General features: G+C 44.7%; 2 protein-coding genes and 2 pseudogenes across 2 annotated transcripts; 1 reads left to right on the top strand and 3 right to left on the bottom strand.

Annotated features, from left to right (window-relative positions):
• Positions 1–10376, bottom strand: part of LOC137325640 (di-N-acetylchitobiase-like) — a 15159-nt pseudogene extending 4783 nt beyond the window's left edge.
• A 22914-nt stretch (positions 10377–33290) lies between these two features.
• On the top strand, positions 33291–47972 carry LOC137324949 (di-N-acetylchitobiase-like). The gene is made up of 7 exons (XM_067989640.1): positions 33291–33422; positions 37888–38026; positions 41722–41930; positions 43466–43637; positions 43726–43823; positions 44984–45145; positions 47787–47972. The coding sequence occupies exons 1-7, from the start codon at positions 33291–33293 to the stop codon at positions 47970–47972; spliced, it is 1098 nt and encodes a 365-aa protein (XP_067845741.1).
• Positions 47973–50101: 2129 nt separating this feature from the next.
• Positions 50102–93092, bottom strand: LOC137325639 (di-N-acetylchitobiase-like). Its single transcript, XM_067990905.1, has 8 exons — positions 92886–93092; positions 81889–82027; positions 74812–75020; positions 73093–73264; positions 72907–73004; positions 71211–71372; positions 67951–68132; positions 50102–50351 (listed from the first exon to the last, which is right to left on the bottom strand). The coding sequence occupies exons 1-8, from the start codon at positions 93090–93092 to the stop codon at positions 50102–50104; spliced, it is 1419 nt and encodes a 472-aa protein (XP_067847006.1).
• A 7783-nt stretch (positions 93093–100875) lies between these two features.
• On the bottom strand, positions 100876–115425 carry LOC137325638 (di-N-acetylchitobiase-like; annotated as a pseudogene).
• Positions 115426–123459: the final 8034 nt, after the last annotated feature.

The following is a 123459-nucleotide window of genomic DNA, read 5'->3' as shown; positions in this document are numbered from 1 at the left end:
TTCTGGAATCAATTCCCAGATTGATATAAGCGGAGTAACCTAAATGGGGAAAAAAAATAATGAGGGTCTTAGATTCACATTGATATCGGGCAGGTGGACCCTGAACCAGATGGTCTTATTGTACATACCTGATAAAGTCTGGTAATAGGGAGCATTTGCCTTTGCAAAGCAATTGTCCCACATTTGACTCTGCATATCATAGGACATCACAAATAAAAAGTCACAGGAATTTGCAATTCTCAAAAAGTCATAGCATCGGCCATCAATGCAGTCTGGAGACCAAGGCACGTTAAATGTGACCTAAGGGCCAAAGAGTAACAAGAAGAAGTTAGTTTCATCTCATACCTTATGTTGGATATCACTAGTAGTTATATGGTTTTTATATGCACTCGCACATGGTCCATGGGAACTGTGAATTTAACAGGTTAGGAGTTCGACAGTGTTCATGACTGTATAAAAAGGAACAGGATAAAGTTGGGGCAAATTGTGAGTTAGAATTAATAGGATCCTCGGTTATCAAATATTAATCAGGTTCAATTCCCCACTGCTCACTCACCTTCTTCCTCCAATTTTCCATCAATTTTCTCTCCTCCTCTCCAAAAGGCATTAAGTTGTAACCAAATTGTAGTCCCAAAAGGGCCAGCCACACTCCAATACCGAGTCAAAGTGGCCAAAGTTCTTTTACGCGAGGCCAGACATTGAGTGCTGGCAGGCAATTTTAACATGGGTGGGGGGACTAACCCAATTGGTGGCCATCTGCACGGTCACACTTCCAGTGGGAGGTTTCCAGATAATGATCAGATGGTTCATTTGACCTTCCCCGACCCAGTGGCACTCGGGGTAAATTGTGCCCTCCAACATCCCAGCTGAAATCAGATAACTCAGCACGAACCAGGATTTGCATGGCTCATGTAGTCACTGCCTGAACAAGAAGGCATTCGGGAGCCGAAGGTCAAGAATTAAATCACTGTAATCTGAGTTAGCAAAGTCCGTTATGTGCAAACTTCTCAGCAGTAAAAGTCTGCTTCAAACTTTACCCAATAAAAATGCAGCGAGTGATTTACTTTTTTGCCTACTTAATGGTCCCTTTATTTCAAAGTAACTCATTAGATATAAACTGTGGGACATTTCTGAAGGATGTTATAGGGCTTGACATTAAGACAAACATTTCTTCCTTTGAAGAAGTGTTTTGACGGAGTAAATAAGGAGAAAATGTTCCCAGTGGCAGAAGGGTTGATAGCCAGAGGACACAGCTTTCAGGAGATTGGCAAAAGAATGAGAGGGGAGATGAGGAGAATTTTTTTTACACAGAGAGTTGTTATGATCTGGAATATAAAACCAGAAATGGTGGTGGAAGCAGATTCAACAGTAACTTTCAAAAGGGAATTGGATAAATACTTGAAGGGGAAAAAATTCCAGGGCTATGGGGAAAGAACAGGGGAGTGGGATTAATTGGATAGCTCTTTCAAAGAGCCAACACAGGCACGCTGGGCCGAACGGCCTCCTACTGTGCTGGAACCTTCTGAGAACCTATGTGAAAATTACAGTTCGAACTATGCCATCCATGGAAGCTGGAACTCAAGTCACTTGTATCATTCTGGGCTACAAGTGATGCAGCATCAAGTTTGCTGTATATCCAGCTTAAACTGATTCAATCTAAAATTTCTAACCTCAGCAATTGTCAAAGCAGCTTTGTAACAAGATGATGCACTGATAAACAGCAGCGAAAAATCATGATTTCAATTCACTTATCCAGAAAAATATCAATCTTCCTTTATGATTAAGTAGAAAGTAAATTGCTTATCCCCATTTAATTAAAAAAATGGCTTCTTTACCTGAGACCCAGGTATTTCACGGTGGAACACATCCATGGTTTCGGAAACCAGTTGAGGGATCTTGAAATAACCTATAGATGGTTTTTTATCAGCAATGTTCACATCCAAATTGATTCCATCCATAAATTGCCTTTTTGCCAACTGCAATTGCTTATCGACCCACTTTTCTCGGCGTTGTTTGTATACAGTGTTCCATAGTGAAAAAACTCCTGGTGAAGGGTGAAGAAACAACTTCCAATTATAGAGCATGTTTCGCACAACATTGTGTCCCAAGACACTTTGCAGGACAGAATTGCCAACATCAAGTAGGAAGTAGTAGAGGAAGATTTAGCTCGAATTTGTATTTACATAGTGCCTGACACATCCTCAGGATGTCCTTAAATGCTTCATCGCCAATTAATTATTTTTGAAGCATAATCACTGTTGCTTTGTAAGCAGATGTGGTCGCTAATTTGTACCCAGAGAGGCCCCACAAATAGGAAATTAGATAAATGGCCAGTTCATCTGATTTGGTGATGTAGGTTGAGGGATGAATGTTGTCCAGGACACCAGGAGAACTCCCTGTTCTTTGAATTGTGCCAATGGGATCTTTTACATCCAACAGAATAGGCAGGTGGAGCCCTTGTTTAAGGTCTCATCTGAATCACAGCACCTCTGAAACATTCACCTGAGGAAGGAGGAAGCCTCCGAAAGCTTGTGATTTTCAAATAAAATCGTTGGACTTGGTTCCAATTTTCACTTGGTGTTGTAAAATTGTTTACAACAGCACCTCTGGCAATGCAGCATTCCCTCAGTACTGCACTTATGTGTCAAGTCCTGGAGTAAACCCAAAACCTTCTGACCCAGGAGGAGAGACACAGTGCTAAAGCTGAGCCATGCTGACACTTGAGGGAAGAGACCAAAGGCGCAGTCAAACAGGTCGGTTTTGATGAGGCTTTCGAAGATAGGAAGAGAAATAGCAAGACAAAGAGGTTGAAGAAGAAGAATCTGGAGTTCAAGACAGTAACAGCTGAAGGTTCTGCCATTGATGGAGGAAGAGGAGAAATCTCAGCGGCCCAGAGTCGGAAGAATGGAGCGTGTGTGCTGGGCTCTGGACACAATTGGGTCGGGCTTTCATTAAACTGCATTCTTCATTCTAAATCCTGGCATCAGTGGCAGACTGCTGCTGTGCCAGGGAATAAAAGTTCCACCTATCTATTTATAGGTTATTAAAAACAGTATGTCCTGTCATCTTTCTGTTCAAAAATTCTTTGTCAACAGTATCTTTTGTTTTTCTATTTTAATTGTGTTCACATCTGGTGACGCCTGTCCTGTCACCTTTGCAATTGGATTTTGCCTTTAATGTGGCCTGTGGTTATATAGTTCCACACGACGGCCATCAAGTGATGGTGTGAACAGTTTTTATTTGAAGGCCTCAGCCTGTCTCCAAAGCCTGGACATATCCTTCTCCCTCATATACTTCTGCAGCTTCCCCTTAAATGCATCTATGTCATTTGCATCAGCCACTCCATGTGGTTGCAAGTTCCACATTCTTACCACTCACTGAAGAAAGAAGTTTTTCCTGAATTCCCTATTGGATTTATTTGTGACTATCTTATAGTTTTGGATTACCTCTAGTTTTCGACTTGCCCACAAATGGAAAATTATGAACATATGAACATACGAGAGCTGGGGTAGGCCATTCGGCTCCTCGAGCCTGCTCTGCTATTTGGTAAGATCATGATTGATCTGATTGTGACCTCAACCCCACTTACCTGTCTACCGACTATAACCTTTGACTCCCTTGTTAATCAGGAGTCTATCTAACTCAGCCTTAGAAATATTCAATGACCCTGCCTCCACCGCTCCCTGGCAAGGGAGTTCGACAGACTCACGACCCTCTGAGAGAAAAAATTCCTCCACACCTCCGTCTTAAATGGGAGACCCATTATTTTTAAACTGGTGGCCCCGAGTTCTAGTATCTCCCACAAAGGGAAACCTCCTCTCATCATCTACCCTTCTAGTCCCCTCAGGATCTCATATGTTTCAATAAGATAACCTCTCGTTCTTCTAAATTCCAGTGTATGCAGGCCCAACTTATCCAACCTTTCCTCAAAAGATAACCCCCTCATCTGAGGAATCGGTCGAGTGAACCTTCTCTGAACTACCTCCAAGCAATTATTTCCTTTCTTAAATAAGAAGACCAAAACTGCACACAGTATTCGAGATGTGGTCTCACCAATGCCCTGTACAACTGTAGCAAAACATCTCTACTTTTATATTCCATTCCCCTTGCAATAAATGACAATATTCCATTTGCCTTCCTAATCACTTGCTGTACCTGCATACTAACTTTTTGTGATTCATGTACTAGGACACTGATTCCTGTGGCACTCGTTACATCTTGCCAATTCATAATTTTAAAGACCTCTATCAGATCACCTCTCAGCCTTCTCTTTTCTAGAGAAAAGAGCCCCAGCCTGTTCAGTCTTTCCTGATAGTTATACTCTCTCAGTTCTGATATCATCCTTGTAAATCCTTTTTGCACTTTCTCCAGTACTTCTGTATCTTTTTGTAGTATGGAGACCAGAACTGTGCACAGTACTCTCAGTGTTTTCTAACCAAGGACCTATACATGATTAACATAACTTCTCTGCTGTGAATTATTTTCCTCCAGAAATGAATCCCAATGATTTGTTTGTGCTTTTTACGGCTTTCTTAACCAAGCATTTCTGCTTAAATGCTCCAGGCAAGTACAGAAGATCGGAATAGGGCGACGATGAGGGAAGCGGTGGTTCGGGCACCTAACTTGCAGGAACATGTGAGGGGTGAGGGACTGATGCTTCCAAAGATGTCAATAGCAGTTTGGTCGCATTCCATTAGACCACCCTCCTCCCCAACAAGACATGTTAGACCCTCCATTCCCCGATCTCCCCAATACTGCCAGATCCCAGCAATCCCTGACCATCTCCTGAGTCCTTGCTGGATCCCACAATCTCCCTCCTCAGAATTCTCCCCCTCCCCTACTCCTAGATCAGAAGACTCCCACTCAGTGCTCACGAATCCAGCAAGTTTGGGAGGTGAAAAGTAGAATAAAAATACATCACCAGTCAATCTCCCATGGCAATGGACAAAGAGAGTCCAGACTTGTGTAGTATTCAGACGAAGCAGGATTGGAGTGTGGGGGATAATTCAACCAGGGTGTTCAGATGTAACTCAGTCCCCATTGTGAAATCATGAATTTTGTCCTGATATTTAATATAATACTTTGATCAATTGTAATTTTTATTTAAATGGCAATTTGAGCTGAAAGATGCAAAACAGAGGTGCTACAGTGCCACCACTGGTGGGGAGGATGTAATTACAGTGCATCAAGTTTACGGAGACAGTTCCCATTGTAAATGTGGACAGAGGAATTTATAAATGGAAAAAGTTGCAACAAAAGTGTGAAAAACTTGAGAACAGAAAGTAAGGTTTTGTTGACAGGAGGTGTGTGTGGATATAAGATTTTTCACATGCAATAGATGGAATGTAGAATAATTTGCGAGAGCTGTACCGGAGCTGGAGGGGAATTTCAGCACTGTAATGTCAAAAATAGCAATTCAAGGCTGTGCACTGAATGTCCTTTTATGTGGTTTTCAATAATACAGCTTGCATTGGAAGACAGAAGGACATTTGTTTTTTCTGTGATAAAATTACTTACCTCTCAGGACAACTCGAACTTGATTCGCATGAGCATAACACAAAAGCTCAGGATCGTAAGGTCCAAAGGCTGCAATAGTCGTGACCTTAGACCAGTCATAATACTTCCAATCCTTTCCTCCAACATCAAAGACAAAGACCTGGTACAAAATAAAGCAGTCAATTGCAGTAATGAAGGGCAGAAAACTGCCATTTAAAAATATATATTTTCACAATCAATGGCCCAGATTTTGTTGACAAAATAACGGTGAGGCGAATGGGGCTCGTTTTATTTATGTGTAAATGGTACAGCAACTTCAGGCGAGGGGCAGATACGCAGTTAAACTCAAACATCCACAAGTTGCTGACCGAGTTGGGCTGCTCCACTGTTAGCTTCACGAAAACAGCATCTCGCTATCTTGTTCACCCTTAAAATTCATTGAACGACGTGAAGTTCATGTATTTGCGCAGGAGATTCAAACTAAACTCGCCATGGAAAGTTACGTCTTTTCCATTCCAGTCTAAGTAACTTTTTAATGACGGTGAATGTGTTCATTATCGGCAATCAAGATCTCTGGCACTGATAATTAACTATTACAAGAGTGGAGTCTCATTCCTTCAGGATTTAATTGCTGTTGGAGATTTTAAAAATGTCAATTTTAAAATTCAAACTTTTTTTTACTTCCCCTTTCACTCACTTTTTTCTCTCTCTTTTAATCCAATCTTTCTTTTCCTCTCTTTATTTCTCTTTCTGTACCTGATTTGACATTGAATTCGCCCACTCTAATTTACACTTCCTTCTCAATCCTTGCGCTGTTAATTTCATAATCCTTCATTCTCATTGGTTAAGGAGATACCCTGTTTCTTGCCCTGTTCACTCAGCTCCCAAATGCCCTGTTTCACTCACTGCCCCGTTATCAGTTCGCACTTTCAGCAACTTGCCACTCAAAAACGTGCAAGGGCAGGTCCAAGTAACGGCAAGCACCGTTAGATGCCCTGTTAGAGCAAAATTTGGCCCATTATCATTTCCCCAGGTTACGGGGTAAGGAACGGCTGGTGAACTGATTCTCAGGTTACCACCAATGTCAATCGAAACGCAGCCACCAGAAAAAAAGAATATGCTAAAGAGGAACAACCTCTCAGAACTTCCATTTCCACAATAGTGCAGGTGAGAGGAACTGAACAACATGAGGAAAAGGAGCTCACATCCCAATACTCCATTCCAAGTGTTGGTGCTCAATACACTTCAAAAGGACAACTTAAACTAAATAAACTCTTTTTACAAGGGACTTTAGAGTTACAGTTTAAAAAATTTTGCATTCAAGGTACCTGGTGTCAAATCAAGCATTTCTCCCATGAGACCAGCAAGACTAGATCAGAATATAATTCCCGAGAAAGAGAAACAGCCCATACTGCACCAGTGTGACATTTTTCCGTTTCTCACACCAACCATCCTGTGTTCTCAAATGAGACTGCCTGTTTAGTGCTGCAGTTTAGTTCATCACAGTTTTGTGATTTGGGCCCTTTGAGTTGGACTGAGACTATCAAACATGCATCATCTGAGCTGACACTTTTGTGCAGTAATGAGAGAGTGCTGCATTGTTGGAGGAGGTGTCTTTTGGATGAGATGTTTAAGTGGATCTAATAGACCGCTGGCAATATTGAAGAGCAGGGAGTTCTCTTGGTGTCCTGGCCAACAATTATCTCTCAACCAACATCAGCAGAAACACATTAACTGTTCATTCATGCAACTTGCTGTTTGTGGGACCTTGCTCTGCACATATCAGCAGAATTGTATTCCAGCACAATCTGTAACCTCATAGCCCGGCATATTCCACTCTCTACCATTACCAAAAAGCCAGGGGATCAACCCTGATTCATTGAGGAGTGCAGAAGAGCATGTCAGGAGCAGCACCAGGCGTACCTAAAAATGAGGTGCCAACTGGGTGCAGCTGCAACACAGGACTACATGCATGCTAAACAGCGGAAGCAACATGCTGTACACATAGATAAGAGATTCCACAACAACCAACGGTTCAGATCAAAGCTCTGCAGTCTTGCCACACCCAGTCGTGAAATGTGGTGGACAATTAAACAACTAACGGGAGGAGGAGGCTCTGTAAACATGCCCATCCTCAATGATGGTGGAGTCCAACACGTGAGTGCAAAAGACAAGGCTGAAGAATTTGCAACCATCTTCAGCAAAAAGTGCCAAGTAGATGATCCATCTCAACCTCCTCCTGACAGCCCCACCATCACAGAAGACAGTATTCAGCCAATTCGATTCACTCCACGTGATATCAAGAAACAGCTGAGTGCATTGCATACATCAAAGGTTATGGGCCCCGGCAACATCCCGACTGTAGTGCTGAAGACTCGTGCTCCAGGACTCGCGACGCCTCCAGCCAAACTGTTCCAGTGCAACTACAACACTGGCATCTATCCAACAATGTGGAAAATTGTCCAGGTATGTCCTGTCCACAAAAAGCAGGACAAATCCAATCCGGCCAATTACTGCCCCATCAGTCTACTCTCAATCATTAGCAAAGTGATGGAAGGTGTCATCGACAATGCTATCAAACGACACTTACTCACCATTAACCTGCTCACCGATGCTCAGTTTGTTTCCCGCTTCCAGACCTCATTACAGCCTTGGTCCAAACATGGACAAAAGAGCTGAATTCCAGAGGTGAGGTGAGAGTGACAGCCCTTGAAATCAAGGCAGTATTTGACCGAGTGTGGCACCAAGGAGCCCGAGTAAAATTGAAGTCAATGGGAATCAGGGGGAAATCTCTCCAGTGGCTAGAGTCATACCTAGCACAAAGGAAGATGGTGGTGCTTGTTGGAGGACAATCATCTCAGCCCCAAGACATTGCTGCAGGAGTTCCTCAGGGCAGTGACCAAGGCCCAACCATCTTCAGCTGCTTCATCAATGATCTTCCCTCCATCATAAGGTCAGAAATGGGGATGTTCACTGAATATTGCACAGTGTTCAGTTCCATTCTCAACCCCTCAGATAATGAAGCAGTCCGAGCCCGTATGCAGCAAGACCTGGACAACATCCAGGTTTGGGCTGAATAGTGGCAAGTAACATTCACGCCAGACAAGTGCCAGGCAATGACCACCTCCAACAAGAGAGAGTCTAACCACCTCCCCTTGACATTCAACGGCATTATCATCAACATCCTGGGGGTCACCATTGACCAGAAACTGAACTGGACCAGCCATATAAATTCGGTGGCTACAAGAGCAAGTCAGAGGTTGGATATTCTGTGGTGATTGACTCACCTCCTGACTCCCAAAACCTTTCCACCATCTACAAGGCACGAGTCAGGAGTGTGATGGAATACTCTCCACTTGCCTGGATGAGTGCAGCTCCAACAACACTCAAGAACTCCACACCATCCAGGACAATGCAGCCCGCTTGATTGGTACCCCATCCACCACCCTAAACATTCACTCCCTTCACCACCGGCGCACAGTGGCTGCAGTGTGTACCATCCACGGGATGCATTGTCGCAACTCTCCAAGGCTTCTTCGACAGCACCTCCCAAACCCGCCACCTCTACCACCTAGAAGGACAAGGGCAGCAGTCACATGGGAACAACACCACATGCACGTTCCCCTCCAAGTCACACACCATCCCAACTTGGAAATATATCGCCATTCCTTCATCGTCGCTGGATCAAAATCATGAACTCCCTACCTAACAGCACTGTGGGAGAACCTTCACCACACGGACTGCAGCGGTTCAAGAAGGCGGCTCACCACCACCTTCTCAAGGGCAATTCGGGATGGGCAATAAATGCTGGCATTGCCAGCGACGCCCACATCCCATGAACAAATAAAAAAAAATTGCCGCTGAGTTTGCCGACAACACTTCAAAAAGTGATTCATTTCATGTGAAGTTCTTTGGGACATCCTGAGGACATGAGGTGCGACATAAATTCATGTTTATTCATTCTTGGAACCAACAGACAGAGGAAACTTTTATCCCACCCATCTGTCAGAAGAATGTTTTGTTAGTGGGAAGGTGGGGGAAGTGGGATAAAAGCAGAATGAACACATCGAGCCTGCAGGTTATATTGGTGGTGCTCTTGTTGCTGCCACACTGCCCACTTAGTAACATTGCTCTGAAGTAAATACTGACCTCATCAATACAGTCAGCAGTTACAGAGTCATTTTGCAACCAATGTATTTTTTAAAGATCTGTTACGTTGTATTCAGTTTAATCGTGGCCAAGGTCCCAGTTTTACAATGAGTGAAAAAGTCAAATGTCATTTTTATGACATGAGATTCCAGGATTTTCAATATTCTGTGGAAACCACAAACCGGTGACCTTAACCATGGTATTAGACAGACACACTGCAGGAGTTAGATCACACATCATTTAAGACTCTGCACATTGGAGAAATATATTTAAAAACACATTTTATGGAAGCTGCACTTGTTAAAATATCGTTGCACTGCTCAATACTACGGTTGGTCCTATTTTATACAAACTGTAACTATACCAACATTAACACTTTAACATACGGATTATAATATGAGACACTTTGCATTTCAACAATAATCGGACATTCCCCCCGCCCCACTACCCCCATCCCAATAGCTCCACCTGTCCCTCACCCTGACCCACACCCCTCAGACTGTTCCGAACACCCACCCACGACCCACGAACACCCACCCTCGGCCCCCGAACACCCACCCCCAGCCCCCAAACACCCACCCCAGCCCCCGAACACCCACCTCGAACTCATGCTCCACGGTCACGGGTTCGCACAGAATCCGATCCGAACATGGACAGCCGGACCCAGAGCCGCAGCAGACCCACAGCACGAGCACGACCAGGGCCTGCGCCAATTCCAAACTCCAGCGCATCCTCTCCGCCTGAGCTCTGCCCGATATGAAGATCCACCAGATGCAGCAAGATCATTTATTGAAATCCACCCGGATGTGACTGATGATGACACCTCCTGAGTCTCTCTCTCTCTCTCTCTCTCTGTGTTGGTGGATGTGGCAATCGTGAAATGTTGAAACAATCTTCATACTCTGAAATGCAACATTTAAAGGGACGTTCTCTTCTCCCCCTTCCTCCAAATCTTGGCCAACAGCAAACAGAGAAACTAATAAAGGAAAAAGAATGAACTTGCATTTTTTAGCGCCTTTCATGACCTCAGAATGTCTCAAAGTGCTTCATCCCTCTCCATGACCACTGTTTGAGGCTGAACCAGACCGTTTGCAAACTTGGAGTCCTATTTGACCCTGATATGAGCTTCTGACCACAAATCCTCTCCATCACCAAGACTGCCTACATCCACCTCCATAACATTGTCTTCTCCAACCCTGCTTCAGCTCATCTGCTGCTGAAATCCTCATCCATGCCTTTGATACCTCAAGAATTGACTGTTCCAATGCTCCCCCACCGGCCTCTCATCTTCCACCCTCCAAAACCTTGAGCTCATCCAGAACTCTGCTGCCCGTATCCTAACTCACACCAATTCCCATTCACCAATCACACCTGTGCTCGCTGACCTACATTGGTTCCCAGTCCACCAACACCTCGAATTTAAAATCTATCTCTCAACCAACAACTAAATGTAAACCAGATTATTTGGTCATTAATTTTATTGCTGTTTGCGGGAGCTTACTGTGCGCAAATTGGCTGCCGCGTTTCTAACCTTTACAATCATCCTTGTTTCAAATCCCACCATGGCCTCTCCCCTCCCTATCTCTGTAACTGCCTCCAGCTGTCCAACCCTCCGACAACTCTGCGTTCCTCCAATTCTGGACTCTTGCGCATCCCCGATTTTAATCGCTCCACCACTGGCGGCCATGCCTTCAGCTGCCTCGGCCTTAAGCTCTGGAATTCCCTCCCTCAGCCTTTTTGCCTCTCTCCCTCTCTCTCCTCCTTGAAGACACTCCAGCGAGTGACTCACCTTCTGACTCCCCAAAGCCTTTCCACCATCTACAAGACACGAGTCAGGAGTGTGATGGAATAATCTCCACTTGCCTGGATGAGTGTAGCTCCAACAACACTCAAGAAGCTCGACACCATCCAGGACACAGCAACCCGTTTGATTGCCACCCCATCCACCACCCTAAACATTCACTCCCTTCATCACTGTGGCTGCAGTATGTACCGTCTACAGGATGCACTGCAGCAACTCACCAAGGCTTCATCGACATCACCTCCCAAACCCGCGAACTCTACCACCTAGAAGGACAAGGGCATCAGGCACATGGGAACAACACCACCTGCAAGTCCCCTTCCAAGTCACACACCATCCCGACATGGAAATATATCACCGTGCCTTCATCGTTGCTGGGTCAAAATCCTGGAACTTCCCACCTGACAGCACTGTGGGAGAACCTTCACCACATGGACTGCAGCGGTTCAAGAAGGCGGCTCACCACCACCTTCTCAAGGGCAATTAGGGATGGGCAATAAATGCTGGCCTGGCCAGCGACGCCCACACCGAATGAACGAATAAAAAAAACTACCTCATTGACCGAGCTTTTAGTTACCTGTCCTAATATCTCCTTATGTGGCTATATCTCAAATTTTGTTTGATAATCGCTCTTGTGAAACGTCCTGGGATGTTTTACAACATTAAAGGCGCTATGTAAATGCAAGTTGTTATTGTTGTTCACAGCCAATGAAGTACTCTTGAAGCGTAATCACTGTTGTAAAGGTAGGAAAAGCGACAGCCAATTTGCACACGGTCAGCTCGCGCAAACAGCAATAAAATAAATGACCAGATAATCTGGTTTTTGTTTCGGTGTTGGTTGAGGGATAGAATTTGACCAGGACACATTTATAACTGGTTATTTATCTCATTTTCTGTTTTTTGGACCTCAGCGGTGAACAAAATAGGTGGCCGAAATTTTGCCGACAAAAAGACAGTGACTCCACTTCAAAAAGTTTTTCATTGTCTGCAAATTGACTTGAGATGTCCTGAGGGCATGAAAGGTGCTATATAAATGCAAGTTCTTTCTTGAAGGTATTTCGCTCTAATTTAACTCAGGCACTAACTCCCCTTAAAATAAGTGGGTTAATATCACAGTTGACTGATGCTCAGAGGAATTCAAGACAAATGTGACGCAGTCGTACAATGTGATCAAATTTAATGTACACACAAGTTAATTACGAGGGAGGCCACTCGGCCCATCCAGAAAACTCCCAAATCCCCACCCCATTGTTGCATTCAGTTGCTATTTAAATGATTCCTCGGATTTTCGTCCCATCGACCGGATCTGGGAATTCATTCCATCTGTTGATCACTCTTTGAACTCCCTGATATCAGTGGTAAATTTGCCTTTTACTTTACCTTTCATCACTAAGACTGCAGATATGCTGCAGCTGCCAGTCTCTGCCGAGTGCGGTACAGAGTCGCCAGACCAAAGTTACACTGATATCAGCTGTAAAGGAGTACTGTGCATGTCTGGATGGATGCTGGTGCAGAGCTCCACTTTCTCCCAGTTAATTTTTAACGATAGGGAGGGAGTGAATGGGAGTGTTTGCTTCCTCCTAAAATTAAAAAGATTCCACAGAATGTTTAAAAAGATCTCGGATGTTTTAAAATGCTGTTTTGCATCAGGTGGAAATGATAGCAGCCGGTACAAACTCAAGCTGGTGCGGAACAGATTCCTGGACTGAGGGAGAGAGGAACGGGCAGGGTCTCACTTTGCCGGTACGAACTTAAGCTGGTGCAGGACAGACTCCTGGATAGAGGGAGAGGGGAACGGAGGGTCGTTGCTTTACTTGATTTTAGTACCGTTGGGAGTCAGATTGCTGCCCTGACATCTGTTACTTCTGTGGAATTTGCTCCCACAAGGAGTAGTTGGGGCAAAGTCAGCTGTGAGGAGGGCACAAAAAGGGATATAGAGAGGTTAAGTGAGTGGGCAAGAAGGTGGCAGATGGATTATAATGTGGAGAAATGTGAGGTTATTCACTTTGGTCGGAAGAATAGAAAAACAGAAAATTTTTAAATGGAGAGAAACTATTAAATGTTGATGTTCAGAGAGAATTGGGTGTCCTGGTATACAAAACACAGGAAGTTAACATGCCGGTACAACAAGCAATTAGGAAGACAAATGGTATGTTGGCCTTTATTGCAAAGGGGGTTGGAGTCCAAGAGTGAGGAAGTCTTGCTACAATTGTACAAGGGCTTATGGAGACCTCACCTGGAATACTGTGTGCAGTTTTGGCCTCCTGACCTAAGGAAGGATATACTTGCCCTGGGGATGGTGCAGCGAAGGTTCACTCGATTGATTCCTGGGATGAGAGGGTTGTCCAATGATGAGAGATTGAGTACAATGGGCCGATACTCTCTGGAGTTTCGAGGAATGAGAGATGATCTCATTGAAACATATAAGATTCTGAAAGGGCTTGACAAGGTAAATGCCAAAAGGCTGCTTCCCCTGGCTGAAGAGTCCAGAGCTAGAGGGCACAATATAGGAACATAGGAACAGGAGTAGGCCATTCAGCCCCTCATGCTTGCTCCACAATTTGATAAGATCATGGCTGATCTGTGATCCAGCTTCAGAGACCTGCCTTTGGACCATATCCCTTAATACCTTTGGTTGACAAAAAGCTATCCATCTCACATTTACATTTAGCAATTGAGCTAGTATCAATTGCCGTTTGTGGAAGAGAGTTCCAAACTTCTACGACCCTTTGTGTGTCGAAATGTTTTCCAATCTCACTCCTGAAAGGTCTGGCTCTGATATCGGGATAAAGGGTCAGCCATTTCGGACTGAGATGAGGAGCAATTTCTTCACTCTGAGGGTTGTGAATCTTTGGATTTCTCTACCCCAGAGGACTGTGGATGCTCAGTCGTTGAGTACATTCAAGGCTGATATGGATAGATTTTTGGAATCTAGGGGAATCAAGGGATATGGGGATCAGGCGGGAAAGTGGAGTTGAGGTCGAAGATCAGCCATGATCTTATTGAATGGCGGAGCAGGATCGAGGGGCCGTCTGGCCTAGTCCTGCTCCTATTTCTTATGTTCTTATGTACAAATAGCATAGATGCATTTAAGGGGAAGCTGGATCAACGCATGGGGGAGAAAGCACGAGAAAGATATACTGATAGGGTTAGATGAAGAGGGGTGCGAGGAGGCAGAGATCATTTGGGCCGAATGGCCTGTTTCTGTGCTGTACATTCTCTGTTTGTCATTCTATGTAAAACCTTGTTGATATGCAACTGAAAGTGGTTCACGTTGTTACAAAATGGCAACAGATACTGAATCCACAGTTTACGGGTATATTTTGTATCGAGCATAATGAATGAAATGTTTGTGAAAAACTCCAATGACGGCAGCAGATAAGAGCTCGAATTATTGGCCGCTCAAGACCTTGAGCCACGTGAGTAAATCCCTCTCGTCCCCCCTCCCCTTTCACTCCCTTAGTGACCACATCAACCATCAAACCAATAAAGAACAGTGCTCCACTCACACTGACTCGAAGAAAGTTTCCAATCATTTTTTTAAATTACAAAATGTACTTTATTTCATCAAGTTTAAAGATACACACAGTTCAATGTGAAAATCACAATGTATAGAATCATCGAAAATTAAGGCATAGAATGAGGCCATTCGAACCATCGTGTCTGTGCAGTCTGAAAAAGAGCTATCCAGCCTAATCCCACTTTCCAGCTCTTGGTCTGTGGCCTTGTAGGTTACGGTACTTCAAGTGCATATCCAAGTACTTTTTAAATGCGATGAGGGTTTCTGCCTCTACCACCCTTTCAGGAAGTGAGTTCCAGACCCCCACCACCCTCTGGGTGAAAAGATTTCTCCTCATCTCCCCTCTAATTCTTCTACCAATTACTTTAAATCTATGTCTCCTGGTTATTGACCTCTCTGCTAAGGGAAACAAATCCTTCCTGTACACTCTATACACTTCCCTGGACACAGGGAACCCCCAGCTTCTGTCGCGACACTACAGACTTCCTACAAAAACTCAGTACCCACGGACCAGTTGAACCAGGAACACTTCTCACCACGATGGACGTCTCGGCACTCTACACCAGTATCCCCCACGATGACAGCATCGCTGCGACAGCATCAATACTCAACACCAACAACAGCCAATCTCCAAACGCCATCCTACAACTCATCCTCTTCATCCTGGATCACAATGTCTTCACCTTCGACAACCAGTTCTTTACCCAAACACACGGAACAGCCATGGGGACCAAATTTGCACCCCAATACGCCAACATTTTCATGCACAAGTTCGAGCAGGACTTCTTCACTGCACAGGACCTCCAACCAACGCTATACACCAGATACATCGACGACATTTTCTTTCTATGGACCCACGGCGAAGAATCACTAAAGAGACTACACGATAACATCAACAAGTTCCATCCCACCATCCAGCTCACCATGGACTACTCCTCAGAATCAGTTTCTTTCTTGGACACACGAATCTCCATCAAAGACGGGCACCTCAGCACCTCAATCTACCGCAAGCCCACGGACAAGCTCACGATGCTCCACTTTTCCAGCTTCCACCCTAACCACGTCAAAGAGGCCATCCCCTATGGACAGGCCCTGCGAATACACAGGGTCTGCTCAGACGAGGAGGAACGGGATGGACACCTACAGACTCTGAAAGACGCCCTGGTAAGAACGGGATATGACGCTCGACTCATCGATCGACAGTTCCGACGGGCCACAGCGAAAAATCGCATAGACCTCCTCAGAAGACTAACACGGGATGCAACCAACAGAGTACCCTTCGTCGTCCAGTACTTCCCCGGAGCGGAGAAACGACGCCATGTTCTCTGCAGCCTTTAACATGTCATCAATGACGACGAACACCTCGCTCTGGCCATCCCCACACCTCCACGACACGCCTTTAAACAGCCACCCAACCTCAAACAGACTATCGTTCGCACCAAATTACCCAGCTTTCAGGAGAACAGCGTCCACAACACCACACAACCCTGCCACGGTAACCTCTGCAAGACATGCCAGATCATCGACACAGATACCACCATCACACGAGAGGACACCACCCACCAGGTGCATGGTTCATACTCCTGTGACTCAGCCAACGTTGTCTACCTCATACGCTGCAGGAAAGGATGCCCCGGAGCATGGTACATTGGCGAGACCATGCAGACACTGCGACAACGGATGAACAGACACCGCGCAACAATCGCCAGACAGGAGGGTTCCCTCCCAGTCGGAGAACACTTCAGCAGTCAGGGACATTCAGCCACCGATCTTCGGGTCAGCGTTCTCCAAGGCGGCCTTCGAGACACACGACAACGCAAAATCGTCGAGCAGAAATTGATAGCCAAGTTCCGCACCCATGAGGACGGCCTCAACCGGGATCTTGGGTTCATGTCACGCTACACATTACCCCACTAGCGAACAAAAGCTATCTGTTTTTAATATAATGGGTCATTTGCTGGCTTTCTCTGCCTTCCGGATGTTTCTGCCTCTCTCTCTCTGTTTTTTTTTCCTGTTTGTTTTTTTGTTGAATGTGTATGCGGGGGTTCTGTAGGTGACACCTCTCTGTCTGAACACGGTGATTGCCTTGGCAACGGGCAGTTGCAGGGGCAGTCTGTAAACACCATGTATTGTTCTGTGATGTATAAATGCGTAGGCTTCAAGGAGCTCCTGAACATTTACCTGAGGAAGGAGGAAACCTCCGAAAGCTTGTAGATTTCAAATAAAAATCGTTGGACTATAACTTGGTGTTGTAAAATTGTTTACAATTGTCACTCTATCGAGGCCACTCAAAATTTTATACACCTCAATTAAATCACCCCTCAGCCTTCTCTGTTCCAAAGAAAACAACCCCAGCCTATCCAATCTTTCCTCATGGCTAAAATTCTCCAGTCCTGGCAATATCCTCATAAATCTCCTCTGTACCCTCTCCAATGCAATCAGATCTTTCCTGTAATGTGGTGACCAGAACTGCATGCAGTACTCAAGTTGTGGACTAACCAATGTTTTATGGAGTTCGAGCAGAACCTCCCTGCTCCTATATTCTGTGCCTTGGCTAATAAAGGAAAGTATCTCTTATGCCTTTTTAACCACCTTATCTACCTGTCCTGCTATCATCAGGGATCTGTGGACATGCACTCCAAGGTCCCTCTGTTTCTCGACACTTCTTAGTATCCTACCATTTATTGTGTACTCCCTTGCCTTGCTTGTCCTCCCCAAATGCATTACCTCACACTTCTCTGGATTGAATTCCATTTGACACTTTTCTGCCCACCTGACCAGTCCATTGATATCTTCCTGCAGTCTATCACTTTCCTCCTTACCATCAACCACACGGCCAATTTTTGTATCATCTGCAAACTTCTTAATCACGTCCCCTACATTTAAGTCTAAATCATTGATATGTACCAGAAAAAGCAAGAGACCTCGTACTGAGACCTACTGACCTAGTACTGACCCCACTGGAAACAGCCTTCCAGTCACAAAAACACCCGTTGACCATTACCCTTTGCTTCCTGCCACTGAGCCAATTTTGGATCCAACTTGCCACTTTCCCTTGGATCCCATGGGCTTTTACTTTTCTGAGCAGTCTGCCATGTGCGAACTTGTCAAAAGCCTTGCTAAAATCCATGTAGACGACATCAAATGCGTTACCCTCATCAAACTCCTTGTTGCCTTCTCAAAAATTTCAATCAAGTTAGTCAGACACGACTTTCCCTTCACAAATCCATGCTGACTGTCCTTGATTAATCCGTGCCTTTCTAAATGACGATTAAAGCTGTCCTTCAGAATTGTTTCCAGTAATTTGCCCACCACCGAGGTCAGACTGACTGGCTTGTAATGACTCGGTCTATCCTTTTCTCCCTTATTAAACAACCGTACAACATTAAAAGTCCTCCAATCCTCCGGCACCACACTTGTAGCTTCCTGACATCACCGCTGAATGGCCCAGCTCTAATTTTAAGGTTATGCCCCCTTGTTCTGGACTCTCCCACCAGAGGAATTACTTTCTCTCCATCCACCCTATCAATTCCATTAATCATTTTAAACACATCAATTAGATCACCCCTTAATCTTTTATATTCAGTCTTGTTGCTGTCTGTTTGAAGTTACAACCTTGTCCTTATCTGTAAATGTACTATTTAATTTATATATTTCAGTGAGAGACCCTCCTCTCTAAATTGTAAAGCTTATGTTTCTTCAGCCTTGACTCTTCGAGATCAGTCATGCTGTGACTGCAATTTTGAAGTTGCCAATGTAACTATATTCACAAGTACGATATTTTCATCCTTTTGTATTTTTCAGGCTGGTCGATGTGCATTGCCAAAGATTCCTTTCAGAGGTGCCCCTTGCAGTGATGCAGCTGGACATCAGGTCCCAGACAAAGAGATCATACAGCAAGTGCACAAATCAATTACTGGCAGATCTTGGGATGATGATCAGAAAGCCCCGTATTATATCTACATGGTAAGACTATCAATCAAAACACAATGGAGAGTTGTGCATTGTCCATTCTTTGTAGAATGCAAACATTGCAGTGTTTCATGATTCAATATTCTCTGTGTACAGGATTCAGCAAAGTTCAGAACATAGAAACATCGAAAATAAGAGCAGGAGTAGGCCATTCGGCCCTTCGAGCCTGCTCCAACATTCAATATGATCATGGCTGATCCTCTATCTCAATAGCATATTCCCGCTCTCTCCCCATACCCCTTGATGCCTTTTGTGTCTAGAAATCTATCTCGCTCCATCTTAAATATATTCAGTGACTTGGCCTCCACAGCCTTCTGTGGTAGAGAATTCCACAGGTTCATCACCCTCTGAGTGAAGAAATTTCTCCTCATCTCAGTCCTAAATATCCTACCCCGTACCCTGAGACTGTGACCCCTCGTTCTCAACCCCCCAGCCAAGGGAAACATCCTCCCTGCATCCAGTCTGTCTAGCCCTGTCAGAATTTTATATGTTTCCATGAGATCCCCTCTTATTCTTCTAAACTCGAGTGAATTCAGGCCGAGTCGACCCAATCTCTCCTCATACGACAGTCCTGCCATCCCAGGAATCAATCTGGTGAACCTTCACTGCACTCCCTCTATGGCAAGCATATCCTTTCGAAGGTAAGGAGACCAAAACTGAACACAATACTCCAGGTGTGGTCTCACCAAGGCGCCGTATAACTGCAGTCGGTTTGTCCGGTTTGGATGGTAGAAAATGTGTGGAGTTGGAGAATTGCCAAAAAATGGGAGCTGACACACAAAGCACCAAACCCAGTTCCGTTTGTTAAAACATTGTGCATGAACATTTGCAGAAAAATGAGATGAGCTGTGAACTTTTCAAATCGGTCACTTTACACAAACCATATTGACCCTCCTGTGAACCATAAGAGATAGGAGCAGGAGTAGGCCATTCGGCCCCTCGTACCTGCTCCGCCATTTTATGAGATCATGGCTGATCTGATTTTTACCTCAACTCACTTTCCCACCCTTTGCCCATATCCTTTGACTCCCTTGCTGATCAAAAATTTGTCTAACACAGTCTTGAATGTATTCAATGACTCATCCTCAGCTTTTTGGTGTAAAGAATTCCAAAGATTAACGACCCTCTGGGAGAAGAAATTCCTCCTCATTTCCATCTTAAACTGGCGACCCGTTATTCTGAGACTATGCCTCCTAGTTTTAGATTCCCCCTTGAGGGGTAACATCCTCTCAGCATCTACCCGATCGAGTCCCCTCAGAATCTTGTATGTTTCAATAAGATCTCCTCTCATTCTTCTAAACTCCAATGAGTATAGACCCAACCTGTTCAAGCTTTCCTCATAAGACAATCCTTTCATGCCCTGAATCAACCTAGTTAACCTTCTCTGAACTGCCTCCAACGCAAGTATGTCTTTCCTTAATTAAGGGCACCAGAACTGTACTCAGTACTCCAGGTGTGGTCTCACCAGCACCCTGTACAGTTGAAGCATGACTTCCCTGCTTTTATATTCCATCCCCCTAGAAAGAAAGGCCAATATTCCATTTGCTTTCCGGATTACCTGCTGCACCTGTATGTTGACTTTTTGTGTTTCATGTACGAGGACACCCAGATCCCTCTGTACCGCAGCATTTTGTAGTATTTCACCATTCAAATAATATTTTGCTTTTTTATTTTTCCTCCCAAAGTGGATGACTTCACATTTTCCCACATTATATTCCATCTGCCAAATTTTTGCTCATTCACTTAACCTGTCAATATCCCTTTGCAGACACTTTGTGTCCTCATCGCAACTTGCTTTTCCACCTATCTTTGTATCGTCAGCAAATTTGGCCACAAGACACTCTGTTCCTTCATCCCACACCATGAGCTCTTATCTTGTGCAGTAATCTTTTATGTGGCACCTTCTCGAATGCCTTTTGGAAATCCAAATATACTGCATCCATTGGTTCCCCTTTATCCACCCTGCCCATTACTTCCTCAAAGAACTCGAATAAATTTGTCAGACATGATTTCCCCTTCATAAAACCATGTTGACTCTCCTTGATTGTATTCTGAGTCTCCAAATGTCCTGCTAGTACTTCCTTAATAATGGATTCTAGCATTTTCCCAATGACAGATTTTAGGCTAACTTGTCGATAGTTACCTACGTTCTGTCTCACTCCCTTCTTGAATTGGGGTGTTACATTTGCGAATGTTTAGATCATGGAATCATAGAATGGTTAGAACACAGAAGGAGGCCATTCGGCCCATCGAGCCCGCGCTGACTCTTTGTAAGAGCAATCCAGTTAGTCCCATTCTTCCACTCTTTCCCCGTAGCCCTGCAAATTTTTTCTCTTCTGGTATTCATCCAATTCCTTTGTGAAAGCCACAATTGAATCTGCTTCTCCCACCCTTTCAGGCAGCGCATTCCAGATCATATCTATTCGCTGCATCAAAAAGTTTTTCCTCATGTTGCCGTTGGTTCTTTTGCCAATCACCTTAAATCTGTGTTCTCTTGTTCTCGACCCTTCTACCAATTGGAACAGTTTCTCTTTATTTACTTTACCGAAACCCTTCATGATTTGAACACTTCTATCAAATCTCCTCTCAACCTTCTCTGCTCTAAAGAGAACAATACCAGCTTCTCCAGTCTATCCACGTAACCGAAGTCCCTCATCCCTGGAACCATTCTAATAAATCTTTTCTGCACCCTCTCTGTGGTCTTCACATCCTTCCTTAAGTGCGGTGCCCAGAATTGGACACAACACTCCTGTTGTAGCCGAACCATAGTTTGATAATGGTTCACCATAACTTCCTTGCTTTTGTACTCTATGCCTCTATTTATAAAGCCCAGAATCCCATCTGCTTTTTCAACCGTTTTCTCAACCTGTCCTGCCACCTTCAAAGATTTGTGCACATATACCACCAGGTCACTCTGTTCCTGCACCCCCTTTAGAATCGAACCATTTAGCATATCCTCGCCTCGTTCTTCCTGCCAAAATGTATCACTTCACACTTCTCTGCGTTAAATTTCATCTGCCACGTATCAGCCCATTCCTCCAGCCTGTCTATATCCTCTTGAAGTCTATCACTATCCTCCTCACTGTTCACTGCACTTCCAAGTTTTGTGTCATCTGCAAATTTTGAAATTGTGCCCTGTATGCGTCTGTCTTCACAAAGGAGGGGGACGATGCAGAGATTGTAGTTAAGGAGGAGAAATGTGAAATATTGGATCGGATAATCTCACTCCTGATCTGTCTTGGGGCCTCAATTATTCTCAATATTTATGAACGACTTAGATGAAGGCATAGAAAGTCTCATATCTAAGTTTGCCAATGACACAAAGATTGGTGGCATTGTGAGCAGTGAAGATGGAAACAGAAAATTATAAAGTGATCTTGACAGATTAGGTGAATGGGCAAAACTGTGGCAAATGGAATTCAATGTCGACAAATATGAGGTCATCCACTTTGGATCAAAAAAGGATAGAACAGGGTACTTTCTGAATGGTAAAAAGTTAAAAACAGTGGATGTCCAAAGGGACCAAAGGGTTCAGGTACATAGATCATTGAAGTGTCATGAACAGGTGCCGAAAATAATCAATAAGGCAAATGGAATGCTGGCCTTTATATCTGGAGGACTGGAGTAAAGGGGGCAGAAGTTATGCTGCAGCGATACAAAACCCTGGTTAGACCGCACCTGGAGTACTGTGAGCAGTTCTGGGCTCTGCACCTTCGGAAGGACATATTGGCCTTGGAGGGAGTGCAGCGTAGGTTTACTAGAATGATACCTGGACTTCAAGGGTTAAGTTACGAGAAGAGGTTACACAAATTGGGGTTGTATTCTCTGGAGTTTCGAAGGTTAAGGGGTGATCTGATCGAAGTTTATATGATATTAAGGAGAACAGATCGGGTGGATAGAGAGAAACTATTTCCACTGGTTGGGGATTCTAGGAGTAGGGGGCACAGTCTAAAATTTAGAGCCAGACCTTTCAGGAGTGAGATTAGAAAACATTTCTACACACAAAGGATGGTAGAAGTTTGGAACTCTCTTCTGCAAACGGCAATTGATACTAGCTCAATTGCTAAATTTAAATCTGAGATAGATAGCTTTTTGGCAACCAAAGGTATTAAGGGATATGGGCCAAAGGCAGGTTTATGGAGTTAGATCACAGATCAGCCATGATCTTATCAAATGGCGGAGCAGGCACGAGGGGCTGAATGGCCTACTCCTGTTCCGAAGTTCCTATGTTCCTATGTTAGGGACAGACTCCTGGACTGAGGGAGAGGGGAACGGAGGGGGTCTCACTTTACTTGATTTTAGTCCTGTTGGGAGTCGGATTGCTGGCCTGGCATCTGAGTTATCATCATAGAATCATAGAAGTTACAACATGGAAACAGGCCCTTCGGCCCAACATGTCCATGTCGCCCAGTTTATACCACGAAGCTCGTGCCAATTGCCTGCACTTGGCCCATATCCCTCAATACCCATCTTACCCATGTAACTGTCCAAATGCTTTTTAAAAGACAAAATTGTACCCGCCTCTACTACTGCCTCTGGCAGCGCGTTTCAGACACTCACCACCCTTTGAGTGAAAAAATTGCCCCTCTGGACCCTTTTGTATCTCTCCCCTCTCACCTTAAATCTATGCCCCCTCGTTATAGACTCCCCTACATTTGGGAAAAAATTTTGACTATCCACCTTATCTATGCCCCTCATTATTTTATAGACTTCTATAAGATCACCCCTTAACCTCCTACTCTCCAGGGAAAAAAGTCCCAGTCTGTCCAACCTCTCCCTATAAGTCAAACCATCAAGTCACGGTAGCATCCTAGTAAATCTTTTCTGCACTCTTTCTAGTTTAATAATATCCTTTCTATAATAGGGTGACCAGAACTGTACACAGTATTCCAAGTGTGGCCTCACCAATGCCCTGTACAACTTCAACAAGACATCCCAACTCCTGCATTCAATGTTCTGACCAATGAAACCAAGCATGCCAAATGCCTTCTTCACCACCCTATCCACCTGTGACTCCACTTTCAAGGAGCTATGAACCTGTACTCCTAGATCTCTTTGTTCTATAACTCTCCCCAACGCCCTACCATTAACGGAGTAGGTCTTGGCCCGATTCGATCTACCAAAATGCATCACCTCACATTTATCTAAATTAAACTCCATCTGCCATTCATCGGCCCACTGGCCCAATTTATCAAGATCCCGTTGCAATCCTAGATAACCTTCTTCACTGTCCACAATGCCACCAATCTTGGTGTCATCTGCAAACTTACTAACTATGCCTCCTAAATTCTCATCCAAATCATTAATATAAATAACAAATAACAGCGGACCGAGCACCGATCCCTGAGGCACACCGCTGGACACAGGCATCCAGTTTGAAAAACAGCCCTCTACAACCACCCTCTGTCTTCTGTCGTCAAGCCAATTTTGTATCCAATTGGCTACCTCACCTTGGATCCCATGAGATTTAACCTTATGTAACAACCTACCATGCGGTACCTTGTCAAATGCTTTGCTGAAGTCCATGTAGACCACGTCTACTGCACAGCCCTCATCTATCTTCTTGGTTACCCCTTCAAAAAACTCAATCAAATTCGTGAGACATGATTTTCCTCTCACAAAACCATGCTGACTGTTCCTAATCAGTCCCTGCCTCTCCAAATGCCTGCAGATCCTGTCCCTCAGAATACCCTCCAACAACTTACCCACTACAGATGTCAGGCTCACCGGTCTGTAGTTCCCAGGCTTTTCCCTGCCGCCCTTCTTCATCAAGGGCACAACATTTGCTACCCTCCAATCTTCAGGCACCTCACCTGTAGCGGTGGATGATTCAAATATCTCTGCTAGGGGACCCGCAATTTCCTCGCTAACCTCCCATAACGTCCTGGGATACATTTCATCAGGTCCCGGAGATTTATCTACCTTGATGCGCGTTAAGACTTCCAGCACCTCCCTCTCTGTAATATGTACACTCCTCAAGACATCACTATTTATTTCCCCAAGTTCCCTAACATCCATGCCTTTCTCAACCGTAAATACCGATGTGAAATATTCATTCAGGATCTCACCCATCTCTTGTGGTTCCGCATAGATGACCTTGTTGATCCTTAAGAGGCCCTACTCTCTCCCTAGTTACTCTTTTGCCCTTTCTGTATTTGTATTATGCGGCTACTACTGTGGAACTCGCTGACACATGGAGTCGTTGAGGTGAATATCATCGAAGCATTTAAGGGGAAGCTGGATAAACACATGAGGGAGAAAGGAATAGAAGGAAATGCTGATTGGATTGGATGAAGAGGGGTGAGAGGAGGTTCGTGTGGAGCAGAAACACCGGCACGGACCAGATGGGCCGAATGGCCTGGTCCGGTGCTGTACATTCTATGCATGTAATTCTATGTAATACCTTGTTGATATTCACCCGAAAGTGGTTCACTTTGTTACAAAATGGCATCAGATACTGAATCCATAGTTTACGGGTATATTTTGTATCGAGCATAATGAATGAAACGTTTGTGAAAAACTCCAATGACGGCAGCAGATAAGAGCTCGAATTATTGGCCGCTCAAGACCTTGAGCCACGTGAGTAAGTTCCTCTCGTCCCCCCTCCCCTTCACTCCCTTAGTGACCTCATCAACCATCAAACCAATAAAGAACAGTGCTCTACTCACACTGACACAACAGACTGGAAGAAACTTACCAATTATGGGACAGAGACAGGACACAGGGATGCAACCTTTGTGGGACTCAACTCGTAGAAACACAGGAATGTACAGGAGAGAAAAAGCCCATGTTGATCCTTCTGGCCATTTCTCGAGTTTAAAAAGTAGAATACGCAGATCCCTCAATAGGATTTCTCACCATCTGCCTCTCCAACCTCCTCTTAAAATTGATCATGTTCCCAGTCTTGGGCAGTCCATTCCAAACATTTATCACTCTCTGTGTGAAATTGTTCAATCCAATCTATCCATGTATTTCCTCTTTTGAGCTCCATCCCATAAGAAAGAAAGAACAAATGAACATTAACATCGTGCCTTTCACATCCTCAGGACTTCCCAGAGCACTTCACAGCCAGAGAATTACTCTTGAAATGCACTCACTAATGTTATGGAGACAAATACAGCAGCCAATGTCGTCACAGCAAAGTCCTACAAACTGCAGTGAGATAAATTATCAGCGAATGGCCCTGGAAATTGCACATGAAATAACGGCGAGGGTAACAGGTCTCACCGTAATTTCAGGCCAAGTAGAAGAGCAAGTTCCGGCGAGCGTACATGCGCAGTTAATCGCGGAAATCTGGAAATTGCTCTCCCGTTTGCCCTGTTCGCTTGAAAGCCGCGTGGGAGGGACAGCTCATCGGCTGAATAAATGGACCAGCGTGAACTTGCTGCACTGCCCAACTGGAAACAAACTAATCTCTCCATAAAAAAGGTACGCTGTGTTTTTTAGGCCTAAACTAACTTTTAGCAGTGTGGTAAGTCTTAATGTCTGCCAACAAATCTCTCTGGCACTGAAAATTAATGTTTAAAAATGAGGAGTTTCATTACTTCCGATTTTAATTGTTGTTGGACATTTATAATGTTTGAAACTTTTTCTGTCTGTCTCTTTTATCTCTGGCTTTTAATTCGATATATCTTACCCTCTCTTTATCTCGCTCTCTCTAACTGATTTTAAAATTAATTCACTGTTGGAGCTTTCACTCTCTGGTTCTGACTGCGCAGCTTGTCAAGGACGCTTCAAACTGATAGGTTGGTGGAAAAATAGATCCTTTCCCCACTCTCACACCTCAAAGAAGCCCGGGAAAGCCCACTGCGCTTTTTGCAGCTCACCGTTAAAGCAAGTGGGCGAATTTATAACTAACGAGCAGTGGGCGAGGTTCACTCTCCACTCATTGCAATTTCTGGGCCAGTTTCTTTTGGTGGTTGAAGGGTTCTCAAAATTCCCACATTTTTCATATCATCAACAAGGATATGACTTTTGGACTTTAATGGCAGAGGACCCAACTGCTGGGTTAAATGTGGAACCCTGCAGACAGGAGGTTAGGCCCATGAGGGCCTGGGACTTGACATGCCCGGGCTTGTTGGGTGCAGTGTGGATTGTTGCCTGAAACCAGACAACGAGAGGAGACAGAATATGCATTCGTCCCTTCAAAACAATCAACCCAGAGAAAGACTTCATCTTACACGAAACTAAAGCCCATCAAAACCTTGCATAAATAATCATTACTAACTACAAAGGCAGGAAGGCAACAATGGAGCAATTATGCAAGCCCATCAAGACTTCACATATACAATGGCTTTCAGTTCAAGACTAGTTCCGGGGGCAGGAAGGCAACGATAAACATTATGAGAGCCCATTAAAAACAACGAGACAACTGCCCCAAAATCAGTTAAGGTGAAAAAATATAATCACCTCAAGAAGCCCACCTAAATCAGACAAAGAACGAACCTTGATTTGGCGCTCAGATAAGAAATTTTTAAAAAACAGAATAAATGGGCCACCAGTTACGAAGGGGGCAGGTTTTAAGCAGGTTTTAAGCAGTTTTAAGCAGAGTTTAAGCAGGGAGCGATAGCTGAGCTGAGCGGAGGAAGGAGATCCAGAGGTTCGCAGGCCCGCAGGCAACATCACGGCGAGGGGCACGGTGTGGCAGGCTCAACCGAAGACAACAAGGCCGCAACCGCAGCCCTCCACGAAGATCGACCACCCACAACCGCGCCTTACCGCATCAGCGAACTCCACCCAACTGAAGAACCTTCGCAGATTCCACAGACCAGGACCACGTGGGGACGGCAGGCCCCAAAGGACACAAAGAGCGTATCCCAAAACTGCAACCGGCTTACCTGGCTGGATTTCGAACTGTCAAGGAACCCTGGTTGGTGAGCATGATCCCTGACCTCTCCTAGTTCAATTTAGTTAGGTTTTGGGGGTGGGACAAGGGTAAGGGGATTAGTAGCGTGATTTTCCCTCATTATGCCGTGTGTTCCCCATTCTTAACTAAGTGTACTTTTGTAGTTCTGTATAATCTCAGTGTAAACCGAATGTTACAAGTTTGTGACTTCAATAAACCCAGTTTTTCTTGCACCAAAACCAGTTGTCTGCTGCAATTTGTTGCAACCACCAAATAAGTCCAAGGTCTCGAACCCAGGGAGTGGGAGCGATTCGGACCGCTCAGAAGTCAGAGGTGAAGCTGACACACTGTAATGGAAGAGAGGATTTCAGATGATGTGTTCAGTAAGGTGAATATGGAAAAAAAATGGGTCACTGATCTGTTAAAGGCTGGGCGCCCGGTAGATGCTGCAGAGAAATGGACAGAAGGGAAGGATCATAAAAAATCCATAGAAAAGGCAGTCTGGCTGATGTGCTTCAAGAAACAGATCCAGCTTTTGGACAGGCTCGTTGAAGCACAGGCAGCTGAGATTCGGGAGTCAGCCCTGGAAGTCCAAACAAAGGCCCTAGTAGGGGAGAAGTTACTGTTCGCATTGCAGGCTCTGAACCAGGAAAGGGTGCAGTTAGTGGGGGAGCATAAGACCCGGCAGTAATATTTACAGTGTCAGGTCACCGAGGCCAAGAACAATGAGCTGAGGTTGCGGGAAAAGAATGCCCGCCTAGCAAGACAAGTAAGAGAGCAGGAGGAGAAAGTAAAAGGCTTACAGGCAGCCTATAAGATAGTGAGCGCACAGGGGTTTGAGGATGCAGACCATGGCCCCTGCCAGAAGCAGATAGAGAGTCTGAACCTTGCTCGAAGGACGGGAAAAGGCATGGTGTGCCTCATAAGCCCGAAGGCAGCCCAGGTCAACTTCACAGGGAACCTGGGGAGAACGGTTTAGACACCACAGGTAGTGCCAAAGGGACGACCCGGTTGAGGAGCAGGAAGGCCCACGACCACCACCCGTAGCGCCAAGCTTTCGCGAAATCTGGCAGGAGTGGGGGGTGGAATTAGGGGCAGAAGCTGAGGAGGAAAACCCCCAGCAAGAGAGGCTGGGACCGGGGCCGATGTGCCCGGCCCGGCAGCAAAGGTTCGGCCCGCCCGCTGATAACGGGGATGAGGGAGCCCTCCAAAACCAGTTCTTAGTTCCCCACGGCACCCAACAGTTTAGGGCCATGGTAAGCCATTTAACTAAACTTGCGGAAATGGGGACCCGCTCGGTCCACGTCAGGGAAGTGGAACAAGCAGCAAGCATCAACGAGTGTAATGATGCTGAACAGGCCAAAATGCTGCTATTCTCCCTGGAGAGTAAGCTCTTCCAGTCCCTCTCTGACCAATGTAAGATGGGACAATGTAAGTTGTTTAAATCCGAGAAAAGGGAACAGACAGTTGGGGGAAGGTCTGAGATTAAAAATCCTCAGCCTGCAGCAGGAGCAAACTCACAGACTGCACAAGCAGGTGCAGTGGCTTGTTTTAAGGGAAGGGCCATCCCACCCACCGTTTGGGACACTCCCCCGCTCATCTGGGACTCAGACGAGGTGGGACTTGAGGGCAGAGAGTTACCTGCCTCTGACACAGGTTTAGAAGAGGTACAGCCTGAGGATAGAAATCCCCAGCCAGCAGCAGTGGAGATTCCACAGACAGCACAAGAGGGGACAGTGGCTCGGGTTGAAGACCCACCAGCCAGAAAACCCCCACCAGCCAGAGTCCCTAGAAGGTCCCCACGAACGCCATGGCCAAAGAAACCGTGGTCACCGGCTCCCCAGTTTAACATGGCAGCCCCTCAAGTCAGGGATCGATCTGAGGACAGAGGTCCCCAGCCAGCAGCCGCAGGCTGCGAGGGTCCAAAGTTACAGGACAGGGCGGCCACACCGAAGGGAGTAGTGTGCTGCAGCCCGAACAGGGATAAGCCTGGCCGTCCGAGGACGGGCGGCGGATGCACATAGCTTCTGTTATTTAATTTTGAGATTGTTAAGTTTGGGTGTTTTCGTTACATTTTAAACAAGGTGGTTGGTAGTTTCAGTATTATTGTTGAAGAGTGTTTGTATTGAGTCGAGGTCGATAAAGTTTTGTGACCGTGTATTATTTTTCTGTGTATGTACCATATTTTCCAAGTGGTGCAGGGGTGTTGGACCCCCTCCGTGCTTGGTGGTGAATGTTAATTCTTACCTGTGCCTGCATCTGAACACAACACCTAAAGGGGAATGAATGTTTCGGGTCTTAGATAGGTAAACTACAGGGGAAGGTTGACTCTCGAGGATCGAGAATTTTGCTCACCCAGTATGATTCTCTAGCAAGTAAAGTATCACAGTGGGGAGTGTAAGATTCTCAAAATTCACAGATCCCCCAAAAACTCGGAGGAAAAAAGAAACCCTAAAGAAAAGGACTTTGGACTCTTTTCTAACCATTTCAGGGTGATGAAATATTGGGACGACTCACACACGCGCCACACCAGGAAGCATCAACAGGGAAAAGTACTTTTTGAGGAATCCACGTCCTTTAAGGGACTCGCTTCCTCGTAGGGGCGACTGTAAGATTTCTGGGAATTCACCTTTTCCCTGAGTATGGAAAACTTTGGCCATTGACTAAAATCCTAAGATGGAAGGATAGGTAAGACGTCACCAGAGGAATCAACAACACATACTGTGGAATGTGAGAGAATTACTACTTTAGACATGTCTCTGTTTTAATGCAAAACCTACAGCAGGTGGTCAACACTCAGCACTAATTCGAAAGGCAGTAGGCCATTGAAAGAGGCAACTGCTCCAGACATGATGGGGCCATGCCTTTGTTTTGAAGCAAAACCGATCAACACCTAGGACGTTGGATACAAATTGAAGCCTGTATACCAGGTGATCAGAAAATCGGAATTAAAACAATGACCCATCGGGAGAAGCAATTGCAACATGATGATGGACCATCAAAAGCCATCAAAGGTTGTTAAGGAATTTGTAAGAACTGTTTAAACAGACATGAAGTGCTTTCTTTTTAAGTGACGAGGACCATTGTAAGAGAGGGATATAGAAGTTGAAACTCGAAACCTCTCTCGCTCTCTCTGGCTCTTGCTGGCTCTTGTGTTCTGCTTCTCTTGTTCTGCCTGTCTCTGGAAGGAGAGCAGCTTCCAGTGAAACCAACGAACCCTACGTGAGAGAAACGCTCAGCCAGACCTTCCAGTGCAAAGGATTGTTCAGTTCAGTTCAGCCAGGAGTTCGACAGCTCGGGAGGCGACAGTTCAACAAGGCGAGGGGCAACAGAGAGAAGGTCAGCAGCTCTAGAAGCAGGCCGATACACAAGAAGAAACCAGAGTAACAGCCCCAGTGACCATCAGACACCTCGCGGCAACAAGGGCCTTACGAAACAACCAACCGAATATTGCCACCAATCAACCGGGTAATATTGGGCCACCGCGACCAAGACAACCAACTCGGGAGATAATCGAAGATCCGCAAAGTTTCCACTCTACGATCTATTCCTGACTTACATCTGGGTGAATTACTGCCAAGGATTCATTTGGTGAGCATTATCTCTGGTCCTTTAGAAGTCCAACTGAGCTAGTAAAGTGGGATTGGGAGGGGTGAGGTATCTTTCTACTGTAATTTCCCTCGTGTGTCCGAAGTGTTCCCCATTTTATTAGAGTGTTAAGATTGTTGTGTTGTATTTTCTCTCTTGAATAAAGGTCAAAGTTTCTTGCACCAAAACCAGTTGTCTGCTGCACTTTGTCACAACCCCCAGCTAAGTCCAACGTCTAGAACCCAGGGAATGGGAGCGATTCGAACTGCTCAGAAGTCAGAGGTGAAGCTGACAAACACCATCTCCTCTTTCAGGTGTCACTTGCAAGGTCAGCATTTATTGCCCATCCCTAATTGCCCTTGAGAAGATGATGGTGAGCCGCCTTCTTGAACCGCTGCAGTCCGTGTGGTGAAGATTCTCCGACAGTGTTGTTAGGTGGGGTGTTCCAGGATTTTGACCAAGCGACGATGAAGGCACGGTGATATATTTCCAAGTCGAGATGGTGCGTGACTTGGAGGGGAACGTGCAGGTGGTGTTGTTCCCATCTGCCTGCAGTCCTTGTCCTTCTAGGTGGTAGAGGTCGCGGGTTCAGGAGCTGCTGTCGAAGAAGCCTTGGCGAGTTGCTGCAGTGCATCCTGTAGATGGTACACACTGCAGCCAAGGTGCACCGGTGATGAAGGGAATGAATGTTTAGGGTGGTGGATGGGGTGCCAATCAAACGGGCTGATTTGTCCTGGATGGTGTCGAGTTTCTTGAGTGTTATTGGAGCTGCACTCATCCAGGCAAGTGGAGAGTATTCCATCACACTCCTGATTCTTGCCTTGTAGATGGTGGAAAGGCTTTGGGGAATCAGGAGGTGAGTCACTCGCCGGAGTGTCTTAATGGAGGAGAGAGAGGGAAAGAGGCAAAAAGGCTGAGGGAGGGAATTCCAGAGCTTAAGGCCGAGGCAGCTGAAGGCACGGCCTCCAGTGGTGGAGCGATTAAAACCGGGGATGCGCAAGAGTCCAGTATTGGAGGAACTCAGAGTTGTCGGAGGGTTGTACAGCTGGAGGAAGTTACAGAGATAGGGAGGGGCGAGGCCATGGAGGGATTTGAAACAAGGATGATTGTAAAGGTAGGAAACACGGCAGCCAATTTGCGCTCAGAAAGCTCCCGCAACCAGCAATAAAATAAATGACCAGATAATCTGATTTACATTAAGTTGTTGGTTCAGGGATATATTTTAAATTCGAGGTGTTGGTGGACTGGGAGCCAATGTAGGTCAACGAGCACAGGTGTGATTGGTGAATGGGACTTGGTGTGAGTTAGGATACGGGCAGCAGAGTTCTGGATGAGCTCAAGGTTTTGGAGGGTGGAAGATGAGAGGCCGGTGGGGCAGCATTGGAATAGTCAAGTCTTGAGGTATCAAAGGCATGGATGAGGATTTCAGCAGCAGATGAGCTGAGGCAGGGTCAGAGAAGGCAACGTTATGGAGGTGGATGTAGGCAGTCTTGGTGATGGAGAGGATTTGTGGTCAGAAGCTCATATCAGGGTCAAATAGGACTCCAAGTTTGCAAACGGTCTGGTTCATCCTCAAACAGTGGTCATGGAGAGGGATGAAGCACTTTGAGACATTCTGAGGTCATGAAAGGCGCTATACAAAAGCAAGTTCTTTCTTTTTCCTTTATTAGTTTCTCTGTTTGCTGTTGGCCAAGATTTGGAGGAAGGGGGAGAAGAGAACGTCCCTTTAAAAGTTGCATTTCAGAGTATGAAGATTGTTTCAACATTTCACTATTGCCACATCCACCAACACAGAGAGAGAGAGAGAGAGAGAGAGAGACTCAGGAGGTGTCATCATCAGTCACATCCGGGTGGATGTAAATGAATGATCTTGCTGCATCTGGTGGATCTTCATATCGGGCAGAGCTCAGGCGGAGAGGATGCGCTGGAGTTTGGAATTGGCGCAGGCCCTGGTCGTGCTCGTGCTGTGGGTCTGCTGCGGCTCCGGGACCGGCTGCCCGTGTTCGGATCGGGCTCTGTGCGAACCCGTGACCGTGGAGCATGAGTTCGAGGTGGGTGTTCGGGGGCCGGGGGTGGGTGTTCGGGGGCCGGGGGTGGGTGTTCGGGGGCTGGGGGATGGTGTTTGGGGGCCGAGGGTGGGTGTTCGTGGGTCGTGGGTGGGTGTTCTGAACAGTCTGAGGGGTGTGGGTCGGGGTGAGGGACAGGTGGAGCTATTGGGATGGGGGTAGTGGGGGGGGGAATGTCCGATTATTGTTGAAATGCAAAGTGTATCATATTATAATCCGTATGTTAAAGTGTTAATATTGGTATAGTTACAGTTTGTATAAAATAGGACGAACAGTAGTATTGAGCAGTGCAAAGATATTTTAACAAGTGCAGCTTCCATAAAATGTGTTTTTAAAAATATTTCTCCAATGTGCAGAGTCTTAAATGATGTGTGATCTAACTCCTGCAGTGTGTCTGTCTAATACCATGGTTAAGGTTTGTGGTTTTCACAGAATATTGAAAATCCTGGAATCTCATGCAATAAAAATGACATTTTTCACTCATTGTAAAACTGGGACCTTGGCCACGATTAAATTGAATACAACGTAACAGATCTTTAAAAAATAAATTGGTTGCAAAATGACTCTGTAACTGCTGACTGTATTGATGAGGTCAGTATTTACTTCAGAGCAATGTTACTAAGTGGGCAGTGTGGCAGCAACAAGAGCACCACCAATATAACCTGCAGGCTCGATGTGTTCATTCTGCTTTTATCCCACTTCTCCCACCTTCCCACAAACAAAACATTCTTCTGACAGATGGGTGGGATAAAAGTTTCCTCTGCCTGTTGGTTCCAAGAATGAATAAACTTGAATTTATGGAGCACCTCATGTCCTCAGGATGTCCCAAAGAACTTCACATGAAATGAATTACTTTTTGAAGTGTTGTCGGCAAACTCAACAGCAATTTTTAAAAATTCGTTCATGGGATGTGGGCGTCGCTGGCAAGGCCAGCATTTATTGCCCATCCCTAATTGCCCTTGAGAAGGTGGTGGTGAGCCGCCTTTTTGAACCGCTGCAGTCCGTGTGGGGAAGGTTCTCCCACAGTGCTGTTAGGTAAGGAGTTCCATGATTTTGACAAGCGACGATGAAGGAACGTTGATATATTTCCAAGTTGAGATGGTGTGTGACTTGGAGGGGAACGTGCATATGGTGTTGTTCCGATGTGCCTGCTGCCCTTGTCCTTCGAGTTGGTAGAGTTTGCGGGTTTGTGTGGCGCTGTCGAAGAAGCCTTGGTGAGTTGCGACAATGCATCCCATGGATGGGACACACTGCAGCCACTGTGCTCCGGTGGTGAAGGGATTGAATGTTTCAGGTGGTGGATGGGGTAGCAATCAAGCGGGCTGCTTTGTCCTGGATGGTGTGGATTTCTTGAGTCTTGTTGGAGCTGCACTCATCCAGGCAAGTGGAGAGTATTCCATCACACTCTCCTGACTCGTGCCTTGCAGATGGTGGAAAGGCTTTGGGGAGTCAGGAGGTGAGTCAGTCGCCACAGAATACCCAGCCTCTGACTTGCTCTTGTAGCCACAGAATTTATATAGCTGGTCCAGTTAAGTTTCTGGTCAATGGTGACCTCCAGGATGTTGATGATAATGTCGTTGAATATCAAGGGGAGGTGGTTAGACTCTCTCACATTGGAAATGGACATTGCCTGGCACTTGGCGTGAATGTTACTTGCCACTTATCAGCCCAAACCTGGATGTTGTCCAGGTCATGTTACATACGGGCACGGACTGCTTCATTATTTGAGGGGTTGCGAATGGAACTGAATACTGTGCAATATTCAGTGAAAATCCCCATTTCTGACCTTATGATGGAGGGAAGGTCATTGATGAAGCAGCTGAAGATGGTTGGGCCTTGGACACTGCCCTGAGGAACTCCTGCAGCAATGTCTTGGGGCTGAGATGATTGGCCTCCAACAAGCACTACCATCTTCCTTTGTGCTAGGTATGACTCCAGCCACTGGAGAGTTTTTCCCCTGATTCCCATTGACTTCAATTTTACTCGGGCTCCTTGGTGCAACACTCGGTCAAATACTGCCTTGATTTCAAGGGCTGTCACTCTCACCTCACCTCTGGAATTCAGCTCTTTTGTCCATGTTTGGACCTAGGCTGTAATGAGGTCTGGAGGCGGGAACCAAACTGAGCATCGGTGAGCAGGTTATTGGTGAGTAAGTGTCGTTTGATAGCATTGTCGATGACACCTTCCATCACTTTGCTAATGATTGAGATTAGACTGCTGGGGCAGTAATTGGCCGGATTGGATTTGTCCTGCTTTTTGTAGACAGGACATACCTGAGCAATTTTCCACATTGTTGGATAGATGCCAGTGTTGTTGCTGCACTGGAACAGTTTGGCTGGAGGCATTGCTAGTCCTGGAGCACGAATCAGCACTACAGTCGGGATGTTGTCGGGGCCCATAACTTGGCACTTCTTGCTGAAGATGGTTGCAAACACATCAGCCTTGTTTAGCACTTACGTGCTGGACTCTGCCATTATTGAGGATGAGCATCTATACAGAGCCTCCTCCACACCGTTAGTTGTTTAATTGTCCACCACCATTCACGACTGGGTGTGGCAAGACTGCAGAGCTTTGATCTGATCCGTTGGTTGTGGAATCATTTTGCTCTGTGTATAGCATGTTGCTTCCGCTGTTTAGCATGCATGTCGTCCTGTGTTGTAGCTTCACCTGGTTGGCACCTCATTTTTTGGTACGCCTGGTGCTGCTCCTGGCATGCTCTTCTGCACTCCTCAATCAACCAGGGTTGATCCCCTGGCATGTTGGTAATGGTAGAGAGAGGAATATGCCGGGCTATGAGGTTACAGATTGTGCTGGAAAACAATTCTGCTGATATGTGCAGAGCAAGGTCCCACAAACAGCAAGTTGCATGAATGAACAGTTAATGTGTTTCTGCTGATGTTGGTTGAGAGAAAAGTGTTGGCCAGGACACCAAGAGAACTCCTTGCTCTTCAATATTGCCAGCGGTCTATTAGATCCCCTTTAACATCTCATCCAAAAGACAACCCCTCCAACAATGCAGCACTCTCTCATTACTGCACAAAAGTGCCAGCTTGGATGATGCATGTTTGATAGTCTCAGTCCAAATCAAAGGGCCCAAATCACAAAACTGTGATGAACTAAACTGCAGCACTAAACAGGCAGTCTCATTTGAGAACACAGGATGGTTGGTGTGAGAAACGGAAAAATGTCACACTGGTGCAGTATGGGCTGTTTCTCTTTCTCGGGAACTATATTCTGATCTAGTCTTGCTGGTCTCATGGTAGAAATGCTTGATTTGACACCAGGTACCTTGAATGGAAAAGTTTCAAAACTGTAACTCTAAAGTTGCTTGTAATATGAGTTTATTTAGTTTAAGTTGTCCTTTTGAAGTGTATTGAGCACCAACACTTGGAATGGAGTATTGGGATGTGAGCTCCTTTTCCTCATGTTGTTCAGTTCCTCTCACCTGCACTATTGTGGAGATGGAAGTTCTGAGAGGTTGTTCCTCTTTAGCATATTCTTTTTTTCTGGTGGCTGCGTTTAGATCGACAATGGTGGCCACCTGAGAATCAGTTCACCAGCCGTTCCTTACCCCGTAACCTGGGGAAATGATAATGGGCCAAATTTTACTCTAACAGGGCATCTCACGGTGCTTGCCGTTACTTGGACCTGCCCTTGCACGTTTTTGAGTGGCAAGTTGCTGAAAGTGCGAACTGATAACGGGGCAGCGAGTGAAACAGGGCATTTGGGAGCTGAGTGAACAGGACAAGAAACAGGGTATCTCCTTAACCAATGAGATTGAAGGATTGTGAAATTAACAGCGCAAGGATTGAGAAGGAAGTGTAAATTAGAGTGGGCGAATTCAATGTCAAATCAGGTACAGAAAGAGAAATAAAGAGAGGAAAAGAAAGATTGGATTAAAAGAGAGAGAAAAAAGTGAGTGAAAGGGGAAGTAAAAACAAGTTTGAATTTTAAATTTCCATTTTTAAATCTCCAACAGCAATTAAATCCTGAAGGAATGAGACTCCACTCTTGTAATAGTTAATTTTCAGTGCCAGAGATCTTGATTGCCGATAATGAACACATTCACCGTCGTTAAAAAGGTACTTAGACTGGAATGGAAAAGACGTAACTTTCCATGGCGAGTTCAGTTTGAATCTCCTGCGCAAATACATGAACTTTACGTCGTTCAATGAATTTTAACGGTGAGCAAGATAGCGAGATGCTGTTTTCATGAAGCTAACAGCGGAGCAGCCCAACTCGGTCAGCAACTTGTGGATGTTTGAGTTTAACTGCGTATCTGCCCCTCGCCTGAAGTTGCTGTACCATTTACACATAAATAAAACGAGCGCCATTAGCCTCACCGTTATTTTGTCAACAAAATCTGGGCCATTGATTGTGAAAATATATATTTTTAAATGGCAGTTTTCTGCCCTTCATTACTGCAATTGACTGCTTTATTTTGTACTAGGTCTTTGTCTTTGATGTTGGAGGAAAGGATTGGAAGTATTATGACTGGTCTAAGGTCACGACTATTGCAGCCTTTGGACCTTACGATCCTGAGCTTTTGTGTTATGCTCATGCGAATCAAGTTCGAGTTGTCCTGAGAGGTAAATAATTTTATCACAGAAAAAACAAATGTCCTTCTGTCTTCCAATGCAAGCTGTATTATTGAGAACCACATAAAAGGACATTCAGTGCACAGCCTTGAATTGCGACCTTACAGTGCTGAAATTCCTCTACAGCTCCTGCACAACTCGAGCTAATAATTCCACATTCCATCTATAATATATTAAAATCTTACATACACACACACACCTCCTGTCTACAAAACCTTACTTTCTATTGTCAAGTTTTTCACACCTTTGTGGCAACTTTTTCCATTTATAAATTCCTCTGTCCACATTTATAATGATGTGGAGATGCCTGTGATGGACTGGGGTTGACAATTGTAAACAATTTTACAACACCAAGTTATAGTCCAGCAATTTTATTTGAAATTACACATTTATAATGGGAACTGTCTCCGTAAACTTGATGCGCTGTAATTACATCCTCCCCACCAGTGGTGGCACTGTCACACCTCTGTTTTGCATCTTTCAGCTCAAAATGCTATTTAAATAAAAATTACAATTGATCAAAGTATTATATTAAAAATTAGGACAAAATTCATGATTTCACAATGGGGACTGAGTTACATCTGAACACCCTGGTTGAATTATCCCCCACACTCCAATCCTGCTTCGTCTGAATACAACACAAGTCTGGACTCTCTTTGTCCATTGCCATGGGAGATTGACTGGTGATGTATTTTTATTCTACTTTTCACCTCCCAAACTTGCTGGATTCGTGAGCACTGAGCGGGAGTCTTCTGATCTAGGAGTAGGGGAGGGGAAGAATTCTGAGGAGGGAGATTGTGGGATCCAGTAAGGACTCAGGAGATGGTCAGGGATTGCTGGGATCTGGCAGTATTGGGGAGATGAGGGAATGGAGGGTCTAACATGTCTTGTTGGGGAGGAGTGGGTTCTAATGGAATGGGACCCAAACTGCTATTGACATCTTTGGAAGCATCAGTCCCTCACCCCTCACATGTTCCTGCAAGTTAGGTGCCCGAACCACCGCTTCCCTCATTGTCGCCCTATTCCGATCTTCTGTACTTGCCTTGAGCATTTAAGCAGAAATGCTTGGTTAAGAAAGCCTTAAAAAGCGCAAACAAATCACTGGGGTTCATTTCTAGAGGAAAATAATTCACAGCAGAGAAGTTATGTTAATCTTGTATAGGTCCTTGGTTAGAAAACACTGAGAGGACTGTGCACAGTTCTGGACTCCATACTACAAAAAGATACAGAAGTACTGGAGAAAGTGCAAAAAGGATTTACAAGGATGATATCAGAACTGAGAGAGTATAACTATCAGGAAAGACTGAACAGGCTGGGGCTCTTTTCTCTGGAAAAGAGAAGGCTGGGACGTGATCTGATAGAGGTATTTAAAATTATGAATGGGTTCGATCGGGCATATGGAGAGACGAATTGGCAAGATGTAACGAGTGCCACAGGAATCAGTGTCCTAGTACATGAATCACAAAAAGTTAGTATGCAGGTACAGCAAGTGATTAGGAAGGCAAATGGAATATTGTCATTTATTGCAAGGGGAATGGAATCTTAAAGTAGAGATGTTTTGCTCCAGTTGTGCAGGGCATTGGTGAGACCACATCTGGAATACTGTGTGCAGTTTTGGTCTTCTTATTTAAGAAAGGACATAATTGCTTTGGAGGTAGTTCAGAGAAGGTTCACTCAACTGATTCCTCAGAAGAGGGGGTATCTTGAGAGAAAAGGTTGAACAAGTTGGGCCTGTATACACTGGAGTTTAGAAGAACGAGAGGTTATCATATTGAAACATACAAGGTCCTGAGGGGACGAGAAGGGGTAGATGATGAGAGGATGTTTCCCTTTGTGGGAGATACTAGAACTAGTGGCCACCAGTTTATAAATTATGGGTCTCCCATTTAAGACGGAAATGAGGAGGAATTTTTTCTCTCACAGGGTCGTGAGTCTGTGGAACTCCCTTGCCAGAGAACGGTGGAGGCAGGGTCATTGAATATTTCTAAGGCTGAGTGCGATAGATTCCTGATTAACAAGGGAGTCAAAGGTTGTAGTAGGTAGACAGGTAAGTTGGGTTGAGGTCACAATCAGATCAATCATCACCTTACCAAATAGCAGAGCAGGCTCGAGGGGCTGAATGGCCTACTCCAGCTCTCGTATGTTCATATGTTCGTATTTTTCCATTTGTGGGCGAGTCCAAAACTAGAGGTAATCCAAATCAATAAGATAGTCACAAATAAATCCAAAAGGGAATTCAGGAAAAACTTCTTTCGCAAGTGAGTGGAAAGAATGTGGAACTTGCTACCACATGGAGTGGCTGATGCAAATGACATAGATGCATTTAATGGGAAGCTGCAGAAGTATATGAGGGAGAAGGATATGTCCAGGCTTTGGAGACAGGCTGACGCCTTCAAATAAAAACTTCACTTGTCTTTAAAGTCTTTGCTTCAAGCAAAGACACGAAAAGACACAAAAGAAAATTAGTTGGATAAATTTAAACATGTTATTGTGAAATGTCATTTTTTGAATTTGTATTTTATTTTAGAAACTCTTATTTTATAAATTAAATATTGCAGTTACTGAGGAAAAACATGGTCCATGAAAAACAGTTTCAGCTGCAGGTTGAGAAACCTGTTCCACACCATCACTTGGTGGCCGTAGTGTGGAACTGCATCACCACAGGCCACATTATGGGCAAAATCCTATTATAAAGGAGACAGGACGGGCGTCACTGGATGGGAACACAATTAAAATAGAAAAACAAAAGACACTGTTGACACAGAACTTTTGAATAGAAAGATGACAGGACATACTGTTTTTAACAACCTATAAATAGATCGGTGGAACTTTTATTCCCTGGCACAGCAGCAGTCTGCCACTGATGCCAGGATTTAGAATGAAGAATGCAGTTTAATGAAAGCCCGACCCAATTGTGTCCAGAGCCCAGCACACACGCTCCATTCTTCCGACTCTGGGCGACTGAGATTTCTCCTCTTCCACCATCAATGGCAGAACCTTCAGCTGTTACTGTCTTGAACTCCAGATTCTTCTTCTTCAACCTCTTTGTCTTGCTATTTCTCTTCCTATCTTCGAAAGCCTCATCAAAACCTACCTGTTTGATTGTGCCTTTGGTCACTTCCCTCAAGTGTCAGCTTAGCTCAGTGGTAGCACTGTGTCTCTCCTCCTGGGTCAGAAGGTTTTGGGTTTACTCCAGGACTTGACACATAAGTGCAGTACTGAGGGAATGCTGCATTGCCAGAGGTGCTGTGTTTCAGATGAGACCTTAAACAAAGGCTCCACCTGCCTGTTCAAGTGGATGTAAAAGACCCCATTGGCACAATTCAAAGAACAGGGAGTTCTCCTGGTGTCCTGGACAACATTCATCCCTCAACCGACATCACCAAAACAGATTAACTGGCCATTTATCTAATTTCCTGTTTGTGGGGCCTTTCTGGGCACAAATTAACTATCACATCTGCTTGCAAAGCAACAGTGATTACGCTTCAAAAATAATTAATTGGCTATGAAGCATTTAAGGAGATCCTGAGGATGTGTCAGGCACTATGTCAATTCAAATTCGAGCTAAATCTCCCTCTACTACTTCCGACTTGATGTTGGCAGTTCTGTCCTGCAAAGTGTCTTGGGACACAATGTTGTGCGAAACATGCTCTATAATTGGAAGTTGTTTCTTCACCCTTCACCAGGAGTTTTTATACTATGGAACATTGTATACAGACAACGCCGAGCAAATTGGATCGATGAGCAATTGCAGTTGGCAAAAAGGCAATTTATGGATGGAATCAATTTGGATGTGAACATTGCTGCTGGAAATCCATCTGTCGGCTATTTCTTCATGCCTCAACTGGTTTCTGAAACCATGGGTGTGTTCCACCGTGAAATACCTGGGTCTCAGGTGAAGGAGCCATTTTTTTCATTGAATGGGGATAAGCAATTTACTTTCTACTTAATTATGAAGGAAGATTGATATTTTTCTGGATAAGTGAATTGAAATCATGATTTTTCGCTGCTGTTTATCAGTGCATCATCTTGTTACAAAGCTGCTTTGACAATTGCTGAGGTTAGAAATTTGAGATTGAATCAGTTTAAGCTGGATATGCAGCAAACTTGATGCTGCATCACTTGTAGCCCAGAATTATACAAGTGACTTGAGTTCCAGCTTCCATGCATGGGATGGTTCGAACTGTAATTTTCACATAGGTTCTCAGAAGGTTACAGCACAGTAGGAGGCCATTTGGCCCAGCGTGCCTGTTCTGGCTCTTTGAAAGAGCTAACTAATTAATCCCACTCCCCTGTTCTTTCCCAACGGCCCTGGAATTTTTTGCCCTTCAATTATTTATCCAATTCCCTTTTGAAAGTTACTATTGAATCTGCTTCCACCACCCTTTCTGGTTTTGCATTCCAGATCATAACAACTCTCTGTGTAAAAAAAATTCTCCTCATCTCCCCTCTCATTCATTTGCCAATCTCCTTAAACCTGTGTCCTCTGGCTATCAACCCTCCTGCCACTGAGAACATTTTCTCCTTATTTACTCCGTCAAAACCCTTCTTCAAAGGAAGAAAAACTTGTCTTAATGTAGAGCCCTTTGACATCCTTCAGAAATGTCCCACAGTTCATATCCAATGAGTTACTTTGAAATAAAGGGACTATTAAGGAGGCAAAAAAAGAAATCACTCGCTGCATTTTTATTGGGTAAAGTTTGAAGCAGACTTTTACTGCTGAGAAGTTTGCACATAACTGACTTTGATAACTCAGATTACAGTGATTTAATTCTTGACCTGAGGCTCCCGAATGCCTTCTTGTTCAGGCAGTGACTACATGAGCCATGCAAATCCTGGTTCATGCTGAGTTATCTGATTTCAGCTGGGATGTTGGAGGGCACAATTTACGCCTAGTGCCACTGGGTCGGGGAAGGTCAAATGAACCATCTGATCATTATCTGGAAACCTCCCACTGGAAGTGTGACCGTGCAGATGGCCACCAATTGGGTTAGTCCCCCCACCCATGTTAAAATAGCCTGCCAGCACTCAATGTCTGGCCTCGCGTAAAAGAACTTTGGCCACTTTGACTCGGTATTGGAGTGTGGCTGGCCCTTTTGGGACTACAATTTGGACACAACTTAATGCCTTTTGGAGAGGAGGAGAGAAAATTGATGGAAAATTGGAGGAAGAAGGTGAGTGAGCAGTGGGGAATTGAACCTGATTAATATTTGATAACCGAGGATCCTATTAATTCTAACTCACTATTTGCCCCAACTTTATCCTGTTCCTTTTTATACAGTCATGAACACTGTCGAACTCCTAACCTGTTAAATTCACAGTTCCCATGGACGATGTGCGAGTGCATATAAAAACCATATAACTACGAGTGATATCCAACATAAGGTATGAGATGAAACTAACTTCTTCTTGTTACTCTTTGGCCCTTAGGTCACATTTAACGTGCCTTGGTCTCCAGACTGCATTGATGGCCGATGCTATGACTTTTTGAGAATTGCAAATTCCTGTGACTTTTTATTTGTGATGTCCTATGATATGCAGAGTCAAATGTGGGACAATTGCTTTGCAAAGGCAAATGCTCCCTATTACCAGACTTTATCAGGTATGTACAATAAGACCATCTGGTTCAGGGTCTACCTGCCCGATATCAATGTGAATCTAAGACCCTCATTATTATTTTCCCCATTTAGGTTACTCCGCTTATATCAATCTGGGAATTGATTCCAGAAAGCTCGTGCTGGGAGTTCCATGGTATGGTTATGACTATCCTTGCACACAGTTTTTTGAGGTAAGGTTTTGTCATTATCTGGCTTTCAGTAATCCGAATTATTTAGAATAGACTATTGTAAACCATTACAAAAGAGCCAGAGGTGATCTGGGGAAACATTTTTTTTACGCAGCGAGTTGTTATGATCTGGAATGCACTGCCTGAAAGGGTGGTGGAAGCAGATTTAATATTCACTTTCAAAAGGGAATTGGATAAATACTTGAGGGGAAAAATTTACAGGGCGATGGGGAAAGAGCAGAGGAATGGGACTAATTGGATAGTTCTTGTGACGAGCCAGCACAGGCATCATGGGCCGAATGACCTCCTCCCTTGCTGTACTTACTATGATACTATGATGTTATGATTGTCTTGTTGCTGTGCAAAATATCCCATTGATTCACTGTTCTGGAGAAATTATTTGTTTGCAGTGCTTGCTCTCTGGGCTTACCTTATCTGTGCTATTTAACATTTTATTCCACTGAGGCCTCCCCTTAACTGCATTCTTCTCGGCTGTAAATCTTAAGCTTCTCTAATCTTTTCTCAAAGCTCATCCTTTTAACACAAGGAATCATAAGAACATAGGAACAGGAGGAGGCCATTCAGCCTCTCAAGCTGTTCCGCCATTCAATTAGATCATGTCTGATCTGTATCTTCATTCCATCTACACACCTTGGTTCCATAACCCTTAATACCCTTCCCTAACAAAAATCTATCAATTTCAGTTTTGAAGTTTTCAATTGACCGAGCCTCAACAGCTTTTTGGGGGAGAGAATTCCAGATTTCCACGGCCCTTTTCGTGAAGAAGTGCTTCCTGACATCACCCCTGAACAGCCTTGCTCTAATTTTCAGGTTATGTCCCCTTGTTCTGGACTCTCCCACCAGAGGATATACTTTCTCTCTATCTACCCTATCAACTGCTTTGATCATCTTAAACACGTCAATTACATCACTCCGTAATTTTCTATATTCAGTCTTGTTGCTGTCTATTTGAAATTACAACCTTGTCCTTGTCTATAAATGTACTATTTAATTTTATATATTTCAGTGAGAGACCCTCCTGTCCAAATTGTAAAACTTATTTTTCTCTAATTGTTCCTCTTTAAACTTAGAGATCAGTCATGTTGTTACTGCATTTTTGAAGTTACCAAAGTAACTATATTTTCATCCTTTTGTATTTTCAGACTGGTAGGTGTGTATTGGAAAAGATTCCTTTCCGAGGTGCCCCTTGCAGTAATGCAGCTGGACGTCAGGTCCCATACAAAGAGATCGCAGAGCATGTGCACAAATCAATTACTGGCAGATATTGGGATGATGAGCAGAAAGTCCCGTCTTATATCTACATGGTAAGACTGTCAATCAAAACACAATGGAGAGTTGTGCATTGTCCATTCTTTGCAGAATGCAAACCTTGCAGTATTTCATGATTCAATATTCCCTGTGTACAGGATTCAGCACAGTTCAGAATGTACAGTTTATACAGTAGAAAATGTGTGTAGTTGGAGAATAGCCAAGAAAATGGGAGTTGACAGACAAAGCACCAAACCCAGTTCCGTTTGTTAAGACATTGTGTATGACCAGTTGCAAAAAATGAGATGAGCTGTGGTCTTTTCAAATCGATCACTTTACACAACCCATATTGACCCTCCTGTGAAAATTAGCGATTGTTTGGTTTGTGAAATGTGTGCCCCTGTCTCCCATTTGATGATCAATTTAGCACAAAAGATTGACGGTAGCGTACCCTGTACATAAGAAAACTGCACAGTAGCAAATACCACACACTCTTGATCTACTGCATTCTAATGTCCTTCAGGGAAGGAAACCTGCCGTCCTTACCCGGTCTGGCCTATATGTGACTCCAGACCCACAGCAATGTGGTTGATTCTTAATTGCCCTCTGAAATGGCCTAGCAAACCACTCAGTTGTAAAATCCAGATACGAAAAGTCATAATAAGAATAAAACCGGATGGACCACCCGGCATCGGACCACTAGGCACCGGACACGACAACGGCAAACCAAGCCCAGTCGACCCTGCAAAGTCCTCCTCACTCACATCTGGGGACTTGTGCCAAAATTGGGAGCGCTGTCCCACAGACTAGTCAAGCAACAGCCTGACACAGCCATACTCACAGATCTTTCAACCAACTTCCCAGACTCTTCCATCACCATCCCTGGGTATGTCCTGTCTTCATCAATGACCTTCCCTCCATCATAAGGTCAGAAATGGGGATGTTCGCTGATGATTGCACAGTGTTCAGTTCCATTCGCAACCCCTCAAATAATGAAGCAGTCTGATCCCGCACGCAGCAAGACCTGGACAACATCCAGGCTTGGGCTCATAAGTGGCAAGTAACATTCGCGCCAGATAAGTGACAGGCAATGCCCATCTCCAACAAGAGAGGGTCCAACCACCTCCCCTTGACATTCAACGGCATTACCATCACCAAATCCCCCACCATCAACATCCTGGGGGTCACCATTGACCAGAAACTTAACTGGACTAGCCATATAAATACTGTGGCTACGAGAGCAGGTCAGAGGCTGGGTATTCTGTGGCGAGTGACTCACCTCCTGACTCTGCAAAGCCTTTCCACCATCTACAAGGCACAAGTCAGGAGTGTGATGGAATACTCTCCACTTGCTTGGATGAGTGCAGCTCCAACAACGCTCAGGAAGCTCGACACCATCCAAGATAAAGCAGCCGCTTGATTGGTTCCACCACCCTAAACATTCACTCCCTTCACCACCGGCGCACAGTGGCTGCAGTGCGTACTATCCACAGGATGCACTGCAGCAACTCGCCAAGGCTTCTTCGACAGCACCTCCCAAACCCGCGACCTCTACCATCTCGAAGGACAAGAGCAGCAGGCACATGGAAACACCACCACCTGTATGTTCCCTTCCAAGTCACATACCATCCCAACTTGGAAATATATCGCCGTTCCTTCATCGTCGCTGGGTCAAAATCCTGGAACTCCCTTCCTAACAACACTGTGGGAGAACCGTCACCACACGGACTGCAGCAGTTCAAGAAGGCGGCTCACCACCACCTTCTCAAGGGCAATGAGGGATGGGCAATAAATGCCGGCCTCGCCAGCGACGCCCACATCCCATGAACGAATAAAAAAAAATACCTAGTCACATGTCTAATTGACATTGGCCAAGTCTTGCTGAGATACTTGATGCACTGTAGTCAAACGCTGTGATGCTTGAGCTTTCAGCAGTAACATTGAAATCATGTTTTCCACCTTTCGATTGCAATATTTTGTTACTTTGAGCAATTTGAAAAGATTATTTTGGAATGATAGAATGTTCCACATTGAGTTAAATCAGACCTTGGATAATTCGATTTATTTTTTTAAATCATTTTCTCTGGAGGCCCATGCTAACTCTGACTTGCAAGTCATCTATCTCTTTCTATTTCCCCCAAATCATTTTTTTCCCAATCAAACACCATAATCTTTTGACTTGTTGCATCCGAATTGACATCTGGGCTGTTCATGTGGATTTTTCGAAGTTGCTGTACTGAGGGAGTGCTGCACTGTCGGAGGTGCCGTCCTTCAGATGACACGTTAAACTGAGGTCCCGTCTGTGCTTTCAATGTGTGCCTTATGTTCATATGTTGCACAGCATCCAGATGAGTTAATTGGTTTGGGTGTTAAAAAAGATAGACTTGGAGCTGCTCCTGCTCCGTTCCCGTTACTTGTGTGGACGTGCAGCGGAAAACCGCGTTTGTGCACGGAAATGGAGTTTCTGCCGACGGTCAGGGGACGGAGTGGGAGAAGCCCTGAGGAAATTGCCGGCCGTAGCCGTAAGTCCCTAATTTTTGAGTTTGTTTTGCTCATTTGTCATTGTGCATTTTCTCATCGTACATTTCAGTCCATTCTGTCTTCTGCTGATGAAGATTTTCAACATAGTGTCTCAAACTGAGCATTGACCCAAACCCCTCGCTCCTATCTGTGTAACTCTTTATTTTTTTATGGCAGGTTAATAATACATTTCATGAGGTCTGGTATGACGATCCACAGAGCATTTCAATTAAGTCAGCGATCATGAAGAAATTGAGACTCCGTGGCATAGGCATGTGGAATGGAAATATGCTGAACTACAGTGATGATCATTTCATAGTAAAGCAAACTGAAGACATGTGGAATGCTCTTTGCCCTTTGTGAGGAAAACGGCGACGTTGAACCATCTCATCTTAACAGAATGTAATCATTTAATTTTGCAAGTAAACTCAGCAAAAAGTGAGCAAGCTTCCAACATTAGAAATTAAAGATAACGCAGATCTTGGAAACAGATTTAACATTTTGTCGAGCTGACGAATTTCTATTCAATGAAAAGAAAATGTACTGCTACAGTTTGTACTCCAAGATCTGGTCGCTTCAGGCATTTTAAGTTGTTTACAAAATGCATCAAATCTGTATTGACTTTCATAATGCTTAATGATAGTGCAGGTTAAAACATCTTGCCGCTAATTATTTACAATTCAGAAAACAAGTCAGCTTTCCCGTTGGGTAATAATCCAATTCTGATATGCACACGCGTGTTGTCTGTTTTATGCACATCTTAATTCTTGACAATGATTTTGATGATTTTATTTTGATTGGTTATCATTTTGAACCTCGATAACTTTAATTTTCAACTTTCCTCCATTAAGGGGGGGTGAACGGACCAGATAATAGTATCCTGTGTACTGCTAGTATTTTTATTTAATTGTAATATTACAAGACAATGTAACCATTTGAATTTTATTCCACCTGAGTGCTTCACAATTGTCTATTCTTGAAAAGCAATTTAAATTTTTACGGGAACACGTATTTCACAAAATAAAATGTGATGTTTCCAAAGTAAGTGTTTCAGTTGTGTTGCTCCAGGAAAGTGGGGATTGTGTAAATATAAAACAATTGTGGTACCGGTTAAAAAAATTCCCCTCAAGTCTAATCTTGGCACATATATTTAGTAGTCCTTAGTTAATCACTTGCCCTCCCCGTTGCCAACATGTGAAACTCAGTGTTGGGGGGAGGGAGGTCTGTGTCCCATTTTATCTTTATTTACTTTGTAATATTACCCAGCAAGAATTGTCCTGCTCTTTATTCCTGACACACTTTTCTTCTTTCACAATATTGTTTGACGAACTCTGTGCGTGAGATTATGGTCCAACCATCTCATAGATGAAAATGATGAGACAAAGAAGGCAATAAAATTGGTGCTGTCATTGAATAATACGTAAGTAAGACCATACTTGATCTTTAATATCTTTAACTGATTTCTCGAGGTAAAGTGATCGTTTCGTCGAACAGGAAGCAAAGTTGTCAGAATGGGGGACGGCGAATCAGTCCACTGATCTAATCTTTCCATGTTAGCAGACTGGAGCCCGCTGGCAATTGTACCAATGGGCACAGGAACCAGTTTAGAGCAGGCACTGAATTGACAATGCAGAGAGCTGTCAGGGATATCACACTGCTCAATAGGACCCGTGAGCATCATTAAAGCTGAAAGAGCTGGAAACATTACTTCATCTTATCAAGTTAATCATGGGCTGGGTGAGAAAAGGACACTTTTTTTCTTTTCCCTTTTTTTCTTGAGAATGATAAGGCAAGTTCTTTCCTTTCTTTGCTTTCCTCTTTTTTCTTTTTCGATCTTTTCTCTTTTTCTTTTCTGTTCTCCTTTTTCTTTTCTTTCTTCTAGTTTCCGTTATCCTGTGCTCTCGAGCATTTCCAGCTCTTTCAATAGGATTTGTACGTTTGCTATCAAACAAAAGCATTGAAGCAATTCCTACCCAAAATGGAATAAGACTCTTAGTTAATGGTGTAGAAAGACCTCTGAACCAGCAAGTTCCAAGTCCAAGTGATGAGTGGCCTTTCCACTCCTAAAGGGATATTGGTGACAGATTTACATTTCAGTAACCTCTTCACATTCCTGCAAACCTGTTAACTTGCCTATTCTGCATTACTTATCAGGTAACAAGCAATAAAGACTTCAGATCCTGAATTTCTTCTTTTACTTACTTTAGGATAAATGTTCGTATCATTTTAGAGTGGTGAATTGCACAAATAGAGTCATTTCTTTTCTACAAATGTATTTATTTGAGAAAATAGCGCAATATATATATGTGAGAATACTGAGAAAATCCGACTTCTGAGAAAGAGGAAAGGATATCACACCACGGTTTCCCGAATTTCCCTCTGTCGACGAGGGTTGGGCAGGTTGCTGAGGCCTAAGCAAGGTACATTCTTGGGGTCTGGGCAGAGGGAGAGTTGCCCACTACCGGGGCCCTGACCCTCCAAAAGAGGCTTCATCAGGTCTTCAGCTGCTGCCCAGGGATAACCACCACCCCTCTCCTGGTGACCTCTGTGGTCAGCAGTGCTAGGTGGGTTGCATTACCAGTGGCAGTGCGGCCAAGGATCTGCTGGAGGCCTTCCCTGATGTGATGGGAGGTGGGGAGGGTGGGAATATCCAGGTCGCTGGGAATGCTGCAGTCGGCATCATCGCAAGATATTCCTTGATTCATTATTGTGCAACTCACTGCAGGCAGACTTTGAAAGTTGCTGCAACAAAATATAGTTCAGAATTTGTTAATATGTGACAGTGGAATACCCTAATATAGAATCATAGAAATTTACGGTACAGAAGGAGGCCATTCGGCCCATCATGTCTGTGCCGACCAATAAAGAGACATCTCGCCTGATCCCACTTTCCAGTTCCTGGTCCATAGCCCTGTAGGTTGTGGCATTTCAAGTGCATATCCAAGTACCCTTTAAATGCAATGAGGGTTTCTGCCTCTACCACCCTTTCAGGCAGTGAGTTCCAGACCCTCACCACCCTCTGGATGAAAACATTTTTCTTCAACTCTCCTCTACCAATTACTTTCAATCTATGCCACCTGGTCATTGATCCCTCTGCTGAGGGAACGAGGTCCTTCCTATCCACTCTCGCTCGGCCCCTCATGATTTTATACACCTCATTTAAATCTTCCCTCAGCCTCCTCTGTTCCAAAGAAAACAACCCCAGCCGAACTAATTTTTCCTCTTAGCTAAAATTCTCCTGTCCTGGCAACATCCTCATAAATCTCCTCTGTACCCTCTCTAGTGCAATTACATCTTTCCTGTAATGTGATGACCAGAAATGTATGCAATACTCCAGCTGTGGCCTAACTAGTGTTTTATACAGTTCAAGCATAACCACCTTGCTCTTAAATTCTATGCCTCGGCCAATAAAGGAAAGTATCCCATTTGCCTTCTTAGCGAGAACCAGGCTGAATATAGAAAGTTCAGAGGGAAAGTGAGAAAGGAAATAAGAGGGGCAAAGAGAGAATATGAGAATAGATGGGCGGCCAACATAAATGGGAATGCAAAAGTCTTCTATAGGCATGTGAACAGTAAAGGGGTAGTAAGAGGAGGGGTGGGGCCATTAAGGACCATGAAGGAGAACCACTCATGGAGGTAGAGGGCATGGCTGAGGTACTAAATGAATACTGTGCATCTGCCTTTACCGAGGAAGAAGATGCTGCCAGGGTCTCAGTAATGGAAGACATAGTTGAGATACCAGATGGATTAAAAATTGTTGAAGAAGAGGTACCAGAGAGGCTAGTTATACTTAAAGTAAATAAGTCACCCGGTCTGGATGGGATGCACCCTACGTTGCTGAGGGAAGTAAGGGTGGAAATTGCGGAGGTACTGGCCATAATCTTCCAAACATCGTTAGATACGGTGGCGGTGCCAGAGGACTGGAGAATTGTAAATGTTCACCCTTGTTCAAAAAAGGGTGGAAGGATAAACCCAGCAACTATAGGCCAGTCAGTTTAACCTCGGTGGGGGGAAACTTTTAGAAACGATAATCTGGGACAGAATTAGCAGTCACTTGGACAAGTGTGGATTGATGAGGGGAAGCCAGCACAGATTTGTTCAAGGCAAATCGTGTTTAACTAACTTGATCGAGTTTTTTGATGAGGTAATAGAGAGGATAGATGAGGGCAATGCAGTTGATGTGGTGTATATGGACTTTCAAAAGGCGTTTGATAAAGTGCCACATAATAGGCTCGTCATCAAAATTGAAGCCCATGGAATAAAAGGGGCAGTAGCAGCATGGATACAGAATTGGCTAAGTGACAGGAAACAGAGGATAGTGGTGAACGTTTATTTTTTCGGATGGGAGGGAGGTATACAGTGGTGTTCCCCAGGGGTTGGTATGAGGACCACTGCTTTTCTTGATTATATTAATGACTTGGACTTGGGTATAGAGGGCACAGTTAAAAAATTTGCAGATGACACAAAACTTGGAAATGTAGTGAACAGTGAGGAGGATAGTTATAGACATCAAGAGGATATAGACAGGCTGGTGGAATGGGCGGACACGTGGCAGATGAAATTTAATGCAGAAAAATGCAAGGTGATACATTTTGGTAAGAAGAACGAGGAGCGGCAATATAAACTAAAGGACACAATTGTAAAAGGGGTGCATGAACAGAGAGATCTGGGGGTGTATACACACAAATCTTTGAAGGTGGCAGGGCAGGTTGAGAAAGTGGTTAAAAACCATATGGAATCCTGGGCTTTATAAATAGAGGCATGGAGTACAAAAGCAAGGAAGTCATGATGAACCTTTATAAAACCCTGGTTCGGCCACAGCTGGAGTATTGTGTCCAGTTCTGGGCACCGCACTTTTGGAAAGATGTGAAAGCCTTCGAGAGGGAGCAGAAGAGATTTACTGGAATGATTCCAGGGATGAGGGACTTTAGTTACGTGGATAGACTGGAGAAGCTGGGGTTGTTCTCTTTGGAACAAAGAAGGTTGAGAGGAAATTTGATAGAGGTATTCAAAATCATGAAGGGTCTCGACAGAGTAGATAGGGTTGGCAGAAGGGTCAAGAACCAGAGGACATATATTTAAGGTGATTGGAAAAGAACCAAAGGTGACATGAGGAAAAGCTTTTTCACACAGCGAGTGGTTAGGATCGGGAATGCACTGCCCGAGGGGGTGGTGGAGGCAGATTCAATTATGGTCTTCGAAAGGGAATTGGAAAAGTACTTGAAAGGAAAATGTTTGCAGGGCTACGGGGATAAGGCGTGGGAGAGGGACGAACTGGATTGTTCTGATGCAGAGCCGGCACGGACTCAATGGGCTGAATGGCATCTTCCATGCTATAATCTTTCTATGATGCTGTGATTCTCTGATTCTAACCACCTTATCTACCTGACCTACCTTCAGGGATCTGTAGACATACACTCCAAGGCCCCTCTGTTCCTCTACACTTCTCAGTATCCTCCCATTTATTGTGTATTCCCTTGCCTTGTTTGCCCTCCACAAATGCATTACCTCACACTTCTCCGGATTGAATGCCATTTGACACTTTTTTGTCCACCTGACTGGTCCATTGATATCTTCCTGCAGTCTACAGCTTTCTTCCTCACCATCAACCACACGGCCAACGTTTGTGTCATCTGCAAACTTCTCAATCATACCCCCTACATTTCAGTCAAAATCATTGATATATACCAGAAAAAGCAATGGTCCTAGTGCTGAGTCCTACGGAACCCCACTGGAAACAGCCTTCCAGTCATAAAAACACCCGTCGACCATTACCCTTTGCTTCGATGCACTGCAGCAACTCACCAAGGCTTCTTCGACAGCACCTCCCAAACCCGCGATCTCAACTGCCGAGAAGGACAAGGGCAGCAGGCACATGGGAACAACACCACCTGCACGTTCCCTTCCAAGTCACACACCATCTCGGCTTGGAAATATATCGCCGTTCCATCATCGTCGCTGGGTCAAAATCCTGGAACTCCCGACCTAACACCACTGTGGGAGAAACTTCACCCCTCGGACTGCAGCGGTTAAAGAAGGTGGCTCACCACCACCTTCTCAAGGGCAATTAGGGATGGGCAATAAATGCTGGCCTTGCCAGCGATGCCCACATCCCATGAACGAATAATAAAAAAGCCAATTCTGGATCCAACTTGCCACTGTCCCTTGGATCCCATGGGCTTTTACTTTTCTGACCAGTTTGCCATGTGAGATCTTGTCAAAAGCCTTGATAAAATCCATGTAGACGATATCAAACATGCTACCCTCATAGACCCTCCTTGTTACCTCCTCAAAAAATTCGATCAAGTTGGTCTGACACGACCTTCCCTGAACAAATCCATGCTGACTGTCCTCGATTAATCCGTGCCTTTTTAAATGAGGTTAGGCTGACTGGCCTGTAATTACTCGGTCTATCCCTTTCTCCCGTTTTAAACAATGTTACAACGTTAGCAGTCCTCCAATCCTCCAGCACCAGGCCTGGAACCAGACAGGATTGGAAAATGATGGTCAGAGTCTCTGCTATTTCCTCCCTTGCTTCACGTAACAGCCTGGGATACATTTCATGCTGGCCTTGTGATTTATCTACTTTCAAGGATGCTAAACCCCTTAATATTTCCTCTCTCACTATGCTTATCCCGTCCAATATTTCACACTCCTCCTCAACTACAATGTCTGCATCGTCCCCCTCTTTTGTGAAGACAGACGCAAAGCATTCAGGAAGAGCCATGGCAGATGTCTTTGAGCCTCTCTCCTTGCATTTCTTTCAAGTCAATGCCAAAGTAAACAACTGTCCACTTTGACTGTGGAAAGTTTTCTGAACAAACATTTTTTTAAAAGCACAGCATAATAGACAGTCATCACCTGCTGACACATCACTGCAATCTGTGAGTCTGAGTTTTTTCCTCCATACATCACTCAATGTACAGATCTGTCCAGATACTTTTGAGGTTACAATCATAACAATGGTATTGAAATGCAGAGGGGAAAATCATCACTTTTAAAAATATCTCCATTTTCTATTGTGGTTCTGTCATTAATCCCATATTTTTCTATTTACAGATTTCACCGTGCCTGACGTTACGATCTTCAATAAGAATTCTGTGGACCTCAGTCGCTCAGTAGATTCCCAGAGTGATTGTTTGTGCAGGTGTACTGAAGCAGAAAGACACACGGCTACCTTGTCTTGAAGGAGGATGCAGAGTGTACACATTAACTTGATATTCATTTGTGAATTTAGAATAATGTGAAAATTCTGAACTACAGTGTTCATAACAAGATGGACTAACTGTCCAGGAAATTCAACATTCTGAAATGTTCTTTCAAATCGGCCAACAAGTTTTTATTTCTTAGCAACAAATTGTTTGTGAATCATTTATGTCGATAGGAATAAACAATTACTGAAAGTATTCTGTCAGCAACTGAATATGACCCCGGATCTTTTTCTAGTTTCTCCCTTGTCTTCCCTCAAGCCCTTTCTGAGCCCATCTTGTCAACGAGACCTACCTCCTGCTCCATTTACCCCTAAACTGCTGACCACCCAATTTTCCTTCATGGCCCCCATGCTAGCTGACATTGGAAATGGTTCCCTCTCCTCAGGTTACTGCCCCCACCCCGCTCCCTATCAAAACCAACATCATCACTCCTCCTTCTCAAAAACTCACCCTCGACCCCTCCGTCCTTGCAAACTACCACCCCATCTCCAACCCCTGTTTGATCTCCAAACTCCTTGAGCGTGTTGTTGCCTCTCAAATCTCAATTCACCTTTCACGCAACTCCATGGTTTAATCCCTTCAATCAGGTTTCCACTCCTGCCACAGCACAGAATCTGCTCTAATCAAAGTCACAAATAACACATAAATGCCGTGGCTACAAGAGCAGGTCAGATGGTGGGTAATTCAATTGAGGGATCTGTGTATTCTACTTTTTAAACTCTAGAAATGACCAGATGGTCCAAAATCGGCTTTTTCTCTCCTGTACATTCCTGTGTTCCTACAAGTAGAATCCCACAAAGGTTGAATCCCTGTGTCCTGCCTCTGTACCATAATTGGTGAGCTTCTTACAGTCTGTTGTGTCAGTGTGAGTAGAGCACTGTTCTTTATTGGTGGTTGTCATGGAACTTTCTGGGAGTCCTGCAGGGAAAGGAGAGGGTGGATCTGATCGGGTAGTCCCTGACCAGATGGTCGATACCATTTGGCAGAACCCCTTGTCACCAGAACTGACCAACATGCACCAAGATGTAGCCTGGATGGTGGTGAGAAGGGGCCTCCGAGTGCGGTCCTTCCAACACGCACGAAATCTCAGTGCCACCGCGAGCTGCCCTCGAGGATGCAGCGGGGACAAGACCGTCGTCAACCTCCTGATGGACTGCCCCTTCGCGCAGAAGGTATGGAGAGAGATGCGTTGGTATCTGTCCCGATTCATCCCCAACAGCTGGGTAATACAGGACGCTGTGCTCTATGGCCTGTTCCCAGGGACACACACCGAGACAGATATCAACTGCTGCTGGAAAACTATCAACTCGGTGAAGGAGGCCCTTTGGTTGGCCCGAAATCTGTTGGTCTTCCAGCTGAAGGAGCTGTCCACGACCGAGTGTTTCTAACAGGCACATTCCAAGGTCCAGGAGTAGATGCTGCGGGATGCACTGAAGCAAGTGCAGCCCAAGCAAAGGCTCTATGGGGAAAGGCCACCGAGTAAGGCCATCCCACGTTGTATTGTACAAAATGGATTCGATGCTATGTACTGTGTTTTGAATTGTAATAATGAGATCATAGTGTGTACGATCTGCATTGTATTGGTTCGAACTATATTGATTGAAATTGTGTCTTTTTACGTTGAACTGTGTGTATCTTTAAATATGATGAAATAAAGTGTATTTTGAAATAGAAAAAAAATTATCAAGTTTCTTAAAGTCTGTTGTGTCAGTGTGAGTGGAGCACTGTTCTTTATTGGTTTGATGGTTGATGAGGTCACTAAGGGAGTGAAGCTCTTATCTGCTGCCGTCATTGGAGTTTTTCACAAACATTTCATTCATTATGCTCGATACAAAATTTCCCCATAAACGATGGATTCAGTATCTGTTGCCATTTTGTAACAATGTGAACCACTTTCAGTTGCATATCAACAAGGTTTTACATAGAATTACACACACAGAATGGACAGCACCAAAACAGGCCATTCGGCCCAAATGATCGATGCCTCCTCCCACCCCTCTTCATCTAACCCTATCAGTATATCCTTCTAGCGCTTTCCCCCATGCGTTTATCCAGCTTCCCATTAAATGCATCTATGCTATTTGAACATAAGAACATAAGAAATAGGAGCAGGACGAGGCCATACAGCCCCTCGATCCTGCTCCGCCATTCAATAAGATCATGGCTGATCTTCGACCTCAACTGCACTTTCCGGCCCGATCCCCATATCCCTTGATTCCCCTCGATTCAAAAATCTATCCATCTCAGCCTTGAATGTACTCAACGACTGAGCATCCACAGTCCTCTGGGGTAGAGAATTCCAAAGATTCACAACCCTCGGAGCGAAGAAATTGCTCCTCATCTCAGTCCTTAATGGCTGACCCCTTATCCCGATATTGTGCCCTCGAGCTCTTGACTCTTCAGCCAGGGGAAGCAGCCTCTTAGCATCTACCTTGTCAAGCCCTCTCTGCATCTTATATGTTTCAATGAGATCATCTCTCATTCCTCTAAACTCCAGAGAGTATAGGCCCATTGTACTCAATCTCTCATCATAGGACAACCCTCTCATCCCAGGAATCAATGGAGTGAACCTTCGCTGCACCGTCCCCAGGGGTCAAGTATATCCTTCCTTAGGTAAGGAGTCCAAAACTGCACACAGTATTCCAGGTGTGGTCTCCATAAGCCCCTGTACAATTTGTAGGGGGTGGTGGTGTGTGTCAGCTTCGCCTCTGACTTCTGAGCAGTTCGAATCGCTCCCACTCCCTGCGTTCTCAACCTTGGACTTAGTTGTGACAAAGTGCAGCAGACAACTGGTTTTGGTGCAAGAAACTTTGACCTTTATTCAAGAGAGAAAATACAACACAACAATCTTAACACTCTAATAAAATGGGGAACACTTCGGTACACACGAGGGAAATTATAGTAGAATGATACCTCACCCCTCCAAATCCCACTATACTAGCTAAGTTGGACTCTAAAGGGCCAGAGTTAATGGTTAGTGGCAATATTCGGTTGGTTGTTTCGTAAGGCCCTTGTTGCCGCGAGGTGTCTGATGGTCACTGGGGCTGTTGCTCTGGTTTCTTCTTGTGTGTCAGCCTGCTTCTGGAGCTACTGACCTTCCCTGTCGAACTGCTTTCCTGTTGCCCCCTCGCCTTGTTGTTCGCTGAAGCTGCTCTTCCTTCCAGAGACAGCCAGAACAAGACAAGCAGCACACAAGCGCCAGCAAGAACCAGAGAGAGAGAGAGAGGTTTCGATTTTCCACTTCTATATCCCTCTCTTACAACGGCCTTCGTCACTTTGAAAAAAACACTTCATGCCTGTTTAAACAGTTCAGACAAAGTCCTTAAGAATCTTTGATGGCTTTTTGATGCTCCCTCATCATGTTGCAATTGCTTCTCCCAATTGGTCATTGTTAATTCCTATTTTTCGAGCTTGTCACTCAAGGCTTCCTTTTGTATCCAACGTCCTAGGTGTTGATCGGTTTTGCTTTAAAACAAAGATGTGGCCCCACCATGTCTGGAGCAGTAGCCTCTTTCAATGGCAGTGAGTGTTGACCACCTGCTGTAGGTTTTGCATTAAAACAGAGACATGTCTGAAGCAGTCATTCTCCCACATTCCACAGTGTGTGTTGTGGATTCGTCTGGTGACCTCTCACCTATCCTTCCATCTTAGGATTTTAGTCAATGGTCAAAGTTTTCCATACTCAGGTAAAAGGTAAATTCCAAAGTCCTTTTCTTTGGGGTTTTTCTCCGAGTTTTGGGAGATCTGTGAATTTTGAGAATCTTACAATTGTAGCAAGACTTCCTTACTCTTGGACTCCAACCCCCTTGCAAGAAAGGCCAACATACCAATTGCTTTCTGTACCTGCATGTTAACTTCCTGTGTTTTGTGTGCCAGGACACCTAATTCCCTCTGAACACCAACATTTTGTCCTGGATGGTGTGGAGTTCTTGAGTGTTGTTGGCGCTGCACTCATCCAGGCAAGTGGAGAGTATTCCATCAGACTCCTGACTCGTGCCTGGTCGATGGTGGAAAGGCTTTGGGGAGTCAGGAGGTGAGTCACTTGCCACAGAATACCCAGCCTCTGACTTGCTCTTGAAGCCACAGAAATTATGTTGCTGGTCCAGTTAATTTTCTGGTCAATGCTGACCCCCAGGATGCTGATGGTGGTGGATTTCGCGATGGTAATGCAGTTGAATGCCAAGGGGAGGTGGTTAGACTCTCTCTTGTTGGAGATGGTCATTGCCTGGCACTTATCTGGCACAAATATTACTTGCCACTTATGATCCCAAACCTGGATGTTGTCCAGGACTGCTTCATTATCTGAAGGGTTGCGAATGGAACTGAACACTGTGCAATCAACAGTGAACATCCCCATTTCTGACCTTATGATGGAGGGTAGGTCATTGATGAAGCAGCTGAAGATGGCTGGGCCATGGACACTGCCCTGAGGAACTCCTGCAGCAATGTCTTGGGGCTGAGATGATTGGCCTCCAACAACCACTATCACCTTCCTTTGTGCTAGGTATGACTCCAGCCACTGGATAGTTTTCCCCCTGATTCCCATTGACTTCAAATTTACTCGGGATCCTTGGTGCCACACTCGGTCAAATGCTGCCTTGATGTCAAGGGCTGTCACTCTCACCTCACCTCTGGAATTCAGCTCTTTTGTCCATGTTTGGACCAAGGCTGTGATGAGGTCTGGAGCTGAGTAGTCCTGGCGGGAACCAAACTGAGCATCGGTGAGCAAGTTTTGGTGAGTAATGTCGTTTGAGAGCATTGTCGACGACACCTTCAATCACTTTGCTAATGATTGAGAGCAGACTGATGGGGCAGTAATTGTCCGGATTGGATTTGTCCTGCTTTTTATGGACAGGACATACCTGAGCAATTTTCCACATTGTTGGTTAGTTGCCAGTGTTGTAGCTGTACTGGAACAGTTTGGCTGGAGGCGTCGTTAGTCCTGGAGCACGAGTCTTCAGCACTACAGTCAGAATGTTGTCGGGGTCCATAAACTTTGATGTATCCAATGCACTCAGCTGTTTCTTGATATCACGTTGAGTGAATCGAAATAGCTGAAGACTGTCTTCTGTGATGGTGGGGATATCAGGAGGAGGCCGAGATGGATCATCTACTCGGCACTTCTGGCTGAAGATGGTTGCAAACGCTTCATGCCTTGTCTTTTGCACTCACGTGCTGGTCTCTGCCATTATTGAGGATGGGGATGTTTACAGAGCCTCCTCCTCCCGTTAGTTGTTTAATTGTCCACCACCATTCACGACTGGATGTGGCAAGACTGCAGAGCTTTGATCTGATCCGTTGGTTGTTGTGGAATCACTTAGCTCTGTGTATAGCATGTTGCTTCTGCTGTTTAGCATACATGTAGTCCTGTGTTGTAGCTTCACCCGGTTGGCACCTCATTATTAGGTACGCCTGGTGCTGCTCCTGACAAGCTCTTCTGCACTCCTCAATGAACCAGGGTTGATCCCCTGGCTTGTTGGTAATGGTAGAGAGTGGAATATGCCGGGCTCTGAGGTTACAGATTGTGCTGGAATACAATTCTGCTGATATGTGCAGAGCAAGGTCCCACAAACAGCAAGTTGCATGAATGAACAGTTAATGTGTTTCTGCTGATGTTGGTTGAGAGAAAAGTGTTGGCCAGGACACCAAGAGAACTCCCTGATCTTCAATATTGCCAGCGTTCTATTAGATCCACTGTAACATCTCATCCAAAAGTCAACCCCTCCAACAATGCAGCACTCTCTCATTACTGCACAAAAGTGTCAGCTTGGATGATGCATGTTTGATAGTCTCAGTCCAACTCAAAGGGCCCAAATCACAAAACTGTGATGAACTAAACTGCAGCACTAAATAGGCAGTCTCATTTGAGAACACAGGATGGTTGGTGTGGGAAACGGAAAAATGTCACACTGGTGCAGTGTGGGCTGTTTCTCTTTCTCAGGAACTATATTCTGATCTAGTCTTGCTGGTCTCATGGTAGAAATGCTTGATTTGACACCAGGTACCTTGAATGGAAATTTTTTTAAACTGTAACTCTAAAGTTGCATGTAATAAGAGTTTATTTAGTTTAAGTTGTCCTTTGAAGTGTATTGAGCACCAACACTTGGAATGGAGTATTGGGATGTGAGCTCCTTTTCCTCATGTTGTTCAGTTCCTCTCACCTGCACTATTGTGGAGATGGAAGTTCTGAGAGGTTGTTCCTCTTTAGCATATGCTGCAAGGAAATAATTGCTTGGAGGTAGTTCAGAGAAGGTTCACTCGACTGATTCCTCAGAGGAGGGGGTTATCTTTTCAGGAAAGGTTGGATAAGTTGGGCCTGTATACACTGGAGTTTAGAAGAACGAGAGGTTATCTTATTGAAACATACAAGGTCCTGAGGGGACTAGAAGGGGTAGATGATGAGAGGAGGTTTCCCTTTGTGGGAGATACTGGAACTAGTGGCCACCAGTTTAAAAATAACGGGTCTCCCATTTAAGACGGAGGTGAGGAGGAATTTTTTCTCTCAGAGGGTCGTGAGTCTGTGGAACTCCCTTGCCAGAGAGCGGTGGAGGCAGGGTCATTGAATATTTCTCAGGCTGAGGAAGATAGATTCCTGATTAACAAGGGAGTCAAAGGTTATGGTCGGTAGACAGGTAAGTGGGGTTGAGGTCACAATCAGATCAATCATGACCTTACCAAATAGCAGAGCAGGCTCGAGGGGCTGAATGGCCTACTCCAGCTCTCGTATCTTCATATGTTCGTAATTTTCCGCTTGTGGCCGAGTGCCAAACTGGAGGTAATCCAAAACTATAAGATAGTCACAAATAAATCCAATCGGGAATTCAGGAAAAACTTCTTTCGTCAGTGAGTGGTAAGAATGTGGAACATTTTACCACAATGTGTACGGTAGCATAGTGGTTATGTTACTGGACTAGTAATCCAGAGGCCTGGACTAAAATCCAGAATCATTAGTTCAAATCCCGCCACGGCAGCTGGTGAATTTAAATTCAATTCATTAAATTTAATTAATTAAATAAAAATCTGGAATTAAAATACGAGTATCAGTAATAATGGCTATGAAACTACCGGATTGTCGTAAAAACCCATCTGGTTCACTAATGTCCTTTCGGGAAGGAAACCTGCCGTCCTTACCCGGTCTGGCCGACATGTGACTCCAGACCCACAGCAATGTGGTTGATTCTTAATTGCCCTCTGAAATGGCCCAGCAAGCCACTCAGTTGTAAAATCTCGCTACGAAAAGTCATGACAAGAATAAAACCGGACGGACCACTCGGCACCGGACACGACAACGGCAAAAAAACACCAAGCCCAGTCGACCCTGCAAGGTCCTCCTGACTAACATCTGGGGACTTGTGCCAAAATTGGGAGAGCTGTCCCACAGACCAGTCAAGCAACAGCCTGACATAGCCAAACTTACAGAATCATACCTTTCAGCCAACGTCCCAGACTCTTCCATCACCATCCCTGGGGATGTCCTGTCCCACCAGCAGGACAGACCCACCAGAGGTGGCGGTACAGTGACACACAGTCAGGAGGGAGTGAGCCCTGGGAGTCCTCAACATTGACTCTGGACCTCATGAAATCTGCTGGCAGCAGAATTGTATTCCAGCACAATCTGTAACCTCATGGCCCGGCATATTCCTCACTCTACCATTACCAACAAGCCAGGGGATCAACCCTGGTTCAATGAGGAGTGTAGAAGAGCATGCCAGGAGCAGCACCAGGCGTACCAAAAAATGAGGTGCCAACCTGGTGAAGCAACCACTCAAGACTACATGCATGCTGAACAGCGGAAGCGACATGCTGCAGACAGAGCGAAGCGGTTCCACAACCAACGGATCAGATCAAAGCTCTGCAGTCCTGCCACATCCAGTCGTGAATGGTGGTGGACAATTAAACAACTAACGGGAGGAGGAGGCTCTGCAAACATCCCCTTCCTCAATGATGGTCGAGTCCAGCACATGAGTGCAAAAGACAAGGCTGAAGCGTTTGCAACCATCTTCAGCCAGAAGTGCCGAGTGGATGATCCATCTCGGCCTCCTCCCGATATCCCCACCATCACAGAAGCCAGTCTTCGGCCAATTCGATTCACTCCACGTGATATCAAGAAACGGCTGAGTGCACTGGATCCAGCAAAGGCTGTGGGCCCCGACAACATCCCAGCTGTCGTGCTGAAGACTTGTGCTCCAGAACTAGCTGCGCCTCGAGCCAAGCTGTTCCAGTACAGCTACAAAACTGGCATCTACCCGACAATGTGGAAAATTGCCCAGGTATGTCCTGTCCACAAAAAGCAGGACAAATCCAATCCGGCCAATTCCCGCCCCATCAGCCTACTCTCAATCATCAGCAAAGTGATGGAAGGTTTCGTCGACAGTGCCATCAAGCGGCACTTACTCACCAATAACCTGCTCACCGATGCTCAGTTTGGGTTCCGCCAGGACCACTCAACTCCAGACCTCATTACAGCCTTGGTCCAAACATGGACAAAAGAGCTGAATTCCAGAGGTGAGGTGAGAGTGACTGCCCTTGACATCAAGGCAGCATTTGACCGAGTGTGGCACCAAGGAGCCCGAGGAAAATTGAAGTCAATGGGAATCAGGGGGAAAAATCTCCATTTGCTGGAGTCATACCTAGCACAAAGGAAGATGGTAGTGGTTGTTGGAGGCCAATCATCTCAGCCCCAGGCCATTGCTGCAGGAGTTCCTCAAGGCAGTTTCCTAGGCCCAACCATCTTCAGCTGCTTCATCAATGACCTTCCCTCCATCATAAGGTCAGCAATGGGGATGTTCGCTGATGATTGCACAGTCTTCACTTCCATTCGCAACCCCTCAAATAATGAAGCAGTCCGACCCTGCATGCAGCAAGACCTGGACAACATCCAGGCTTGGGCTCATAAGTGGCAAGTAACATTCGTGCCAGATAAGTGCCAGGCAATGACCATCTCCAACAAGAGAGAGTCTAACCACCTCCCCTTGACATTCAACGGCATTACCATCACCGAATCCCCCACCATCAACATCCTGGGGGTCACCATTGACCAGAAACTTAACTGGGCCAGCCATATAAATACTGTGGCTACGAGAGCAGGTCAGAGGCTGGGTATTCTGCGGTGAGTGAGTCACCTCCTGACTCCCCAAAGCCTTTCCACCATCTACAAGGCATAAGTCAGGAGTGTGATGGAATACTCTCCACTTGCTTGGATGAGTGCAGCTCCAACAACACTCAAGAAGCTCGACACCATCCAAGATAAAACAGCCCGCTTGATTGGCACACCATCCACCACCCTAAACATTCACTCCCTTCACCACCGGCGCACAGTGGCTGCAGTGTGTACCATCCACAGGATGCACTGCAGCAACTCGGCAAGGCTTCTTCGACAGCACCCCCCAAACCCGCGACCTCTACCACCTAGAAGGACAAGAGCAGCAGGCACATGGGAACAACACCACCTGCACGTTCCCCTCCAAGTCACACACCATCCCGACTTGGAAATATATCGCCGTTCCTTCATCGTCGCTGGGTCAAAATCCTGGAACTCCCTTCTTAACAGCACTGTGGGAGAACCGTCACCACACGGACTGCAGCGGTTCAAGAAGGCGGCTCACCACCACCTTCTCAAGGGCAATTAGGAATGGGCAATAAATGCCGGCATCGCCAGCGATGCCTGCATCCCATGAACGAATAAAAAAAAAACTGTGTTTTCTAATAATGGGATCATAGTGTGTACGATCTGCACTGTATTGGTTCGAACTGCAATGCTTGAAATTGTGTCTTTTTACATTGAACTGTGTGTATCTTTAAATTTGATAAAATAAAGTCTATTTTCAAATATCAAAAAAAATTGTCAAGTTCCTGACAGTCTGTTGTGTCAGTGTGAGTTGAGCACTGTTCTTTATTGGTTTGATGGTTGATGAGGTCACTGAGGGAGTGAAGGGGAGGGGGGACGAGAGGAACTTACTCACGTGGCTCAAGGTCTTGAGCGGCCAATAATTCGAGCTCTTATCTGCTGCCGTCAATGAAGTTTTTCACAAACATTTCATTCATTATTCTCGATACAAAATATACCCGTAAACTATGGATTCAGTATCTGATGCCATTTTGCTAAAATGTGAACCACTTTCAGATGAATATCAACAAGGTATTACATAGAATTACATACATAGAATGTACAGCACCGAAACAGGCCATTCGGCCCATCTGGTCCATGCCCCTGTTTATGCTCCACAGGTGCCTTCTCCCACCCCTCCTCATCTAACCCTAACAGCATTTCCTTCTATTCCTTTCTCCCTCATGTGTTTATCCAGCTTCCCCTTAAATGCATCTATGGTATTCACCTCAACTACTCCTTGTGATAGCAAGATCCACAGTAGTAGTCGCATAACTCAGATGTCAGGCCAGCAATCTGACTCCCAACGGTACTTAAAGCAAGTAAAGTGAGACCCCCACCGGTCCCCTCTCCCTCAGTCCAGGGGTCCGTCCTGCACCAGCTTAAGTTCGTACCGGCTGCTCTACAATTTCAGCCTAACGCAAAACAGCTTTTTAAAACTCCGGAAAACTTTTCAAACTTTCTGTGGAATTTTTTTAATGTTAGGAAGAAGCAGGAGCTCCCATTCACTCCCTCCCTATCATTACACATTAGCTGGCAGAAAGTGGAGCTCTGCACCAGCATCCATCCAGACATGCACAGGACTCCTTTACGGCTGAACTCAATATAACTTTGGGGTGCCGACTCTGTACCGCACTGGGCAGAGACTGGTAGCTGCAGCATATCTGCAGCCTTCGTAATGAGATGCAAAGTAAAAGGGATTAGCACTGGTATCAGGGAGTTCAAAGAGTGATCAACAGAGGCAATGGATTCCCAGATCCAGTAGCTGGGACAAAATCCTTGGATTCATTTGAGTAGCAACTGGATGCAATAATGGGGTCGGGATTTGAGGGTTTTCTGGATGGCCCGAGTGGCCTCTCTCATCTGCAATTCTCTTTTGTGTACATTAAATTTGATAACATTGTACGAATGCTTCATATTTGTAGCGAATTCTTCTGACCATCAGTCAACTGTGATATTCACCCACTTATTTTAAAAGGGGTTAGTGCCTGTGTTAAAATAGAGCTAAATGCCTTCAAGAAAGAACTTGCATTTCTATAGCACCTTTCATGCCCTTGGCACTTTGCAGCCAATGAATAACTTTTTGAAGTGGAGTCACTGTTGTTATGCAGGCAAAATGCAGCCACCAATTTTGCGCACAGCCGAGGTCCAACAAACAGCAAGTGAGATAAATAACCAGTTCTCAATGTGTCCTGGTCAACGTCGATCCCTCAACCAACAACTAAACATGATCCAGATTATCTGGTCATTTATTTCATTGCTGTTTGCGGGAGCTTGCTGTGCACAAATTGGCTTCTGCGTTTCCCATCTTTACAACAGCGACTGCACTACAAAAGTGATTCATTGTCTATGAATAACAACAACAACTTGCATTTATATAGTGCCTTTAATGTAGTAAAAAGTGCCAAAGTACTCACAGGAGCGATTATCAAACAAAATTTGACACTGAGCCACATAAGGAGATATTAGGACAGGTGACGAATAGCTTGGTCAAAGAGGTAGGTTTTAAGGAGCACCTTAAAGGAGGTGAGAGAGTTGGAGAGGCAGACAGGTCTAGGGAGGGAATTCCAGAGCTTAGAGCCTCATAACTTAACCCTTGAAGTCCACTGTCATTCTAGTAAACCTACGCTGCACTCGCTCCAAGGCCAATATGTCCTTCCAAAGGTGCGGAGCCCAGAACTGCTCACAGTACTCCAGGTGCGGTCTAACCAGAGTTTTGTATAGCTGCAGCATAATTTCTGCCCCCTTGTACTCCAGTCCTCTCGATAAAAAGGCCAGCATTCCATTTGCCTTATTGATTATTTTCTGCACCTGTTCATGACACTTGAATGATCGATGTACCTGAACCCCGAAGTCCCTTTGGACATCCACTGTTTTCAACTTTTTACCATTTAGAAAGTACCCTGTTCTATACTTTTTTGATCCAAAGTGGATGACCTCACATTTGTCTACATTGAATTCCATTTGCCACAGTCTTGCCCATTCACCGAATCTATCAATATCACTTTGTAATTTTATGTTTTCATCTACACTGCTAACAATGCCACCAATCTTTGTGTCATCGGCAAACTTAGATATGAGACTTTCTATGCCTTCATCTAAGTCGTTGATAAATATTGTGAATAATTGAGGCCCCAAGACAGATCACTGCGGGACTCCACTGGTCACATCCTGCCAATGTGAGTACCTTACCATTATCCCTACTCTCTGTCGCCTTTCGCTCAGCCAACTTCTGAACCAAGTCCGTACTTTTCCCTCGATTCCATTGTCTTCTATCTTCGCTAACAGTCTCTGATGTGGGACCTTATCAAATGCTTTCTGTAAGCGCATATAAATAACATCCATTGACATTCCCCTGTCCACTACTTTAGTCACCTCTTCAATAAATTCAATCAGGTTTGTCAGGCACGACCTACCTTTCACAAATCCATGCTGGCTCTCTCTGATTAACTGAAAATTCTCGAGGTGTTCAGTCACCCTATCCTTAATTATAGACTCCAGCATTTTCCCCACAACAGATGTTAGGCTAACTGGTCTATAATTCCCTGGTTTCCCTCTCTCTCCTTTCTTAAAAATGAGAACCCAAGACAAAAAAATCATAAAAATGAACATTCAGGAATTAAAATGTGCATAAAACAGACAGCACACATGTGCATGTCAGAACTGCATAATTACCCAACGGGAAAGCTGAATTGTTCCCTGAATATTAAGTATTTAGTGGCAAGAAGTTTTAGCCTGCACTATCATTAAGCATTATGATAGTCAATACAGGTTTGGCGCACTTTGTTAGCAACTTAAGATGCCTGAAGCGACCATATCTTGTGGTACAAATCACATTAGTACATTTGTTTCTCATTGAATTGGAAATCGTTAGCTAGATAAAATTTTAAATCTGTTCCCTCGATCTGCGTTATCTTTAATTTCTAATGTTGGAAGCTAGCTCACTTTTCGCTGAGTTTATTTGCAAAATGAAATGATTACATTATGTTAAGGTTAGATGGTTCAAGGTTGCCATTTTCCTCACAAAGGGCAAAGAGCATTCCACATGTCTTCAGTTTGCTTTACTATGAAATGATCATCACTGTAGTTCAGCATATTTCCATTCCACATGCCTATGCCACGGAGTCTCAATTTCTTCATGATCGCAGACTTAATTGAAATGCTCTGCGGATCGTCATACCAGACCAGATGATAAGTATTGTTAACCTGCCATAAGAAAACAAAAGAGAGTTACACAGATAGGAGCGAGCGGTTTAGGTCAATGCACAGTTCGAGACACAGTGCTGAAAATCTTCAGCAGCACTATTTAAAATGCTTGCATTAAAAGACAAGCTCAGGTGGGCTGAGGAAAAGAAAGGTAAAGAGGTGGATTGTTCCAAACCTTAGTTGAAACGGATTGTGAAAAGCACTGTAACATTACATGAACTGTAAGTAATCTGTAAAGTGTCTGAGTACATTTACACATCACACCTGATTAGGAATCAAAATAGAAACTAATTTTAGAAAGAATCTGACCACTGAGCCTTCACTATGATAACAGAACATCGAATCTGAATAAATGTCAACTTTTTGAATTCTTTAAATTACTAAAATTGGAAAAATCAATGAAAATGTTGTTCTAAAAATGACAGCGTGGGATAGAGTACAAATGATTTAATAGGTTAATGTCATCATTAAAATATCGCGAGACTGTTCACTGATTGAATTAAGCGTTCATCCGTTAACATCCCACAGCTTAATTTCAAGTCAGTGATATAACGATGTTACTGCACTTCAAAGTAACTTATTGTGAGAAGCAATTTGGGACGATTCAGAGAGACAATCGATAAAGCACAATATAAATGCCATTCTTTAACTTTTACTGATACCGGCTTTTTATTTCCTACCTGTAGTGTAGAGATTTTGTTTTTAAAATTCCAACGTTTTGTCATTGTGGACTAACTCTCTGTTCAAACAACGAAGCTTTGAAAATGAGCCGAAGTTCCTCCATGGGCTTGACATTTAAATACAGGTGTCCTGACAGGAAAGCATCAAAAAGAGGATCTCCGTCTTAGATTCAAGCCAAATTGCCCAAACTGTCAGCTTAATTTTTAATATGAAATCCAACAGTCTATGTCGGAAACAATGCTTCACACTCAAGCACACATTTCTGATTACAGTGGATTAGCTTTGCTGAAGATGCAGAATCATAGTATCATAGAATGGTTACAACACGGAAGGAGGCCATACGGCCCGTCACATCCATGCCAGCTCCCTGCAAGAGCAATCCAGCTAGTCCCATTCCCCCGCCCTCGCCCCTTAGCTCTGGAAAGCTTTTCCTTTCAAGTACTTATCGAATTCCCTTTTGAAAGTTTTTTTTTATTCGTTCATGGGATGTAAGCATCGCTGGCAAGGCCAGCTTTATTGTCCATCCCTAATTACCCTTGAGAAGGTGGTGGTGAGCCGCCTTCTTGAACCGCTGCAGTCCGTGTGGTGAAGGTTCTCCCACAGTGCTGTAGGTAGGGAGTTCCAGGATTTTGACCCAGCGACGATGAAGGAACGGCGATATTATATCGAATTCACTTTTGAAAGCCACTATTGAATCTGCTCCACCACATCTTCAGGCAGTGCATTACAGACCACGACCACTCGCTTTGTAAAAAAGTTTTTTCTCATATCACCTTTGGTTCTTTTGCCAATCACCTGAAATCTATGTCCTCATTCTTGACTCCTCCACCAATGGGAACAATTTCTCTCTATCTGCTCTCTCCAGACCCTTCATGATTTTGAACACCTCGATCAAATCTCCTCTCAACCTTCTCTGCTCGAAGGAGAACAACCCCAGCTTCTCCAGTCTATGCACGTAACTGAAGTCCCTCATCCCTCGAATCATTCACATAAATCTCTTCTGCACCCCCTCTAAGGCCTTCACATCCTTCCGAAAGTGCGGTGCCCAGAACTGGCACAATGCTCCAGTTGTGGCCGAACCAGCATTTTATAAGTATTCATCATAACCTCCATGCTTTTGTAATCTATGCCTCTATTTATAAAGCCCAGCATCCTGTATGCTTTCTCAACCTGCCCTGCCACCTTTAACGATTTGTGCTCATCAACCCCCAGATCTCTCCTTTCCTGCATCCCATAGTTTACATTGCCTCACCTTGATCTTCCGACTGAAATGTGTGACTTCACACTTTTCTGCGTTGAATTTCAGCTGCCACGTGTCCGCCCATTCCACCAGCCTGTCTATGTCCTCTTGAAGTCTATAACTAACCTCCTCACTGTTCATTACACTTCCAAGTTTTGGGCCATCTGCAAATTTTGAAATTGTGCCCCTGCAGCTCCAAGGAAATCCCAATCTATCATTTTTAACACTCAAATCAATTAACTCATCTGGATGCTGTGCAACATATGAACATAAGACACACATTTAAAGCGCAGATGGGACCTCAGTTTAGCGTGTCATCTGAAAGATGGCACCTCCGACAGTGCAGCGCTCCCTCAGTACAGCAACTTAGAAAAATCCAATGCACAGCCCAGATGTCAATTCAGATGCAACAAGGCAAAAGATTCTGGTGTTCGATTGGGGAAAAAAATGATTTGGGGGAAAATAGAAAGAGATAGATGACTTGCAAGTCAGAGTTAGCATTGGCCTCCAGAGAAAACAATTTAAAACAATAGGATAAACCAAGGTCTGATTTAACTCAATGTGGAACATTCTATCATCTCAAAATAATCTTTTCAAATTGCTCAAAGTAACAAAATATTGCAATCGAAAGGTGGAAAACATGATTTAAATGTTACTGCTGAAAGCTCAAGCATCACAGCCTTTGACTGCAGTGCGTCAAGTATCTCAGCAAGATTTGGCCAATGTCAATTAGACATGTGACTAGGTAGAATGCAGTAGGTCGAGAGTGTGTGGTATTTGCTACTGTGCAGTTTTCTTATGTACAGGGCACGCTACCGTCAATCTTTTGTGTTAAATTGATCATCAAATGGGAGACAGGGGCACACATTTCACGAACTAAACTATGATGATTTTCACAGGAGGGTCAATATGGGTTGTGTAAAGTGATCGATTTGAAAAGTCCACAGCTCGGAATTGGTTTGGTGCTTTGTATGTCAACTCCCATTTTCTTGGCTATTCTCCAACTACACACATTTTGTACTGTAGAAACTGTACATTCTGAACTTTGCTGAATCCTGCACACAGAGAATATTGAATCATGAAACACTGCAATGTTTGCATTCTACAAAGAATGGACAATGCACAACTCTCCATTGTGTTTTGATTGATAGTCTTACCATGTAGATATAATATGGGGCTTTCTGCTCATCATCCCAATATCTGCCAGTAATTGATTTGTGCACGTGCTGTACGATCTCTTTGTATGGGACCTGACGTCCAGCTGCACCACTGCAAGGGGCACCTCGGGAAGCAATCTTTTCCAATACACACCTACCACCCTGAAAAGTACGAAAGGATGAAAAAATAACACTTGTGAATAGAGTTACTTTGGTCATTTCAAAAATGCAGTAACAGCATGACTGGTCTCTAAGTGTAAAGGCTATGAGGGACAATTAGAGAAACATAAGCTTTACAATATAGAGAGGAGGGTCTCTCACAGAAATATATAAATTAAATAGTACATTTATAGATAAGGACAAGGTTGTAACTTGAAATAGACAGCAACAAGACTGAATGTCGAAGATTAAGGGGTGATCTAATTGATGTGTTTGAATTGATCAAAGCAGTTGATAGGGTAGATAGAGAGAAACTATTTCCTCTGGTGGGAGAGTCCAGAACAAGGGGACATAACCTTAAAATTAGAGCTTGGCCATTCAGGGGTGTTGTCAGGAAGCACTTCTTCACACAAAGGGTGGTGGAAATCTGGAACTCTGGACCTCAAAAAGCTGTTGAGGCTCGGTCAATTGAAAATTTCAAAGCTGAGACTGATAGATTTTTGTTCGGTAAGGGTATTAAGGGTTACAGAACCAAGGTGGGTAAATGGAGTTAAGATCCAGATTAGCCATGATCGATTGGTGGAACAGGCTCGAGGGGCAGAATGGACTACTCCTGTTCCTATATTCCAATGTCTCCCACTGGGTATGGTAGCATTGTGGTTATGTTACTGGACGAATGAACCAGATACCTGGACGAATAATCTGGAATCATGAGTTCAAATTCTGCTACAGCAGCTGGGAAATTTAATTTCAACTAAATAAAATCTGAAATTTAAAAAAACTATTTTCAGTAATGGTGGCCATGAGACTATGGGATTGTTGTATTTCATCTGTTCACGAATTCATCCACTCTGGCCGATATGTGACTCCAGACCCACAGCAATATAGTTGATTTTTAATCACCCTCTGAATTGGCCAAGCAAGCCACTCAGTTGTACAATCTTTGCTACGGACTGCAGCGGTTCAAGAAGGTGGCTTACCACCACCTTCTCAAGGGCAGTGAAGGATGGGCAAAAAATGCTGGCCTTACCAGTGATGCCCACATCCCATGAACAAATAAAAAAAATTGTAAAGGAATGAGTTTTGAGAAAAGATTAGCAGAAGCTTAAGATTTGTAGCTCAGAAGAATGCAATTAAGGGGAGGCCTCAGTGGAATAAAATGTTGAATAGCACGGGTAAGGTAAGCCCAGCCAATGGATGCATGTGGAAATTAGTGAAAAGTAAACATAGAACAGATATCAAAAATCTTCTTTATGTAAAGAGAAGTTTTTGAAATAGTCTACAAGCAAATGAACAGAGGCAAAAATACTGGACTGTTCCAAAATATAATTCGATGCCCTGTTCGGACAGATAATGTACCAGAGGGATGAGTTTCAGGTGAACTGACTTCACTCTCATTTCTTGTGCAATGCAAACAATTAATTTCCTCAGAAAAGGGAATCAATGGGATAGTTTGCACAGCAACAAGACAACGGTTTACTAAAGTTAATTCTCAATAATTAGGATATCTGAAAGCCAGATAATGACAACACCTTACCTCAAACAACTGCCTGCAAGTATAGTCATAACCATACCATGGAACTCCCAGCACGAGCTTTCTGGAATCAATACCCAGATTGATATAAGCGGAGTAACCTAAATGGGGAAAATAATAATGAGGGTCTTAGATTCACATTGATATCGGGCAGGTAAACCCTGAACCAGATGGTCTTATTGTACATACCTGATAAAGTCTGGTAATAGGGAGCATTTGGCTTTGAAAAGCAAATGTCCCACATTTGACTCTGCATATCATAGGACATCACAAATAAAAAGTCACAGGAATTTGCAATTCTCAAAAAGTCATAGCATCGGCCATCAATGCAGTCTGGAGACCAAGGCACGTTAAATGTGACCTAAGGGCCAAAGAGTAACAAGAAGAAGTTAGTTTCATCTCATACCTTATGTTGGATATCACTAGTAGTTATATGGTTTTTATATGCACTCGCACATGCTCCATGGGAGCTGTGAATTTAACAGGTTAGGAGTTCGACAGTGTTCATGACTGTATAAAAAGGAACAGGATAAAGTTGGGGCAAATAGTGAGTTAGAATTAATAGGATCCTCGGTTATCAAATATTAATCAGGTTCGATTCCCCACTGCTCACTCACCTTCTTCCTCCAATTTTCTGTCAGTTTTCTCTCCTCCTCTTCAAAAGGCATTAAGTTGTGACCAAACTGCAGTCCCAAAAGGGCCAGCCACACTCCAATACCTAGTCAAATTGGCCAAAGTTTGTTTACACGAGGCCAGACATTGAGTGCTGGCAGGCTATTTGAGTGTAGGGCTTAAGGTCAAGAATTAAATCACTGCAATCTGAGTTAACAAGGTCTAAGAACAGAAGAACATAAGAAACAGAAGCAGGAGTAGGCCACATTGCACCTTGAGCCTGCTCCGCCATTCAAACAGATTGTGGCTGATCTTTGACCTCAAATCCACTTTCCAGCCCAATCCCCATATCCCTTGATTCTGCCAAGAGTCCAAAAATCTATTTATCTCAGCCTTGAATATAATCAACAACTCAGCATCCACAGCCTTCTGGGGAAGAGAATTCCAAAGATTCACAACCCTCTGAATGAAAAAATTCCAACTCATCTCAGTCTGAAATGGCCGACCCCTTATCCTGCGACTATGCCCCTTGTTCGAGACTCTCCAGCTATGGGAAACAACCTCATAAGCCCCCTCATAATCTTATATGTTTCAATGAGATCATCTCTCACTCTTCTAAACTCCAGAGAGTATAATAGTGATCCAAGGTGGCGTACTGTGTGGGGAAATGTAAGGTTATTCACTTTGGTAGGAAGAATAGAAAAACAGAATATTTTTAAATGGTGAGAAACTATTAAATGTTGGTGTTCAGAGAGACTTGGGTGTCCTCGTACACAGTGAATTGTTATGATCTGGAATGCACTGCCTGAAAGGGCGGTTGAAGCAGATTCAATAGTAACTTTCAAAAGGGAATTGGATAAATAATTGAAGGGAAAAAATTGCAGGTCAATGGAGAAAGAGCAGGGGAGTGGGACGAATTAGATCGCTCTTTCAAAGAGCTGGCACAGGCATGATGGGCCGAATGGCCTCCTTCTGTGCTGTAACATTCTAAGAACCGATGTGAAAATTACAGTTCGAACAATGCTGGTCCGGGAAGCCGGGCCTCAAGTCACTTGTATCATTCTGGGCTACAAGTGGTGCAGCATCAAGTTTGCTGTATATCCATTTAAACTGATTCAATCTAAAATTTCTAACCTCAGCAATGGTTAAAGCAGCTTTGGAACAAGATGATGCACTGATAAACAGCAGCTAAAAATCAGGATTTCAATTCACTTATCCAGAAAAATATTAATGGTCTTTACAATTAAGTAGAAACTAAATTGCTTATCCCCATTTAATAAATAACGGCTCCTTTACCTGAGACCCAGGTATTAAAATGTGGAATTTCTTCGTGGTTTCGGCAACCAGGTCAGTTATCAACAATTTGATGGCAGAAATATTTTCAGCAGAAAACTTCAGGTCCAAATTGATTCCATCCATAAATTGTCTTTTTACAGAGTTGACTCTGTGATTGATCCATTTTCTTTGGTGATTTCTGTCCATAATGTCTTTGTATGTTGGAACTCCTGGTGAACAAACAATGTCCATTTATACAGAAATAAAAACAGAAAATGCTGAAAATACTCAGCAATCCGGGCAACATCTGTGGAGAGAGAAACAGAGTTAATGTTTCAGGTCGATGACCTTTCCTCAGAACTGGAAGAAGTTCGAGATTGAACAGTTTTTAAGCAAGTACAGAGGCAGAGAAAGGGGGGGTGGGGAAGGAAGGGGAGGGGACAAAAGAACAAAAGGGAAGGTCTGTGATGGGTGGAGGGCAAGAGAGATCAAATGACAAAAGGGATGATGGTGCAAGTCAAGGAGGGTGGGAATGGGAAAGGTAAAGACACGATGGGCTGAAGGGCCTCCTCCTGTCCCTTATCATTCTATCAACTTCATTGGAACAGTGTAAGGGGCCGAGGACAGAGAGGTCAGAGTGGGAGTGGGACAGAGAATTAAAGAGGAAAGCGACCGGAAGGTCAGGGTCACGTTTGCGGACTGAGCGGAAGTGTTCAGCAAAGCGGTCACCCAACATGCGTTTGGTCTCCCCAGTGTAGAGGAGACTGCATCGTGAGCAGCAAATACAGTATACTATACAATCATGGAATCATAGAATGGTTACAGCACAGAAGGAGGCCATTCAGCCCATCGAGCCTCTGCCGGCTCATTGAAAGAGCAATCCAGTTCGTCCCATTTCCCTGCTTTTTTCTTGTAGCCCTGCAAAAGTTTCCGTTCAAGTATTTATCCAATTCCTTTTTGAAAGCCATGATTGAATCTGCTTCCACCATCCTTTCAGGCAGAGCGTTCCAGATCATAACTACTCGCTGTGTAAAAAAGCTTTTCCTCATGTCGCCTTCGGTTCTTTTGCCAATCATCTTAAATCTGTGTCCTCTGGTTCTTGACCCTTTTGCCAATGGCAACATTTTCTGCTTATTTACTTCATCTAAACTCTTCAGGATTTTGAACGAAGGGGAGTGGGTTTTGGGGATGATGGAAGAGGGGACCAGGGTGTCGCAGAGGGAATGGTCCCTTCAGAATGCTGAAACAGGGGGGAGTTGAAGATGCGTTTGGTGGTGAGATCGCGCTGGAGGTGGTGGAAATGGCAGAGGATGATACATTGAATGTGGAGGCTAGTAGGGGTGCAAGGTAAGGACAAGGGGGACCCTATCATGGTTCTGGGAGGGAGGGGAAAGGGTGAGGGCAGAAGTACGGGAAATGGGATGGACATGGTCGAGGGCCATTAACTACAGTGGAGGGGAATCCTCGGTTGAGGAAAAAGGAAGACTTATCGGAAGCACTGATGTGGAAGGTGGCATCGTCAGAACAGATGCAACAGAGACGGAGAAACCAGGAGAATGAATTGAGTTCTTACAGGAAGTGTGGTGAGAGGTAATCAAGGTAGCTGTGGGAGTCAGTGGGCTTATAATAGATGTTGGTTGACAGCCTATCCCCAGAAATGGAGATAGAGAAGTCGAGGAAGGGAAAGAGATGGACCATGTGAAGGCAGGAGGAGGTTGGAAATTGGAAGCAAAGTTGATCAAATATTCCAGTTCAGGGCGGGAGCAGGAAACAACACCGATACAGTCATCAATGTACTGGAAAAAGAGGTGAGGGAGGGGTCCTGAGTGGGACTGGAACAAAAGTATTCCACATATCCGACAAAAAGGCAGGCATAGCTCGCCCCCGTATGGGTTCCCATAGCAACACCTTTTATTTGGAGGAAGTGAGTGGAGTCAAAGGAGAAGTTGTTCAACGTAAGAACAAGTTCAGCCAGGCTGAGGAGGGTGGTGGTGGATGGGGACTGATTGGGTCTCCGTTCAAGGAAGCAGCGGAGGGCCCGCAGGCCGTCGTGGTGAGGGATGGAGGTGTAGAGGGACTGGACGTCCAGGGTGAAAAGGAGATGGATAGGGCCGGGAAACTGGAAACTGTTAAAGCTACAGAGGACATTGGAAGAGGAAGAAATAAATTCCATGGGGCAAGAACAGGCTGAAACAATTGGTCTACCGGGGCAGTCCAGTTTGTGGATCTTGGGGAGTAGGTAGAAGCGGGTTGTGTAGAGTTGGGGGACTATGAGGTTAGAGGCCATGGGTGGAAGATCTCCAGAGGAGATGAGGTTAGTCATAGTCTGGGAAAGTATGACTTGATGTTCAGCGGTGGGGTCATGGTCCAGGGGGAGATAGGAGGAGGTGTTGGAGAGTTGCCATTCAGCCTCTGCGAGGTAGAGGTCTGTTCACCAAACTACAATAGAGCCGCCCTTGTCAGCAGGTTTAATGAAAATGTCAAAGTTGGAACTGAGAGAACGGAGTGCTGCAAGTTCAGATGGAGGTCGATTTACAGAGCATTTACAGAGCATCATTCACAGAACATTGTGTCCAAAGACACTTTACAGGACAGAACTGCCAACATCAAGTAGGAAGTAGTAGAGGAAGATTTAGCTAGAATTTGCATTCACATAGTGCCTTTCACATCCTCAGGATGTCCTTAAATGCTTCATAGCCAATAAATTATTTTGGAAGCGTAATCACTGTTGTCTTGTAAGCAGATGTGGTCGCTAATTTGTGCCCAGCAAGGTCCCACAAATAGGAAATTAGATAAATGGCCAGTTAATCTGTTTTGGTAATGTAGGTTGAGGGATGAATGTTGTCCAGGACACCAGGAGAACTCCCTGTTCTTTGAATTGTGCCAATGGGGTCTTTTACATCCACCTGAACAGGCAGGTGGAGCCTTTGTTTAAGGTCTCATCTGAAACACAGCACCTCTGGCAATGCAGCATTCCCTCAGTACTGCACTTATGTGTCACGTCCTGGAGTAAACCCAAAATCTTCTGACCCAGGAGGAGAGACACAGTGCTGCCACTGAGCCAAGCTGACACTTGAGGGAAGTGACCAAAGGCACAGTCAAACAGGTAGGTTTTGATGAGGCATTCGAAGATAGGAAGAGAAATAGCAAGACAAAGAAGTTGAAGAAGAAGAATCTGGAGTTCAAGGCAGTAACAGCTGAAGGTTCTGCCATTGATGGAGGAAGAGGAGAAATCTCAGTCGCCCAGAGTCGGAAGAATGGAGCGTGTGTGCTGGGCTCTGGACACAATTGGGTAGAGCTTTCATTAAACTGCATTCTTCATTCTAAATCCTGGCATCAGTGGCAGACTGCTGCTGTGCCAGGGAATAAAAGTTCCACCTATCTATTTATAGGTTATTAAAAACAGTGTGTCCTGTCATCTTTTTATTCAAAAGTTCTGTGTCAACAGTGTCTTTTGTTTTTCTATTTTAATTGTGTTCACATCTGGTGACGCCCGTCCTGTCACCTTTATAATAGGATTTTGCCCATAATGTGGCCTGTGGTGATGCAGTTCCACACTACGGCCACCAAGTGATGGTGTGGAACAGGTTTCTCAACCTGCAGCTGAAACTGTTTTTCATGGACCATGTTTTTCCTCAGTAACTGCAATATTTAATTTATAAAATAAGAGTTTCTAAAATAAAATACAAATTCAAAAAATGACATTTCACAATAACATGTTTATATTTATTCACCTAATTTTCATTTGTGTCTTTTAGTGTCTTTGCTTGAAGTGAAGACATTAAAGACAAGTGAAGTTTTTATTTGAAGGCCTCAGCCTGTCTCCAAAGCCTGGACATATCCTTCTCCCTCATACACTTCTGCAGCTTCCCCTTAAATGCATCCATGCCATTTGCATCAGCCACTCCATGTGGTAGCAAGTTCCACATTCTCACCACTCACTGACGAAAGAAGTTTTTCCTGAATTCCCTATTGGATTTATTTGTGACTATCTTATAGTTTTGGATTACCTCTAGTTTTCGACTCGCCCACAAGCGGAAAATTACAAACATATGAACATACGAGAGCAGGAGTAGGCCATTCAGCCCCTCGAGCCTGCTCTGCTATTTGGTAAGGTCATGATTGATCTGATTGTGACCTCAACCCTACTTACCTGTCTCCCGACTACAACCTTTGACTCCCTTGTTAATCAGGAGTCTGTCTAACTCAGCCTTAGAAATATTCAATGACCCTGCCTCCACCGTTCTCTGGGAAGGGAGTTCCACAGACTCATGACCCTATGAGAGAAAAAATTCCTCCTCATCTCCGTCTTAAATGGGAGACCCGTTATTTTTAAACTGGTGGCCCCTAGTTCCAGTATCTCCCACAAAGGGAAACCTCCTCTCATCATCTACCCCTTCTCGTCCCTTCAGGATCTTGTATGTTTCAATAAGATAACCTCTCGTTCTTCTAAACTCCAGTGTATGCAGGCCCAACTTATCCAACCTTTCCTCAAAAGATAACCCCCTCATCTGAGGAATCAGTCGAGTGAACCTTCTCTGAACTGCCTCCAAAGCAATTATGTCCTTTCTTAAATAAGAAGACCACAACTGCATACAGTATTCTAGATGTGGTCTCACCAATGCCCTGCACAACTGGAGCAAAACATCTCTACTTTTATATTCCATTCCCCTTGCAATAAATGACAATATTCCATTTGCCTTCCTTATCACTTGCTGGACCTGCATACTAACTCTTTGTGATTCATGTACTAGGACACTGATTCCTGTGGCACTGGTTACATCTTGCCAATTTTTTTTTTTTTTATTCGTTCACGGGATGTGGGCGTCGCTGGCAAGGCCGGCATTTATTGCCCATCCCTAATTGCCCTTGAGAAGGTGGTGGTGAGCCGCGTTCTTGAACCGCTGCAGTCCGTGTGGTGACGGTTCTCCCACAGTGCTGTTAGGAAGGGAGTTCCAGGATTTTGACCCAGCGACAATGAAGGAACGGCGATATATTTGAAAGTCGGGATGGTGTGTGACTTGGAGGGGAACGTGCAGGTGGTGTTGTTCCCATGCGCCTGCTGCCCTTGTCCTTCTAGGTGGTAGAGGTCGCGGGTTTGGGAGGTGCTGTCGAAGAAGCCTTGGCGAGTTGCTGCAGTGCATCCTGTGGATGGTGCACACTGCAGCCACAGTGCGCCAGTGGTGAAGGGAGTGAATGTTTAGGGTGGTGGATGGGGTGCCAATCAAGCGGGCTGCTTTATCTTGGATGGTGTCGAGCTTCTTGAGTGTTGTTGGAGCTGCACTCATCCAGGCAAGTGGAGAGTATTCCATCACACTCCTGACTTGTGCCTTGTAGATGGTGGAAAGGCTTTGGGGAATCAGGAGGTGAGTCACTCGCCGCAGAATACCCAGCCTCTGAACTGCTCTCGTAGCCACAGTATTTAGATGGCTGGTCCAGTTAAGTTTCTGGTCAATGGTGACCCCCTGGATGTTGATGGTGGGGGATTCGGCGATGGTAATGCCATTGAATGTCAAGGGGAGGTGGTTAGACTCTCTCTTGTTGGAGATGGTCATTGCCTGGCACTTATCTGGCGCGAATGTTACTTGCCACTTATGAGCCCAAGCCTGGATGTTGTCCAGGTCTTGCTGCATGCAGGCTCGGACTGCTTCATTATCTGAGGGGTTGCGAATGGAATTGAACACTGTGCAGTCATCAGTGAACATCCCCATTTCTGACCTTATGATGGAGGGAAGGTCATTGATGAAGCAGCTGAAGATGGTTGGGCCGAGGACACTGCCCTGAGGAACTCCACGTGCCCGATCGAAACCATTCATAATTTTAAATACCTTTATCAGATCACCTCTCAGCCTTCTCTTTTCTAGAGAAAAGAGCCCCAGCCTGTTCAGTCTTTCCTGATAATCATGCTCTCTCAGTTCTGATATCATCCTTGTAAATCCTTTTTGCACTTTCTCCAATACTTCTGTATCTTTTTGTAGTATGGAGACCAGAACTGTGCACAGTCCTCTCAGTGTTTTCTAACCAAGGACCTGTACAAGATTAACATAACTTCTCTGCTGTGAATTATTTTCCTCTAGAAATGAACCCCAGTGATTTGTTTGCGCTTTTTAAGGCTTTCTTAACCAAGCATTTCTGCTCAAATGCTCAAGGCAAGTACAGAAGATCGGAATAGGGCGACGATGAGGGAAGCGGTGGTTCGGGCACCTAACTTGCAGGAACATGTGAGGGGTGAGGGACTGATGCTTCCAAAGATGTCAATAACAGTTTGGGTCACATTCCATTAGACCACCCTCCTCCCCAACATGACATGTTAGACCCTCCATTCCCTCATCTCCCCAATACTGCCAGATCCCAGCAATCCCTGACCATCTCCTGAGTCCTTGCTGGATCCCACAATCTCCCTCCTCAGAATTCTTCCCCTCCCCTACTCCTAGATCAGAAGACTCCCGCTCAGTGCTCACGAACCCAGCAAGTTTGGGAGGTGAAAAGTAGAATAAAAATACATCACCAGTCAATCTCCCATGGCAATGGACAAAGAGAGTCCAGACTTGTGTAGTATTCAGACGAAGCAGGATTGGAGTGAGGGGGATAATTCCACCAGGGTGTTCAGATGTAACTCAGTCCCCATTGTGAAATCATAAATTTTGTCCTAATTTTTAATATAATACTTTGATCAATTGTAATTTTTATTTAAATGGCAATTTGAGCTGAAAGATGCAAAACAGAGGTGCTACAGTGCCACCACTGGTGGGGAGGGTGTAATTACAGTGCATCAAGTTTACGGAGACAGTTCCCATTATAAATGTGGACAGAGGAATTTATAAATGGAAAAAGTTGCAACAAAAGTGTGAAAAACTTGACTACAGAAAGTAAGGTTTTGTAGACAGGAGGTGTGCGTGTGGATGTAAGATTTTAATATATTATAGATGGAATGTGGAATTATTAGCTCGAGTTGTGCAGGAGCTGTAGAGGAATTTCAGCACTGTAAGGTCGCAATTCAAGGCTGTGCACTGAATGTCCTTTTATGTGGTGCTCAATAATACAGCTTGCATTAGAAGACAGAAGGACATTTGTTTTTTCTGTGATAAAATTACTTACCTCTCAGGACAACTCGAACTTGATTCGCATGAGCATAACACAAAAGCTCAGGATCGTAAGGTCCAAAGGCTGCAATAGTCGTAACCTTAAACCAGTCATAATACTTCCAATCCTTTCCTCCAACATCAAAGACAAAGACCTAGTACAAAATAAAGCAGTCAATTGCAGTAATGAAGGGCAGAAAACTGCCATTTAAAAATATATATTTTCACAATCAATGGCCCAGATTTTGTTGACAAAATAACGGTGAGGCGAATGGGGCTCGTTTTATTTATGTGTAAATGGTACAGCAACTTCAGGCGAGGGGCAGATACGCAGTTAAACTCAAACATCCACAAGTTGCTGACCGAGTTGGGCTGCTCCGCTGTTAGCTTCACGAAAACAGCATCCAGCTATCTTGCTCAACCTTAAAATGCATTGAACGACGTAAAGTTCATGTATTTGCACAGGAGATTCAAACTGAACTCGCCATGGAAAGTTACGTCTTTTCCACTCCAGTCTAAGTACCTTTTTAACGACGGTGAATGTGTTCATTATCGGCAATCAAGATCTCTGGCACTGAAAATTAACTATTACAAGAGTGGAGTCTCATTCCTTCAGGATTTAATTGTTGTTGGAGCTTTTAAAAATGGCAATTTTAAAATTAAAACTTTTTTTTCTTCCCCTTTCACTCGCTTTTTTTCCCCTCTTTTAATCCAATCTTTCTTTTCCTCTCTTTATTTCTCTTTCTGTACCTGATTTGACATTGAATTCGCCCACTCTAATTTACACTTCCTTCTCAATCCTTGCGCTGTTAATTTCACTACCTTCAATCTCATTGGTTAAGGAGATACCCTGTTGCTTGTCCTGTTCACTCAGCTCCCAAATGCCCTGTTTCACTCACTGCCCCGTTATCAGTTCGCACTTTCAGCAACTTGCCACTCAAAAACGTGCAAGGGCAGGTCCAAGTAACGGCAAGCACCGTTAGATGCCCTGTTAGAGCAAAATTTGGCCCATTATCATTTCCCCAGGTTGTAGGGTAAGGAACGGCTGGTGAACTGATTCTCAGATTACCACCATTGTCGATCTAAACGCAGCCACCAGAGAAAAGAATATGCTAAAGAGGAACAACCTCTCAGAACTTCCATCTCCACAATAGTGCAGGTGAGAGGAACTGAACAACATGAGGAAACGGAGCTCACATCCCAATACTCCATTCCAAGTGTTGGTGCTCAATACACTTCAAAAGGACAACTTAAACTCAATAAATTCATTTTACAAGGGACTTTGGAGTTACAGTTTAAAAAATTTTCCATTCAAGGTACCTGGTGTCAAATCAAGCATTTCTACCATGAGACCAGCAAGACTAGATCAGAATATAGTTCCCTATAAAGAGAAACAGCCCACACTGCACCAGTGTGACATTTTTCCATTTCCCACACCAACCATCCTGTGTTCTCAAATGAGACTGCCTATTTAGTGCTGCAGTTTAGTTCATCACAGTTTTGTGATTTGGGCCCTTTGCTTTGGACTGAGACGATCAAACATGCATCATCTCAGCTGGCACTTTTGTGCAGTAATGAGAGAGTGCTGCATTGTTGGAGGGGTTGTCTTTTGGATGAGATGTTAAAGTGGATCTAATAGACTGCTGGCAATATTGAAGAGCAGGGAGTTTTCTTGGTGTCCTGGCCAACACTTTTCTCTCAACCAACATCAGCAGAAACACATTAACTGTTCATTCATGCAACTTGCTGTTTGTGGGACATGGCTCTGCACATATCAACAGAATTGTATTCCAGCACAATCTGTAACCTCATAGCCCGGCATATTCCACTCTCTACCATTACCAACAAGCCAGGGGATCAACCCTGGTTCATTGAGGAGTGCAGAAGAGCTTGTCAGGAGCAGCACCAGGCGTACCTAATAATGAGGTGCCAACCGGGTGAAGCTACAACACAGGACTACATGTATGCTAAACAGCAGAAGCAACATGCTATACACAGAGCTAAGTGATTCCACAACAACCAACGGATCAGATCAAAGCTCTGCAGTCTTGCCACATCCAGTCGTGAATGGTGGTGGACAATTAAACAACTAACGGGAGGAGGAGGCTCTGTAAACATCCCCATCCTCAATAATGGCAGAGACCAGCACGTGAGTGCAAAAGACAAGACATGAAGCGTTTGCAACCATCTTCAGCCAGAAGTGCCGAGTAGATGATCCATCTCGGCCTCCTCCTGACATCCCCACCATCACAGAAGTCAGTCTTCAGCTAATTCGATTCACTCCAAGTGATATCAAGAAACAGCTGAGTGCATTGGATGCATCAAAGGTTATGGACCCCGACAACATCCAGCCAAACTGTTCCAGTACAGCTGCAACCCTGGCAACTATCCAACAATGTGGAAAATTGCTCAGGTATGTCCTGTCCATAAAAAGCAGGACAAATCCAATCCGGCCAATTACTGCCCCATCAGTCTGCTCTCAATCATTCGCAAAGTGATGGAAGGTGTCGTCGACAATGCTCTCAAACGACATTACTCATCAAAACTTGCTCACCGATGCTCAGTTTGGTTCCCGCCAGGACTACTCAGCTCCAGACCTCATTACAGCCTTGGTCCAAACATGGACAAAAGAGCTGAATTCCAGAGGTGAGGTGAGAGTGACTGCCCTTGACATCAAGGCAGCATTTGACCGAGTGTGGCACCAAGGATCCTGAGTAAATTTGAAGTCAATGGGAATCAGGGGGAAAACTATCCAGTGGCTGGAGTCACACCTAGCACAAAGGAAGGTTGCAGTGGTTGTTGGAGGCCAATCATCTCAGCCCCAAGACATTGCTGCAGGAGTTCCTCAGGGCAGTGTCCAAGGCCCAGCCATCTTCAGCTGCTTCATCAATGACCTTCCCTGCATCATAATGTCAGAAATGGGGATGTTCACTGATGATTGCACAGTGTTCAGTTCCATTCGCAACCCTTCAGATAATGAAGCAGTCCGTGCCCGCATGCAGCAAGACCTGGACAACATCCGGGTTTGGAATCATAAGTGGCAAGTAATATTTGTGCCAGGTAAGTGCCAGGCAATGACCATCTCCAACAAGAGAGTGTCTAACCACCTCCCCTTGATATTCAACTGCATTACCATCGCCGAATCCACCACCATCAACATCCTGGGGGTCACCATTGACCAGAAACTTAACTGGACCAGCGACATAATTTCTGTGGCTGCAAGAGCAAGTCAGAGGCTGGGTATTCTGTGGCAAGTGACTCACCTCCTGACTCCCCAAAGCCTTTCCACCATCTACCAGGCACGAGTCAGGAGTTTGATGGAATACTCTCCACTTGCCTGGATGAGTGCAGCTCCAACAACACTCAAGAACTCCACACCATCCAGGACAAAGCAGCCCGCTTCATTGGTACCCCATCCATCACCCTAAACATTCACTCCCTTCCCCACCGGCACACAGTGTGTCCCATCCACGGGATGCATTGTCGCAACTCTCCAAGGCTTCTTCGACAGCACTTCCCAAACCCACGACCTCTACCACCTGGAAGGACAAGGGCAGCAGTCACATGGGAACAACACCACATGCATGTTCCCTTCCATGTCACACACCATCCCAACTTGGAAATATATCGCCATTCCTTCATCGTCGCTGGGTCAAAATCATGGAACTCCTTACCTTACAGCACTGTGGGACAACCTTCACCACACGGACGGCAGCGGTTCAAGAAGGCAGCTCACCACCACCTTCTCAAGGGCAATTAGGGATGGGCAATAAATGCTGGCCTTGCCAGCGATGCCCACATCCCATGAACAAATTTTTAAAAATTGCCGCTGAGTTTGCCGACAACACTTCAAAAAGTAATTCATTTCATGTGAAGTTCTTTGGGACATCCTGAGGACATGAGGTGCGACATAAATTCATGTTTATTCATTCTTGGAACCAACAGACAGAGGAGACTTTTATCCCACCCATCTGTCAGAAGAATGTTTTGTGAGTGGGAAGGTGGGGGAAGTGGGTTAAAAGCAGAATGAACACATCGAGCCTGCAGGTTATATTGGTGGTGCTCTTGTTGCTGCCACACTGCCCACTTAGTAACATTGCTCTGAAGTAAATACTGACCTCATCAATACAGTCAGCAGTTACAGAGTCATTTTGCAACCAATGTATTTTTTAAAGATCTGTTACGTTGTATTCAATTTAATCGTGGCCAAGGTCCCAGTTTAACAATAAGTGAAAAAGTCAAATGTCATTTTTATGACATGGGATTCCAGGATTTTTAACTGGTGTTTTGGGGATCAATATTCTGTGAAAACCACAAACTGGTGACCTCAACCATGGTATTAGACAGACACACTGCAGGAGTTAGATCACACATCATTTCAGACTCTGCACATTGGAGAAATATTTTAAGAAACACATTTTATGGATGCTGCACTTGTTAAAATATCTTTGCACTGCTCAATACTACGGTTGGTCCTATTTTATACAAACTGTAACTATACCAATATTAACACTTTAACATACGGATTATAATATGACACACTTTGCATTTCAACAATAATCGGACATTCCCCCCCCCACTACCCCCATCCCAATAGCTCCACCTGTCCCTCACCCTGACCCACACCCCTCAGACTGTTCCTGACATTTGGACCATATCAACGACCCCTCTGCAGCCCATCTCTCACCCATGCTCCAGGCTGGAGCTCTCTGTTCCACCGCCGGCCCCCAGCCCAGCCCGTGCCCCAATTCCAACAAAGGCTGTGCCCCTCAACCCAACTCAGCCCAGCCCGTGTCCCCCAACCCAACTCAGCCCAATCCGTGACCTTTAAATTCACCTCACTCCCCAGGCGCCTTTGGCTCCAATATTTCAACAAACACCCACCCACCGTGGTAAACAAGCCCATGAGCAGGGGGCCCCCACCCCCGGCCCCCAAACACCCACCCCCGGCCCCCGAACACCCACCCCCGGCCCCCGAACACCCACCCCCGGCCCCCGAACACCCACCTGGAACTCATGCTCCACGGTCACGGGTTCGCACAGAGCCCGATCCGAACATGGACAGCCAGTCCCGGAGCCGCAGCAGACCCACAGCACGAGCACGACCAGGGCCTGCGCCAATTCCAAACTCCAGCGCATCCTCTCCGCCTGAGCTCCGACCGATATGAAGATCCACCAGACCCAGCAAGATCATTCATTTATATCCACCCGGATGTGACTGATGATGACACCTCCTGAGTCTCTCTCTCTCTGTGTGTTGGTGGATGTGGCAACAGTGACATTTTGAAACAATCGTCATACTCTGAAATGCAACTTTTAAAGGGACGTTCTCTTCTCCCCCTTCCTCCAAATCTTGGCCAACAGCAAACAGAGAAACTGATAAAGGAAAAAGAAAGAACTTGCATTTGTATACTGCCTTTCATGACCTCAGAATGTCTCAAAGTGCTTCATCCCTCTCCATGACCACAGTTTGAGGCTAAACCAGACCGTTTGCAAACTTGGAGTCCTATTTGACACTGATATGAGCTTCTGACCACAAATCCTCTCCATCACCAAGACTGCCTACATCTACCTCCATAACATTGCCTTCTCCGACCCTGCCTCAGCTCATCTGCTGCTGAAATCCTCATCCATGCCTTTGATACCTCAAGACTTGACTATTCCAATGCTCCCCCACCGGCCTCTCATCTTCCACCCTCCAAAACCTTGAGCTCATCCAGAACTCTGCTGCCCGTATCCTAACTCACACCAAGTTCCATTCACCAATCACACCTGTGCTCGCTGACCTACATTGGCTCCCAGTCCACCAACACCTCGAATTTAAAATCTATCTCTCAACCAACAACGAAATGTAAACAGATTATTTGGTCATTTATTTTATTGCTGTTTGCGGGAGCTTACTGTGCGCAAATTGGCTGCCGCGTTTCCTACCTTTACAATCATCCTTGTTTCAAATCCCACCATGGCCTCTCCCCTCCCTATCTCTGTAACTGCCTCCAGCTGTACAACCCTCCGATAACTCTGAGTTCCTCCAATTCTGGACTCTTGCGCATCCCCGATTTTAATCGCTCCACCACTGGCGGCCATGCATTCAGCTGCCTCGGCCTTAAGCTGTGGAATTCCTTCCCTCAGCCTTTTTGCCTCTCTACCTCTCTCTCCTCCTTGAAGACACTCCAGCGAGTGACTCACCTTCTGACTCCCCAAAGCCTTTCCACCATCTACAAGACACAAGTCAGGAGTGTGATGGAATAATCTCCACTTGCCTGGATGAGTGTAGCTCCAACAACACTCAAGAAGCTCGACACCATCCTGGACAAAGCAACCCGTTTGATTGCCACCCCATCCACCACCCTAAACATTCACTCCCTTCATCACTGTGGCTGCAGTGTGCACCATCTACTGGATGCACTGCAGCAACTCACCAAGGCTTCTTCGACAGCACCTCCCAAACCCCCGAACTCTACCATCTGGAAGGAAAAGGGCATCAGGCCCATGGGAACAACACCACCTGCACGTTCCCCTTCAAGTCACACAACATCCCGACATGGAAATATATCACCATGACTTCATCGTCGCTGGGTCAAAATCCAGGAACTCCCCACCTAACAGCACTGTGAGAGAACCTTCACCACACGGACTGCAGAGGTTCAAGAAGGCGGCTCACCACCACCTTCTCAAGGGCAATTAGGGATGGGCAATAAATGCTGACCTTGCCAGCGATGCCCACATCGAATGAACGAATAAAAAAAAACGACGTCTTTGACCGAGCTTTTAGTTACCTGTCCTAATATCTCCTTATGTGGCTCAATGTCAAATTTTGTTTGATAATCGCTCTTGTGAAGCATCCTGGGTCGTTTTACTACATTAAAGGCGCTGTATAAATGCAAGTTGTTATTGTTGTTCACAGCCAATGAAGTGCTCATGAAGCTTAATCACTGATGTGAAGGTAGGAAAAGCGACAGCCAATTTGCACACGGTCAGCTCGCGCAAACAGCAATAAAATAAATGACCAGATCATCTGGTTTTTGTTTCGGTGTTGGTTGAGGGATAGAATTTGACCAGGACTCATTTATAACTGGTTATTTATCTCATTTTCTGTTTGTTGGACCTCAGCGGTGAACAAAATAGGTGGCTGCATTTTGCCGACAAAAAGACAGTGACTCCACTTCAAAAAGTTATTCATTGGCTGCAAATTGACTTGAGATGTCCTGAGGGCATGAAAGGTGCTATATAAATGCAAGTTCTTTCTTGAAGGTATTTCGCTCTATTTTAACTCAGGCACAATATAAGTGGGTTAATATCACAGTTGACTGATGCTCAGAGGAATTCAAGACAAATGTGAAGCAGTCGTACAATGTTATCAAATTTAATGTACACACAAAATAATTACAGATGAGGGAGGCCACTCGGCCCATCCAGAAAACTCCCAAATCCCCACCCCATTGTTGCATCCAGTTGCTATTTAAATGATTCCTCGGATTTTCGTCCCATCTTCCGGATCTGGGAATTTATTCCATCTGTTGATCACTCTTTGAACTCCCTGATATCAGTGGTAAATTTGCCTTTTACTTTACCTTTTATCACTCAGACTGCAGATATGCTGCAGCTACCAGTCTCTGCCGAGTGCGGTACAGAGTCGCCAGACCAAAGTTATACTGATATCAGCTGTAAAGGAGTACTGTGCATGTCTGGATGGATGCTGGTGCAGAGCTCCACTTTCTCCCAGTTAATTTTTAATGATAGGGAGGGAATGAATGGGAGTGTTTGCTTCCTCCTAAAATTAAAAAGATTCCACAGAAAGTTTAAAAAGATCTCGGATGTTTTAAAATGCTGTTTTGCATCAGGTGGAAATGATAGCAGCCGGTACAAACTCAAGCTGGTGCGGAACAGATTCCTGGACTGAGGGAGAGGGGAACGGAGAGGGTCTCACTTTACTGGTACGAACTTAAGCTGGTGCAGGACGGACTCCTGGATAGAGGGAGAGGGGAATGGAGGGTCATTGCTTTGCTTGATTTTAGTACCGTTGGGAGTCAGATTGCTGCCCTGACATCTGTTACTTCTGTGGAATTTGCTCCTTCAAGGAGTAGTTGGGGCAAAGTAAGCTGTGAGGAGAGCACAAAAAGGGATATAGAGAGGTTAAGTGAGTGGGCAAGAAGGTGGCAGATGGATTATAATGTGGAGAAATGTGAGGTTATTCACTTTGATAGGAAGAATAGAAAAACAGAATATTTTTGAAATGGAGAGAAACTGTAAAATGTTGGTGTTCAGAGGGAATTGGGTGTCCTGGTACACAAAACACAGGAAGTTAACATGCAGGTACAACAAGCAATTAGGAAGTCAAATGGTCTGTTGGCCTTTATTGCAAGGGGGTTTGGAGTCCAAGAGTAAGGAAGTCTTGCTACAATTGTAAGATTCTCAAAATTCACAGATCTCCCAAAACTCGGAGAAAAACCCGAAAGAAAAGGACTTTGGAATTTATCTTTTCCCTGAGTATGGAAAACTTTGACCATTGACTAAAATCCTGAGATGGAAGGATAGGTGAGAGGTCACCAGACGAATCCACAACAAACACTGTGGAATGTGGGAGAATTACTGCTTCAGACATGTCTCTGTTTTAATGCAAAACCTACAGCAGGTGGTCAACACTCACTGCCATTGAAAGAGGCAACTGCTCCAGACTTAGGTGGGGCCACGTCTTTGTTTTAAAGCAAAACCGATCAATACCTAGGACGTTGGATACAAAAGGAAGCCTTGAGTGACAAGCTCGAAAAATTGGAATTAACAATGACCCATCGGGAGAAGCAATTGCAACATGATGAGGGACCATCAAAAAGCCATCAGAGATTCTTAAGGACTTTGTAAGAACTGTTTAAACAGGCATGAAGTGTTTTTTTTTAAAGTGACGAAGACCATTGTAAGAGAGGGATATAGAAGTGGAAACTCAAAACCTCTCTCTCTCTCTCTCTCTGGTTCTTGCTGGCGCTTGTGTGCTGCTTGTCTTGTTCTGGCTGTGTCTAGAAGGAAGAGCAGCTTCAGCGAACAACAAGGCGAGGGGGCAACAGGAAAGCAGTTCGACAGGGAAGGTCAGTAGCTCCAGAAGCAGGCTGACACACAAGAAGAAACCAGAGCAACAGCCCCAGTGACCATCAGACACCTCGCGGCAACAAGGGCCTTACGAAACAACCAACCGAATATTGCCACCAACCATTAACTCTGGCCCTTTAGAGTCCAACTTAGCTAGTATAGTGGGATTTGGAGGGGTGAGGTATCATTCTACTGTAATTTCCCTCATGTGTACCGAAGTGTTCCCCATTTTATTAGAGTGTTAAGATTGTTGTGTTGTATTTTCTCTCTTGAATAAAGGTCAAAGTTTCTTGCACCAAAACCAGTTGTCTGCTGCACTTTGTCACAACCCCCAACTAAGTCCAAGGTTGAGAACCCAGGGAGTGGGAGCGATTCAAACCACTCAAAAGTCAGAGGCGAAGCTGACACACACCACCACCCCCTACAAATTGTACAGGGGCTTATGGAGACCACACCTGGAATACTGTGTGCAGTTTTGGCCTCCTTACCTGAGGAAGGATATACTTGACCCCTGGGGACGGTGCAGCGAAGGTTCACTGGATTGATACCTGGGATGAGAGGGTTGTCCTATGATGAGAGATTGAGTACAATGGGCCTATACTCTCTGGAGTTTAGAGGAATGAGAGATGATCTCATTGAAACATATAAGATGCAGAGAGGGCTTGACAAGGTAAATGCTAAGAGGCTGCTTCCCCTGGCTGACGAGTCAAGAGCTTGAGGGCACAATATCGGGATAAGGGGTCAGCCATTAAGGACTGAGATGAGGAGCAATTTCTTCGCTCCGAGGGTTGTGAATCTTTGGAATTCTCTACCCCAGAGGACTGTGGATGCTCAGTCGTTGAGTACATTCAAGGCTGAGATGGATAGATTTTTGAATCGAGGGGAATCAAGGGATAGGGGGATCGGGCCGGAAAGTGGAGTTGAGGTCGAAGATCAGCCATGATCTTATTGAATGGCGGAGCAGGATCGAGGGGCTGCATGGCCTAGTCCTGCTCCTATTTCTCATGTTCTTATGTTCAAATAGCATAGATGCATTTAATGGGAAGCTGGATAAACGCATGGGGGAAAGCGCTAGAAGGATATACTGATAGGGTTAGATGAAGAGGGGTGGGAGGAGGCATCGATCATTTGGGCCGAATGGCCTGTTTCGGTGCTGTCCATTCTATGTGTGTAATTCTATGTAAAACCTTGTTGATATGCAACTGAAAGTAGTTCACGTTGTTACAAAATGGCAACAGATACTGAATCCACAGTTTACGGGGAAATTTTGTATCGAGCATAATGAATGAAATGTTTGTGAAAAACTCCAATGACGGCAGCAGAGAAGAGCTTCACTCCCTTAGTGACCTCATCAACCATCAAACCAATAAAGAACAGTGCTCTACTCACACTGACACAACTGACTTTAAGAAACTTGACAATTTTTTTTCTATTTCAAAATACACTTTATTTCATCATATTTAAAGATACACACAGTTCAACGTAAAAAGACACAATTTCAATCAATATAGTTCGAACCAATACAATGCTGATCGTACACACTATGATCTCATTATTACAATTCAAAACACAGTACATAGCATCGAATACATTTTGTACAATACAAAGTGGGATGGCCTTACTCGGTGGCCTTTCCCCATAGAGCCTTTGCTTGGGCTGCACTTGCTTCAGTGCATCCCGCAGCATCTACTCCTGGACCTTGGAATGTGCCTGTCAGAAACACTCGGTCGTGGACAGCTCCTTCAGCTGGAAGACCAACAGATTTCGGGCCAACCAAAGGGCCTCCTTCACCGAGTTGATAGTTTTCCAGCAGCAGTTGATATCTGTCTCGGTGTGTGTCCCTGGGAACAGGCCATAGAGCACAGCGTCCTGTATTACCCAGCTGTTGGGGATGAACCGGGACAGATACCAACGCATCTCTCTCCATACCTTCTGCGCGAAGGGGCAGTCCATCAGGAGGTTGACGACGGTCTTGTCCCCGCTGCATCCTCGAGGGCAGCTCGCGGTGGCACTGAGATTTCGTGCGTGTTGGAAGGACCGCACTCGGAGGCCCCTTCTCACCACCATCCAGGCTACATCTTGGTGCATGTTGGTCAGTTCTGGTGACAAGGGGTTCTGCCAAATGGTATCGACCATCTGGTCAGGGACTACCCGATCGGATCCACCCTCTCCTTTCCCTGCAGGACTCCCAGAAAGTTCCATGACAACCACCAATAAAGAACAGTGCTCGACTCACACTGACACAACAGACTGTAAGAAGCTCACCAATTATGGTACAGAGGCAGGACACAGGGATTCAACCTTTGTGGGATTCTACTTGTAGGAACACAGGAATGTACAGGAGAGAAAAAGCCTATTTTGGACCATCTGGTCATTTCTCGAGTTTAAAAAGTAGAATACACAGATCCCTCAATTGAATTACCCACCATCTGACCTGCTCTTGTCGCCACGGCATTTATGTGTTATTTGTGACTTTGATTAGAGCAGATTCTGTGCTGTGGCAGGAGTGGAAACCTGATTGAAGGGATTAAACCATGGAGTTGCGTGAAAGGTGAGTTGAGATTTGAGAGGCAACAACACGCTCAAGGAATTTGGAGATCAAGCAGGGGTTGGAGATGGGGTGGTAGTTTGCAAGGACGGAGGGGTCGAGGGTGAGTTTTTGAGAAGGAGGAGTGATGATGTTGGTTTTGATAGGGAGCGGGGTGGGGGCAGTAAACTGAGGAGAGGGAACCATTTACAATGTCAGCTAGCATGGGGGCCATGAAGTAAAATTGGGTGGTCAGCAGTTTAGGGGTAAATGGAGCAGGAGGTGGGTCTCGTTGACAAGATGGGCTCAGAAAGGGCTTGAGGGAAGACAAGGGAGAAACTAGAAAAAGATCCGGGGTCATATTCAGTTGCTGACAGAATACTTTCAGTAATTGTTTATTCCTATCGACATAAATGATTCACAAACAATTTGTTGCTAAGAAATAAAAACTGATTGGCCTATTTGAAAGAACATTTCAGAATGTTGAATTTACTGGACAGTTAGTCCATCTTGTTATGAACACTGTAGTTCAGAATTTTCACATTATTCTAAATTCACAAATGAATATAAAGTTAATGTATACACTTTGCATCCTCCTTAAAGACAAGGTAGCCGTATGTCTTGATGCTTCAGTACACCTGCACAAACAATCACTCTGGGAATCTACTGAGCGACTGAGGTCCACAGAATTCTTATTGAAGATCGTAACGTCAGGCACGGTGAAATCTGTAAATAGAAAAATATGGGATTAATGACAGAACCACGATGGAAAATGGAGATATTTTTAAAAGTGATGATTTTCCCCTCTGCATTTCAATACCATTGTTATGATTGTAACCTCGAAAGTATCTGGACAGATCTGTACATTGAGTGATGTATGGAGGAAAAAACTCAGACTTACAGATTGCAGTGATGTGTCAGCAGGTGATGACTGTCTCGTATGCTGTGCTTTTAAAAAAATGTTTGTTCAGAAAACTTTCCACAGTCAAAGTGGACAGTTGTTTACTTTGGCATTGACTTGAAAGAAATGCAAGGAGAGAGGCTCAAAGACATCTGCCATGGCTCTGACTGAATGCTTTGCGTCTGTCTTCACAAAAGAGGGGGACGATGCAGACATTGTAGTTAAGGAGGAGTGTGAAATATTGGACGGGATAAGCATAGTGAGAGAGGAAATATTAAGGGGTTTAGCATCCTTGAAAGTAGATAAATCACAAGGCCAGCATGAAATGTATCCCAGGCTGTTACGTGAAGCAAGGGAGGAAATAGCGGAGACTCTGACCATCATTTTCCAATCCTGTCTGGTTCCAGGCCTGGTGCTGGAGGATTGGAGGACTGCTAACGTTGTAACATTGTTTAAAACGGGAGAAAGGGATAGACCGAGTAATTACAGACCAGTCAGCCTAACCTCATTTAGAAAGGCACGGATTAATCGAGGACAGTCAGCATGGATTTGTTCAGGGAAGGTCGTGTCAGACCAACTTGATCGAATTTTTTGAGGAGGTAACAAAGAGGGTCTATCAGGGTAGCATGTTTGATATCGTCCACATGGATTTTATCAAGGCTGTTGACAAGATCTCACATGGCAAACTGGTCAGAAAAGTAAAAGCCCATGGGATCCAAGGGACAGTGGCAAGTTGGATCCAGAATTGGCTTTTTTTTTATTCGTTCATGGGATGTGGGCATCGCTGGCAAAGCCAGCATTTATTGCCCATCCCTAATTGCCCTTGAGAAGGTGGTGGTGAGCCACCTTCTTTAACCGCTGCAGTCCGAGGGGTGAAGTTTCTCCCACAGTGGTGTTAGGTAGGGAGTTCCAGGATTTTGACCCAGCGACGATGAAGGAACGGCGATATATTTCCAAGCCGAGATGGTGTGTGACTTGGAAGGGAACGTGCAGGTGGTGTTGTTCCCATGTGCCTGCTGCTCTTGTCCTTCTCGGTAGTAGAGATCGCGGGTTTGGGAGGTGCTGTCGAAGAAGCCTTGGTGAGTTGCAAAGAGTAATAGTCGACGGGTGTTTTTGTGACTGGAAGGCTCTTTCCAGTGGGGTTCCGTAGGACTCAGCACTAGGACCATTGCTTTTTCTGGTATATATCAATGATTTTGACTGAAATGTAGGGGGTATGATTGAGAAGTTTGCAGATGACACAAACGTTGGCCGTGTGGTTGATGGTGAGGAAGAAAGCTGTAGACTGCAGGAAGATATCAATGGACCAGTCAGGTGGACAAAGAAGTGTCAAATGGCATTCAATCCGGAGAAGTGTGAGGTAATGCATTTGTGGAGGGCAAACAAGGCAAGGGAATACACAATAAATGGGAGGATACTGAGAAGTGTAGAGGAACAGAGGGGCCTTGGAGTGCATGTCTACAGATCCCTGAAGGTAGGTCAGGTCGATAAGGTGGTTAGAATCAGAGAATCACAGCATCATAGAAAGGTTATAGCATGGAAGAGGCCATTCAGCCCATTGAGTCCGTGCCGGCTCTACATAAGAACAATCCAGTTCGTCCCACTCCCACGCCTTATCCCCGTAGCCCTGCAAACATTTTCCTTTCAAGTACTTTTCCAATTCCCTTTTGAAGACCATAATTGAATCTGCCTCCACCACCCCCTCGGGCAGTGCATTCCCGATCCTAACCACTCGCTGTGTGAAAAAGCTTTTCCTCATGTCACCTTTGGTTCTTTTCCAATCACCTTAAATATATGTCCTCTGGTTCTTGACCCTTCTGCCAACCCTATCTCCTCTGTCGAGACCCTTCATGATTTTGAATACCTCTATCAAATCTCCTCTCAACCTTCTTTGTTCCAAAGAGAACAACCCCAGCTTCCCCAGTCTATCCACGTAACTAAAGTCCCTCATCCCTGGAATCATTCCAGTAAATCTCTTCTGCTCCCCCTCTAAGGCTTTCACATCTTTCCAAAAGTGCGGTGCCCAGAACTGGACACAATACTCCAGCTGTGGCCGAACCAGGGTTTTATAAAGGTTCATCATGACTTCCTTGCTTTTGTACTCCATGCCTCTATTTATAAAGCCCAGGACTCCATATGGTTTTTAACCACTTTCTCAACCTGCCCTGCCACCTTCAAAGATTTGTGTGCACACTCCCCCAGATCTCTCTGTTCATGCACCCCTTTTACAATTGTGTCCTTTGGTTTATATTGCCGCTCCTCGTTCTTCTTACCAAAATGTATCACCTTGCATTTTTCTGCATTAAATTTCATCTGCCACGTGTCCGCCCATTCCACCAGCCTGTCTATATCCTCTTGATGTCTATAACTATCCTCCTCACTGTTCACTACGTTTCCAAGTTTTGTATCATCTGCAAATTTTTTAACTGTGCCCTCCATACCCAAGTCCAAGTCATTAATATAATCAAGAAAAGCAGTGGTCCTCGTACCAACCCCTGGGGAACACCACTGTATACCTCCCTCCCATCCGAAAAATAAACGTTCACCACTATCCTCTGTTTCCTGTCACTTCGCCAATTCTGTATCCATGCTGCTACTGCCCCTTTTATTCCATGGGCTTCAATTTTGATGACGAGCCTGTTATGTGGCACTTTATCAAACGCCTTTTAAAAGTCCAGAGACACCACATCAACTGCATTGCCCTCATCTACCCTCTCTGTTACCTCATCAAAAAACTCGATCAAGTTAGTTAAACACGATTTGCCTTTAACAAATCTGTGCTGGCTTCCCCTCATCAATCCACACTTGTCCAAGTGACTGCTAATTCTGTCCCAGATTATCGTTTCTAAAAGTTTCCCCACCACCGAGGTTAAACTGACTGGCCTATAGTTGCTGGGTTTATCCTTCCACCCTTTTTTGAACAAGGGTGAACATTTACAATTCTCCAGTCCTCTGGCAACACCACCGTATCTAACGATGTTTGGAAGATTATGGCCAGTACCTCCGCAATTTCCACCCTTACTTCCCTCAGCAACGTAGGGTGCATCCCATCCAGACCGGGTGACTTATTTACTTTAAGTTTCACTAGCCTCTCTGGTACCTCTTCTTCATCAATTTTTAATCCATCTGGTATCTCAACTATGTCTTCCATTACTGAGACCCTGGCAGCATCTTCTTCCTCGGTAAAGGCAGATGCAAAGTATTCATTTAGTACCTCAGCCATGCCCTCTACCTCCATGAGTGGTTCTCCTTCATGGTCCTTAATGGCCCCACCCCTCCTCTTACTACCCCTTTACTGTTCACATGCCTATAGAAGACTTTTGCATTCCCATTTATGTTGGCCGCCCATCTATTCTCATATTCTCTCTTTGCCCCTCTTATTTCCTTTCTCACTTTCCCTCTGAACTTTCGATATTCAGCCTGTTTCTCGCTAAGAAGGCAAATGGGATACTTTCCTTTATTGGCCGAGGCATAGAATTTAAGAGCAAGGTGGTTATGCTTGAACTGTATAAAACACTAGTTAGGCCACAGCTGGAGTATTGCATACATTTCTGTTCATCACATTACAGGAAAGATGTAATTGCACTCGAGAGGGTACAGAGGAGATTTATGAGGATGTTGCCAGGACAGGAGAATTTTAGCTAAGAGGAAAAATTAGTTAGGCTGGGGTTGTTTTCTTTGGAACAGAGGAGGCTGAGGGGAGATTTAAATGAGGTGTATAAAATCATGAGGGGCCGAGCGAGAGTGGATAGGAAGGACCTCGTTCCCTCAGCAGAGGGATCAATGACCAGGTGGCATAGATTTAAAGTAATTGGTAGAGGGGAGTTGAAGAAAAATGTTTTCATCCAGAGGGTGGTGAGGGTCTGGAACTCACTGCCTGAAAGGGTGGTAGAGGCAGAAACCCTCATTGCATTTAAAGGGTACTTGGATATGCACTTGAAATGCCACAACCTACAGGGCTATGGACCAGGAACTGGAAAGTGGGATCAGGCGAGATGGCTCTTTATTGGTCGGCACAGACATGATGGGCCGAATGGCCTCCTTCTGTACCGTAAATTTCTATGATTCTATATTAGGGTATTCCACTGTCACATATTAACAAATTCTGAACTATATTTTGTTGCAGCAACTTTCAAAGTCTGCCTGCAGTGAGTTGCACTATAATGAATCAAGGAATATCTTGCGATGATGCCGACTGCAGCATTCCCAGCGACCTGGATATTCCCACCCTCTCCACCTCCCATCACATCAGGGAAGGCCTCCAGCAGATGCTTGGCCGCACTGCCACTGGTAATGCAACCCACCTAGCACTGCTGACCACAGAGGTCACCAGGAGAGGGGTGGTGGTTCTCCCTGGGCAGCAGCTGAAGACCTGATGAAGCCTCTTTTGGAGGGTCAGGGCCCCGGTAGTGGGCAACTCTCCCTCTGCCCAGACCCCAAGAATGTACCTTGCTTAGGCCTCAGCAACCTGCCCAACCCTCGTCGACAGAGGGAAATTCGGGAAACCGTGGTGTGATATCCTTTCCTCTTTCTCAGAAGTCGGATTTTCTCAGTATTCTCACATATATATATTGCGCTATTTTCTCAAATAAATACATTTGTAGAAAAGAAATGACTCTATTTGTGCAATTCACCACTCTAAAATGATACGAACATTTATCCTAAAGTCAGTAAAAGAAGAAATTCAGGATCTAAAGTCTTTATTGCTTGTTACCTGATCAGTAATGCAGAATAGGCAAGTTAACGGGTTTGCAGGAATGTGAAGAGGTTACTGAAATGTAAATCTGTCACCAATATCCCTTTAGGAGTGGAAAGGTCACTCATCACTTGGACTTGGAACTTGCTGGTTCAGAGGTCTTTCTACACCATTAACTAAGAGTCTTATTCCATTTTGGGTCGGAATTGCTTCAATGCTTTTGTTTTAAAGCAAACGTACAAATCCTATTGAAACAGCTGGAAATGCTCGAGAGCACAGGATAACGGAAACTAGAAGAAAGAAAAGAAAAAAGAGAACAGAAAAGAAAAAGAGAAAAGATCGAAAAAGAAAAAAGAGGAAAGGAAAGAAAGGAAAGAACTTGCCTTATCATTCTCAAGAAAAAAAGGGAAAAGAAAAAAAGAAAGTGTCCTATTCTCACCCAGCCCATGATTAACTTGATAAGATGAAGTCATGTTTCCAGCTCTTTCAGCTTTAATGATGCTCACGGGTCCTATTGAGCAGTGTGATCTCCCTGACAGCTCTCTGCATTGCCAATTCAGTGCCTGCTCTAAACTGGTTCCTGTGCCCATTGGTACAATTGCCAGCGGGCTCCAGTCTGCTAACATGGAAAGATTAGATCAGTGGACTGATTCGCCGTCCCCCATTCTGACAACTTTGCTTCCTGTTCGACGAAACGATCACTTTACCTCGAGAAATCAGTTAAAGATATTAAAGATCAAGTATGGTCTTCCTTACGTATTATTTAATGACAGCACCAATTTTATTGCCTTCTTTGTCTTATCATTTTCATCTATGAGATGGTTAGACCATAATCTCACGCACAGAGTTCGTCAAACAATATTGTGAATGAAGAAAACTGTGTCAGGAATAAAGACCAGGACAATTCTTGCTGGGTAATATTACAAAGTAAATAAAGATAAAATGGGACACAGACCTCCCTCCCCCCAACACTGAGTTTCACATGTTGGCAACGGGGAGGGCAAGTGATTAACTAAGGACTACTAAATATATGTGCCAAGATTAGACTTGAGGGGAATTTTTTTAACCGGTACCACAACTGTTTTATATTTACACAAACCCCACTTTCCTGGAGCAACACAACTAAAACACTTACTTTGGAAACATCACATTTTATTTTGTGAAATACGTGTTCCCGTAAAAATTTAAATTGCCTTTCAAGAATAGACAATTGTAAAGCACTCAGGTGGAATAAAATTCAAATGGTTACATTGTCTTGTAATATTACAATTAAATAAAAATACTAGCAGTACACAGGATACTATTATCTGGTCCGTTCACCCCCCCTTAATGGAGGAAAGTTGAAAATTAAAGTTATCGAGGTTCAAAATGATAACCAATCAAAATAAAATCATCAAAATCATTGTCAAGAATTAAGATGTGCATAAAACAGACAACACGCGTGTGCATATCAGAATTGGATTATTACCCAACGGGAAAGCTGACTTGTTTCCTGAATTGTAAATATTTAGCGGCGAGATGTTTTAACCTGCACTATCATTAAGCATTATGAAAGCCAATACAGATTTGATGCATTTTGTAAACAACTTGAGATGCCTGAAGTGACCAGATCTTGTCGTACAAATTGTATTCGTACATTTTCTTTTCATTGAATAGAAATTCGTTAGCTCGACAAAATGTTAAATCTGTTCCCTAGATCTGCGTTATCTTTAATTTCTCATGTTGGAAGCTCGCTCACTTTTTGCTGAGTTTACTTGCAAAATTAAATGATTACATTCTGTTAAGATGAGATGGTTCAACGTCGCCATTTTCCTCACAAAGGGCAAAGAGCATTCCACATGTCTTCAGTTTGCTTCACTATGAAATGATCATCACTGTAGTTCAGCATATTTCCATTCCACATGCCTATGCCACGGAGTCTCAATTTCTTCATGATCGCTGATTTAATTGAAATGCTCTGTGGATCGTCATACCAGACCTCATGAAATGTATTATTAACCTGCCATAAAAAAATAAAGAGTTACACAGATAGGAGCGAGGGGTTTGGGTCAATGCTCAGTTCGAGACACTATGCTGAAAATCTTCATCAGCAGAAGACAGAATGGACTGAAATGTACGATGAGAAAATGCACAATGACAAATGAGCAAAACAAACTCAAAAATTAGGGACTTACGGCAACGGCCGGCAATTTCCTCAGGGCTTCTCCCACTCCGTCCCCTGACCGTCGGCAGAAACTCCATTTCCGTGCACAAACGCGGTTTTCCGCTGCACGTCCACACAAGTAACGGGAACGGAGCAGGAGCAGCTCCAAGTCTATCTTTTTTAACACCCAAACCAATCAACTCATCTGGATGCTGTGCAACATATGAACATAAGGCACACATTGAAAGCACAGACGGGACCTCAGTTTAACGTGTCATCTGAAGGACGGCACCTCCGACAGTGCAGCACTCCCTCAGTACAGCAACTTAGAAAAATCCACATGAACAGCCCAGATGTCAATTCGGATGCAACAAGTCAAAAGATTATGGTGTTTGATTGGGAAAAAAATGATTTGGGGGAAATAGAAAGAGATAGATGACTTGCAAGTCAGAGTTAGCATGGGCCTCCAGAGAAAATGATTTAAAAAAATAAATCGAATTATCCAAGGTCTGATTTAACTCAATGTGGAACATTCTATCATTTCAAAATAATCTTTTCAAATTGCTCAAAGTAACAAAATATTGCAATCGAAAGGTGGAAAACATGATTTCAATGTTACTGCTGAAAGCTCAAGCATCACAGCCTTTGACTGCAGTGCATCAAGTATCTCAGCAAACTTGGCCAACGTCAATTAGACATGTGACTAGGTATTTTTTTATATTCGTTCATGGGATGTGGGCGTCGCTGGCGAGGCCGGCATTTATTGCCCATCCCTCATTGCCCTTGAGAAGGTGGTGGTGAGCCGCCTTCTTGAACTGCTGCAGTCCGTGTGGTGACGGTTCTCCCACAGTGTTGTTAGGAAGGGAGTTCCAGGATTTTGACCCAGCGACGATGAAGGAACGGCGATATATTTCCAAGTCGGGATGGTATGTGACTTGGAAGGGAACATACAGGTGGTGTTGTTTCCATGTGCCTGCTGCTCTTGTCCTTCTAGATGGTAGAGGTCGCGGGTATGGGAGGTGCTGTCGAAGAAGCCTTGGCGAGTGGCTGCAGTGCATCCTGTGGATAGTACGCACTGCAGCCACTGTGCGCCGGTGGTGAAGGGAGTGAATGTTTAGGGTGGTGGAACCAATCAAGCGGCTGCTTTATCTTGGATGGTGTCGAGCTTCCTGAGTGTTGTTGGAGCTGCACTCATCCAAGCAAGTGGAGAGTATTCCATCACACTCCTGACTTGTGCCTTGTAGATGGTGGAAAGGCTTTGGAGAGTCAGGAGGTGAGTCACTCGCCACAGAATACCCAGCCTCTGACCTGCTCTCGTAGCCACAGTATTTATATGGCTGGTCCAGTTAAGTTTCTGGTCAATGGTGACCCCCAGGATGTTGATGGTGGGGGATTTGGTGATGGTAATGCCGTTGAATGTCAAGGGGAGGTGGTTGGACCCTCTCTTGTTGGAGATGGGCATTGCCTGTCACTTATCTGGCGCGAATGTTACTTGCCACTTATGAGCCCAAGCCTGGATGTTGTCCAGGTCTTGCTGCGTGCGGGATCAGACTGCTTCATTATTTGAGGGGTTGCGAATGGAACTGAACACTGTGCAATCATCAGCGAACATCCCCATTTCTGACCTTATGATGGAGGGAAGGTCATTGATGAAGACAGGACATACCCAGGGATGGTGATGGAAGAGTCTGGGAAGTTGGTTGAAAGATATGTGCGTATGGCTGTGTCAGGCTGTTGCTTGACTAGTCTGTGGGACAGCGCTCCCAATTTTGGCACAAGTCCCCAGATGTGAGTGAGGAGGACTTTGCAGGGTCGACTGGGCTTGGTTTGCCGTTGTCGTGTCCGGTGCCTAGTGGTCCGATGCCGGGTGGTCCATCCGGTTTTATTCTCATTATGACTTTTCGTATCTGGATTTTACAACTGAGTGGTTTGCGAGGCCATTTCAGAGGGCAATTAAGAATCAACCACATTGCTGTGGGTCTGGAGTCACATATAGGCCAGACCGGGTAAGGACGGCAGGTTTCCTTTCCTGAAGGACATTAGAACGCAGTAGGTCGAGAGTGTGTGGTATTTGCTACTGTGCAGTTTTCTTATGTACAGGGCACGCTACCGTCAATCTTTTGTGCTAAATTGATCATCAAATGGGAGACAGGGGCACACATTTCACAAACCAAACAATCGCTAATTTTCACAGGAGGGTCAATATGGGTTGTGCAAAGTGATCGATTTGAAAAGACCACAGCTCATCTCATTTTTTGCAACTGGTCATACACAATGTCTTAACAAACGGAACTGGGTTTGGTGCTTTGTCTGTCAACTCCCATTTTCTTGGCTATTCTCCAACTACACACATTTTCTACTGTATAAACTGTACATTCTGAACTGTGCTGAATCCTGTACACAGGGAATATTGAATCATGAAATACTGCAAGCTTTGCATTCTGCAAAGAATGGACAATGCACAACTCTCCATTGTGTTTTGATTGATAGTCTTACCATGTAGATATAAGACGGGACTTTCTGCTCATCATCCCAATATCTGCCAGTAATTGATTTGTGCACATGCTGTACGATCTCTTTGTATGGGACCTGACGTCCAGCTGCATTACTGCAAGGGGCACCTCGGAAAGGAATCTTTTCCAATACACACCTACCAGTCTGAAAATACAAAAGGATGAAAATATAGTTACTTTGGGAACTTCAAAAATGCAGTAACAACATGACTGATCTCTAAGTGTAAAGAGGAACAATTAGAGAAAAATAAGTTTTACAATTTGGACAGGAGGGTCTCTCACTGAAATATATAAAATTAAATAGTACATTTATAGACAAGGACAAGGTTGTAATTTCAAATAGACAGCAACAAGACTGAATATAGAAGATTACGGAGTGATCTAATTGACGTGTTTAAGATGATCAAAGCAGTTGATAGGGTAGATAGAGAGAAAGTATTTCCTCTGGTGGGAGAGTCCAGAACAAGGGGACATAACCTGAAAATTAGAGCAAGGCTGTTCAGGGGTGATGTCAGGAAGCACTTCTTCACGAAAAGGGCCGTGGAAATCTGGAATTCTCTCCCCCAAAAAGCTGTTGAGGCTCGGTCAATTGAAAACTTCAAAACTGAAATTGATAGATTTTTGTTAGGGAAGGGTATTAAGGGTTATGGAACCAAGGTGTGTAGATGGAATGAAGATACAGATCAGACATGATCTAATTGAATGGCGGAACAGCTTGAGAGGCTGAATGGCCTCCTCCTGTTCCTATGTTCTTATGATCCCTTGTGTTAAAAGGATGAGCTTTGAGAAAAGATTAGAGAAGCTTAAGATTTACAGCCGAGAAGAATGCAGTTAAGGGGAGGCCTCAGTGGAATAAAATGTTAAATAGCACAGATAAGGTAAGCCCAGAGAGCAAGCGCTGCAAACAAATAATTTCTCCAGAACAGTGAATCAATGGGATATTTTGCACAGCAACAAGACAATCATAACATCATAGTATCATAGTAAGTACAGCAAGGGAGGAGGTCATTCGGCCCATCATGCCTGTGCTGGCTCGTCACAAGAACTATCCAATTAGTCCCATTCCTCTGCTCTTTCCCCATCGCCCTGTAAATTTTTCCCCTCAAGTATTTATCCAATTCCCTTTTGAAAGTGAATATTAAATCTGCTTCCACCACCCTTTCAGGCAGTGCATTCCAGATCATAACAACTCGCTGCGTAAAAAAAATGTTTCCCCAGATCACCTCTGGCTCTTTTGTAATGGTTTACAATAGTCTATTCTAAATAATTCGGATTACTGAAAGCCAGATAATGACAAAACCTTACCTCAAAAAACTGTGTGCAAGGATAGTCATAACCATACCATGGAACTCCCAACACGAGCTTTCTGGAATCAATTCCCAGATTGATATAAGCGGAGTAACCTAAATGGCGAAAAAAAATAATGAGGGTCTTAGATTCACATTGATATCGGGCAGGTAGACCCTGAACCAGATGGTCTTATTGTACATACCTGATAAAGTCTGGTAATAGGGAGCATTTGCCTTTGCAAAGCAATTGTCCCACATTTGACTCTGCATATCATAGGACATCACAAATAAAAAGTCACAGGAATTTGCAATTCTCAAAAAGTCATAGCATCGGCCATCAATGCAGTCTGGAGACCAAGGCACGTTAAATGTGACCTAAGGGCCAAAGAGTAACAAGAAGAAGTTAGTTTCATCTCATACCTTATGTTGGATATCACTAGTAGTTATATGGTTTTTATATGCACTCGCACATGGTCCATGGGAACTGTGAATTTAACAGGTTAGGAGTTCGACAGTGTTCATGACTGTATAAAAAGGAACAGGATAAAGTTGGGGCAAATTGTGAGTTAGAATTAATAGGATCCTCGGTTATCAAATATTAATCAGGTTCAATTCCCCACTGCTCACTCACCTTCTTCCTCCAATTTTCTGTCAGTTTTCTCTCCTCCTCTCCAAAAGGCATTAAGTTGTAACCAAATTGTAGTCCCAAAAGGGCCAGCCACACTCCAATACCGAGTCAAAGTGGCCAAAGTTCTTTTACGCGAGGCCAGACATTGAGTGCTGGCAGGCTATTTTAACATGGGTGGGGGTATAACCCAATTGGTGGCCATCTGCACGGTCACACTTCCAGTGGGAGGTTTCCAGATAATGATCAGATGGTTCATTTGACCTTCCCCGACCCAGTGGCACTCGGGGTAAATTGTGCCCTCCAACATCCCAGCTGAAATCAGATAACTCAGCACGAACCAGGATTTGCATGGCTCATGTAGTCACTGCCTGAACAAGAAGGCATTCGGGAGCCGAAGGTCAAGAATTAAATCACTGTAATCTGAGTTAGCAAAGTCCGTTATGTGCAAACTTCTCAGCAGTGAAAGTCTGCTTCAAACTTTACCCAATAAAAATGCAGAGAGTGATTTCCTTTTTTGCCTACTTAATGGTCCCTTTATTTCAAAGTAACTCATTAGATATAAACTGTGGGACATTTCTGAAGGATGTTATAGGGCTTGACATTAAGACAAACATTTCTTCCTTTGAAGAAGTGTTTTGACGGAGTAAATAAGGAGAAAATGTTCCCAGTGGCAGGAGGGTTGATAGCCAGAGGACACAGCTTTCAGGAGATTGGCAAAAGAATGAGAGGGGAGATGAGGAGAATTTTTTTTACACAGAGAGTTGTTATGATCTGGAATATAAAACCAGAAAGGGTGGTGGAAGCAGATTCAACAGTAACTTTCAAAAGGGAATTGGATAAATACTTGAAGGGGAAAAAATTCCAGGGCAATGTTCTTATGTTCTTATGAACAGGGGAGTGGGATTAATTGGATAGCTCTTTCAAAGAGCCAACACAGGCACGCTGGGCCGAACGGCCTCCTACTGTGCTGGAACCTTCTGAGAACCTATGTGAAAATTACAGTTCGAACTATGCCATCCATGGAAGCTGGAACTCAAGTCACTTGTATCATTCTGGGCTACAAGTGATGCAGCATCAAGTTTGCTGTATATCCAGCTTAAACTGATTCAATCTAAAATTTCTAACCTCAGCAATTGTCAAAGCAGCTTTGTAACAAGATGATGCACTGATAAACAGCAGCGAAAAATCATGATTTCAATTCACTTATCCAGAAAAATATCAATCTTCCTTTATGATTAAGTAGAAAGTAAATTGCTTATCCCCATTTAATTTAAAAAATGGCTTCTTTACCTGAGACCCAGGTATTTCACGGTGGAACACATCCATGGTTTCGGAAACCAGTTGAGGGATCTTGAAATAACCTCGAGATGGTTTTTTAACAGCAATGTTCACATCCAAATTGATTCCATCCATAAATTGCTTTTTTGCCAACTGCAATTGCTTATCGACCCACTTTTCTCGGCGTTGTTTGTATACAGTGTTCCATAGTGAAAAAACTCCTGGTGAAGGGTGAAGAAACAACTTCCAATTATAGAGCATCATTCGCACAACATTGTGTCCCAAGACACTATGCAGGACAGAATTGCCAACATCAGGTAGGAAGTAGTAGAGGAAGATTTAGCTCGAATTTGTATTTACATAGTGCCTGACACATCCTCAGGATGTCCTTAAATGCTTCATCGCCAATTAATTATTTTTGAAGCATAATCACTGTTGCTTTGTAAGCAGATGTGGTCGCTAATTTGTACCCAGAGAGGCCCCACAAATAGGAAATTAGATAAATGGCCAGTTCATCTGATTTGGTGATGTAGGTTGAGGGATGAATGTTGTCCAGGACACCAGGAGAACTCCCTGTTCTTTGAATTGTGCCAATGGGATCTTTTACATCCAACAGAATAGGCAGGTGGAGCCCTTGTTTAAGGTCTCATCTGAATCACAGCACCTCTGAAACATTCACCTGAGGAAGGAGGAAGCCTCCGAAAGCTTGTGATTTTCAAATAAAATCGTTGGACTTGGTTCCAATTTTCACTTGGTGTTGTAAAATTGTTTACAACAGCACCTCTGGCAATGCAGCATTCCCTCAGTACTGCACTTATGTGTCAAGTCCTGGAGTAAACCCAAAACCTTCTGACCCAGGAGGAGAGACACAGTGCTAAAGCTGAGCCATGCTGACACGTGAGGGAAGAGACCAAAGGCGCAGTCAAACAGGTCGGTTTTGATGAGGCTTTCGAAGATAGGAAGAGAAATAGCAAGACAAAGAGGTTGAAGAAGAAGAATCTGGAGTTCAAGAGGGTCACAGCTGAAGGTTCTGCCATTGATGGAGGAAGAGGAGAAATCTCAGCGGCCCAGAGTCGGAAGAATGGAGCGTGTGTGCTGGGCTCTGGACACAATTGGGTCGGGCTTTCATTAAACTGCATTCTTCATTCTAAATCCTGGCATCAGTGGCAGACTGCTGCTGTGCCAGGGAATAAAAGTTCCACCTATCTATTTATAGGTTATTAAAAACAGTATGTCCTGTCATCTTTCTGTTCAAAAATTCTTTGTCAACAGTATCTTTTGTTTTTCTATTTTAATTGTGTTCACATCTGGTGACGCCCGTCCTGTCACCTTTGTAATTGAATTTTGCCTATAATGTGGCCTGTGGTTATATAGTTCCACACGACGGCCATCAAGTGATGGTGTGAACAGTTTTTATTTGAAGGCCTCAGCCTGTCTCCAAAGCCTGGACATATCCTTCTCCCTCATATACTTCTGCAGCTTCCCCTTAAATGCATCTATGTCATTTGCATCAGCCACTCCATGTGGTTGCAAGTTCCACATTCTTACCACTCACTGACGAAAGAAGTTTTTCCTGAATTCCCTATTGGATTTATTTGTGACTATCTTATAGTTTTGGATGACCTCTAGTTTTCGACTTGCCCACAAATGGAAAATTATGAACATATGAACATACGAGAGCTGGGGTAGGCCATTCGGCTCCTCGAGCCTGCTCTGCTATTTGGTAAGATCATGATTGATCTGATTGTGACCTCAACCCCACTTACCTGTCTACCGACTATAACCTTTGACTCCCTTGTTAATCAGGAGTCTATCTAACTCAGCCTTAGAAATATTCAATGACCCTGCCTCCACCGCTCCCTGGCAAGGGAGTTCGACAGACTCACGACCCTCTGAGAGAAAAAATTCCTCCACACCTCCGTCTTAAATGGGAGACCCATTATTTTTAAACTGGTGGCCCCTAGTTCTAGTATCTCCCACAAAGGGAAACCTCCTCTCATCATCTACCCTTCTAGTCCCCTCAGGATCTCATATGTTTCAATAAGATAACCTCTCGTTCTTCTAAATTCCAGTGTATGCAGGCCCAACTTATCCAACCTTTCCTCAAAAGATAACCCCCTCATCTGAGGAATCAGTCGAGTGAACCTTCTCTGAACTACCTCCAAGCAATTATTTCCTTTCTTAAATAAGAAGACCAAAACTGCACACAGTATTTGAGATGTGGTCTCACCAATGCCCTGTACAACTGTAGCAAAACATCTCTACTTTTATATTCCATTCCCCTTGCAATAAATGACAATATTCCATTTGCCTTCCTAATCACTTGCTGTACCTGCATACTAACTTTTTGTGATTCATGTACTCGGACACTGATTCCTGTGGCACTCGTTACATCTTGCCAATTCATAATTTTAAAGACCTCTATCAGATCACCACTCAGTCTTCCCTTTTCTAGAGAAAAGAGCCCCAGCCTGTTCAGTCTTTCCTGATAGTTATACTCTCTCAGTTCTGATATAATCCTTGTAAATCCTTTTTGCACTTTCTCCAGTACTTCTGTATCTTTTTGTAGTATGGAGACCAGAACTGTGCACAGTACTCTCAGTGTTTTCTAACCAAGGACCTATACATGATTAACATAACTTCTCTGCTGTGAATTATTTTCCTCCAGAAATGAATCCCAATGATTTGTTTGTGCTTTTTACGGCTTTCTTAACCAAGCATTTCTGCTGAAATGCTCCAGGCAAGTACAGAAGATCAGAATAGGGCGACGATGAGGGAAGCGGTGGTTCGGGCACCGAACTTGCAGGAACATGTGAGGGGTGAGGGACTGATGCTTCCAAAGATGTCAATAGCAGTTTGGTCGCATTCCATTAGACCACCCTCCTCCCCAACAAGACATGTTAGACCCTCCATTCCCCGATCTCCCCAATACTGCCAGATCCCAGCAATCCCTGACCATCTCCTGAGTCCTTGCTGGATCCCACAATCTCCCTCCTCAGAATTCTCCCCCTCCCCTACTCCTAGATCAGAAGACTCCCACTCAGTGCTCACGAATCCAGCAAGTTTGGGAGGTGAAAAGTAGAATAAAAATACATCACCAGTCAATCTCCCATGGCAATGGACAAAGAGAGTCCTGACTTGTGTAGTATTCAGACGAAGCAGGATTGGAGTGTGGGGGATAATTCAACCAGGGTGTTCAGATGTAACTCAGTCCCCATTGTGAAATCATGAATTTTGTCCTGATATTTAATATAATACTTTGATCAATTGTAATTTTTATTTAAATGGCAATTTGAGCTGAAAGATGCAAAACAGAGGTGCTACAGTGCCACCACTGGTGGGGAGGATGTAATTACAGTGCATCAAGTTTACGGAGACAGTTCCCATTATAAATGTGGACAGAGGAATTTATAAATGGAAAAAGTTGCAACAAAAGTGTGAAAAACTTGAGAACAGAAAGTAAGGTTTTGTTGACAGGAGGTGTGTGTGGATATAAGATTTTTCACATGCAATAGATGGAATGTAGAATAATTTGCGAGAGCTGTACCGGAGCTGGAGGGGAATTTCAGCACTGTAATGTCAAAAATAGCAATTCAAGGCTGTGCACTGAATGTCCTTTTATGTGGTTTTCAATAATACAGCTTGCATTGGAAGACAGAAGGACATTTGTTTTTTCTGTGATAAAATTACTTACCTCTCAGGACAACTCGAACTTGATTCGCATGAGCATAACACAAAAGCTCAGGATCGTATGGTCCAAAGGCTGCAATAGTCGTGACCTTAAACCAGTCATAATACTTCCAATCCTTTCCTCCAACATCAAAGACAAAGACCTAGTACAAAATAAAGCAGTCAATTGCAGTAATGAAGGGCAGAAAACTGCCATTTAAAAATAGATATTTTCACAATCAATGGCCCAGATTTTGTTGACAAAATAACGGTGAGGCGAATGGGGCTCGTTTTATTTATGTGTAAATGGTACAGCAACTTCAGGCGAGGGGCAGATACGCAGTTAAACTCAAACATCCACAAGTTGCTGACCGAGTTGGGCTGCTCCGCTGTTAGCTTCACGAAAACAGCATCCAGCTATCTTGCTCAACCTTAAAATGCATTGAACGACGTGAAGTTCATGTATTTGTGCAGGAGATTCAAACTGAACTCGCCATGGAAAGTTACGTCTTTTCCATTCCAGTCTAAGTAACTTTTTAACGACGGTGAATGTGTTCATTATCGGCAATCAAGATCTCTGGCACTGATAATTAACTATTACAAGAGTGGAGTCTCATTCCTTCAGGATTTAATTGCTGTTGGAGATTTTAAAAATGTCAATTTTAAAATTAAAACTTTTTTTCACTTCCCCTTTCACTCACTTCTCAATCCTTGCACTGTGAATTTCACTACCTTCAATCTCATTGGTTAAGGAGATACCCTGTTTCTTGCCCTGTTCACTCAGCTCCCAAATGCCCTGTTTCACTCACTGCCCCGTTATCAGTTCGCACTTTCAGCAACTTGCCACTCAAAAACGTGCAAGGGCAGGTCCAAGTAACGGCAAGCACCGTTAGATGCCCTGTTAGAGCAAAATTTGGCCCATTATCATTTCCCCAGGTTACGGGGTAAGGAACGGCTGGTGAACTGATTCTCAGGTTACCACCAATGTCGATCTAAATGCAGCCACCAGAAAAAAAGAATATGCTAAAGAGCAACAACCTCTCAGAACTTCCATCTCCACAATAGTGCAGGTGAGAGGAACTGAACAACATGAGGAAACGGAGCTCACATCCCAATACTCCATTCCAAGTGTTGGTGCTCAATACACTTCAAAAGGACAACTTAAACTAAATAAACTCTTTATACAAGGGATTTTAGTGTTCCAGTTTAAAAAATTTTGCATTCAAGGTACCTGGTGTCAAATCAAGCATTTCTACCATGAGACCAGCAAGACTAGATCAGAATATAGTTCCCGAGAAAGAGAAACAGCGCATACTGCACCAGTGTGACATTTTTCCATTTCCCACACCAACCATCCTGTGTTCTCAAATGAGACTGCCTGTTTAGTGCTGCAGTTTAGTTCATCACAGTTTTGTGATTTGGGCCCTTTGAGTTGGACTGAGACTATCAAACATGCATCATCTGAGCTGACACTTTTGTGCAGTAATGAGAGAGTGCTGCATTGTTGGAGGGGTTGTCTTTTGGATGAGATGTTAAAGTGGATCTAATAGAACGCTGGCAATATTGAAGAGCAGGGAGTTCTCTTGGTGTCCTGGCCAACAATTATCTCTCAACCAACATCAGCAGAAACACATTAACTGTTCATTCATGCAACTTGCTGTTTGTGGGACCTTGCTCTGCACATATCAGCAGAATTGTATTCCAGCACAATCTGTAACCTCATAGCCCGGCATATTCCACTCTCTACCATTATCAAAAAGCCAGGGGATCAACCCTGATTCATTGAGGAGTGCAGAAGAGCATGTCAGGAGCAGCACCAGGCGTACCTAAAAATGAGGTGCCAACTGGGTGCAGCTGCAACACAGGACTACATGCATGCTAAACAGCGGAAGCAACATGCTATACACATAGATAAGAGATTCCACAACAACCAACGGTTCAGATCAAAGCTCTGCAGTCTTGCCACACCCAGTCATGAAATGTGGTGGACAATTGAACAACTAACGGGAGGAGGAGGCTCTGTAAACATGCCCATCTTCAATGATGGCGGAGTCCAACACGTGAGTGCAAAAGACAAGGCTGAAGAATTTGCAACCATCTTCAGCAAAAAGTGCCAAGTAGATGATCCATCTCAACCTCCTCCTGACATCCCCACCATCACAGAAGACAGTCTTCAGCCAATTCGATTCACTCCACGTGATATCAAGAAACAGCTGAGTGCATTGCATACATCAAAGGTTATGGGCCCCGGCAACATCCCGACTGTAGTGCTGAAGACTCGTGCTCCAGGACTCGCGACGCCTCCAGCCAAACTGTTCCAGTGAAACTACAACACTGGCATCTATCCAACAATGTGGAAAATTGTCCAGGTATGTCCTGTCCACAAAAAGCAGGACAAATCCAATCCGGCCAATTACTGCCCCATCAGTCTACTCTCAATCATTAGCAAAGTGATGGAAGGTGTCATCGACAATGCTATCAAACGACACTTACTCACCATTAACCTGCTCACCGATGCTCAGTTTGGTTCCCGCCTCCAGACCTCATTACAGCCTAGGTCCAAACATGGACAAAAGAGCTGAATTCCAGAGGTGAGGTGAGAGTGACAGCCCTTGAAATCAAGGCAGTATTTGACCGAGTGTGGCACCAAGGAGCCCGAGTAAAATTGAAGTCAATGGGAATCAGGGGGAAATCTCTCCAGTGGCTAGAGTCATACCTAGCACAAAGGAAGATGGTAGTGCTTGTTGGAGGACAATCATCTCAGCCCCAAGACATTGCTGCAGGAGTTCCTCAGGGCAGTGACCAAGGCCCAACCATCTTCAGCTGCTTCATCAATGATCTTCCCTCCATCATATGGTCAGAAATGGGGATGTTCACTGAATATTGCACAGTGTTCAGTTCCATTCTCAACCCCTCAGATAATGAAGCAGTCCGAGCCCCAATGCAGCAAGACCTGGACAACATCCAGGTTTGGGCTGAATAGTGGCAAGTAACATTCACGCCAGACAAGTGCCAGGCAATGACCACCTCCAACAAGAGAGAGTCTAACCACCTCCCCTTGACATTCAACGGCATTATCATCAACATCCTGGGGGTCACCATTGACCAGAAACTGAACTGGACCAGCCATATAAATTCGGTGGCTACAAGAGCAAGTCAGAGGTTGGGTATTCTGTGGTGATTGACTCACCTCCTGACTCCCAAAACCTTTCCACCATCTACAAGGCACGAGTCAGGAGTGTGATGGAATACTCTCCACTTGCCTGGATGAGTGCAGCTCCAACAACACTCAAGAACTCCAAACCATCGAGGACAATGCAGCCCGCTTGATTGGTACCCCATCCACCACCCTAAACATTCACTCCCTTCACCACCGGTGCACAGTGGCTGCAGTGTGTACCATCCACGGGATGCATTGTCGCAACTGTCCAAGGCTTCTTCGACAGCACCTCCCAAACCCGCCACCTCTACCACCTAGAAGGACAAGGGCAGCAGTCACATGGGAACAACACCACATGCAAGTTCCCCTCCAAGTCACACACCATCCCAACTTGGAATTATATCGCCATTCCTTCATCGTCGCTGGATCAAAATCATGAACTCCCTACCTAACAGCACTGTGGGAGAACCTTCACCACACGGACTGCAGCGGTTCAAGAAGGCGGCTCACCACCACCTTCTCAAGGGCAATTCGGGATGGGCAATAAATGCTGGCATTGCCAGCGACGCCCACATCCCATGAACAAATTTTTAAAAATTGCCGCTGAGTTTGCCGACAACACTTCAAAAAGTGATTCATTTCATGTGAAGTTCTTTGGGACATCCTGAGGACATGAGGTGCGACATAAATTTAAATTTATTCATTCTTGGAACCAACAGACAGAGGAGACTTTTATCCCACCCATCTGTCAGAAGAATGTTTTGTTAGTGGGAAGGTGGGGGAAGTGGGATAAAAGCAGAATGAACACATCGAGCCTGCAGGTTATATTGGTGGTGCTCTTGTTGCTGCCACACTGCCCACTTAGTAACATTGCTCTGAAGTAAATACTGACCTCATCAATACAGTCAGCAGTTACAGAGTCATTTTGCAACCAATGTATTTTTTAAAGATCTGTTATGTTGTATTCAGTTTAATCGTGGCCAAGGTCCCAGTTTTACAATGAGTGAAAAAGTCAAATGTCATTTTTATGACATGAGATTCCAGGATTTTCAATATTCTGTGGAAACCACAAAGCGGTGACCTTAACCATGGTATTAGACAGACACACTGCAGGAGTTAGATCACACATCATTTAAGACTCTGCACATTGGAGAAATATATTTAAAAACACATTTTATGGAAGCTGCACTTGTTAAAATATCTTTGCACTGCTCAATACTACGGTTGGTCCTATTTTATACAAACTGTAACTATACCAACATTAACACTTTAACATACGGATTATAATATGAGACACTTTGCATTTCAACAATAATCGGACATTCCCCCCGCCCCACTACCCCCATCCCAATAGCTCCACCTGTCCCTCACCCTGACCCACACCCCTCAGACTGTTCCGAACACCCACCCACGACCCACGAACACCCACCCTCGGCCCCCAAACACCATCCCCCAGCCCACGAACACCCACCCTCGGCCCCCGAACACCCACCCGCAGCCCCCAAACACCCACCCCAGCCACCGAACACCCACCTCGAACTCATGCTCCACGGTCACGGGTTCGCACAGAATCCGATCCGAACATGGACAGCCGGACCCAGAGCCGCAGCAGACCCACAGCACGAGCACGACCAGGGCCTGCGCCAATTCCAAACTCCAGCGCATCCTCTCCGCCTGAGCTCTGCCCGATATGAAGATCCACCAGATGCAGCAAGATCATTTATTTACATCCACCCGGATGTGACTGATGATGACACCTCCTGAGTCTCTCTCTCTCTCTCTCTCTGTGTTGGTGGATGTGGCAATCGTGAAATGTTGAAACAATCTTCATAGTCTGAAATGCAACATTTAAAGGGACGTTCTCTTCTCCCCCTTCCTCCAAATCTTGGCCAACAGCAAACAGAGAAACTAATAAAGGAAAAAGAATGAACTTGCATTTTTTAGCGCCTTTCATGACCTCAGAATGTCTCAAAGTGCTTCATCCCTCTCCATGACCACTGTTTGAGGCTGAACCAGACCGTTTGCAAACTTGGAGTCCTATTTGACCCTGATATGAGCTTCTGACCACAAATCCTCTCCATCACCAAGACTGCCTACATCCACCTCCATAACATTGTCTTCTCCAACCCTGCTTCAGCTCATCTGCTGCTGAAATCCTCATCCATGCCTTTGATACCTCAAGAATTGACTGTTCCAATGCTCCCCCACCGGCCTCTCATCTTCCACCCTCCAAAACCTTGAGCTCATCCAGAACTCTGCTGCCCGTATCCTAACTCACACCAATTCCCATTCACCAATCACACCTGTGCTCGCTGACCTACATTGGTTCCCAGTCCACCAACACCTCGAATTTAAAATCTATCTCTCAACCAACAACGAAATGTAAACCAGATTATTTGGTCATTAATTTTATTGCTGTTTGCGGGAGGTTACTGTGCGCAAATTGGCTGCCGCGTTTCTAACCTTTACAATCATCCTTGTTTCAAATCCCACCATGGCCTCTCCCCTCCCTATCTCTGTAACTGCCTCCAGCTGTCCAACCCTCCGACAACTCTGCGTTCCTCCAATTCTGGACTCTTGCGCATCCCCGATTTTAATCGCTCCACCACTGGCGGCCATGCCTTCAGCTGCCTCGGCCTTAAGCTCTGGAATTCCCTCCCTCAGCCTTTTTGCCTCTCTCCCTCTCTCTCCTCCTTGAAGACACTCCAGCGAGTGACTCACCTTCTGACTCCCCAAAGCCTTTCCACCATCTACAAGACACGAGTCAGGAGTGTGATGGAATAATCTCCACTTGCCTGGATGAGTGTAGCTCCAACAACACTCAAGAAGCTCGACACCATCCAGGACACAGCAACCCGTTTGATTGCCACCCCATCCACCACCCTAAACATTCACTCCCTTCATCACTGTGGCTGCAGTATGTACCGTCTACAGGATGCACTGCAGCAACTCACCAAGGCTTCATCGACATCACCTCCCAAACCCGCGAACTCTACCACCTAGAAGGACAAGGGCATCAGGCACATGGGAACAACACCACCTGCAAGTCCCCTTCCAAGTCACACACCATCCCGACATGGAAATATATCACCGTGCCTTCATCGTCGCTGGGTCAAAATCCTGGAACTTCCCACCTGACAGCACTGTGGGAGAACCTTCACCACATGGACTGCAGCGGTTCAAGAAGGCGGCTCACCACCACCTTCTCAAGGGCAATTAGGGATGGGCAATAAATGCTGGCCTGGCCAGCGACGCCCACACCGAATGAACGAATAAAAAAAACTACCTCATTGACCGAGCTTTTAGTTACCTGTCCTAATATCTCCTTATGTGGCTCAATGTCAAATTTTGTTTGATAATCGCTCTTGTGAAACGTCCTGGGATGTTTTACAACATTAAAGGCGCTATATAAATGCAAGTTGTTATTGTTGTTCACAGCCAATGAAGTACTCTTGGAGCGTAATCACTGTTCTAAAGGTCGGAAAAGCGACAGCCAATTTGCACACGGTCAGCTCGCGCAAACAGCAATAAAATAAATGACCAGATAATCTGGTTTTTGTTTCGGTGTTGGTTGAGGGATAGAATTTGACCAGGACACATTTATAACTGGTTATTTATCTCATTTGCTGTTTGTTGGACCTTGGCGGTGAACAAAATAGGTGGCCGAAATTTTGCCGACAAAAAGACAGTGACTCCACTTCAAAAAGTTATTCATTGTCTGCAAAGTGCCTTGAGATGTCCTGAGGGCATGAAAGGTGCTATATAAATGCAAGTTCTTTCTTGAAGGTATTTCGCTCTAATTTAACTCAGGCACTAACTCCCCTTAAAATAAGTGGGTTAATATCACAGTTGACTGATGCTCAGAGGAATTCAAGACAAATGTGACGCAGTCGTACAATGTGATCAAATTTAATGTACACACAAGTTAATTACGAGGGAGGCCACTCGGCCCATCCAGAAAACTCCCAAATCCCCACCCCATTGTTGCATTCAGTTGCTATTTAAATGATTCCTCGGATTTTCGTCCCATCGACCGGATCTGGGAATTCATTCCATCTGTTGATCACTCTTTGAACTCCCTGATATCAGTGGTAAATTTGCCTTTTACTTTACCTTTCATCACTAAGACTGCAGATATGCTGCAGCTACCAGTCTCTGCCGAGTGCGGTACAGAGTCGCCAGACCAAAGTTATACTGATATCAGCTGTAAAGGAGTACTGTGCATGTCTGGATGGATGCTGGTGCAGAGCTCCACTTTCTCCCAGTTAATTTTTAACGATAGGGAGGGAATGAATGGGAGTGTTTTCTTCCTCCTAATATTAAAAAGATTCCACAGAATGTTTAAAAAGATCTCGGATGTTTCAAAATGCTGTTTTGCATCAGGTGGAAATGATAGCAGCCGGTACAAACTCAAGCTGGTGCTGAACAGATTCCTGGACTGAGGGAGAGGGGAACGGAGAGGGTCTCACTTCACCGGTACGAACTTAAGCTGGTGCAGGACAGACTCCTGGATAGAGGGAGAGGGGAACGGAGGGTCGTTGCTTTACTTGATTTTAGTACCGTTGGGAGTCAGATTGCTGCCCTGACATCTGTTACTTCTGTGGAATTTGCTCCCACAAGGAGTAGTTGGGGCAAAGTCAGCTGTGAGGAGGGCACAAAAAGTGATATAGAGAGGTTAAGTGAGTGGGCAAGAAGGTGGCAGATGGATTATAATGTGGAGAAATGTGAGGTTATTCACTTTGGTCGGAAGAATAGAAAAACAGAAAATTTTTAAATGGAGAGAAACTATTAAATGTTGATGTTCAGAGAGAATTGGGTGTCCTGGTATACAAAACACAGGAAGTTAACATGCCGGTACAACAAGCAATTAGGAAGACAAATGGTATGTTGGCCTTTATTGCAAAGGGGGTTGGAGTCCAAGAGTGAGGAAGTCTTGCTACAATTGTACAAGGGCTTATGGAGACCTCACCTGGAATACTGTGTGCAGTTTTGGCCTCCTGACCTAAGGAAGGATATACTTGCCCTGGGGATGGTGCAGTGAAGGTTCACTAGATTGATTCCTGGGATGAGAGGGTTGTCCAATGATGAGAGATTGAGTACAATGGGCCGATACTCTCTGGAGTTTCGAGGAATGAGAGATGATCTCATTGAAACATATAAGATTCTGAAAGGGCTTGACAAGGTAAATGCCAAAAGGCTGCTTCCCCTGGCTGAAGAGTCCAGAGCTAGAGGGCACAATATAGGAACATAGGAACAGGAGTAGGCCATTCAGCCCCTCATGCTTGCTCCACAATTTGATAAGATCATGGCTGATCTGTGATCCAGCTTCAGAGACCTGCCTTTGGACCATATCCCTTAATACCTTTGGTTGACAAAAAGCTATCCATCTCACATTTACATTTAGCAATTGAGCTAGTATCAATTGCCGTTTGTGGAAGAGAGTTCCAAACTTCTACGACCCTTTGTGTGTCGAAATGTTTTCCAATCTCACTCCTGAAAGGTCTGGCTCTGATATCGGGATAAAGGGTCAGCCATTTCGGACTGAGATGAGGAGCAATTTCTTCACTCTGAGGGTTGTGAATCTTTGGATTTCTCTACCCCAGAGGACTGTGGATGCTCAGTCGTTGAGTACATTCAAGGCTGATATGGATAGATTTTTGGAATCTAGGGGAATCAAGGGATATGGGGATCAGGCGGGAAAGTGGAGTTGAGGTCGAAGATCAGCCATGATCTTATTGAATGGCGGAGCAGGATCGAGGGGCCGTCTGGCCTAGTCCTGCTCCTATTTCTTATGTTCTTATGTTCAAATAGCATAGATGCATTTAAGGGGAAGCTGGATCAACGCATGGGGGAGAAAGCACGAGAAAGATATACTGATAGGGTTAGATGAAGAGGGGTGCGAGGAGGCAGAGATCATTTGGGCCGAATGGCCTGTTTCTGTGCTGTACATTCTCTGTTTGTCATTCTATGTAAAACCTTGTTGATATGCAACTGAAAGTGGTTCACGTTGTTACAAAATGGCAACAGATACTGAATCCACAGTTTACGGGTATATTTTGTATCGAGCATAATGAATGAAATGTTTGTGAAAAACTCCAATGACGGCAGCAGATAAGAGCTCGAATTATTGGCCGCTCAAGACCTTGAGCCACGTGAGTAAGTCCCTCTCGTCCCCCCTCCCCGTTCACTCCCTTAGTGACCTCATCAACCATCAAACCAATAAAGAACAGTGCTCCACTCACACTGACTCGAAGAAAGTTTCCAATCATTTTTTTAAATTACAAAATGTACTTTATTTCATCAAGTTTAAAGATACACACAGTTCAATGTGAAAATCACAATGCATCGAATCATCGAAAATTAAGGCATAGAATGAGGCCATTCGAACCATCGTGTCTGTGCAGTCTGAAAAAGAGCTATCCAGCCTAATCCCACTTTCCAGCTCTTGGTCTGTGGCCTTGTAGGTTACGGTACTTCAAGTGCATATCCAAGTACTTTTTAAATGCGATGAGGGTTTCTGCCTCTACCACCCTTTCAGGAAGTGAGTTCCAGACCCCCACCACCCTCTGGGTGAAAAGATTTCTCCTCATCTCCCCTCTAATTCTTCTACCAATTACTTTAAATCTATGTCTCCTGGTTATTGACCTCTCTGCTAAGGGAAACAGATCCTTCCTGTACACTCTATACTCTTCCCTGTACACAGGGAACCCCCAGCTTCTGTCGCGACACTGCAGACTTCCTACAAAAACTCAGTACCCACGGACCAGTTGAACCAGGAACACTTCTCACCACGATGGACGTCTCGGCACTCTACACCAGTATCCCCCACGATGACAGCATCGCTGCGACAGCATCAATACTCAACACCAACAACAGCCAATCTCCAAACGCCATCCTACAACTCATCCTCTTCATCCTGGATCACAATGTCTTCACCTTCGACAACCAGTTCTTTACCCAAACACACGGAACAGCCATGGGGACCAAATTTGCACCCCAATACGCCAACATTTTCATGCACAAGTTCGAGCAGGACTTCTTCACTGCACAGGACCTCCAACCAACGCTATACACCAGATACATCGACGACATTTTCTTTCTATGGACCCACGGCGAAGAATCACTAAAGACACTACACGATAACATCAACAAGTTCCATCCCACCATCAAGCTCACCATGGACTACTCCTCAGAATCAGTTTCTTTCTTGGACACACGAATCTCCATCAAAGACGGGCACCTCAGCACCTCAATCTACCGCAAGCCCACGGACAAGCTCACGATGCTCCACTTTTCCAGCTTCCACCCTAACCACGTCAAAGAGGCCATCCCCTATGGACAGGCCCTGCGAATACACAGGGTCTGCTCAGACGAGGAGGAACGGGATGGACACCTACAGACTCTGAAAGACGCCCTGGTAAGAACGGGATATGACGCTCGACTCATCGATCGACAGTTCCGACGGGCCACAGCGAAAAATCGCATAGACCTCCTCAGAAGACTAACACGGGATGCAACCAACAGAGTACCCTTCGTCGTCCAGTACTTCCTCGGAGCGGAGAAACTACGCCATGTTCTCTGCAGCCTTCAACATGTCATCAATGACGACGAACACCTCGCTCTGGCCATCCCCACACCTCCACGACACGCCTTTAAACAGCCACCCAACCTCAAACAGACTATCGTTCGCAGCAAATTACCCAGCTTTCAGGAGAACAGCGTCCACGACACCACACAACCCTGCCACGGTAACCTCTGCAAGACATGCCAGATCATCGACACAGATACCACCATCACACGAGAGGACACCACCCACCAGGTGCATGGCTCATACTCCTGTGACTCAGCCAACGTTGTCTACCTCATACGCTGCAGGAAAGGATGCCCCGGAGCATGGTACATTGGCGAGACCATGCAGACACTGCGACAACGGATGAACAGACACCGCGCAACAATCGCCAGACAGGAGGGTTCCCTCCCAGTCGGAGAACACTTCAGCAGTCAGGGACATTCAGCCACCGATCTTCGGGTAAGCGTTCTCCAAGGCGGCCTTCGAGACACACGACAACGCAAAATCGTCGAGCAGAAATTGATAGCCAAGTTCCGCACACATGAGGACGGCCTCAACCGGGATCTTGGGTTCATGTCACGCTACACATTACCCCACTAGCGAACAAAAGCTATCTGTTTTTAATATAATGGGTCATTTGCTGGCTTTCTCTGCCTTCCGGATGTTTCTGCCTCTCTCTCTCTGTTTTTTTTTCCTGTTTGTTTTTTTGTTGAATGTGTATTCGGGGGTTCTGTAGGTGACACCTCTCTGTCTGAACACGGTGATTGCATTGGCAACGGGCAGTTGCAGGGGCAGTCTGTAAACACCATGTATTGTTCTGTGATGTATAAATGCGTAGGCTTCAAGGAGCTCCTGAACATTTACCTGAGGAAGGAGGAAACCTCCGAAAGCTTGTAGATTTCAAATAAAAATCGTTGGACGATAACTTGGTGTTGTAAAATTGTTTACAATTGTCACTCTATCTAGGCCACTCAAAATTTTATACACCTCAATTAAATCACCCCTCAGCCTTCTCTGTTCCAAAGAAAACAACCCCAGCCTATCCAATCTTTCCTCATGGCTAAAATTCTCCAGTCCTGGCAATATCCTCATAAATCTCCTCTGTACCCTCTCCAATGCAATCACATCTTTCCTGTAATGTGGTGACCAGAACTGCATGCAGTACTCAAGTTGTGGACTAACCAATGTTTTATGGAGTTCGAGCAGAACCTCCCTGCTCCTATATTCTGTGCCTTGGCTAATAAAGGAAAGTATCTCTTATGCCTTTTTAACCACCTTATCTACCTGTCCTGCTATCATCAGGGATCTGTGGACATGCACTCCAAGGTCCCTCTGTTTCTCTACACTTCTTAGTATCCTACCATTTATTGTGTACTCCCTTGCCTTGCTTGTCCTCCCCAAATGCATTACCTCACACTTCTCTGGATTGAATTCCATTTGACACTTTTCTGCCCACCTGACCAGTCCATTGATATCTTCCTGCAGTCTATCACTTTCCTCCTTACCATCAACCACACGGCCAATTTTTGTATCATCTGCAAACTTCTTAATCACGTCCCCTACATTTAAGTCTAAATCATTGATATGTACCAGAAAAAGCAAGAGACCTCGTACTGAGACCTACTGACCTAGTACTGACTCCACTGGAAACAGCCTTCCAGTCACAAAAACACCCGTTGACCATTACCCTTTGCTTCCTGCCACTGAGCCAATTTTGGATCCAACTTGCCACTTTCCCTTGGATCCCATGGGCTTTTACTTTTCTGAGCAGTCTGCCATGTGCGAACTTGTCAAAAGCCTTGCTAAAATCCATGTAGACGACATCAAATGCGTTACCCTCATCAAACTCCTTGTTGCCTTCTCAAAAATTTCAATCAAGTTAGTCAGACACGACTTTCCCTTCACAAATCCATGCTGACTGTCCTTGATTAATCCGTGCCTTTCTAAATGACGATTAAAGCTGTCCTTCAGAATTGTTTCCAGTAATTTGCCCACCACCGAGGTCAGACTGACTGGCTTGTAATGACTCGGTCTATCCTTTTCTCCCTTGTTAAACAACCGTACAACATTAAAAGTCCGCCAATCCTCCGGCACCTGACATCACCCCTGAATGGCCCAGCTCTAATTTT

Source organism: Heptranchias perlo, chromosome 9 (assembly GCF_035084215.1).
Source record: "Heptranchias perlo isolate sHepPer1 chromosome 9, sHepPer1.hap1, whole genome shotgun sequence".
NCBI lineage: Eukaryota > Metazoa > Chordata > Chondrichthyes > Hexanchiformes > Hexanchidae > Heptranchias > Heptranchias perlo.
Note: the sequence above shows the minus strand (reverse complement) of the source record. Positions and strands in the feature narration are given on the sequence as shown.

Coding starts and splice junctions, on each gene's coding strand:
- LOC137325639 (XM_067990905.1), bottom strand. CDS start 93,092: ATGGTCGATACCATTTGGCAGAACCCCTTGTCACCAGAACTGACCAAC. Junction 73,265..74,811: donor TTTTAATACCTGGGTCTCAG/GTAAAGGAGCCG, acceptor TTTGGCCCTTAG/GTCACATTTAACGTGCCTTG. Junction 68,133..71,210: donor CCCCATATTATATCTACATG/GTAAGACTATCA, acceptor TTCTTATGGCAG/GTTAACAATACTTATCATCT.
- LOC137324949 (XM_067989640.1), top strand. CDS start 33,291: ATGCGCTGGAGTTTGGAATTGGCGCAGGCCCTGGTCGTGCTCGTGCTG. Junction 38,027..41,721: donor AGTTCGAGTTGTCCTGAGAG/GTAAATAATTTT, acceptor ACCCTTCACCAG/GAGTTTTTATACTATGGAAC. Junction 43,638..43,725: donor CTATTACCAGACTTTATCAG/GTATGTACAATA, acceptor TTCCCCATTTAG/GTTACTCCGCTTATATCAAT.